General features: G+C 38.9%; 25 protein-coding genes and 1 non-coding gene across 40 annotated transcripts; 14 read left to right on the top strand and 12 right to left on the bottom strand.

The window, feature by feature from the left end:
* Positions 1-461: 461 nt before the first annotated feature.
* On the top strand, positions 462-2,436 carry LOC103438106 (nudix hydrolase 18, mitochondrial). Its single transcript, XM_008376648.4, has 5 exons — positions 462-1,039; positions 1,334-1,439; positions 1,554-1,637; positions 1,753-1,881; positions 1,985-2,436. Exons 1-5 carry the CDS (start codon positions 858-860, stop codon positions 2,108-2,110), a joined length of 627 nt encoding a protein of 208 aa, XP_008374870.1. The 5' UTR covers positions 462-857; the 3' UTR covers positions 2,111-2,436.
* Positions 2,437-3,788: 1,352 nt separating this feature from the next.
* Positions 3,789-7,458, top strand: LOC103438246 (uncharacterized). The gene is given in 13 exon segments (XM_070823319.1): positions 3,789-4,087; positions 4,151-4,214; positions 4,407-4,469; positions 5,138-5,262; positions 5,367-5,464; positions 5,529-5,626; positions 5,768-5,943; positions 6,295-6,321; positions 6,323-6,389; positions 6,487-6,647; positions 6,784-6,866; positions 6,960-7,075; positions 7,208-7,458. Coding segments are annotated over 13 exon segments (1,530 nt in total). The 3' UTR covers positions 7,361-7,458.
* A 427-nt stretch (positions 7,459-7,885) lies between these two features.
* LOC103438105 (large ribosomal subunit protein eL42) lies at positions 7,886-9,574 on the top strand. Its single transcript, XM_008376647.4, has 4 exons — positions 7,886-8,035; positions 8,851-9,030; positions 9,183-9,257; positions 9,350-9,574. Exons 1-4 carry the CDS (start codon positions 8,033-8,035, stop codon positions 9,407-9,409), a joined length of 318 nt encoding a protein of 105 aa, XP_008374869.3. The 5' UTR covers positions 7,886-8,032; the 3' UTR covers positions 9,410-9,574.
* Positions 9,575-19,973: 10,399 nt separating this feature from the next.
* On the top strand, positions 19,974-23,263 carry LOC103438104 (probable inactive receptor kinase At1g48480). Its single transcript, XM_008376646.4, has 2 exons — positions 19,974-21,661; positions 22,288-23,263. The coding sequence occupies exons 1-2, from the start codon at positions 20,314-20,316 to the stop codon at positions 22,905-22,907; spliced, it is 1,968 nt and encodes a 655-aa protein (XP_008374868.3). The 5' UTR covers positions 19,974-20,313; the 3' UTR covers positions 22,908-23,263.
* Positions 23,264-24,619: 1,356 nt separating this feature from the next.
* Positions 24,620-33,264, bottom strand: LOC103409791 (probable serine/threonine protein kinase IREH1). Its single transcript, XM_029104111.2, has 17 exons — positions 32,274-33,264; positions 31,634-31,698; positions 31,333-31,515; positions 29,864-31,240; positions 29,271-29,443; positions 28,826-29,063; positions 28,281-28,373; positions 28,057-28,197; positions 27,871-27,963; positions 27,243-27,447; positions 26,757-26,842; positions 26,532-26,617; positions 25,959-26,010; positions 25,800-25,856; positions 25,517-25,690; positions 25,324-25,401; positions 24,620-25,101 (listed from the first exon to the last, which is right to left on the bottom strand). Exons 1-17 carry the CDS (start codon positions 32,983-32,985, stop codon positions 25,018-25,020), a joined length of 3,897 nt encoding a protein of 1,298 aa, XP_028959944.2. The 5' UTR covers positions 32,986-33,264; the 3' UTR covers positions 24,620-25,017.
* A 4,002-nt stretch (positions 33,265-37,266) lies between these two features.
* LOC103438088 (protein TIFY 6B-like) lies at positions 37,267-41,960 on the top strand. Of its 3 annotated transcripts, XM_029104106.2 has the most exons (8): positions 37,529-37,771; positions 39,236-39,376; positions 39,717-39,910; positions 40,076-40,371; positions 40,493-40,583; positions 40,667-41,003; positions 41,142-41,202; positions 41,510-41,960. In XM_029104106.2, exons 3-8 carry the CDS (start codon positions 39,737-39,739, stop codon positions 41,631-41,633), a joined length of 1,083 nt encoding a protein of 360 aa, XP_028959939.1. In that variant the 5' UTR covers positions 37,529-37,771; positions 39,236-39,376; positions 39,717-39,736; the 3' UTR covers positions 41,634-41,960. The 3 variants fall into 3 exon arrangements, with proteins under 3 accessions (XP_028959938.2, XP_028959937.2, XP_028959939.1); XM_029104105.2 differs by lacking the exon at positions 39,236-39,376 and having other exon boundaries at positions 37,267-37,771; XM_029104104.2 differs by lacking the exon at positions 39,236-39,376 and having other exon boundaries at positions 37,490-37,771; positions 39,633-39,910.
* A 1,009-nt stretch (positions 41,961-42,969) lies between these two features.
* LOC103438090 (TPR repeat-containing thioredoxin TDX) lies at positions 42,970-46,149 on the top strand. 2 transcript variants are annotated; one of them, XM_008376632.4, is made up of 10 exons: positions 42,970-43,193; positions 43,295-43,328; positions 44,013-44,165; positions 44,264-44,351; positions 44,449-44,529; positions 44,659-44,723; positions 44,835-44,975; positions 45,042-45,155; positions 45,436-45,466; positions 45,609-46,149. In XM_008376632.4, the coding sequence occupies exons 1-10, from the start codon at positions 43,084-43,086 to the stop codon at positions 45,941-45,943; spliced, it is 1,152 nt and encodes a 383-aa protein (XP_008374854.1). In that variant the 5' UTR covers positions 42,970-43,083; the 3' UTR covers positions 45,944-46,149. The 2 variants fall into 2 exon arrangements, with proteins under 2 accessions (XP_008374854.1, XP_008374855.1); XM_008376633.4 differs by having other exon boundaries at positions 42,975-43,193; positions 44,016-44,165.
* A 96-nt stretch (positions 46,150-46,245) lies between these two features.
* LOC103438089 (ABC transporter G family member STR-like) lies at positions 46,246-49,063 on the bottom strand. Its single transcript, XM_070824227.1, has 4 exons — positions 48,680-49,063; positions 48,390-48,569; positions 48,037-48,305; positions 46,246-47,905 (listed from the first exon to the last, which is right to left on the bottom strand). Exons 1-4 carry the CDS (start codon positions 49,031-49,033, stop codon positions 46,246-46,248), a joined length of 2,463 nt encoding a protein of 820 aa, XP_070680328.1. The 5' UTR covers positions 49,034-49,063.
* Positions 49,064-52,152: 3,089 nt separating this feature from the next.
* Positions 52,153-53,357, top strand: LOC103438091 (non-specific lipid transfer protein GPI-anchored 3-like). Its single transcript, XM_070823863.1, has 3 exons — positions 52,153-52,565; positions 52,950-52,985; positions 53,151-53,357. The coding sequence occupies exons 1-3, from the start codon at positions 52,214-52,216 to the stop codon at positions 53,264-53,266; spliced, it is 504 nt and encodes a 167-aa protein (XP_070679964.1). The 5' UTR covers positions 52,153-52,213; the 3' UTR covers positions 53,267-53,357.
* A 1,436-nt stretch (positions 53,358-54,793) lies between these two features.
* LOC103438093 (surfeit locus protein 1) lies at positions 54,794-57,792 on the top strand. Of its 2 annotated transcripts, none has more exons than XM_008376636.4 (6): positions 54,794-55,269; positions 55,368-55,465; positions 56,024-56,262; positions 56,735-56,909; positions 56,989-57,272; positions 57,376-57,792. In XM_008376636.4, exons 1-6 carry the CDS (start codon positions 55,089-55,091, stop codon positions 57,443-57,445), a joined length of 1,047 nt encoding a protein of 348 aa, XP_008374858.3. In that variant the 5' UTR covers positions 54,794-55,088; the 3' UTR covers positions 57,446-57,792. The 2 variants fall into 2 exon arrangements, with proteins under 2 accessions (XP_008374858.3, XP_070680327.1); XM_070824226.1 differs by having other exon boundaries at positions 56,726-56,909.
* Positions 57,793-58,170: 378 nt separating this feature from the next.
* LOC103438094 (uncharacterized) lies at positions 58,171-63,795 on the bottom strand. 2 transcript variants are annotated; one of them, XR_011582456.1, is made up of 11 exons: positions 62,840-63,707; positions 62,466-62,723; positions 61,960-62,202; positions 61,636-61,785; positions 60,133-61,502; positions 59,908-59,981; positions 59,693-59,774; positions 59,485-59,610; positions 59,271-59,367; positions 58,778-58,935; positions 58,171-58,634 (listed from the first exon to the last, which is right to left on the bottom strand). XR_011582456.1 is itself a non-coding variant. In XM_008376637.4 (11 exons), the coding sequence occupies exons 1-11, from the start codon at positions 63,278-63,280 to the stop codon at positions 58,383-58,385; spliced, it is 3,261 nt and encodes a 1,086-aa protein (XP_008374859.3). In that variant the 5' UTR covers positions 63,281-63,795; the 3' UTR covers positions 58,171-58,382. The 2 variants fall into 2 exon arrangements, 1 of the variants encoding a protein (XP_008374859.3); XM_008376637.4 differs by having other exon boundaries at positions 59,271-59,377; positions 62,840-63,795.
* A 1,293-nt stretch (positions 63,796-65,088) lies between these two features.
* On the bottom strand, positions 65,089-68,104 carry LOC103438095 (uncharacterized). 3 transcript variants are annotated; one of them, XM_017332659.3, is made up of 6 exons: positions 67,782-68,104; positions 67,465-67,598; positions 66,716-66,885; positions 66,245-66,334; positions 65,967-66,125; positions 65,089-65,455 (listed from the first exon to the last, which is right to left on the bottom strand). In XM_017332659.3, the coding sequence occupies exons 2-6, from the start codon at positions 67,595-67,597 to the stop codon at positions 65,360-65,362; spliced, it is 648 nt and encodes a 215-aa protein (XP_017188148.1). In that variant the 5' UTR covers position 67,598; positions 67,782-68,104; the 3' UTR covers positions 65,089-65,359. The 3 variants fall into 3 exon arrangements, with proteins under 3 accessions (XP_017188148.1, XP_008374861.1, XP_017188149.1); XM_008376639.4 differs by having other exon boundaries at positions 67,465-67,608; positions 67,782-67,993; XM_017332660.3 differs by having other exon boundaries at positions 66,493-66,885; positions 67,782-67,849.
* A 3,311-nt stretch (positions 68,105-71,415) lies between these two features.
* On the top strand, positions 71,416-72,089 carry LOC103438096 (uncharacterized). Its single transcript, XM_008376640.4, has one exon. The coding sequence runs from the start codon at positions 71,486-71,488 to the stop codon at positions 72,035-72,037; it is 552 nt and encodes a 183-aa protein (XP_008374862.3). The 5' UTR covers positions 71,416-71,485; the 3' UTR covers positions 72,038-72,089.
* Positions 72,090-75,458: 3,369 nt separating this feature from the next.
* On the bottom strand, positions 75,459-76,591 carry LOC103438097 (uncharacterized protein At3g17950). The gene is made up of 2 exons (XM_008376641.4): positions 76,212-76,591; positions 75,459-76,128 (listed from the first exon to the last, which is right to left on the bottom strand). The coding sequence occupies exons 1-2, from the start codon at positions 76,293-76,295 to the stop codon at positions 75,616-75,618; spliced, it is 597 nt and encodes a 198-aa protein (XP_008374863.3). The 5' UTR covers positions 76,296-76,591; the 3' UTR covers positions 75,459-75,615.
* A 2,982-nt stretch (positions 76,592-79,573) lies between these two features.
* On the bottom strand, positions 79,574-83,421 carry LOC103438098 (uncharacterized). The gene is made up of 4 exons (XM_008376642.4): positions 82,685-83,421; positions 81,072-81,523; positions 80,771-80,996; positions 79,574-80,439 (listed from the first exon to the last, which is right to left on the bottom strand). Exons 2-4 carry the CDS (start codon positions 81,510-81,512, stop codon positions 79,940-79,942), a joined length of 1,167 nt encoding a protein of 388 aa, XP_008374864.3. The 5' UTR covers positions 81,513-81,523; positions 82,685-83,421; the 3' UTR covers positions 79,574-79,939.
* Positions 83,422-83,709: 288 nt separating this feature from the next.
* Positions 83,710-86,266, top strand: LOC103438099 (uncharacterized). The gene is made up of 4 exons (XM_008376643.4): positions 83,710-84,130; positions 84,399-84,448; positions 84,836-84,962; positions 85,323-86,266. The coding sequence occupies exons 1-4, from the start codon at positions 84,016-84,018 to the stop codon at positions 86,048-86,050; spliced, it is 1,020 nt and encodes a 339-aa protein (XP_008374865.1). The 5' UTR covers positions 83,710-84,015; the 3' UTR covers positions 86,051-86,266.
* LOC103438100 (uncharacterized) lies at positions 86,211-89,549 on the bottom strand. Of its 2 annotated transcripts, none has more exons than XM_008376644.4 (11): positions 89,206-89,549; positions 89,019-89,111; positions 88,875-88,939; positions 88,402-88,456; positions 87,764-87,853; positions 87,605-87,689; positions 87,409-87,504; positions 87,019-87,203; positions 86,843-86,931; positions 86,648-86,747; positions 86,211-86,547 (listed from the first exon to the last, which is right to left on the bottom strand). In XM_008376644.4, exons 1-11 carry the CDS (start codon positions 89,254-89,256, stop codon positions 86,503-86,505), a joined length of 954 nt encoding a protein of 317 aa, XP_008374866.1. In that variant the 5' UTR covers positions 89,257-89,549; the 3' UTR covers positions 86,211-86,502. The 2 variants fall into 2 exon arrangements, with proteins under 2 accessions (XP_008374866.1, XP_017188378.1); XM_017332889.3 differs by having other exon boundaries at positions 88,402-88,459; positions 89,206-89,364.
* On the top strand, positions 89,516-92,961 carry LOC103438102 (ERAD-associated E3 ubiquitin-protein ligase component HRD3A-like). The gene is made up of 6 exons (XM_017332888.3): positions 89,516-90,153; positions 90,271-90,762; positions 90,971-91,186; positions 91,424-91,747; positions 91,861-92,103; positions 92,544-92,961. Exons 1-6 carry the CDS (start codon positions 89,596-89,598, stop codon positions 92,763-92,765), a joined length of 2,055 nt encoding a protein of 684 aa, XP_017188377.2. The 5' UTR covers positions 89,516-89,595; the 3' UTR covers positions 92,766-92,961.
* A 63-nt stretch (positions 92,962-93,024) lies between these two features.
* On the bottom strand, positions 93,025-96,994 carry LOC103438243 (protection of telomeres protein 1a-like). 4 transcript variants are annotated; one of them, XM_029104102.2, is made up of 10 exons: positions 96,739-96,994; positions 96,224-96,357; positions 95,745-95,934; positions 95,127-95,191; positions 94,886-94,974; positions 94,176-94,454; positions 93,986-94,068; positions 93,785-93,852; positions 93,506-93,658; positions 93,025-93,401 (listed from the first exon to the last, which is right to left on the bottom strand). In XM_029104102.2, the coding sequence occupies exons 1-10, from the start codon at positions 96,866-96,868 to the stop codon at positions 93,198-93,200; spliced, it is 1,395 nt and encodes a 464-aa protein (XP_028959935.2). In that variant the 5' UTR covers positions 96,869-96,994; the 3' UTR covers positions 93,025-93,197. The 4 variants fall into 4 exon arrangements, with proteins under 4 accessions (XP_028959935.2, XP_028959934.2, XP_070680325.1 ...); XM_029104101.2 differs by having other exon boundaries at positions 95,691-95,934; positions 96,739-96,966; XM_070824224.1 differs by lacking the exon at positions 96,739-96,994 and adding an exon at positions 96,520-96,581.
* LOC114825718 (small nucleolar RNA snoR113) lies at positions 96,501-96,600 on the bottom strand. The gene has a single exon (XR_003774549.1). It is a non-coding gene; the product is annotated as a small nucleolar RNA snoR113 (small nucleolar RNA).
* Positions 96,995-97,425: 431 nt separating the features above from the next.
* On the bottom strand, positions 97,426-100,251 carry LOC103438103 (loganic acid O-methyltransferase-like). Its single transcript, XM_008376645.4, has 3 exons — positions 100,092-100,251; positions 98,317-98,970; positions 97,426-97,929 (listed from the first exon to the last, which is right to left on the bottom strand). The coding sequence occupies exons 1-3, from the start codon at positions 100,164-100,166 to the stop codon at positions 97,807-97,809; spliced, it is 852 nt and encodes a 283-aa protein (XP_008374867.3). The 5' UTR covers positions 100,167-100,251; the 3' UTR covers positions 97,426-97,806.
* Positions 100,252-100,925: 674 nt separating this feature from the next.
* Positions 100,926-112,267, bottom strand: LOC103438084 (zinc finger protein VAR3, chloroplastic). Of its 4 annotated transcripts, XR_011582454.1 has the most exons (10): positions 111,739-112,233; positions 111,187-111,304; positions 110,596-110,942; positions 110,060-110,182; positions 109,781-109,897; positions 109,568-109,660; positions 109,290-109,463; positions 108,870-108,962; positions 108,685-108,757; positions 101,491-101,698 (listed from the first exon to the last, which is right to left on the bottom strand). XR_011582454.1 is itself a non-coding variant. In XM_070824222.1 (7 exons), exons 1-7 carry the CDS (start codon positions 112,095-112,097, stop codon positions 109,352-109,354), a joined length of 1,269 nt encoding a protein of 422 aa, XP_070680323.1. In that variant the 5' UTR covers positions 112,098-112,267; the 3' UTR covers positions 109,220-109,351. The 4 variants fall into 4 exon arrangements, 1 of the variants encoding a protein (XP_070680323.1); XR_011582455.1 differs by lacking the exon at positions 108,870-108,962; XR_011582453.1 differs by lacking the exons at positions 108,685-108,757; positions 108,870-108,962 and having other exon boundaries at positions 100,926-101,698.
* Positions 112,268-113,053: 786 nt separating this feature from the next.
* LOC139197239 (uncharacterized) lies at positions 113,054-116,162 on the top strand. The gene is made up of 6 exons (XM_070824221.1): positions 113,054-113,555; positions 114,016-114,150; positions 114,293-114,380; positions 114,813-114,907; positions 115,082-115,249; positions 115,599-116,162. The coding sequence occupies exons 1-6, from the start codon at positions 113,204-113,206 to the stop codon at positions 115,757-115,759; spliced, it is 999 nt and encodes a 332-aa protein (XP_070680322.1). The 5' UTR covers positions 113,054-113,203; the 3' UTR covers positions 115,760-116,162.
* A 1,128-nt stretch (positions 116,163-117,290) lies between these two features.
* Positions 117,291-122,703, top strand: LOC103438086 (translocon at the outer membrane of chloroplasts 64). The gene is made up of 13 exons (XM_008376627.4): positions 117,291-117,726; positions 118,272-118,424; positions 118,635-118,759; positions 119,037-119,162; positions 119,310-119,492; positions 119,598-119,742; positions 120,043-120,211; positions 120,468-120,602; positions 120,751-120,951; positions 121,297-121,424; positions 121,502-121,553; positions 121,699-121,768; positions 122,238-122,703. The coding sequence occupies exons 1-13, from the start codon at positions 117,524-117,526 to the stop codon at positions 122,318-122,320; spliced, it is 1,773 nt and encodes a 590-aa protein (XP_008374849.3). The 5' UTR covers positions 117,291-117,523; the 3' UTR covers positions 122,321-122,703.
* Positions 122,676-125,047, bottom strand: LOC103438241 (uncharacterized). The gene is made up of 6 exons (XM_070824220.1): positions 124,541-125,047; positions 124,243-124,305; positions 123,994-124,095; positions 123,764-123,829; positions 123,453-123,531; positions 122,676-123,329 (listed from the first exon to the last, which is right to left on the bottom strand). Exons 1-6 carry the CDS (start codon positions 124,970-124,972, stop codon positions 122,815-122,817), a joined length of 1,257 nt encoding a protein of 418 aa, XP_070680321.1. The 5' UTR covers positions 124,973-125,047; the 3' UTR covers positions 122,676-122,814.
* Positions 125,048-128,498: 3,451 nt separating this feature from the next.
* On the top strand, positions 128,499-131,237 carry LOC103438087 (protein C2-DOMAIN ABA-RELATED 4). Its single transcript, XM_008376628.4, has 4 exons — positions 128,499-128,639; positions 129,303-129,526; positions 130,107-130,202; positions 130,594-131,237. The coding sequence occupies exons 2-4, from the start codon at positions 129,365-129,367 to the stop codon at positions 130,882-130,884; spliced, it is 549 nt and encodes a 182-aa protein (XP_008374850.1). The 5' UTR covers positions 128,499-128,639; positions 129,303-129,364; the 3' UTR covers positions 130,885-131,237.
* Positions 131,238-132,787: the final 1,550 nt, after the last annotated feature.

Below are 132,787 nucleotides of genomic sequence, written 5' to 3'. Positions count from 1 at the left end.
ATTTGAAAATACAGTGAAATATATGTTTCAAAAATAAAAAACAAGAAATTTTTTTTTTGTCAACATTGAGAAATAACAAAATAAAAACGACCCAATAGACTTATCATTTTATTATCATAAGGAACGAACGTTACATATTAATTTTAATTTTTCAAATTAATGAAAACAAATAAAATTAAGAGCTTTTATAGTAAAGTTTTTTTTTTTTTTTTTTTTGATATTGGTGGTTTGGTTATTTTGCTTTTTACTATATCTTTACCATCCCCAATTGGAATTACTTCTCCAATTAACCAAACAAATTACAAAAACCGAAAACAGAAGAAACAAGAGATTTACCAAAAAGGATAAAGAAGCTTACCAAGTTACAATAAATATAGCAACATAGGATTCCATCTCTAAATATCACTCGCAAAGGTCAATTTCTTTGTCAACCGCCACCACCACATGCGCGTCCGTTGTCGTTTCGAGACGAACAAGCCGTGGCCTTTATTTCCAGAAGCCCTTATATATATATGTATATCTCCAACAAACAAAAGCAGAACGCAGAGGTACTTCTTTCTTATCCTCAAGTGTTCATCACTCACTCAGATTCTCCAAATTCCATCACAAAAGCGCTTTTGAACTGAAACTCTCAAACCCCCCCCCCCCCTCTCTCTCTCTTCTTCTCTCTGCTCACACAATTAAAGCCAATCTTTTTTTAGAATTTCAGTTTCCAAATTTAACCAATTTGGTTTTGTTTTTATTTATATCCCTCTAAAATTGGTGGGTTCTATTTCTTTTGAAGAAAAGAAATATTCCAAGTATTTCTTATTCTTTTCCTTTCAATCTACACGTAGAGAAAGTTGCAGAAGTAATCGATGGGTCTCTTTCTCTCAAAAAGTATTGTGAATTACATTTGCAATTCTTCTAATTCTCCCGTTTTCTCCAAGAAAAATGGTGGAGAATTCATCCCCATGCAAATTGAGAACATGGTTTCTTTAGTTTCCCGGACCGGAAGACAATTCCAGCGCTATGAAAAAGGTTGCCGCCAAGTTGTAGGGTATGCTTCATATCTCTGTTGTGGTTTTCTTCAAATTTACATCTTTGGTTTCGGACCTATTTCAAAATTCTTCAATCTTAGAGCCTTGAAACTTAGAAAATCTCAATTGGGTTTTTGATAAATGAATGAAAGTTGTGGTCTTTGTGATCAAATGCTTGAATTTAAGAAAATCTCAACTGGGATTTTGGTGAAGTTGCGGTCTTTAAGATTAGATGAATGAATTATTGCTGTCATATGTGGGGTTTTGTATGTTTGTAATCTAATTTTTGTTGTGTTGATTTGGGAATTCTGCAGATGCATACCATACAGATACCGGAAAACCGAAAAAACTTCATCTGATGAGGAATTGGAAGTTCTTGTGATTAGTTCACAGAAGGGGAAAGGAATGTTGTTCCCAAAGGTACTACTTTTGTCCCATTTTACCACAGAAACTAGAAAGCATTTGTTTTTGTTTGTTGGTTTCTTTTTTCGATTGTCATTAACGTTTATGCATTCACAATGTGATTGATTACAGGGAGGTTGGGAAATGGATGAGTCGATTGAAGAGGCGGCAAAAAGAGAGACGCTAGAGGAAGCCGGTGTGATTGGCCATCTTGAAGTAAGTATCTGCAAAATACCAATAAAGCAATCCTGTTCTGTAGTAGTTTAGTTTAATTTCATTGAGTTGAATTGAATCCATTTACTCATCGACTGTTCGGATGATGTACTTGCAGACTAGATTGGGAATGTGGCGTTACAAGAGCAAAAGCCAGGGCGCATTTCATGAGGGGTACATGTTCCCTTTGCTTGTCCAGCAGCAGTTGGAACTTTGGCCCGAGAAAAGTTCCCGCAAGCGTGAATGGGTACGTGGAATTGCGATACATTTTGCTTGATTGTATGCTCTCCTAAATTTTGTTAAGTTTTATTAGTAGTTCTAAATTTTGGAATGCATTTCGTATTCTGCAGATGACAGTCGCTGAAGCGAGAGAAGCATGTCAAAATTGGTGGATGAAGGAAGCTTTGGAGAAATTAGTTTGTCGACAAATGCAGCCCCAACCGAAAGGAGAGGAAGAAGATACAACTTGTACATAGACACACAGTCTTAGCTTTGGTGTTTTTTCTTTTCAAATTTTGGCGGACCGCAGCGGTGTACGTAGGGAGGAAGAAGTAGTTTTCCGAAATAAGAGCTCGCATTAGGAAAGAGGACGTCGGATGCCTTCGCTGAATCGCAGTTGTGGGCATCTCTACATATTGTGTTCCTCCGACTGTTTCTTCTCGACTTAAGTAGTCACCCAAACGGGGACTGATTGCAATACTGTACAATGTAGTTGAAGAAGAACATGTAGAAACAGAACATCATGTAGATTTACACATTCCATTCTTTCAATTCAATTGATCTTAATTCTTTTCAATGTGAACTTGAGAATTCGCCGATATTATTTCTTTGATGAATTTGTGTTACTGATTCCATGACGATTCTTCAAACCATCCCTTGGTGTTGCGGCCAGGGTATTTCCGAACTGAGTGAATATACGTAGGGAAATGATTTCCGCATACCTTTGTTTATTTTTGTTACGGAAATCACTTGTTTACGCTTTAATCAAAGAATGAAAATTGATGGCATTGCATTTGTCACCATGAAAATTATAATGGTAGGGAAAATGGTGGTGATGGGCAATATTTGGTGAGCAAGAGAACTAGAGAAGTGAATAAGTGATACGGTTTGTTGTAAACACAAAGCAATTAAAGTTGACCACAAATGAATTTTGATGACGTATTAATCTTGTCGTTCACACATGTAACATACGAGCTAGTAACACTATGCAGGAGCTATACTAGGGTAGTCCAACCGAAAAGAAATCCTCCCTTGGCACGAATGCAGTTCAATACCATCACCCCCAAAAATGAAAAATAATGAGAAGGGTTTTGATCACAAATGATACTTAATGTATTGTGAAGTCATCAGTTTGGTCATTGATATTTTAAACTCATCAATTTCGTCCTCCATTTATTGGCTTACTCATCAATGTTGCCCTTGCCGTCTAATTTCTTTAAGAATTTCGTTAGCGTGCTGACATGTCATGTATTTGGGTCTTACAAAGTCAATGATATAGTTTGAAACATAAAGAATTAAAATGGTGACTTCACAATACATTAGGAACCATTTGTGATAAAAACTCATAAAAAGAAATATATTAATCAATTAATCAGACAGAGGACAACGCCATAAGCCGAGGAACAAGGATTGCATTGACGTAGGTTGAACAACATGATTGTAAAATCCCGATGTCATGTAAGTTGTTATCTTAACATAGAAATGAATACCAGAAGGTCAATTATCACCTACTATTCTTGGTGCTCCATCAGGGTAAAACGGTCTTTATATACTTTTCATTATTCTCACATTTGCTTCAATCTTGTTTGTCGTATCCGAAAATATTTACCAGTTGGGACCCAAACTTATGTTTCGTTCTCATTTCTGACAGTTTGACAATCTTCTTTCTTCTTCATTGAAATATTTTCAGGAAAACTAATGAAAAATATTTGAAAATTTTAAATTTTAATAATAAAAACAAAATAAAGGATAAAGTGAATATTATCATAATTAATTTTTTAGTATAAAAATAAGATTTTTCGTTAAAATAAACAGTATCAAATTTTTTTTATTAAAGTTCCGAATCCCTTCACCCTAAAACCTCTGCTAAAACCCGACACCTCCCAATTCCATAACCCATCTCCACCGTCCATTTTCAATCTCAAAAAACGAAGTATGCCCGTGACCCAAAGCACCTGCACCTCCAATTTCCCGCCAAATCCCAACTCTGCGGTTCCACTTCCGCCCTATTCTTTGAGCTGCTCCGCCCTCAGCTCCGCCGCTTCTACATTCTTCACCAGAAGTAAAAACCCGATCTTCAAACCCAATTCAGCTCCTTTCCGCCGCGCCAAGCCCAAGCGCGGCGCTCGGTTAATCGCCAGTGCCGCGGCAACCGATTACTATAAGACCCTTAACGTCACCAGAACTGCCACGCTGCAGGAGATCAAGTCCGCTACAGAAAGCTCGCCCAAAAGGTTAGCTACTTCTTTCTGTTGTTTATTTTCCAATGCGTGTTATTTGCATACAAATTGAAGCAGAAGAAAAGATTTTTCAGAAATTTGTAAGTTGGATGCATTGAAAGTTGAAACCCAATTTAGCACTGTAAGCAAAGCTACTTGATATGTTCGAATGAGTGGCGATTAGCGAAAGATTTAGTTTTTTCATCCGGAAGGCGGTGATTTTGATGTCAATTGTGTTGCAATTAGCCATGATACTCATATATAGATGATATAATCTAATTACATTTTGTGTCGGATGGAAATTTGATATCGGAAATGGTGGAACTTGGAACAGTATCATCCGCACAAGGGCGGTGGAGCTGAGGACAAGTTCAAAGAGATTAGTGCTGCGTATGAGGTATTACGATTTATGATTTCTAGTTTTTCTTCTTCAGTGATGCTGCATTGTCATTTTTCTCTTCATTTTCGCATTTCTGTTTTTCTTTTGGCATCAGTTTTCAGTAAAAGATGGGATTTTTTCTCATTCATTTTATCGTCATGTATTGATTTGACTCTTGTTTTCTGAACCTCCAGAGTGTATTGCATATGATGCATCCATGCTCCGTTTTTCATTCATCATTTTTGTAGGTCCTATCAGATGGCGGGAAAAGGTCTTTGTACTGGTTTGATATTGAGTTGCTTTTATAAAAAGTGGGTATCAAAAAAAGCTGAGCTCAAAAAAGTGTTTGGTAAACACTTAAAAACAACTTATTTTCACAATTTTGGGTGAAAAAAAAAACTGAACATGTGAGGCAGTAAAAATGAGTTTATTCTCACAACATAGTAGAAACAGTTTTTTTTCAAAGCACAGCAATACCAAACCAGTTATATGATCACTTTGGTGAAGCTGGTTTAGAGGGAGAATATGATTCCTCGACCATGGGTTCATCAGGGGTAAGATCTTCCTGGTCTTCTCAGTAATATAGACATGGGAAAGTGCATTTTTCTTAGTAATTTTTGGTTTCTTTCCTAGGGAAGTAGATGACCGGTTTAACTGCATGCTAATGAATCACCAAAATTCTGTAGGTGGATCCTTTTGACGTTTTTGATACGTTCTTTGGAGGGTCAGATGGGATTTTTGGTGGAAGGGGTGAATCAGGAGGCATGAACTTCAATTTCAGCAGTAGGGGAAACCAGCGTCTTGACATTCGGTAACCGTGTAGTTTCACTGTTACAGTTGAATGATCTTCCTCATCTGTTTTGAAGGCACATAAATTATGTTTTCTAGGCTTTTCTTTTAACTTTCATGTTGCAGGTGCGATCTGTGTTTGAGCTTTGAAGAATCCATTTTCTGGGTACAGAGAGAAATTGAAGTTTCTTGTGTTGAGACATGTGATGACTGCGGTGGAACAGGTGCTAAATCTGATACAACAACAACAACAACAAAGCCTTTTCCCACTAAGTGGGGTCGGCTAAGGTGCTAAATCTGATAAAGGAATAAAATCATGTACTGGTTGTGGAGGAAGAGGAGGGGTGATGAAAACTCAGAAAACACCATTTGGAACGATATCGCAGGTAAAGAGACCTGCTTATAACATTAAAAATCATCAAAACTGCATTACCTCATAATGCAGACACCATAGAAGTCTTCCTATAATTTTTTCAAGACCACACTCTAAGAGATATGCTTCACAGATGATATTTAATGATTAATAGGTATCAACCTGTTCAAAATGTGGTGGTGATGGTATAATAATCACTGATCCTTGCCAAAGATGCAGTGGTGATGGACAAGTGCAGTAAAAAAGAACTATGAACGTGATCATCCCAGCTGGTGTTAACGATGGATCCACAATGCAAATTCAAGAAGAGGGGAAGTTTGATAAGAAAAGGTTTATGCACAATTTAAATTTACGTGTGCGTTAAATCTGTTTTCCTCATTTAGTCTAGTTGTTGATGCCTGTTCTTTGTTAATTCAATATGTTTGAAAACATACAACCTCTATGACAGAAACAAATTCCAATAAATACCAACGTTTTCTGATCTACCCATGGCGTGCACTTTTATGTTCTAGTGCTGATTTGTTTGGCGTTTGACCATCTATGGTAACAATGAGATGCACTTTTATGTTATACTTAATAGAATTGGCGCGATTTGTTTGTACTTTTCAAGACTCTCGCTGTATGAGACTTGATAGTAAGGCATGCCCTGCACTAATATCTTTATCATCTGCACTATGGCAGGGGTAAAGCTGGTGATGTCTACATAGTGCGGTCTCGATCTGTACTCAAAAATCAATACTGATTATACCGAGGCCATTTTAGGGACCGTCATAAAGGTAATCCTACCATTATCACTTAGTGAAGGTCTAGAAATATCAATGTTCTTTTATTTGGTATAAGTCGTATGACATAGAAATTGTGATATAACTTCAGGTTGAAACTGTTGAAGGTTTGAAAGAGCTGCAGATTCCTTCGGGAATTCAACCTGGAGAGACAGTGAAGTTGCAGCGCATGGGGGTTCCAGACATCAACAGACCTTCTGCTCGAGGAGATCATCACTTTACTGTCAATGTTCTGATCCCAAAGATAATCCGGTTGGAATCCTTAAACTATGTTATGCTTCCTTCTTTCCTCTAGTTTAAACTTATTAGTTGAACTTGGCATCCAGCTTGATATCTCAATACCTTCCGTTCTGTTCTTCGTTGGAATTTATTGTAACTTTAATGACAGTGATAAGGAACGTGCCCTTGTCGAAGAACTGGCTTCACTTAAGTCATCTAGAGAAGGCCATTCAGCTGCTCCCAAAGGCACTGGTATAGTTTTCGGGACTCTTATAAACCACTATCTAAGTTGAAACACCATAGTAGGTTTAAATTATGACTAGGAAAAATTCGTGCTTATTTCAGGGATACGAGATGGGAACTTTGGCAAGCATAGAACCAGTGCTTCAAACCAGGCCACTAAACGTTCTGTATCCTTGTGGGAATCGATAAAGGGCGTATTGGGGTATGCCTCAGTCGCGGTTCGTTTCTACTGTTCTGACTTTCAGTCTTAAACATGCCCTTACGTTCATTTGAAAGAGAAAACGTTCCTCGATCCTTGAACTCATCTTGCATACGCACGAGCCTTTCTTAACCATTTGCCCATTTCGCAGGAAGAGGCAGTCGGGAGAGGGATTTGCATCACTCAGCGTGGACAGGCCACCATTGTCACGGGGTTCATTCAAGCCAAATCCGTCGTATATGGCATCAGTTTTTACTGTTTTAGTTGTAATGTGTATTTGTACCGTGATTGGAAAGGCCGATAACCTCACTTTGTTACAGCAAAAGGATGGTTCTCCTCGTACTCGTAGAACAAAAAAGAACAACGTTGATAGAAATACAAAGTCTTAAAAGTTGCTAACTATGATGTAGTTTTTACCTACAACATTGTACATTGGATTTTAGGAAATCCTAAGTCCCTCCTCTGTCGTCCAAATGTATTTCAGTCTTGATTGTCGAGAAATTTTTTGAATATTATCTAGTTTTTACGAGGAGAGTGATTCGAGCTCGGAATACAAAGAGACTACACGCTAATCAACTCTAGTTTTTGTGATGTACATAATAGTGGAGAAATGATAAACACTCTTTTCGCCTTTCAGATTCTTGTCTGATCATGTCTTTTGTTTTTGTTCGAATAAAGAATGGTATATGAAAAGCTAAAAAATATGTATAAATTTTTATTTTTATTTTTATTTTTATTATTTATAATTATTTAAATGAAATAGTAATACTACATGACGGTGTTCCAGAAAAAATTACTCAAAATAGTGGGCAGGGTGGCTGATCCAGATGGACCTCGACCCGAGCCCAAGTTGAATCGACAAAACCCCTAAAAGGCGACCCATGAAATACCTACCGCAAGTGCTTCTTCTAGGGTTTAGCCGAGAGCCCGTTTCTGCTCTACCGCTCAGTCATCTCCTTACGAACCCGCCGTCGCCATGGTACCTCTCTCTCTCTCTCTAAATCTCAACAATATTAATCATATATTTACTGCTTCTGCGTTTGATTTTCCAATCTAAATCTGTTAATATTTAGTGGTTATGCGATGATTGCTACTGTTCTTTGCTTTAATTTTGTGGGTTAAACTTGGGATTTATGTTAAGATTATACCCTGATTGTATGATGGATGCCATATTTAAATCATTGAAAAATTAGCATAAACTTGTTTTAGTTTAGCTCAGAAGAAAACTGTAACAATTGATGCTTGAATGTGCTTCCTTACTCCTTAGGAGTTGTAGGTGGTTTTCCTGTGGATGACTATTGAGTGCCCGAAATAGAAAATGGGTGTCCGGGATTTCACGGTGGTCCGGTACCCGCTGTGGAACCGGAGCACCTCTGCTTTGGCTCGTGATCGAGTACTCAATAAGTATGAAGATAACCATTTGCTATTTTAGGTGCCCAACCGCCAATGTCACCTCCATTAGTCACACCTTAGTTTACGGATGCCTCTTAGACTTCAAAGTTACGTATCTGACAATGAACTGTGCGAAGTGTTCGCTTGTATTTAGGATGATTTTGTTAAGTGTGTTCTGGTTCTTGAATATGGTTATTAGATTGTTGTGTCGAAGTTATTGTTTATCTGCACACGTTGTGTAAAACCGTTATTTTGTGATTATCTTGGTGTTGGTTAGTAATTTCTTATGCTGCGTCTTGTAATTGGGTTTTTGTTTATTCAGATTGCATAATCCCTGTTGTAGTTTGTGTTTCTGTGTGATTTGTTTGATAATGGATCATTTCAAATGTGGTAATGTTGTAGGTGAACGTTCCGAAAACAAAGAAGACCTACTGCAAGAGCAAGGAGTGCAAAAAGCACACCTTGCACAAGGTTACCCAATACAAGAAAGGAAAGGATAGCCTCGCTGCTCAGGGAAAGAGGCGTTATGATCGTAAGCAGTCAGGTTATGGAGGTCAGACCAAACCAGTGTTCCACAAGAAGGTAAAGATTGAGTTCTCGCCCCCTTTTCATACGGGGAATGTATAAAGAATAATTGAAAACCAAATGTCTAGATATTTCTATTTCCGCAGATTGTTTTCTCTGTTCTTATTGTTTGTTTTTTCAATAATGATCACGTTTAACTTTATAATCAGGCAAAAACGACCAAGAAGATTGTTCTGAGGCTCCAATGCCAGGGTTGCAAGCATGTGTCCCAGCACCCGATCAAGGTTAGTGTATTCTGTGTGCAATTTGCTTGTTTTTGTGTATAACCGTGTTTTTTTTTTTGCTAATGGTTGATTGTTGTCACTGATTTCTGCAGAGGTGCAAGCATTTCGAGATTGGTGGAGACAAGAAGGGGAAGGGAACCTCTCTTTTCTAAATTTACTGCTTCTGATAGATATTGTGTTACTTTTCTATCTTGTTGGAGCTTTAAAGCAAATATCGTGGCTTTAACCGTCCCTATTATTAGTTTTCTGTTAAACTGCAGATTGTTCTTGACGATCTTTTTCCGACTTTGAATTGATATTAGAGTTTCTGTTTTAAATCGATATGGCATTTTGATATTTTCGTTCATTTCGTTATCATGGGATGTCTGGCTGCATCCTTGTCTTTGATGTTGGACAACCAGACAAGTTCATGGCATTTTGATCTTCTGTTTTCTTTATGTTTTAGTTTACCATTTCCTGTTTGCGTTCTAGATCGCCACGACTTGAAGCGATTGAACTCAGCAGACAACAATTTTTCCGGCGAGATTTCTCCAGGTTTGAACAGTCTGGTGTTAGCTTTGGTGCTCCACAACAAGAAGCTTTCTAGGTCTATTTTTGAGCTGAAGCTCCCCAAACTCCATGAGTTCAACATATCCAATAATTCAGGTTATCCAATTCCCCAACAGGAACAACTAGTAGTCGGAGGACCCGAATCTTTTCCGATCCAACACACCTCTTAATCCGTACAAAGGTTTATGTTTTTATCATCACGTTGGTAGGGCTTCCTTTTGGGACAGAGATCCTTCCCCGATCTCGCTGTCTAGAGCTTAACAATCAGACAATCTGAACCATTCAAATTAAATTTAACGCTCTTCATTAACTTATTTCAGCGGTCCACATCATAACAAACCAAAGGCTCCGATTTCTCTCTTTCACACAAACTAAGGGTCCTGATTTTCTAGTACGGACAGTAGGGTCCGGGATCCAAATTCTTCCATTTGATATAACGTGCAGGCTAACGTGATTATTTATGCTAATAAAACAACTAAACAAAGGTCTTATGTATCCAGTAGTAAGTTGGCCCACTTGGTAAAGCAAATGCAGACGAATCAGATCTGTGCTTTTGCAAAGGCAGGGCAAATTGTGGTGTGCATCAGATGGGGATAATTTGCTGTATACCAACTAATCACTTCAATGGTGTGATGTCGGATCACGCCATTTGTAGGGAAAATTTTTTAAAGTATGAGAGCTCTTGTATTTTGATGCTATCTGATACGCACAATTATGTAGGTCACTCAAACCACATCATTCATAGAGCAGTTCTCGTAGACCTTCAAGCAGTCAGATTATTGCGAATCATGTGAGAGAGTTGCCCTAATTAGTTAGTCTAACCGAAGTTTCCCAGCAACTGTGCAAACCTTGATTAGAGTGGAAATATGAATTCAACTGTGCTTTGGATATCAAATTTAATTGGTAAGAAATTTGTAGCTAAAGTGATTAAGAGTATTTATTCAAACAGCTGAGATCTTGTGTTCGGTTTTCTCCTTGTAATGTCCATTGTAACAAAAAAGGGAATATAAATCAAGTGGAGATGTGCAGGTGGACAGCCTTGAACATCATAAGCCAGAAAAAGCTAGCTACAAAAGTAAATATGGTATCAGAAAATGTTGTCGATCATTACCAAAATGTGTAGATTGACAGATGCTCTCATGATTTCTCAATTAAATCTAAAAATATTTTGAGGGGTTACCTTTTCTTGTGAATAATAATCTTGAGCTGTCTTTTTTCTCAGTCTTCCTCTTAATACTGTAATTAACACTTTCTTGTGAAAATGTACAATCTAAGTCCTAATTAGTCTTAACTAATTAATTAAGAAAAACATATTTGTTTGTGGAGTGTTGAAATGCAAGTAAAATGGAGCTTTATTTTCTTACAAAGTAATTAACCCTCCTACACATTACTAATATGCTAATACAAGAGTGAGCACTAGCTAGTATTTGAAAATTAACAAGGATACTAATATAATTAAGTAGTAGAAGGGTCAGTTTCACTGAGAGTAAAATGGAGAGTAGGTACCTATAATTTACGGGGGTGTTGGCAATTTTCTCTTTAAACATCTCTTTTTATATTCTTGTTTTTCTTTATGCTCTTTTAATGTTGTTTGATGATTAGAAATTTAGAACTATCCGAGGTAAAGTAGGAGTGATCGCAATAGAAAGTAAGATGAGAGAAAATTGGTTAAGATGGTTTGGACACGTAAACCGAAGACCAATATATGCTCCAGTTCGAAGATGCAATTATGAGACGGAGGCTAAGGGTAAAAGCGGTAATAGAAGATTTAGGAAGACTTGGAAAGAGATTATAAGAGAACATATGGATATATGGAGCTAACGAAAGACTTGGTACAAAACCAAGCGCAGTAGTGTTCTAGGATTCATGCAGCAGATCTCACTTAGTGGATAAAGCTTGGTTATTGTTGTTTTGTATCATTTAGGTCATCCCCTTAAAGAGCAATTCAACAAAAAATAAACCAAAACCATCAATCATTTAACCATTCGATTGTTGTCATAAATAGACGGGTTCAATCATCATACAACATTGCAGGATTTAAAAATGACGTAAAAGAAGAAACTCCAATCGAGATGCTAACATTGTTCATTACATATGAGTCATTTATAGTTAACCATACAAGAAAGTAACGGCAGCTAGCTGTACATATATGACTATACATGTGGCGTAAATTTACATACGTACGTGTATGGACAATGTATTTACCAACTAATCAAACCAAAAGATTGCGGTTTTCTTTGTTTTGGACCAACGGCCTCAACTAATTCAGTAGAATAAATGCACACGTACAGCGCTACGTGCAAGAGATATGCACATATCGATCAATATTATGGCCTCCCAATCAGCTATCAGATTAAAGATAGCAGATAGGAATTTAAGCTGATATCAAATGCCAATGCAGATCTCTCTCTCTCTCTCTCTCTCTCTCTCTCTCTCTCTCTCTCTCTCTCTCTCTGTGTCTGCATGTGTGATGACGATGTGTTGGTGTTTTTGTGTTTGTGAGAGAGAGAGAGAGAGACAGGCCGACACGGAAAGCATGCAACATGAATTATGACGAACAGCTACTTAATTTCTGTGTCATTATTCTTGTTTTCCTCTTTTCGGCCGAAATTATATTTCAATTTAGATTATGATTCGGTTTGAGATCTCGGCCCAAACCCTATGTAAGCCGTAGGGTTTAGTTGCAAGGCTAGCAACTTGGCTGTGTTGGCACTCCTCATAATGTTTCATTATTCGATATTTACATGCCTTCAAGAAAAGTGCATCTACGTTTTCTAAGGGCTATCCCGTGTTTTACTGTTATAGAGCGAGACATTTGACAACATATCAAAGACTGAAACACCAATGCAGATGTATATATGCGAGAAGCTTCCTAAGGAGTATTTCAATTTATTGTTATAGAGCGGAATATTCAACAACATATCTAAAACTATGCATCGATACATCAAAAAATATATATATATATATATATATATATATATATATACATATTTTGAAATTAAGAATAGGAACATCGAACTAATGACGGATCAAAAAATCCTCTTGTGCTACAGTGGAGTAAAATCCTCTATAAAAAGCCCATTGTACATATATTTTAACCTAAAACATGTTATTATTTTCTTCTCTCAGTTTCTTGAGTGTCTATACATACGCAGTCCATAGATAAAATAGTGATGACAAGTTAAACTGCATGCATCCTTCTCCCACCGCACCTTCCATAAAAATTGTTTGTTAGACAGGTGATCCTACTCTCCTACTTGAATATGATTTCAACAGCTCCATATCTGCCTAATGATCCAACACAAAAAAATTTAAACAAATAAAAAGACCCACCAATTGTTATTTGTATTGATTTATGAATTGACAACTCGTACTAAGATTTCCAACAAATGTTCATATTCTTTAATTACCATATATATGATTCGAATACGATTTCATAAAGCCAGTATCCAATCCAACTAAGAGTATCTCATATAATATAGGGTTTCAGGTCTGCACTCATGCGTTTCGAGTTCAAAACTCTCATATTTCCTAAATTATTGTAATAGTTTTAAATCATCAACCATCTTCTTAATAATAATAAGTTTGGTGTATGGTATAAGTTTTTTTTTTTTTTCCGTTTTTAGAGGAGGAAGGTTTATGTCCCCTTTTTTTCATTCTTTTTTTTTTTCTTGTATTACAAGGGGCAAGATTTATGGCCCCTAGCCTTGACTAGATATAACTTCTTTTTTTCATTATCAATAAAATTTCCCTCGTACCGTTTGAGATTGGATGTTGTTAACCAGTGCTAAGATAGGTGACACAATGAGAAAACATTTGGTTGGGTTAATGATTCAGTTCCCTTACAATCTTTTGAACATCTTAGCATTCTTTTATCGAATGCTAAAGAAAAAAAAAATTATAAACTAAAAACAAAAAGATTATCAGACGAAACCCTAACAGTTAGTCTTTGTATTGTTTAATAGTAAAATCTCTCAAATGACATTAATGTGGGAGCAACTTTCTACTTCGCATATTGACGAAAACCTACACACATAAATAAAAGAGATGAACGGAGTTAGATTAACACCGGTGTGGTGTTAGGCAAAGGCCCTCTGATGTTTAAGGCAGAAAGATTGTAGGAAATAATAAGAGTGGTGAGAGTTTTTTAATTATCGGAAGTGGTTGGCCTTGGCCATTTATAGAGAACTGAGGAGTTAACCCCTAACGTCCATGTTTGTTAACTCTATTAGCCGTTCAGGTTCGTTGAACCTGTTAGCAAAGTGTTCCGATGGATGGATATTCTTTTGAGATTCCTGAAATATGCTTTAAAGAGTCTTACCTTGCTAAGAAACTAATGGGCAAGCCCATGACATATTAAGATAACCTGCGTAGGTTGTGTGGCGATCAACTTGAACTGTTGGTGATGAATTGGGCTTGGGAGCTTGTTGATTGTAGACTTCTAAGATCTTCATTGAGAATGTGGTCTGTTAGTTCGTTAGGATTTGACTAACGATCAACGTATTCTGCCAAAAGGCACAATAATCATATTTGATAAGTTGTAAACATGACATTCCTATTGATCGGGATATTTTATGTTCTCCCTATTAAAATTGTGAAATAATGATAGGTCTTTAGTTCGAACTATATCATTTGAAAATAATAAATGGATTCTTTGGCTATAGATTTTTAATAGGGAACTTTAATTATATAATTCGAAATGTATACCTGCAAATTGGTAGGACTAATTAATCTGACGGCTCACAGTGACCAAAACCATATCAAACGTGTTAGGACTAATTAATCTGTTTTACATCACCAGCAAGTGTTAATTAAGAAATAGCCAATCAACTAGACAAATTCTTTTTTTTTTTTTTTCAGATGTTTAATTACTTGAAGAAACTTTTTACTGAGAAGATTCAATTACCCACTTAATGAGATTATTATTAATTCACGTGTAATCGTACGACACCAAAAAACTACCATTCAATTCAGTTCGTAGTTGTCCACCATGATTTATGTCTTGATTATTATAATGTATGTATTTCTTTCTTTTGGATAGTACTACGGTGTTTTTATACAAGTATTAGTACTACTTTGGTATTGTACACTCGTCTTTCAAATAATATTTTATACTTTAATTTTGTTTTTGGCTAAATAATATGTCTTGACTATTACAATATAGTTAGTGTATTATTTTACCCTTTGCTTACAATATCCGACAACCCGGGAATTATCTCAATCTCAACTGAGAAATTTTTCAGTGTGTTGAACAAGATCTGATACATTAAGTGTTATAATACAATTTGTTAAAAAAAAAAATTTTAAAACTTCTAACTAATTTTTCATTACTAAGCTGTATTTCTGGTACATTAAAAATCTTTCTAAGAAATAGAAAATGAAACACTCAAAACACAAAGATTAGGAATATTTTAACTTTTGGCAAATACAATATGCGTAGCTATTAGATTATAACCTGAGCAAAGCAGTGCCACTGCCAAATCGTCAACCTCAAATCGACATTTTGTTTTGTCATAAACTTCAAGTTTTGGCTTTTGAAAAAAGTAAGCTGATTATCTTCAATATGGACAATTATACTGTTGGTAAGTCTGCCCTTTTCAAATAATAGTATCCAATGCAGCTTAAAGTGTACGAAAAGACTTATCCCGGCCTACCCGATGAACCTTTTCAAATTTCCTGCTACCATTTGCAAGGAAATGGACTTTGATTTCTAATTTTTGGTGGGGACAGGAAAAGGAGAGGAAAAACATTCATTGGGTCTCCAAGGATACTCTCGGCCTTCCCAAGGCGATGAGGGGACTCGGGTTTCGATCCTTCATGGATTTTAATGATGCTCTCTTGGCGAAACAATGTTGGTGGCTCATCCATGAACCGGACTCACTTTGGGCAAAGGTTCTGAAGGCTTGGTACTTCCCCCATTGTTCTTTCTTGGATGCTAAACAGGGCGGACGTGCATCATGAGTGTGGTCGAGTCTACTTATGGGGGCGTGATCTTTTGTTACGGAGGACTCATTGGCAAGTCTTGTGCAGGAAGGAGATTCAGGTTTGGGGTGATAGGTGGTTGCCTTCCCTCCCGGGTGGACACCTGGCCTTCTGGACCAGTGAAAGTAAGTCGCAACACCAAAGTGGCTTCATTAATTAATCCAGTAAATGGTGAGTGGGATATTGATTTCTTAAAACCATTTATATCGTGAGTGGAGTATAAGGCAATCTTGGCAACCCATCTTGGTGACCCCGAGCTTAGGGACATGTTAATATGGCCATTTAATAAGTGGGGGATTTATTCCATCAAGTCGGGCTACCATTGGGTGAACTCTCGGGGGATCCCACATCCAAATTCTAGATCGTCATCGTCTCTTACCATCCCAGTGGCGTTATGGAAATTGGTGTGGCAACTTAAAACCCCTTAAAAAATAAGATGTTTTATGTGGAAAATGGTGCATAATGCCCTGGCTACTATGGCAGCCCTTTACTGCAGGAAATCCGCCGCATCCCCCATCTGCCCCTTATGCAACACTCAAGAGGAAACGATTGAACACCTTCTTCTCCTTTGCCCATGGGTGGAAACTATTTGGTTTGGTGGAATCCTAAACTACAAGGTAAATCGGGAAGAGATCACCACATGGACGCAATGGATATTGGCTATCATCAGGGCTTGCGAGGGTTTGAAAGTTGACAGAGAAAAGATCCTGACTTGGGTAGCGTTCTCTTGTTGGCATATTTGGAAGGCTAGGTGTTGTTTCCTATTCCAACAGAAGCCTATCATCCCTTCTCAGGTGTTGGCTTCAATCTTTACAAATGTCAGAGCTTTCAAGGAGGCTTCCTGGATTCCCATAGAGAGTATGATGCAGAGAAGTATGGTGCAGTGCAGTCTTAGTAATCCTATGCAGGAGAGATGGCAAATGTCATGCCATCCATATGTCAAAATCAATGTTAACGCCAGTTGGGTAACTGCTACGAAAGAGGGTTTTATTGGGGTGGTGGTGAGGAACTTTGTTGGTAGTTTCATTGCTGCTTGCAGATTTCGTCTTCATGCCCCTAGTGCGGCGGCTGCTAAGGCGTTAGCCATTATGCGGGGATGTGAGGTGGGTCAATCCTTGGGACTCAATCTTGTGGTTGTGGAATCTGATTCCTTGAATTCTATTTCTTGTTTAAAGGGTAGCATAACAAATGGCAGATGGGAGGAGTTTCCAACCTTAGCGAAGTGCAAGAAAATTGGGAATTCCTTCCATGACTGCTGCTGGTCTTGGATTCCAAGATTAGCCAATATGGCGGCTGACTATTTGGTGTTGCGGAGTTGTGTGGAGATGTATGACTTTACTTGGGTCAAACGACCCCCATCTTCACTTGTTCATGTACTAAACAATGATGGACTACCTTGCCCACATTAAGTGTGTCCGGTTGTGCAAGGGGTGACGCTAGTTGTTTCCTTTTAGTGTCGGGTTTCTTCTTCTCCTTGCACTTCCGAGTTTGTTTTGGTTGATTGCCTCATTGTGGGCTTTAGTTGTAGTTTGGCATCTTTGCCCTGGTTATATATTATCCAGTCTTCCAAAAAAATAAAAAAGGACTTACATATTAAGAAGAAATTAGCTTGGCTTTGAGATTTTTGTAATTTTAGTTGCTCAGGGTTCTCTTTGTAGGAGATTTTAAGGAAAATGATTTCTATATTTTTTTCTTCAGATGGGGATTAGTTATGGAGCTCACACCACATTGAATTTCAACGATCCAAACCGTTTATTTTTTAAGTTGTACCTCTTTAATCATCATTGCAAAATATTAGCCAAATCGGAAATATTTAAGACATTTAATTGAGTTCAAAGAAATTAACTAACACTTTATTCTATAAGAAACAATGAAACTTCATTGTGATGATTAAATAGGCAATTGGTTTTGAATTGAGTTAAATTTTTGCAAAGATGATCTATGAATCGAGACTTTCTAAATAGAATGTTGGAATCATTGAAGTTCCATGTAGAATGGGTCCCACATCTAATACTGAGAATCTCTTTCCTTAAAGGGTCTATCTCTTTGTAATGTATTTCTTTCCTATTTAAATAAAAAGAGTACATATTTGTTATTACTCTTATGCTTAACAATCAGAAAATCCAAAACATCTCTTTTACAGATAAATTACAACTCGGTACTAAAATGAATGCATAAATGAGTTATATCAATAAACTGATGATAATTTGGAATAATGCTTGGTTGTTGAAAAAAAAAGCAGCAAAACTTGCTGAAATGAACAAGTGCCCGATCACAAATGGACACGTGCCTAAACAATTAAAAAATTAAAAACTTGAACCAATATCACTCCAAACAAATGAACACGTATCTATTTCAATTAAGTCCAACATGACATGCTGCTATTCTTTCAGCAGCCAAGCATTATTCGATAATTTTATCCACTTACTGACATTGGAGAAGAAAACTAATTGAGTGTTTTGCATTTCTAAGTGGGTATGTTGGTTTTTCTGTTGAATTGAATTTGCAAGTGGTTCAATGCCACCCTGATAATAACAGCTTAATTGTGCCAAGTTGCTAATGGACTGAATAATTAGGCCATTGTGATTAAAATACAAATGGCCATATGGGTCTTAAAAGTGCACTTATATTATATCTATTTTCTAACCCCAAAAAAGGACAATATCATTTCAAAATCCCCAAAAAAAAATCCAGGCCTACGCTTTTAATCATTATAAATTTGTTTTTTTTTATTGACAACTAGGCATAAGCCTGAAATAATTTTTTTTTTTAACTGACAACGGGCATAAGTCCGAAAGAATTTCGTTTCTTTATTTTTTTACTCAACAAGTGGAACTATTGGAATTTATTTTGATAATTTTAGAAATTATATTTATTAGTTGATATATTTTACATGGTAAAATGTCTCGTTTACCATTTCTTTCTTCTACTAATAGCCTAATAAAGCTAGTGAGCCCTTTCATAAGGTGCACTCTGATGTATGAAGGCCTACCCCATATGTTGCCATTTCTAGTTATTGCTATACACTCGACAACAAAATGAGATGACTGAAAGAAAACATCGTCATCTTATGAAAACTAGAATGAACTTGTTGCCTACAACTTTGTTAGCACTCAAATTTTGGTGCCATGCATGTTCCACGGCGAACTTGTTGATTAATAGAATGCCTTCCGCAAACATTGGTGTGAAATCTCCTTATCAACTTTTATTTTGACATATTCATCATCTTATCCTATCATGATGACAAGATCCAAGACTGATATATCTAAAAAGAGGCATTTCTTTTTTAAATTAAACAAGAATGTCAATTGATCCATTTCACGACATAAAGCCAGATTTGTAGCTAAAGGATATCTCCAACTCATCTTCTTAATTTGGGCTTGTTCAATCTTATTTAGATGTCTCCTTGTTTGTTAAACGTAATGGCTCCACGATATTGATCTTCATATTATAGGTGGATGACAGATTGTTGAAGCCTTATAGACCAAAACAAAATGATGTAGTAGTTTTCTTCTGAAAAGTGCTATTTGCGTATTAATTTTTTATTATTGATCTTCTTTGATTTATTATTTGATCAGACGACTGAAAATTGAAAGAGATGTGTAAGAAGTAAAAATCAGTATGTGGATAGCATAACTCTTTTCTTATATACAACAATGAGTTAGATATGATTATCTTATTACATGTAGTATGGAAGTCACACTCGCAACAATGTTAAAACAATTGAAGGGGAATATAGATAAGCTAAGGGAAAATTTGGCAATTTGATCTCAATACCATCCACCATAGAAAAAAACAATCCAAATACACAAAAAGCCAATTTCTTAAATAAATAATAACAAAATATCAGAAAACAAACAAACCTATCTAACCGTCACACATGTAAAATCAAAATAGGGGAAGAAAAAAACAAAGAAAAAGATTAAAAAATTATCCAGTAAAAAAAAAAAAGAAAAAGACAAAAAAGCAAAGGAAAAATAGTAAATGACAGTTGACTACCACCCGCCAGGTTCCCACTTCTCCCGAGAGAATTTTCAGTGTAATCGAAACAAAAGATGATATATTATCTATTATTATATAAATTGTGGGATTTATGTGTTAAAAATTAATAACTTAAAAAATAAAATTTTTCATTACTTATGTAAAAACACGTGATGTATCACCGTGTTCTCGTCACAATGAAAAGTTTCTCCACTCCTCCCTCTTCCTCACTGTCACTGCATACAGCTAGGGTTTCTTACTCTCTCTGCTTTACTTTTTTCTTTCCATATTTTAGTGTCCACCTCACAGCCTGTACTATCTCTCTCTCTCTCTCTCTCTTCTTTCTCTCTCCTCAAGGGAAACCAGAAGGCCAACAAAAAGGGCCAAAAGGAAAAGAGGAAATGCAGCTCCCATAGTACTCTCTCCTCTCTCTCTCTCTCCTCCTCTGAGACCCATAAACCAAAACAATGTATGAACTTTGAAACCCCAGAAATCCAAACCCCCTACCCAATTCACCAAAAACACCATCTGGGTTTCCACCAAAATGCATTCCCCAAGCCAAAGGCTGTCCCTTTTCCTCTTCTCCCTGCTGGTTTTGCTCCCCATTGCAAGACCAGATCTGGCTTCTGACCGCGCCGCTCTGCTAGCCCTGCGCTCCGCCGTCGGCGGCCGAACTCTGCTATGGGATGTGAACCAGACCAGCCCATGTTTGTGGACAGGCGTCAGCTGTGAGAACAACCTCGTCACGGTGCTTCGTCTTCCCGGCGTGGCTCTCTCCGGCATAATCCCCAGTGGCATTTTCGGAAATCTGACTAGTCTCCGCACTCTCAGTCTCCGTCTCAACGCTTTAAGAGGTCCTCTGCCTTCAGATCTCTCTGCCTGCGTTACTCTTCGTAACCTTTACTTGCAGGGCAACCTTTTCTCCGGCGAAATCCCGGAGTTTGTGTACAGTCTGCACGACTTGGTCCGGCTGAACTTGGCCTCCAACAATTTTTCCGGTGAGATCTCTCTGGGTTTCAACAATCTCACCAGGCTCAGGACTTTGTATCTCGAAAGCAACAAGCTTTCGGGGGCGATCCCGGAGCTGAAGCTGCCCAATCTCGACCAGTTCAATGTATCCAACAATTTGCTAAACGGGTCTGTTCCAAAACAGTTGCAGTCTTACTCTTCGAGCTCGTTTCTGGGTAATTCTCTATGCGGGCGTCCCCTTAATGCTTGTCCTGGAGACCGTGGCGGAGCTGCCAATCCTGCCATAGGAGGAGATATAAACATCAATGACCACCACAAAAAGAGAAAGCTTTCCGGTGGTGCTATTGCCGGTATTGTGATCGGATCTGTGCTGGCTTTTCTCGTGATTGTTATGTTTTTTATCTTTTTCTGCCGAAAGAAGAAGAGCAAGAAGACGAGCTCCGTCGACATTGCCACCGTGAAGCACCGGGAAGTCGAGATTCCTGGCGAGAAGCTGCCCGTGGAGTCTGAGAATGGAGGATATGGAAATGGGCATTCGGTGGCGGATGCTGCCGCTGCGGCGATGGTGGGGAATGGCAAAAGTGAAGCCGGTGGCGCTAGTGGTGCTAAAAAGCTGGCCTTTTTTGGCAATGCGGCGAGGGTGTTTGATCTGGAGGACTTGTTGAGAGCTTCAGCGGAGGTTTTGGGGAAGGGGACTTTTGGGACAGCGTACAAAGCGGTTCTGGAGGCTGGGACTGTGGTGGCTGTGAAGAGGCTGAAGGACGTGACGATTTCTGAGAGCGAGTTTAAGGAAAAGATTGAGGCTGTGGGAGCGAAGGATCATGAGAATTTGGTGCCTCTGAGGGCATATTATTTCAGCAGAGATGAGAAGCTTCTTGTCTATGATTACATGCCTATGGGAAGCTTATCTGCACTTTTGCATGGTCAGTGTTACTTGCTAGTTGATTGCTTGCTTTATTTGTTCACACATTGCTCTGCCTTTTCGGTTCGATGGTTGTTACTCTATTTCTGTGCTGGAAATTTGATGATGATGGATATGATTTTTTCCTGATACATCATCAGTTCCTCTAGTTCGGGATGTTTGCTTCAATCATTTCGCCCTTTCTTTTCCGATTTTTGATCTGGATGATTAGAAGTTATTGGTTTCTTTGAGTTGTGTTTGAGGATTTGGTGTACAAAATTTCGCGTCTCCACAAACACCTTGTTACTCATTTTTGTGTGCTTGTTTCCGCTGTTAGCGTTGATACATCCGAGTTTTATACAATGCTGCTTATTTCAGTTGTGTTGGTACTTTGTTTTGCCTGATTTAACAGTTCTGTATATTCATATATATATATATATATATGCAACAATTATCTGGAGTTTGCGATGATTTCAAATCCGTTTCATAGATCTTTGGTTCAGTATTCCCATTTGAGTTTTCTTCAAAGAGTGACATCAATAAGTTTTCAACTTCCATCTTTTCAGCAATGTCAAGGCAATGCGTACTTTCAATGGTAGAATAATATAGAAGAGCTTTACCATCTTGTGTTCTATCTTTAATCTACAGGAAACAAAGGAGCAGGTAGGACTCCATTGAATTGGGAAATCAGGTCTGGCATTGCCCTTGGAGCTGCCCGTGGAATTGAATACCTACACTCTCAAGGTCATACTGTCTCCCACGGAAACATAAAGTCATCCAACATCCTGCTCACAAAGTCCTATGAAGCTCGGGTTTCTGACTTTGGCCTAGCGCACCTTGTTGGCCCCTCATCCACTCCCAACCGAGTTGCTGGCTATCGGGCACCGGAGGTTACTGATCCTCGCAAGGTATCCCAAAAGGCCGATGTTTATAGCTTTGGAGTGTTGCTCCTGGAGCTACTCACCGGAAAGCCCCCAACGCATGCCCTCTTGAATGAGGAAGGAGTTGACCTCCCAAGATGGGTTCAGTCCATAGTCAAAGAGGAGTGGACTTCAGAGGTTTTCGATCTTGAGCTCCTCAGGTACCAGAATGTCGAGGAGGAGATGGTTCAGCTCTTGCAACTTGCAATAGATTGTTCAGCCCAGTACCCTGACAAACGCCCTTCAATCTCCGAAGTTACAAGGCGCATTGAGGAGCTACGTCGTTCTAGCTTGCTAGATGAGCAGCCCGAGGTTGTCCATGATTTGGACGATGTGTCTTCTCGATGAGTTGAGTTGAGTTGCTCAGGGCAACGGCCCCTCGACCATCTTCCCTCATGGATTTGCAGGGAAATTCCTTGCTGTAATTTTTATTCACCCCTTTGTTCCCCATTGCTCTAGTTTTTCTAACTGCCCTTTTGGGGTGGAGATCTGTTCCATTTGCTGTTGGTGGATGATGGTTTTCTTTTCTGTAATTATTACTTCCGCCTTTGCCTTTGCCTTTGCCTTTGCCTTTGCCTTTATTTGTTGTTATGATTACGACTCTTTAGCTACTCGAAATTAAGATGTGTTGGTTGCTTCATGTCTGTTCATGGTTTGGTCAAAGTTTTGTGAAATTAAGCAGACCTGCGTTGGTCATTTTCCAATTTCTGTTTCTCATTTGTTGAAATTCTACCATACGACCGAGGATGTTTTTGTATCTCTCTTGTTACGTGATATAGTTTTGCAAGAATCCCTTGCTTGTGTGGGATGATACAACAAATTTGAATTCGGGAAAGAGGGAAAGTAACGTGATGGTTTGTGATGAAGATGAGGATGAAGAAAGTTTTATAACAATGCGTGAGTGATGAGAGATATCGTTACAGTCATGTTCGGTACCTATTGAGGTTTTGTGGTGACGATTGAAAGCTTGGTGGTGGACCAAACTATTGCAGTTGAAGTGGAAGGCCCGTGAAGGGGGAAGGAAGTGTGAAAAGAAAGCAGACAGAGTGGTGCAGTGGTCCTCGGTATGGTTAATTTTGTTGGGAGTTGGCATCCAAAGCAAACTATAACAGAATTTATTTAAAAATATGCTTAATTTTGTTGACTGCGCTACTTAGTATTACGATCTAATAGTATTATTCGTTACTTGTAAGTGAAATGTGTTAGGTTTGACTCTTACAAAAGGTAAATTTAAACTATATTATTGTTAGCACATTGTAAGACTAAGCCCGTCTTAATCCCTCTTGATGTAACTAATATCGTTTATTAAAAAAATTTAAAAAAAAAAGACAACAAAATTTTGGTTTTTCCGGTATGGGATATTTTTGTTCCGGGCTTGCGCTGTCCCATCCTCACGTTTTAAAATAAATTAAATAAAAAAATCGTAACGATAACTTCTGGACCAGAAAGGACACCAAAGTTTTGGGAGTGTTTTTCTTGTCTGTATAACAAAACTGTATTCCCAATTTTGACAATTAATAACCTATGTCTAATAAGTTAATACACATTTTTGATGTTGTCTTAAGAAACTTGCATCCACAATCCACATAGTAATAGTTATCAACAAGACCTTCAAGACAACTCTTTTACGGAAACACCTATTCACCTATTTGATTTTCAATCTTGCACTAAAAGCGGATATGACATATGTTCGATTTGCTTCAATTCTGAACATAGTTAAATTCAAAACACAAATACAGCTTAAATGATACATGTTACTGATTGATATAGCACACACGCGAGCTGAGGGCTAAGGAGCTAGGAGCTAGTTAGATATAAGATTGAAGGTCAATTTGATTAAATTTTAAAAATACCCTTCGAACACCCACATCCAAGTTTCATAAAAATTACATATAGGGCACAAAAAAGTGGTACATGTCACGAAGACTAACGATTTTGAATTAGTGTTGGAAAGTTTTATGCTGCATTGCATGAGTTATAACTCGGAAACACCCATCGTATGTGTACCGTGTGAAGCAAGAAAGATTTTCGAAAATCGAGTAAAACAAGATACAAGGCAATTTGGAACAGAAACGGATGCGTTTTCACATTGCCATGGCGAAAACCAACTGACTGGTGACAAAAATACTCAAGCTCAACCAGCAGAGGGGATATGAATTAGGATACATCAAATTCCTCACGATACAAAAGACTACTCGACCGTAAAATCGCCTCCCCTGCGGCGGAGAAGTTACCTATAAGAGCAAAGAGCACATTCCGAACCAGTTTCGGCAGGTGCAGATTCATCACCCAAATTGCTCAACTGCACATACTATAAAAGAAAAAGAAAAAAACCGATCGGAGATCATATGTACAGGGTATACAAACACCGATGAGGTGTTTAGGCCCCAAAAAACAAGCCCAAATCATTTAACTGCTAGAACCCTAATCCCGGCTTTTGACAACCGGGAGCAACTTGCTACGTGCTGGGATTCAGTGACGGATCATCCTTGAAACCCTTTGAAAGCAGATCATAGTTGATTGATGCAAGCTGGGAGAGATTCTGGACCACGATCATAAGAAAATATAGTAAGATTATATATTAGGAAAAGGTGAAAATTATATTGAAATACGGCTCAACAACATTCACAGTGGAAATCTATCGAACATGGCATCAAACACGCTATTCATGAAGACAAACTCAAGATCAATTACAGTATAAGCACCTTGAGTGGTCATTTTAGAGATAATAAAAGAAACGACAGCCTTGTACGTAAAGAAATACCTTAAATGAGAAATTACTGAAAGAGTAATTGATAGAAGAGCCAGACTCGAACTCTGTCAGACCCCCACATTCATCACCCTGTCAATGAACGTTGCCCAAGATCATGTCAGTGCTGCGAATTATATGGATATACGGCAAATACAAAATATATTCACATAGTAGTTAAAAGCGCTTGTTTCTTGAACTAATGTACCACTTCCTCATGACGGTTGCTCAAGCAACTGCTGCTGCCACTTAGGCTATCAGAATCACTGGAATCATCCATGTCACTAGGTTGATATACATGTTCATCTGAAGGATTCCATGAGTAACGACTGGTGAAGTAACTGGTATCTAGTGCACTCTCTGAAGAGGGAACAAACGCAGCCTGCAAGAAATGGAAAAGTCATAAGGGAGTGGTGCGGTGGTGCCAACCTAACCGAAGATGAAAAATCTGTATCGACATGTTTATGATTTATGAATATGTTGCAGCGCACCTTTTGCCTGGCAAGTGTGTCCCAGTTGATGTCTTTAAAGAATGGATGCTGCTTCACCTGTATCACAAAGTTGCAATTCTATTAAGTTTATTGAAGAAGTTTGAAAGATCACGCACTAAAAATAATGAAAAAGAATAAAGAAACTAAACTAACAAATACCTCTGATGCTCCTCGAGCTCCAAGTCTTTGATTAGGATCTTCTGTCAATAACCTAGAAACTATTTGTATCAGCATCAACTAAACAAACATCACAACTACATACTATCACTCGACATCAGCATATATACATGTTTGAACATACTGAACCTTAAACAGGAACACAAATTCAGTCAAAATCTAAGATTTGTTTTACAGATTCATAGAACAATTTAACAAATTTGATACAAATTGGTATTCTACGTCTAGGCTTCTTAGCAAAATGAGAACAGAGTTTCTGCGAACTGAAACCATAAGTGATGGGTTCATAACTTTAAGCAAAAGTACGGAGAAGTTTAAGAATATTAAGACGAGTATCTCAAAACTAGACCAAAACAGAGCAACCAATTGGCTAATTGACAGGTTTTAATTCCAGTCCGATACATCCCTTGATCTCCACACAAACTGACAAATGATCAACTTCATGGAGATTCTAACTTCGACAGAAACAAATATTTCCTCCTAAGCAAAGCAATGACAAAATATATCTTTGAAAGCAATAACGTTGCATAAAAAGATTGTTAATGCTTCACTTACTGATCAATAAGATCTCGTGCTTCAGGACTCATCTCACCAACCCCAGGCCAAGGTATATTACGGTTGAGAATATTATCAAATATAGTCTACAAGCAAAAGAAGAAAATGATTAAAAGAAGCGATTTAGAACTCAAACAAACTATGGAATCACAAACAATTTTTGTTGTAAACAGAGTAAACACCAAGCCTATGTATTATAACATATTTTAGAGGCAACGTATTAACCTGAGGGTGCTCAGCATTGAAGGGTGGAATTCCAACAATCAATTCAAATAAAATGACACCAACAGACCACCAATCTGCAGTTGCACCTGTGGACGATAAAACAGCAGCAAGTTGTTAATCTTACAACGGTTAACTGATCAACCAATAAACAGAACAGAAAGCTATTTGGCAAAAACACTAGAGCACAATGGTTGCGCCCTTAAATACTTAAATAGTGATCAACCAAATAAGAGAACTGCTAGATGTGTGGGGAAAATCAGGGAAAACAAGAGCATTATGGTTGGTTGCCCTTAAACATTGTTTCAGCTTCCATGAAAGACTAAACTGTACCAATGAATAATGATGAAACCATTTTAGCCCATAGTTGAACATTACTGAATAATTAGTATTTCTTTCTTGATGTTGAAGCTTAACCTAAGGTTGGAGAGTTTTAAAACACAATAAAGGAAATAATAGCACCTTAAACTTAGAAAAGACTATACGAACCATGTCCTGTTCCCAAAAGTATCTCTGGTGCCAAATAGTCAGGTGTACCGACAGCAGAACGTTTCTTTCGGCTTTCTCGTTGATGCTCGGAGAGAGATAATTCGGGTTCATCTTCCCCTAGAAGGGATGTTCTACTAACTGCTGGACCAGATAAATCATCAGTGCTGTTGATGAGACCAACCTTCGAAAGCCCAAAGTCTGTCAACTGCTCAGATGAAACACAAAAGGTTAAAATTGGGTGGTGAAAGAAGTGACAACCATCTATAACTCCCAATTAACTGCTACATAAAAATGAATTCTTTCCAACCCCACAAGGCACAAACTACTGAAATTTTTATTTAAGAAAGAAATAGATTGAGAGCAATCTTCGGATGTGCCTACGTGAGTGCTAGTGCTCTATAATATAATGTGAAATAATTGAAATTTATACAAAGTGTTTCATTTATCTTGAACAAAAATATGCATCCAACTAAAGCTAAACCATGTTACCATCACGACCTCTAGTAGAGATGGATTTTCAAATTTCACTATCCTGCTTCAACTGAAAAACTCTAACGATAATATAACCACTATTATATTGACACTGAAACGCAACAAAACTAATAAAGATAAATCAGTACGTACGTACCTTAACATGGCCGTCATGAGCAATTAACAAATTGTCAGGCTTCAAATCACGATGAACCACACGAAGTGAATGTAAATATTCTAAAGCAAGCACCTGCAAAATCAAATATAGATAAACAGGACCTCAGATTATAAACTAGCAAAAAGTATGCAGCAAAATAGTTCTGAACAAGTTGCAAGCCCATACCACTTCTGCTATATATATACGAGCAACCTCCTCGTCCAAGCAGCCTAAATTCCTCAACAAAGAGTATAGATCTCCTCCATTCAAATACTCCATCACAAGATACAAGTTTTCACGACAAGTAAAAGAATAGAAGAAGCGAACCTGATACAGTTCAAATTTGTGTTAGAATGAAACTAAATGTTTCTCAAGGCAAGGTAAAACGCTTTACTAGAACACCTGCTCACCACAAAAGGATTGCGGACTGAAATCAAGATGTCACGTTCTGCTAATATACTTTCAACAGCATTCTTTCGGATCATATCAGCCTTTTTAAGAACCTGTTACAAATGATACAAAATAAGAATGAGCAAATCCTCTTCATGCTCAACTACAGGACAAAACCAAAACATTATTGTCTTTGTTTTAGGGGTGTTTGTGGAGATGGAAACACTAAATTTTATAGACTAGACAGGCTAGATGTCATCCAAATTAGCATCATTTTCATCAATTATGGTACTTACTACTTAGAAACCATTAAATTGATTATGCCAAAAGTTTCCACAGGGTCAAATTAAAAATAAAAACAAAGATAGAGATGAAGAAGCTATCCCAATAAATAAAAGCACACAGAAGACCGGCTATAACATGAATAAATCACCGAAAAAACTAAAACAGTAACAACTCAGTAATGTACAGAAAAGTATATCAAAGACAACAGTAAGCTTAAACAACTAAGGGTGACATGGAGTAATACAGTCAGCAAGAAATTACATGTCTAATTATGTGGTACCTTAATCGCAAAAAGATCCCCTGTTGTTCTCTTTTTAGCTAAGAAAACTCGTCCAAATGCCCCACGACTTATTGGTTTGATAATTTCAAAATCATCTATAGATGTTCGGTCCTTGGAAAAAGGTATAGGGCTTGTACGAACCACGTCATCTTCTAAAGGAGCTTCTTCATCAATTACGGTAGTTGCTAAATCAACCTTCTCATCATCCACTAACTCACAAAGCAGCAAATACTTCTCCCTAGAAAATCAACATTAGGATATTGTAAAATGGAACTTAAAAAAGGAACTGGGAAGGTTACACGTAGTTTTGATGATTACTCAATGAATTGTTTACTAATACATTTCAAGAGAAATGTAGATACCATAGTTCAAGGTATATTAATGAACACTTTAGTTGAAGGCTTCAAGCTTGTAAAAGCCAAGAAAAATAGCAATAAGTACCCACCGAATCAGCTTCTCAATGCGTGCCCCAAATGTGTCCACAGTAAGTGCATCAAACTTTCTGCGGTCTATAACAACTCTCAAGTCTTCAAGACAAGTAAGTAGATATGGCATGGAGCGATCATCATCCAAAGGTGTATTTGCTATGCACCGGGCAATATCAGAAAGTTCATTCATCTGTATCATTCAAATGGAGTTAGCTTTGATAGCATGAAAAATAAAACTTTGATACAAAGTTGGGTACCAGTAAGCACAGCACCAAGGCCAGCAAAACCCGTACTAAAATTAAATCAAATTCATGCTACTTTGAAAGTTTGAATAACATATATATTCCCACTTCAGCATGTGCAAACACTCATAACCTGGAGGTGGTGCACAGTAATTGAGGAAATAATTTTCATTTAATAAGAAAACTTAAGGACTTGGAGAGGACAGCAAGTTCTTTCCATTGCATTTTGAATTTGACAAAGATTATAGCTCATGTTGTAAATTGATATTCAAATGCCGTATAATTGCATCCCAAGCATCACAAGCATGTGCCTGGGCAACTCCCAGAGCAAAGAAGTATTTGTAAAATCAAACAGATTAATAAGATACCTGAGGTATATCGTCTTGCTCAGAAAAAGAAGCCTTGCCTGCGAGGAGCAAGTCAATCTGACTGCCACTTGGGGTCAATAGGGGAGACCTAGGAGTCATGCTGCCTGCAGATGATGTTGTCATTCCTTGATCTGACTTTGGGGCAAAACGAGTTCTACATGACATGGAAGGTAGACCTTTCAGGTCATCCATAAAAGATGAATTATCAGCTTCAGGAAAACAATCAAGCATGTCCTCTGAGCCTCTGTGGGACCAGTCACTAAGTTTTGGAGATAGAACCTCTGATTCTTCTGTCACGCTTGAACTAGATGCTTTCGCAATGTCTGGACTTCCTACACCATGCTGGATATCCTTTTGAGCAAAGGACTCCATCAGTTTTTCAAGGGTTTCAGAAATTATGACAAGACGTTCATTCACACTTATACCTTTCTTATCACATCGATCAGCAATTGCACAAATTCTTGAATGGTCTTCCACATTTGCAGTTGGAACCTCCTCCTCACAGATGCGACATATTATAGAACTATCATCAGATACATTTTGTTGATTTCCCCAACCCCAAGAAGGTTTGTGCTGGTGCTTGGAAGAACGTTCATGAGAACCCTTGCCAGAAGGCTCAGGAGGCTTAACAGAAGTAGGATCGATGTTAGAAGTCCCTCTCTTGTTGTCTGAACCTTTCAAATGTTCAACCTTAGAATCACTCTGCTCCTTAAATTCAGTAGCTTCTTTCATGTTTTTTGCAACCGGAGATGGGAATTTCTTCCATGATGTCATCCGGTCCCTACCAGCAGGAGACTCCAAATTCTTAGAGGGTTGATCAACAGGAGGTGCAAACAAATTTCCCGGTTGTATAACATGGTCTCTCTTCCATTCCAAGCCATGTTGCTCCTGACTGTAAAATTTCCTAGCTGAACCTGCTTTAGAGGCTTTTGCCACACTTAAATTCTTTGTATCCTTTGCCAAACTTGGAGGAATTCTTTTATCAGAGAAACGCAGAACTCTTGATTGGCGAAGCTGGAAAACCTGTTCATCCTCAGCCAATCCAGTTTCCTTATGGAATTGCAGCAACCTAGTACACCTTGTGAGTATGAAAAGCATTCGAGTGTGAAGCTGCTTCAGCACCCCCGGAGGAAGTTCTTGACGTCTATCATCCAATTCCTGAACTATGCCCTCACACTGAAGCCAAAACTCTCCAGATGATGTCATTGCACAACTTCGAGCCAAAACCAGCAAATCCTCAAGAGTTTCCTGCCACTCTGGATGATTATCTGCATCTTTTTCAAGAATTCCAACTAAATCTGCTGCAAATATAGCCAGGTCAGAGTTCACTTCTTCCTTTGCTTTGTCAAACTTTGCCCTAATCGCAACCAAGATTTCCTGCATATCAGAAGCAATATTCCAAGCAGGTAAAATTTCCTAGTTCAAATTTATCTACTAAAAACTGTGATATAAAAGGAAGACATACGTACCTCCAGGTTGTTCAAGCCTCGAGGCTTCCAAAATGGGAAGGGTCTTACGCCTTTTGAATTGAGTTCATGGGAAAAACTTTTTATATCAGCAGGAAACCTCTTTCTTGGTGCACTCGTTAAGCGGAGTATAGCTTGAAAACGAGGAGACTCGGACTCCTTAGGATTTTCACAATCATATGCAGTCTATTAAGGAAAAATATCAATTGCAAACACATTATGACAAGAAATAATAGAACAGGGAAACCGTCAGAAATAAGAAATAAATATGTGGAGACAATAAATAAAATAATTGTACCCGCACCTCTGGTGTACATACATCTGAACTTCTTAAGCCTCCAGAGTGACCCCAAGATGATATGTTTATCCCTGTTAAGGATGATGGAGGTATCAAAAGCCATTAGAGGGGAAACACAACAGGCATCCCACTCATCATAGAAAAATGAAAGTGTACAAAAATCCATTAATTTGTACAAAAGAGCAAAGGCGTTCTAGTATCAACTCATGAAGTTTGATTAAGTCACCACGCACAACCACACTTGTCGTCCATGTTTTCCTAAGCGTACACCAAGTGATGGGTGGAGTAACAACATTAAGCTAGATTCATGTAGCGGGGAAACCCACGTCAACCAGAGCCACGTCCACCCATCAGACCATTGCACACTCATCAGAAGATAAAGCTTTCATTGCTCTACAGATTATTCGAAATCGATGCCTTTTACAAATGTAGGAACAATTAATAGTTTTAGTTAGAGTCCAAGTTACTTTTGCGGTAATGCCTACAACCTACTGGAGTGATTTCAAAACCAAGTGACTCCTAAGTTCTATGCTCAAAACACGACCTAAAGGCTAAATCTTTAACCATAACCCAGTACTTACAGCATAAACTAAACTAGCACAACTTAAAAAAAATTCCTGCATTGCATAATTGCTCAAAATTGTACCAGCTTCTGCCGACGATTCCCCGTTGTGTAACCGCGATGGCGCCACCACGTTCGGGCTCTGGTCTCTCGAAGGCAAGCTACCAGTTGATGCAGCATCAGAATTGCTGCCATTATCACCCCAATTCCCACTTGCCACATTTTCATTGAACCCAATCCTAGTCTGACTCGCAGCCTCCTTCTTCTTCCCCCCACTGCCCGACCCTAAACGATCGCCGCCGACGCCCGGCCTAGACAAATTACTGGAGGCCAGCGCCGACCCTTTGTCGCCCCTATACCCGAAAAAGCTCTCCTGCGGTAACGGCCCCGATCTCGTCTTTATCCTATTCAACCCCAGCGACGACGCCAGAATGGGAGAAACCTCCGCCGCAGACTCCGCCGCCCCCGATGTGGAAGCAGACGACTTCTTGGGAGTCGCGCCAGTCGAGCTCGCGGACTTCGCCGGCGTCTTCAGCTGAGCTGGACTCTCTTTCCCCTTCACATCCTTCTTCTTTGACAAGTCTTTGACTAGACTCCGCCGACTGAAGCCGCCGCCTCCGCCGCCGGAACTGGTACTCGGGCCAGGCGAGTCGTCTTTGGACGCGGATTTGGGCTTCTTCTTATCGGATCCGATCGGGGAGTTGGAACCCAGAGATCGCGGACTATTATTGGAGCCATCGGGGCTGTTGGAGGAGTCGGACTTCTTGGAGGAGAAGAACCTGGCCTTGAACACCATTACCGTGTAGATATTTTTCTACGGCTTCCGAAATCGAAGCAGCCCTAGCATGGAAGCATGGAGATGCTTTCCAGAGAGAGAAAGGGGAGGAGAGAGAGAGAGAAGGTGGAGTTGGTTGGAAGTTCGGGAAATGGATGTGTCGATGGTTTGAATGTAGAGAGAGAAAGAAGAGGGTTGCAGAAGAAAGGGAGAAGAATGTGAGTCTTCGAGTCCAAGGGCGCGGATATAGCGCTCTCCGCGTCTGATCATTTTTCCCAAATCTTGATTTCCAACTTTATTAAAACAATTTTCTATGTTTGGAATTTATATTTCTAATTTAGTACCTTTATATATACGTTTGTGTTTTGAATGAACCACTTTTGTAACGTTACATGACGTTTATGTCAAAATATTTATTTTTGCCGTTGAGATCTTGAGTTTGAATTTCGGTTTATTATCGCTTATGTAAAATTTAAAAAATCGAATCTCTTATTATGTTTTAAATTAGTTTTCTCCAGACTATTGCTCGGGTTAAAAACAAAAGAAATCATATAAAAATTAAATGAAATATAACGTTTTAAGACTTTCTAGGAAATTTGTGAATGTACCCTTTTTAAGTTTTTTTTAGAGGGAATGTTATGTTACCATGTTTTGTAATATTTTTCTATAAGAGTAAATAACTTATAAAAGGTCACATGCATTAAAACTTGAATTGGAAGGGAAGGGAAAAAAATAATAAGTAGGGTGAAAGTCAAACCACATGAAGAAAATATATTTTTACACGTGTATAATGAATTAGTTCACCCTTCGTTTAAGAGATTCAAATTTAAAATCTCTTATTTATAATTTTAGTTAAATACCAATGTACCACATATTTTTTTTGAACAAACAGTATTATCTACACTAAAAGGAAGTGTTGGACTTAGTCTCACAATGAACGTGGACTTAGCCTCGCAATGAGTTAGAAATAATATGGTTCAAATTCGCCTTTTGTGTCTTTGGCGAAAATCAAATCTAAGACTCATCACTTACAAATGAAAATGAATATCACTGAACCGTAATACCAACTGTCCGCTATACCGCATTATTAAGGGGTCATTTTGTTACAAGTTGATAGTATGATTGGTATAATTTACGAGCGAATTCAAACCGGAGTAGAAGGGACGACTGATACCTCTAGCTTGCACAGAAGAAGTGATAGGGCAGTGATCCGTAAAGTAAACATTGACCCATTGAAGCTGGGCTGTCCCACTAGTTGGGCTTGTCTTGCTTGCAAGTTGCTTAACATTTGAGCCCATTTATCATCATAAGGCCCAACTCAAGGCCCGTCACACAATGGGGTGGGTAAAATTTGCCAATTTGTAATCCGGATTCTGGTAATGCCTCCTTCATTACGGATCGGGTGAATAGAGCTACATGGGCCATGACGTGGTCCAAACTACCAACTATTTATTTATTTATTTAAAAATAGTTTCGTTGGATTCTAAGGGAGGAGAAATTTTTTAGTGAATTGTTATTAGCATTTCAAAATTCTCATTTTCCACTCTAAACTTTCTATATTTAAAAAGAAAAATACAATGTGTTTGTATCATACTTGACCAATCCCGAAACTACTGAGCACCGATCAACGTTATACCGTCAGGGATCCAGAAGAGTTTTCCCTCCAACCAGGAGGCCAATCACAGCGCGACACGTGTCGACATCAGAAGCTAATCATACCGCGACACGTGTCAACATCAGAAATCAATCACAACACGACACGTATCAATGTCAGAATGAAACTAGAAACTCTCTTCTATAAATATATATCATTCTCTCACAATATTTCCTAATGTCATTTGTACTAAATCATTCACTAGTACTCACTAAAGGAGAGCTTGAACCTATATACTTGTGTAAACCCTTCACAATTAATGAGAACCCCTCTACTCCGTTGACGTAGCCAATCTGGGTGAACCACGTACATCTTGTGTTTGCTTCCCTGTCTCTATCCATTTACATACTTATCCACACTAGTGACGGAAGCAATCTAGGGAATGTCACAAACTTAACACTTTATGTTGTACCAAATTCCTCATTGATTTTGTGCATCAACACAATGTATAATGAGATTTTTGGAGTGCCTATAACATTTCCCATTTTTTATTGTGACCGGAACATGGGTGGTACATCATGTGTTTTTATATAAGTGAAAATTTTTATTTTTTAAGTTATTAACTTTTTAACACACATATTTCATCATTTGTATAGTAATACGTGATGTACTATTCCGTGTTCCAGTCACACTAAAAAATCTCTCATAAAAGAGGAAGAGGGTGAGAGAACATGAATTGAGATTCTCTTTAGGTCTTTGTGTCTGGAGCTGAGGACTTGAAAATTCAGGCTATTTAAGAGAGAGAAAGAGATATTAACTGTTTAAGAGCTTATTTTGTGTGAAGTAGACCAGTAAAATGTGTTAATTGAAATCACAAAATTTAAATAGTGTTCCGAATTTCCCGGTCCATCTATTTCAAACTCAGATTCAGAAAAAACCTCAATCCAGAGAACATAGAACCCAAGTGAGGAAGACCACCAACTATTTAATTTGGAAACATTTTTTTCTTCAGATGTAAAAATTATTTTTATTTTTATTTTTTGAAAGATAATGTAAAAGTTATTAAGTCCACAAACTTTTGGATGGTCAAAAGGCTAAAAAGAACGCCAATTATCTTATAAGCTAATTCTATTATCCTTAGACACAAGTTGCGTTGTAGTTGTATGATAATATTTTTTTCTCACTACTTAAGTGTGACAATGATGCTCAATCGCTAACTGTTTTGTTTATTATTATTGGATGAGATTAAATTTTGAGATTTATGTTCGAGATTGGTATAGTATTAGACACAAATCTCAAAATTTAAACTCATCCGATAGTAATAAATATGATAGTTTACATTACCACCACTTGAGTGTGATTAGCGAAAATGCAACAACATATAAAAAGCGTACCATCAATCCCTTTTTTCTTATTATTAACTATACTAAGTGACTTGTTAGAGTCGATAAAAAGCAGATATGCTACACTTTTACACCCGAGCATAAATTTTATATTGTGTACTTTTTTTTTTATAAAAATAAGAGTTGGTGAGAATTTTATCTTATGCAACCCCGTAACCAAAAAAAAAAAAAAAAAAAAGAACAAACGAAGCTTAGTATAACTATTTTGAAATGTCAATATCACCCTTTACAAACCAATTATGTTGGTTACACTTACATATATTATGCTCAAATGGATATTTTATGGGTATTGATATCCACACTTCTATTTTTACCTCTTAGTGTTAGTTTCTATCCTTTAATCTTCTTCAATTCATTTCAATTAAAGACCGAAAATTAAAAGAGTTTACAAAATGTAAAAATAATGTGTAAATAGCACCTCCAATTTTATAATGCTATACAAGGACAAATGCATTCCACAAGTCTATTTTACATACAATAATATAAGCATTTGGATTATTTTTATCTCATGCCATCCACATGCCCGCCTTCATGTGCACATTACACAATAGAATAATAAGTAGTAAATTATTTAATTTACAAAATGCGTCACACACTTCGTCATGTGTAGGACCACAAAAAAGGAATCGATTTTTCAGAGACAAAGACGCATATATATTTTTATCAAAAGTAATATCAGGGAAACAAAATATTTATACCAAATTTTATAAATTATATGACGTAATTGTAGATGATTGGAATTATTTCTAATTGTTAATTTAGCGTACTTATTTTATATTAGTAATCTATCATATAATTTGCAAATTTAGACTGAATAGTTGATTTATCTAGCTTTTTTTTTCTTCCAAATCTCCAATAAAAAATGCATGTATTGCTTAAATACTTATTGATTATTTATCTGAGTTGATGAATCTGATACACTGTGTAACATAAACATATTCCTTTGAAAAAAAATTTAAACTTAAATGCAAAAAGCCAAATAACGTAAACATAACTAAATTCATCTAAATTACAAAGTGTAACGTAAAAGATTTAACCATCTAAAGTCACAACACGTGACGGCTTTTGATTGCGCCTTCATGCTTAAATGCCGTCGTTTCACCAGGGTCAAAGAAAGCGTCGTTTCCCTCTTTATCCTCCTCAAAACGTCACCCACATGCCCACATGCAAAAACCCAACCGTACTAAAAACGACAACACTTCCAACAAAAATAAAAATCTAAAAAAATGAAATTACAGAAAATACTAAAAATTATATAAAATGGAATTTCCCGACACGTGTCCCGCCCAGCATCACTCCTCACTACTCAAACCAGCTGCGACGCATCAAAAGGCTGGAGTAGGGTGCCGCACGTGGGCTTCGACCGGCAACTCGAGATCTCCGATCGAGAACCAGCCGGTGGCCGGTCACCCCCACCCCACAAAAAAATACAATCTTTACAGATCCGACGGTCCAGATTCAACACGGTCACCCAATTGAAATGTGAGAGAAAGGGGAGCTACTGAGAAAGTGAGAATTGTTACTATATAGCTAGACCTCCTCATCCATGCGTACCCGTCTTACTCTCTATCCAAACAAGCAAGAATTTTGAGCTCTGCTTCTGAAAGTTCAGGCCTTTTTTCCTGCTGGGGTTCTAAAGAATTCAAGAAAGTAAACTTCTTTGTTGGTTTTGGTGGAATTTGGGTCTGAAATTTTTGTGGGTTTTTGAGCTGAAAGGTTGGAATAATGGAGAGGGATTTTCTGGGTCTGAGCTCAAACAGTGGTGGTGCGACTCTGAAGGAAGAACCCAATAAAGAAACCAAGAATTCAGGTTTGCTTTCAAGTCTTTTTTATTAGTTATTAATCGTATTTTATGGAGTTTGATTTTCTTGTGGATGAATTTCTCTGTTTGTAATTAGTATTTTGAGCTTGTGTTGAATCTTTTTGGTTGCATGTGGAGCTTGGCACCTCAGTTAAGTCTAATTTGCAGTTTAGTTTCTTAATCCCATTTTCCTGATCAAAAGCATCCACCTTGCTGACTGAGTAAAGATACGTTTTGTTTTCGACACAAGCGTTATTTTGGGGGGAGGGGGATTTGATTTTTTGAACTCATGACCTCGGATGCATAGGTAAACGCTCTTAATTACTTGAGCTACAAGTCTGTCGCAGTAAAGATAAATATCGATTCAACTCAATTACAATGTTTTTATAGATTTAAGGTTGGTTTGTGCATGCATACTGTGGAGAGTGAATCAACATAAGGGAAATGAGGGACCTTGCATGTGGCTGTAAGTAGCTGGATTACTCTCCATATTTACCGATTGGTTTTATGGTAGAACCTCAACTTTATTCATGTATCAGAAGAGGTTGTCCCATATGTGAAGCCTAATGGCCACACGTGCTCCAGTCATCCAATTTGTGTTGTCCACAAGTTAGGCTTGAAAATTTGCCACACGTGAGAGGGCATGTTGAGAGCTTGCATGTGCTTATGAGTAGTTAGGCTACTCCTCATATTGCCAATTCGTTTTATGGTGGAACTTTAACTTTCTTCACGTACAACATACTTCAGCTTAGTAAAGTTGGCCAGAGTATTATGCTCTTCCCTATGCACCCAAGTTTGAATGCCCCTCTCCGTAGCTTAATTAATTTAGTGTAGAATATTGCTTGTATAACAAAAAATAAAAAAGGATTTATACGTAAATTGGTAAATTGGGGTTGCTGAATGTAACTTTGTTTACTTGTGAGTCAGTCAGTCAATCTTATAGAAACGTTTGGGTTTGCTTGCTGGTGACTTGGTTACAAGAACACGGTGTAGTTGTCTTAGTTTTACACTCCCCGCTAACTTAATATAATGTGCCTTTTGTTTTCTTCCATATTTTAGTCTGTTGGGTGAGGCAGGATAATTTTATTCTTCCACTAACGTGTGTATGAGATGTCATGGATTAAAGCAACGTGTCACGTTTGCTTTCATATTTAAAGAATTTCTGCATTGATCAAGGCTGGCAGGTAGTACAACATTTGTATTAAAAAACCTTATGCAAATGTGAAACATATATATTAAGTTTATGATTGATGAATTTTATAAGGCAATGTATTTGAATAATTCCTTTTGATAACATGGAACTTGTGGTCTTCTGAATTTTATATATATTGTTCTTGAATCTGCTCTTGTGAATAGATTCTGCCTCTCTGGATCGTACCAAGAATTATAATAAAATACGTATTAAATATACATACGCGATATAAAGTATACTCATAATAATAATACTTTATAGTGTATGGCTTCTTATCACAGAGTGTGCTCCGCAAATGTTCCAAAAGGAGGATTATAAAATATTGCAGGAGTTTGCTAGATCTTTGAGGTCTTTTGTAGGAGCTTGCTAATTCTTTATGGTCATTGGTCGTTTTCTGCATCCTCATGTATTTAGAAAATAACGTAAGTTAACATTTCGCGCATTACATATGGCTGTATTCATATTATCGTTTATGGTAATCTCTTTGCTTAAAGATTCGTTGTGTTGAAAATTTGTTCATCTCAGTTAGACAGCTGTGATGAACACACTTGTTGAGATTTGTTTTTGCACTCTCAGACATAAATTACTGTAACTACATTCCAAGGAAAACATGTTTTTTGTTGGCATCTATTTGCAGAGCCGTATAACCTCAAACTTCCCATATTGCTTATTTGTGAGGTACTCTAAGCGATCATCAGCACGGTGAAGGAATTCATTTGTTCAAACTATTAGCCCGACACTCCATTTTTATTGATTTTGCAGCGGTGCCAAGAAGTTCAGGGATGCTGTGGTCGTTTTCAAACAAGGTTTCTGCACCTCCGCAATTCCTGTCTTTCAAGGCTCCCCAGGAAGATGGGCCAAGAAAAACTGCTCATGATAATTCATCTGTATTTATGACTATATCAACTGCTGATGCTTTTCACTCCAGCCAGAAGTCGTTCTCTGGTGGGATTCAGGTATTTCTTCTCTTACTCTCTGAATCTTTTTCAACATCGCCTCGGGTATTTAGGATTTGGGAACATTCTTACTTATTGGTTTACTGAAGAAGCACAAGTGAAGTTTGAATCGTTGTTTATTTAAAGTTGCTTTAATGTAGGCTCATTTTTGCACAAATTTTGTAGAAAAATTTCGTTTTTGATAAGCAAGCTGGAAACCACTGTGCAACGACAGTATATCCTATGCCTCAATTTGATGCACGTTCAGTTCATCAATCACAAGATGTAAAGATATACCCAGTAGTTAGCCAACACAACCAAAGGATTCCGATTACTTTGAGTTCTCCAGTTCTCCAGTCCCAAGCTCCTGTTGGGCATACCGGTTCTACCATAAAACTGCAACCACTTGGAGGAGTTCCGGTTCTGGCCCCTGTATCTGCTCTTCCTTCTACAACCTCCGTAGTTGGTACCACTGATCTCAGGTACTTTAACACAGATCATATTTAGACCACATTTCTGCTTGTAAGCAAATGCAATTGTACAACGTATATTGAATCATAACTAGTTGGAAATTCTAGATGCTAAGTTGAATTACTTTTGCAGGAATGCATCCAATTCTTCTGGGGCACCTGCTCAGTTAACCATCTTTTATGCTGGTTCTGTGAACGTTTATAATGATATATCTTCAGAGAAGGTATTGTATATTTAAATATTTGATTCTTAAGTTTGCACATAAATTAGGTTCTTTGTTTTTAATCTCTTTATTTCTCTATTTAGGCCCAGGCTATTATGTTGCTGGCTGGAAATGGATCATCTCCAACTCATTGTAAGGCAACATCCGTAACTCAAGTGCATGCACCAATACCTAGGCCTTCACTAGGAGGCGACTGTTTTTTCAGGAACCAGTCCCATATTACATCTTCAGTCTCTGCACTTCCAAGTCCTCTTTCTGAAACTTCATACGCGAGTTCTAACTCTGGAGGAGCATTTAATAGCACCAATGAAATAGCTATAGTGAAACCAGTAGGAACTTCAGCATCTCCTGTTGACCGCTCAGAGCCTTCTACAGTAGTCAGTTCAGTGGGATCGCCTGTGACGAATCTGATTCCTGCAGGTATAATTTGTGTGTTTTCTTGTGTGTATGCTAGTGTTACTGTTATACTTTGTGATAAACAATGTCTTCTGTTCCTGTTTTTTCATTGAATTTGTTAATATATGAGCTTGAATAACATCTCTGTTCCCGTGTTTGCAGTACCTGTGCCTCAATCACGTAAAGCATCCTTGGCCCGGTTTTTTGAGAAGCGCAAGGAGAGGTAAATTTCAACGGTTACCTTTCCCCTCTAGTACATGCTTACATTAACTTATACAGAAACAAATTTGTAGAACAAAGCAAAAAGTCCCACATCGGCCATCTCACAAAACAAATCACAACTTATATCAAATGGTTCCGCTTCTATTGCATCGAGGCCTTTTGCATAAAAACCTACACGTATGGATTGAAGTTAATTGCCTTAGACGTGAATGTGATACAATCACTAACTCTTTGCTTATCGATTCTTTTATCGCACCTAGACTTGAGTACCAAGTTTTATCAACTGACACAGAACGTTGTGTGTTTAGGATGATGAGCACGGTGCCATACAGTGTCAGTAAAAAATCTCCAGACTGCAGCACTCCCGGATCGGAAGGTGTGAGTTTCTCGCTCAACTCTTCGAGTTCTTGTCCTCCCCAGTCTATAAATTAGCGCTTACGGCGGTGGGGTGCAGTCGAAATGGGAAGAAACAACAAAAGCTTCCTACTGCTTCGGAGATGTTGGCATAGATCATTGTTTTAACAGTTGCTTGTGTGCTGGTAGTTGTAAGATCAATTTTTTGACCTAAAGGATTAGATAATATAGATGTATGGTTAAAGTTTTATGTTTTTTACTTTTCACTATGCTGTAAAAATGTATTGTTTTACCTTCCTGCATCGTAAGGGCAAATTCTAGAGGCCATGTTTTTGTATTGATATGTTTATGTTGTACAATTTGACATGAATGGAATGAAAGCAAATAGATTTTGCCTTCTGAGAATGCAAATTACAATCATAGGATAAATGAATGTATTTGACTTGTAATTCAAGCGGTTAGAAGTTACTTCGACACCTGAGGTCTTATGTTCGGCTCTCTTTGTCTCAGTGTTTTTTTTTATCGAAGTGAAAATTAAAAGTTATGGCAATTAGCACAAAAAAGAAAGAAAAATGCAATGATTACATGACATAATTGACAAACTTGTTGGGATTAAGTTTTAAACACTCAAACAAAAGTAGCTTACGTGAAACAAGTCAGTTGATCAGAGTAATGTACTAGTGTACATGTCCCCTTGCACTTGAGCCAATCTTAAATTTCGAAAGTGGTTTCCGCATGCCTTCTTGTCTCCTCCAACTCTTTTTTTTTTTTTTTAAATACTTGGCTACTTAAGAATAAGTAGGAAGACGTATTCAAAACTCTTCGTGTTCGAATCACATAGCTTTATATTATGATTAGAACTGTTCATATTATGAGTCCTATGTAAAGATCATCTTTGGAAAAAAAATAAACTAAAACTAAAGTCGTTTAGTCAATTTATTGTAGCAAATACAGAGACGATTCATAATGTTTTTATCAATTTCATTCATCTGATTTTATACAGTTCGATAACCAAAAGACCTTAGTTTTAATTGATTTTTTTCAAAAATGGTATTTGTCAAATGATTTATAATATGAACGATTCCATTTGTAGAGTAGTAACGTATTATTCTATTTTTTTATTTTTTTGTTATTGCACTTACTTTTGGATCTTGCCCTAAAAAAAGCACTTGAACAAATGCCGAGAAGGGCCGAAACGCGGTAAAAATTGGAGGGTTGAGTAACGGCAGCAAAGTCCATCGCTACTAACACGGTGCGTTCTCACCGAATCACAATTAAAAAAAGAAAACCGATGAAAAATATTTAATAATTTTGAATTTAAGTGATAAGAGAAAAATAAATAATAAAATAAATAATAATAAATTTGACATTTTAATGTAAAAATATAATTTTCCGTAAAATTGAACGATACCGTTGCTTCCCTTTAAAATATTCCTTCCACAAGCTTCAAGTGCTTTTGGCTTTGGACTTTTCTTGGAAGTGATTCGGCTGATTCGCGACAGAGAGAGACACGGAAAGAGAGAGAACAATGGATGCTGCAAAGGTAGGAGAGCTGAAGGAGTTCATCAGCGAGTGCAAGTCAAACCCTTCAATTATTCACACCCCTTCTCTCGCCTTCTTCAAGTCCTATCTCCAAAGGTATCAACTTTGCTATCTTTGTATACGATTGTATATATTGATTGTATATGTGATTGGAATCTAATTCTTTGTTTTTGGCATGTGGGTTTATTTGTTTGCAGCCTCGGCGCTCGGATTCCGCCGGTTCCGGAAATGGTGAGAGCTCTTATTTCTTCACAGTAAAGCTTCAATCTTTGTGCAAATTTTAGTTTTTTGTACTTTGTATTCATGTATCACATGTTTATATGCATATTGGAGTTGTGGACTTGCGTAATTATCGTTTTGGGAATGCTGTGCTTCTGATCAGTCAAGATTCCAACTTTTCCTCGATTTGAAATTGTCTAGGAAATTTTCACTTTCTCAGAATTTCAAATTTCAGTAGGTTTTGTAAGTGGCAGGAGTTTCGGATTTCCCCATGTTGTTTTATAACAGTTTGGCACAGTCACGCGCACAAGCACAAGCACGCATGAGTAAACTTCCTAAGTACTTTGGTTGCATCGTGTTGTGGTTCGAGGATTTCTATTATGACCATGAGAAACCATGGATGTTTAAAGCCGTTGGGTTGCTAAGATTTGAATGAAAGCAATAGTGATTGGCAATTCAATGGCTCCGAACATCCATACTCTTGCTCACTTTTTTCATGCATATAGGAGAATTTCTTGTTGTGGTCCTCTTCAATGTTATTTATTTCCATGAATTATACCGGACAAAGAAATAACAGGATTACCCATAATGCTACGTTGACAAATTCCCAAAAACTTTGAGCATTCTTTTTATTGTTTGTGTTTGTGTGGTTGTATTATATTTTTCTTGATATTTTTGTTGTGTTGGTTCTGGTAGCAGGATAAAGATGACGGTGACATGTCAGACACGAAACAACATTTTGATGTCAAACGTGAACCATCTGGGGATAATGACGATCACATTGTTGAATCTGATATCGAGTTGGATGTTACTGATGTTGTGGAGCCTGATAACGATCCTCCACAGAAGGTAAGGGTTATAACACCCTCACCTGTTATGCTCAATTTTTAACCTCTCTAAATGATCCTTCCTTTAAAAGTTGTAATGGGTCTATTTTTCATGTCCAGATGGGAGATCCGTCAATTGAAGTTACAGAAGAAGTGCAGGATGCTGCACAAATAGAAAAATCAAAAGCTATTGATGCTATCTCTGAAGGCATGGCATCTGCTTGTTGTGAATCTTTAATTAGCATTTTAGTTGACATTTCTCGGCTTGTTTCACTGTCTTTTAATTGGTTGTTTATCCTTTTCAGGTAAGCTGGACGAAGCCATAGATCATATAACAGAAGCCATAGTGTTGAACCCAGCTTCAGCTATACTAAAAGCAACCAGAGGTAAATTAATTACTATTTTTTCTAAATTCAATTTTTGCTTTTATTTAGTTGTGCTTACATTTTTTCATGTTTTGGTCGCCTTTTTTCATATGTATCGTTCCCTTATAAATCTCGTATCCTTGCTTTCAGCTAGTTTCTTTGTCAAACTGAATAAACCAAATGCGGCAATTCGTGATGCTAATGCAGCTTTAGAGGTTGGTTGATGACCCTCACTGTACTCGTTCTTGTATCCACTGCACAAGAAGTTTGAATTTTTTACAGTAGTGAATATTGACAAGTGATCTCTATGTATATGCTTTTTCCAGATTAACCCCGACTCTGCAAAAGGATATAAAATAAGAGGAATGGCTAGGGCCATGTTGGGTCAATGGGAAGAGGCAGCAAGTGATCTGCATGTAGCATCAAAGTTAGATCATGATGAGGAGATTGGTTCGGTGCTTAAAAAGGTGACTTTCCTCATTCTAGAAGAAGTTAAATGATACTGTTCATTAACAATTTCATTTTTATTTCAGGTTGAACCTAATGTTCACAAAATTGAAGAGCATCGCAGAAAGTATGAACGCTTGCGTAAAGAAAGGGAGTCAAAAAGAGCTGAACAGGAGAGAAAGCGGCGAGCTGAAGCTCGAGTGAGTATTGTACTAGAGTTAATAATGCTTTTGTTAAGAAAATCACATCGTTTTTGGTAGATGTGGCGGTATTTGTTTGCTCATTCATTCATTTTATGCATTGTAAGGCCTTGTGGAGGCAGTAGTCATTTTCCCTTAATTCCTTGTGCCACTAAATAATGACCTCATATAAGGGACAGATATGGCTGACCCCATGATTTGAGACAAAGACAAAGACGATGGCAAAATGATAGAGAACCTTCATACGAAACTAAACTACAATTCTTTCAATTTCATGCAGGAACAGGATGCGTCGTCTGCTCTTAAGGATGGTATGACATTTGGTTTGTTTTATTCGTATGCCATTTTGTATTAAAAAAATGCCGGTATTTTAAAGGTTCATGTCGACTTCATAACACCATTTGCAAGATATCATCTATTTAATTTCGATTCTATCATTTTTGGTTTTGACAGGAGAAGTCATTGGTATACACTCAGCCAGAGAATTAGAGACAAAGTTGAATGCTGCTTCAAAGACATCACGCCTTGCAATCCTCTACTTCACAGCAACATGGTGTGGTCCTTGCCGCTTCATATCTCCTTTGTATACAAGCTTAGCTGGAAAGTACAAAAAAGTCGTTTTTTTGAAAGTTGACATCGATGAGGCAAGAGATGTGGCGGCAAACTGGAATATCAGCAGTGTTCCGGCCTTTTTCTTTGTGAAAAATGGTAAGGAGGTTGACAAGATGGTGGGGGCAGACAAAACTGCACTAGAAAGGAAGATTGCACAACATGCAGGCTCAACCTGAGCAAATCCTGGTGCGATGCTCTTGGCCTTTGTAATGGTACTTTCTTAAGTCGTAAACTGAAAGAGGTTTCCATCTGGGAACTGGAAATAAAACGTGTCGTAAAATTACTAATTTATGTGTGTGTACTGGAAATAAAATGTTACTTTCTCGCCCAGTCGGATCTTTTACTGGAGATTACCAATATGAAATGATCTGTATTTCCTTTATGTATGTGTCCAGACATGGTCAAGAATCGAAATGTAAGCGTTATTGTTTATCTATGAACAAGTACCGGCTATCGTCTACCGGAATACAAAGAGTCTTCATTTTCTCTGGTTCTTGGAGTAGAATCTGAGGACCATGTAGAATAAGATCCGGTAGAGAACACCCCAAGCTAGCAAGATTAAGACATTGTACCAGATGTTATCTCTGTTGATATCCATCGTGGAGAGTACGTCTTGTCCGATGATCGCACAGTTCTTATCCACTAATGGGGATGTTAAGTGCAGGTTACTGATCTTCAAATCTCCTAGAGGTCCGGGGGAAAGATCTGCCGGCGTTCCATGGTAGCAACGTATTCCTTTGAATTCATTTGATAGCATTGCCTCAAATGGGTACTTGATTGCAGAGATGTAATGCACCCACCTCCAGTATTCCGGTATCTTCGAGCGCTTCAAGAAAAAGCCGCAAGTCAGAAAGAAAAGAGCTGTGGTAGCTATCACAACAGCATACCCTGTGATGTAGCTCGGCACAAGGGCGCTCACAAGCATCACGTAAGCGTTGGTGGTGATGAGTGAGGCATAGAGGATGATCCAGAAGTTGAAAACATTGCTTTTGAGGCGAAGAATGTATTTGGTAATGGCAGCAAATGTGTAACCTTGGATGGCAAAGAATGGGAGATAAACAATGAGGGAAGAGATGACGTAGGAAGAAGCACGATAAGCATTGTGAGAAGTTTCCCTGATGAAAATGAACCTTTCTTGGATGAAAGTCGGGACAGCGTCATTGGACGAAAAGAAAACCAGGCAGACTGCAAAGATGTAGAAGTTGAGAAGACGGTTTATGTCTGTGAAAGTATCACCACCCAAGTTTCGGAAAAGGGAAGACAGAATTAGTGCCATGACTGCCAACACAATCTCACGCGAGAGGAAGAGTTCAGGAGTGCGAATCACATTGAGCGCTGTGCGCCACGAGAGGACTGCAACCTCACGGAGCCACGGGTTTGCAAATTTAGGCCCGAGGTCAGGCTCATCAAGCTCGTCTTCTATTTCAAATTCTTCGTAAGAAGGTGCATTGGAGGAGTCAATGGAAGGGCTGAAGAGTGCAGGGGTCTTAGTACTACCGCGTCTTGGTGGCTGCAGTATGAGTTGAGGTGTTGGATACTGATTTGAAACTTGATTCTTCATACCCGAGACTCTGAGTGGCGTCAGTCCAGGTGTCTTTCCTGGAGTTCTAACTGGAGTCCATGATGGTGGGCGGCGAGGGGTTCCTTTGACTCCATGGTATATCCAGACAGGGAAGTCCTTGTAGAACTGCGATGCTAGACGAGGGTTATACACACCACTGCTCCGATGATGCTTTGGTGTCATATGAACTGATTTCCTTTCGAGGGAGTTGTCGAAATCCTCAACGTCCTCATCAGCATCCTCGTAATCAAACCGACCAGATTGGCCTGGTCCAGGTGTCCTGTTTCCCACGGAATAGGCTTGACTACGGAGGCTGATTGCGTGCTTGGATGCAGGGGTCTTATTGTAAGGAGTTCTCCTTGGTGTTTTTAAAACTGGGGTTCTGGCCACCTGATCAGGTTTGATCCCGTCACGTTGGTACATCACCAACGGGTCTAGTCCCACAGTTGATTCATCATATTCCTTAATCACGTCCAGGAGATACTCGAGGCCATTCTCGCCATCCGGAACTGGCCTTCCAAATCCAGAAAGGTGAGCAGACAGACCGTGCGGGCTTCCCAAATATACGAGTCTTCCTCTGCAACCATATTATTAGATAGCTTAGTTAACAAGCATCATGCATGTCAAATTATAAGTCTCTGTTTGCAACCCTTAAATCCTTAATTGACCGAGAGGCCTATGATTCTGAACATTTGAGCAAAATTTTACCTTGCAAGGATTGTCATGCGGTCCAAGAGCATTTGAATACGATATGAAGGTTGATGTATGGTCATCATCACGATGCTACCACCTCGAGCAATCTCCTTTACCTTCTCCACGACACTGAAAGCGCTTGTGGAGTCAAGACCAGAAGTTGGTTCATCAAGAAACAGCAGTGAAGGTTTGTGGATGATGTCAATTCCAATTGACACCCTCCGCCTTTCTCCTCCCGACACTCCTCTCCTCCCTTCATCTCCGATGTAAGTATGTGTTGCACTCTGCACATATAACCTCATCAGAATCAAGATATATAATTTGTGCAGTAAGTTCACACACGTGTGCTATAGAGACTTGGAATTTACCTGCAAGCCGAGTTGTTCAAGGAGTTCATAGACTCTCCTTCTCTTTTCATTCCTCGAAATGGAGGGAGGAAGCCTAACCTCAGCTGCAAACATGAACGTCTCGAAAACAGTCAGCATAGGAAAGAGCTGGTCGTCCTGCATCACGTAAGACGACACCATCTTCATGTAGCTTGTAGTAACCTGAAAATATGAATCAACTTTATATATGCAATCTTTGTCTTTTAGTTTCCGAAAAATATAAGAAAGACTGGACGTCCTGCACAGAGAAAAACTTAATATAGATCTCTAACCGTTCTTCCATCAATTCTAACAGAGCCTTCCAAACTCCCTTGTGCAATCCGTCCTGCCAAGGCATCAAGAAATGTGGATTTCCCAGCACCACTAGGTCCCAAGATGGCCATGATCTCACCCCTCACTGCCTGGCCAGAGATGTCATTGAGAAGATACGCTTCTTTTTCGATCCAAACCCCGTCTTTTTTCAGCTTCTTCATTACACTATACGAAAGGTTATTGAACTCAAGTCCATGGCCCGGAATCATCTTCAGGCGTCGAGGAGGGCCAGAGACTTTCGTAGCAACTGATTTGTCCATGTCCAACAGACTCTCGAGGCTTCTGTTGGCGTTATTCCGCCCCATCTTCGCCATTTTCAACCGATGATGCTCAGTTCGAGCCCTTCTTTTTGGCTCAAGCCTCAAGAAGTTTTTGAGGACTGAGGATTGAAGTGTGAAATGGTATAAAAGAAGGGAGAGGGCGGTGAAATGTGGACAAAAGGTGACGGTAAAAATCAAACTAACTTTAGTGTTTGAAGCTTGTGAGCAATCAGACGGCAAGAATTATGGGAATCTGTTTTACGCATGTACCAGTCGCCTTCGATTCTCCTTTGGTTTGTCAGTAAATAGCTTCGATATTTCCGGATGATGTTCTGTTCTTGTTTCATTTGTGCACATGAGACAACTTCCTCTTCACTGGCGATTTGAAGAATACTTGATGGCAGAATTCATGTTTTCCAAACCTGTCGTTTTTGTTTTAGAGTAAACGAAAACATAGTTTTGCGGACCCCAGACTTAGTCAAGCTGGTTAGAGCAGAGAACAAGTGTTCACGCCCCATGCACCTAAGTCTGAACCGCCCTCAGTGTAGTTTAGACTAGATTATACGATGTCGGTTGAATAAAAAAAGAAAAACGAAACTCATAGTTTGATGGCAGATTTCCAATCCTGTCATTGTTAAACGAAAACACAGTTTGATCCTGCCAAACTCAATAACCCAATTTCAGCTTGTTTGTTCTAATGTGATTTGTAACATGATTAAGGGGCTCATTTCAAAAGTGCTTTCGGATAACCAGAAGGGCTTTTAGTGACATTTGAAAGAAAAAAGTTAAAAAGAGTTTTATGGGTTATGGAAGCACTTGAATTTTACTTGGCAATTTGTTTTGCTTGTAGCAAAAGCGCTTATAAGCAGAAGTGTAGAGTTAACAGACCATTCATCTAAGTGCTAGCCCTACACGGTTATGTTATTCCCGAATGGACTTTGATTACTTTGATTTTACATCTATAATATTATTGATGCACGCATAAGCGACTGTTTTTTATTTGATGCAGTCGTTGTCTCATAGCTTTGGGTTGGTGGGTTTTCTTAGAACAACAGAGGGATTTGTCAAAAAACGTCTACATATTATGCATGTAGACAGCACTCACAGCACAGGAATTTGTTGGCAATGGCTCCAAAGTTGGGGAATGTCAAGGAAAGGTTGAAAGGTTGGGTGTAAAACTGAAAACATGCAAGTAAATTGGCAACGGGAATGTTACCGACCTTCTCATTCAGATTTCTTTGTTCTCTCTTATTAATCCGCCTTATTTTGCAATACTGCACGATAATTGAAACTGTTTGTTTTCTAGTTCACTTTTTAAGGACTAACTCTACAAAAAAATCAACTAAAATAAAAATGTTTAATCGTTCTATTAATGTTGTCAAACTTTTTGTGTTAACAAAATGACATGGTTTGTTTATTTATTGGATAATTGTTTGATGACTAAAGATTTCAGATTTGATTGATTTTTGACATAGTTGATTTTTAAAAGCTAACTTAGAAAATAGACGGTTTAGATCATCATACAACATTATAAGATAAGAAGAAAAGTCAAAAAAGTAAAACAAGAAAAGTTAAATGAGAATGTTGCTAGTCGAGAAAAAAGTTAAAAGGGTTGGCTCTTGCAATCAACCACCTGCGTTATCAATAATTCTTGAACTCTGCTGGCATTAATGTGGAGACAAAAACAGATACTTCATATTTCTTGGAGAATGTTTTGTTTAATGTTCCAAAGTTTTTGCCTTGTTTTCTTCAGTTTTGGCTCCCAAATTATTAAGATAAGTTTGAAGCTCTCATGATATAATTCAGAAGTTTGAAGCAGAACTTCCATTCCGATCACGTTGAGTTGAGGCATGCAAAAGCACTCTCGGTATTGGCACGGTTCAAGCTTACCCTTGTGTCGATTCATGATTCGACTCCATGGTTTGCTTGAGCCGTGCCAATATCCAGGCGCTCCAAACTCAAACTTCTTATACAAACACTCATCTTCAACTGCAAAGCACGCTAACACTATATCAATTACGAGTTTATAGTAGCCTTCAAGTGATTAGTGATAATCAGTTAGCAAGTTAATGCAATGTCAAACATTTACTTCAACTTACTTCACAACGTATGTAATCTCGTTATTCTGTTCATTTTCTAAATATTGCATATATATTCAATTTCCTCCAATATTTATTACAAGACCTTGATCTAAAATCTGATGAGGGGGTTAGTCTAACTTATAGCATTGTCTCAACTAGTTACACAAGTAAGGGTGTTCAGGCAGCTCTCTCACTTCCTTTCACCTTCCTGCATGAATTTCGCATTATCAACTGTCTATCTTTTTAGATTGATTGTCGAAAAAATGTTCTATACACTAAGATATCTGGCTGTTATATCTTTAACTAAGAATCCATTAACCAAAAACTTAACGGCTAAAATTTCTGTTGTATAAGATACATCGAAACATTTTGTGAAAATGCCACAAACGAGGGAGTTCCAATCATGCCTCGATGTTTCAACCAATTGTAAGGGTTTGGGTTAACTTATAGATTTGGTTCAACCAATTGTACAAGTAAAGGGGTTGGAGCAGCTCAATGTTTCAAGTTAATTTTCATACCAAAGCCCCTTTTTGTATTGTAAACTTTGCCTTATGATTGCTCAAACATGACAAATAAAATTGATTGAGCAACACGTAATCAAGGAATTAAGTAACTTTGTAGGGTTACCAACTTACCATAATGTCATGACTGCCCAACTTTCTTACTTTGATTTCATACAAAGAGTTCAACAATATTCGATAAGTTTTTCAGCGTGACTGTCACACCGTCACACCGTCACGTAGTATTATCATTTTATTCATGTTATAACACTTAGGTATGTTTGTTGATATTGTACTCTATGACATCAACCACGTCCTTCACCGTTATTATAACTCGTTATTAGTAACACGACGTAGCAGTTTAACCACCACAACGGATTTCACCAGAAAAAAAAAAAAAAAAAAACTTCCATGGAAAATAAAGTAAAAACCATATAACAAATAATCTCTGGATCAGAAGAAACCTCTAACTGCCAAAGAAAACGGTTACTCAATGGGAGTAAGAAAACCCGTCACAAAAAACCAAACCCACAAATAGAAGTTTTTATGATCACATTTGACTCATTAATCTCTATATAAAGTTTCACCAAACAAGTCTCACAAACCAAACCATTTGAACCAACAAAACACACACACAAACTCTCTCAAAAAACATGGCTTCCATCTCAAAACACTTGCTTCTCTTCTCGTTTCTGTCCCTTTACGAGTTGTTCGGATTCTCCCAAGGCCGGCAGCTTACTACATTGCCGGATCAGAAGGCCGCTGCTGGCGGTACGCAATGCCTGCAGAAACTGATTCCTTGTCAGGCGTATTTGAACGCGCCGGAGAAGGCTCCCCCTACGTGCTGCTCGCCGCTAAAGAAGTTGGTTTCGGATGATGCCGAGTGCCTTTGCACCCTCTTCAGCAATAAGGACATGTTGAGGAGCCTTAACATAACGCAGGCTGATGCCTTGAAGCTTTCCAAGGCTTGTGGTGCCAATGCTGACATTTCAGCATGCAAAAAGGGTAACTGGAATTTGAGATTTCTTTCTTTTTTAATAAAATCAAAGTAAATTTAAACTTTTTGGATTTTGTTTATGGGATTCATGTGTTTGTTTCCATGGATCATAGATGCTTTCTTTCTTTTTTGCTTGTTTGGGAGAAAGAGAAAAGGGAGGCGGTAATTTTATCCCAAGCTCTGAATCAATACAAAATCTTAGGTGTAACCGGGTGTATATATCAGGATTCCTTTTTTTTTTCTCTGGCAAGCATACTCCCGATTGTACCTATTGTTTCCCCAAATGATTTCATGGAATTTTAGTGTGTGTTAATGGATGCTAATTAACAAGATAATTCAATCTTTATGTATGATTGTTTATCTTAATTTGTTGTTTTCTTCCATCATCACAGATGCAGCGTCACCAGGCACTTCACCTTCTAACAGTAGTAAGTTCCTACTACTTTTTATTGACATAAACATGAATCGTGTCGTATCTCGCCTAGATTAGAATCATTGCTCGATCAAATGACAGCGAAAGCATGCCGGATTTTTGAAGCTTCACGGTTAGATTAGTGTCTTTACTGATTGTACATTGTACATTTTTGTGCCAGGTTCTTCCTCAGGCAACTCTCCCGGAGGTACAGAGAGTGCAGCTTACGCACCGTCAGCGCCCGGCAGATCGGGCTTTGCTGCCGTCTTCATGGCTTTGATCATTGCAGCATTTTAGGGTTGTCAGTTTAGTTAATCATCAGACATAAGCTATATTATCAAATTAATGATTATTGTAATCTAATGACAATGCTATTTCTTTTGACTTCTATCTTCTTTTTGCTGTAACTTCTTAGTATTCCAGACTCGATTCCGTTGTAGTACGATATTGTCCGTTTTAAGCCTCAATCACGTTATCACAGTTTTGTTTCTAAGAAAACACACGAGAACTTACCAGTGGATGACTCATCATGAAATTGCTCTCGCACGAACTCGCTTAATTTTAGAGTTCCGATGAAACCCCAAATCTATGAACTCCCAAAAAATCTCGTACCAAGTAAGGATAAAAACATACATATTTCTTAACAATGTGGGATGTTACACTATAAATCTACAGACATGTGAGTTAGACCGATCGATTAGAGTAATGTACTCGTTTCATTGCATTCGAATTCAAATCCGCTCATCTCTAAAATTAAAATAATTTAAAATATCGTATCGACAAACAAAAGAGGAGTGCAAAACCCCCAACACAAGAATTTATGTTATAAAATCAAAACAAAAGCATGATTTGTCAAAACCCACAAATCCAAATGCAAAAAGAAGCGAATTTTAAGGACATAAAAATCTGAAAAACTGATTAAATATCATTAAAAAAAATAATTCCAAAACTTGATTCATACAAAGAGGTTAAAAAAAGGGATTCGACGTGAAAAACGAAAAATCAGCTGTCGACCATCTGACCCCTCCTCTCGTCCTTTATTCGGACATGAGACCGGCAGCGTGTTAAAATTGAGGGAGAACAGATTGAAAAAAAGGGGGAGAATTATAAGTTTACGAGCGTCTGAATGCAGGAGTCGCAAAGGGAGAAGCGACAACTGCAAGCATAGCTGCTCAAGAAATCTCGGCAACTAAAAGGACTGTCGCATTATTTTATCAGTCCTCCGATTCGGAGGACCAAACGCGCCAGTAACGAATTGCCTTTTTTCTAAAAAAACACTTGTACTTGTACTGAAATCGAATTTAACAAAAACCCAAATGAAAAATAATCAAGAACAGTGAGTGGAACCAGAAGATGATAAGAAGGATGAAGCTGCAGAAGGGAATGGAGGGTTTTATATAGAGAGGCGTGTGGAGTGTGGCTGTTTTAAAACCCTAGTTCGGATCTTCAAGTTGGGCCAATCAAACGATCTTTTGTGGGCTTGATTTGGGTTCGAATTTTGAACCCATTAATTTAGTAGAACTATCGTGCTGTCACATGGTGTAATTATAATGTATGTTATATTCACATCTCAATTTTTACCTCTCACATGTGGCTCTCAATTTTCAGCTCTTGGATCAAACGAATTAAAAAAAATCAAAGAACATAAATTAACAAGAGATATGTGCGAGTTAAAAATGAGTGTGTAAATAACTAGATACACATAAATTCAAGTTGGTTATCTAGCTAGTCGAGCTATCACATCCAAAATTTTCTCGTTAAGCAGCTATGTTATACTATCACGTGATAGTGTGACACTCGTATTAAAAAATTATTCACGAAATAACTAGATACACACTAGAACATGAAAAAAAATTAGTAACAACATGTGACGGTGTGAGTCGTGTGACTCTCGCACTGCAAATCTCTCTTTGGACCTTGAATTTGGGCCATTAAACCAGTCTTTTTGGGCTTCACTTGGGTTTGAAATTGGGTTTGGACCCGTTAAAACCACAATGTTGTTTGTAAGTTCTTTCTCGCAGTTCATAAAAAGTTGAAAACTTTAGAGCAGGCAGGCATTAAAACCTTAAGCCCTCCTCGATCGCGGCAACAAACACAGCCAAATGCCAGATTCGTCGACATGGCAGCAAAAACCTCCATTGCCAAAACCATAACCAAGCTTTATTATTCTAGCGGGTCCCATTCTTCTCACCCCAAACATCTGGCCCCACTATCACTCTCTTCTTCCTTCTCCAGCTCCTCCCCTGCCGATGCTTCCTCAGCAGCCGAGTCTCAATCACCCATCTCTTCACAATCTCCAGGTGGGCCTTATGTGTTGTTCGTGTGTTTTCTGCTTCTGGGGTTTTCTTAATTTGCTCGAAATATTCTAAAGATCGATGCTTTGATTTGTTTTGTGTAGGGAAGGAAAGGTCGAGATTGTCGAGATGGTTGCTGTTTCTTCCTGGAGCTATCACTTTTGGCCTTGGGACTTGGCAGATTATCAGAAGGCAAGATAAGGTGTTGCTTTTCTCTGAATATCTTTTATTTCCTGCTTAAACAATTAACAGATTTAGCAAGTTTGGAGACCGATTGTTTTTGTAATACACATAAATATTGAAATGTATTTCAGGATTAACATTTTGTTTGACAAACATTTATTGCAAAATTGAGTGCAGTGGCGTTCTAGGATAATTCATACAGCCAACCCAACTTAGTGGGATACGGTGTTGTTGTTGTTGTAAACATTTCATACATTAAAATTATTTGAAGTCCAAAGATTTCATAGGTTTTATATATGTGTCCATGCACTTCTTGTTGTGATATAAACAATCACTAGAGGTTCTGTATGTTTTGGTTAAGCTGAACATATTGTTCTACGAATTATCAATATATGAAGAAAATTGACACTTAGCTGGAATTAGACCCAAAAAGTGGAATCTGGGATCTGGTTGGGGAATTAGTTCTAATGTTGCATGTAGTGGAAACTTTCATGAATTCGTTCCTTGTGCACTTCACATTCAAGCTTAGAATTGCATTAAAATACGATCACTGTTAACGAGTGTGTTCTTGGTACAGATAAAAATGTTAGATTATAGACGGAAGAGGTTGGAATTGGAACCTTTAAACTTGAGCAATGCCTCTCCGTCAAGTCAAGAATTGGATCAGTTGGAGTTTAGGAGGGTGAAATGCAAAGGTTATTTTGATGAGAAAAGGTCAATCTACGTGGGGCCTCGTTCAAGAAGCATTTCCGGTGTGACTGAAAACGGCTACTATATCATCACACCTCTTATCCCGATCCCTGAAAAACCGGAGAGGTAAATGTTTTGATGTTTCATATGCTTAATGAACTGTGATTATATAATGAAACCGCTACATATCGTGTTACTTTTTGTCTTTCTTATAAGTGCTTAAAGGGCCTCTAGCATTAACAGGGTGTTAAATTACATGGAAACATTCAGAAGTTCTTCCTGCTTATTGTTACAGTTTCTCTTATACCACGGAGTGAAAGAAATGTTAGTTAAGTTGCTTGGAATCTGAGGATTTTAATACAACGTCAAACTCTGGCTCCAGTAGAGTAGGGTACATCCTTTGGTTGAAACAAAGAGTTTCTTGTTCCGTTATATGGATATGGTTTTAAGTTCTAGCCTTATATAGAGAACTTGAAGATTCCACTAGGCCTCGCTTAATCTTATGTTTCGATACCATATTTATTTGTCATTGTGACTTTCAAGCTAATTGGAACGCTTATCTGTTTGCTGATGATGATATTAAATGTAAATCTTCCAGTGTGCAGCCACCAATTTTGGTCAACAGAGGATGGGTACCCCGAAGTTGGAAAGATGAGGCTTCAAAAGTTTCAAAAGATGGTGAACAACCTTCTGATATAAACCCCTCGTCTGTCCAAGAGACTGAAAGAAGGTCTTGGTGGAGGTTGTGGAGCAAGAAGCCCGAAGTTGTTGAGGTTGTTTGTTTTCATTGTATCAATCACGGTTCGATGGGGAGAACATTAAAGAACTAATCTTAATTTGTGCCACTTACAGGATAAGACCCCTGCTGTTGCTCCTGTTGAAGTCGTTGGAGTAGTTCGAGGGAGTGAAAAGCCTAGCATATTTGTTCCACCAAATGATCCAAACTCCGGTCAATGGTTCTACGTTGATGTTCCTGCAATTGCTCGTACGTGTGGACTCCCTGAGGATACTGTTTACATTGAAGACGCAAACGAAAATGTCAATCCAAGTAACCCTTACCCGCTTCCAAAGGATGTCAGTACCTTGATTCGGAGTTCAGTCATGCCTCAGGACCATCTGAATTATACTTTGACATGGTATGGTTTTGTTTCTTCATATCATCATATCATGCATCAAGACTCGAAAAATGTTAAGACCCGCTGTGGCATCGTTCTCTTACATTTGTTTTCTCTTGGTTAGGTATTCCCTCTCTGCAGCAGTTACATTCATGGCTTTCATGAGACTAAAACCGAAAAAGAGCCGCAGATAGCGGATACGCAAGAGATTCCGGTAGCTATACGGGAGAATTTGATGCCGTAACATTGAGCCGTCGAGTCAATTTTGTTTATCGAACCGTTAGATTCATGATGATTGGAAACTGGAAAACATTTCCGGGTGGATATCGGCTGTTTTCATCAGTAAACTGCTCGTTCCAAGCTGAATTTTCGCAGCCAAGAACAATAATGTTTTCGCTGTTCGTGCTGTCCTCGTAGCGAAGATAGCAGCGTTACGAGGGAGGGCCGATGTAAAATAATGATCAGAATTCTTTAGTACCCATCTGTTTGGAGGTATTCTTTGTTAACTTCGTTTAATCATACTTTCGCATCGTTGTATTTAGTTCCTGTTTCCTTTGGAGGTATTCTGTTCCATCCCTTCCCCGTTTGCATACCAAACGATACCTTTGTGTTCCTTGCAACTTTCTCACACGTCTTTTCTCCGTCTACACGGTTTATTCTGGCCTTTCAATTGAATAAAACGTAAGAAAAATCAAGCTACAGAAATAAACAGGGATATGCAGAAATGAAAAAGTGTGCGTAAATCATATCCCTTCTGATCTTTCCGTTTTGGTGAAGATGTCGCCTGCCCTTCACCTTGCAACACTTGGCGTGACCACCGTGGTGACTTACAATCCTGATCGCGCGATGACGGAGTGTTGCAAGGTAAGGGCATGTAACATGCTCGCTTGAAACCAAATTTGTGTACAAACTGAGAGAATTGGCAAAACTGTCGATTTTCTTTCCTGTATGTTGTAAACTGTACAGAATTGTACATAAGAAAAAGAACTGCTAAAACTAAGAAAACAAATCAAAGAATTCCGGCCGGCTAACACTAACGCCGGCAGGCAAACAAACTAAGTGGGAAAAGAAACAAATTGAAAAGAATGAAATGAATATGGAAACTAACAAAACCGCGAGGAAGGGATTCATTCACGATATAAATCTTACAAGCAAAGGGGAAGCGGTCATCCCTTCATGGATTGCCTTCAACAACGCCACAAACTTGAACGGACTCTCTTCGGAAAACCACTGGAGCTTCCAAGTCATGGAGCCTGGAGCAATCTTTTTATCATTTACACTTGAGTCTGAATTGCCCGCTTCGGCTGAGCCTGGGGGGCAGAACTCCGACATTGCGCACGCAACAGCTATGGTTACACACCGACTTTCTCTGACATCGACAACCTTAAATGACAACAAACGGGACATCAACCCCTAGCTCTAACGAAAATGTTACTGAATCCAGGTAATGAACCCGAACCTAATTTGCCAGAGTCCGTTTAGATGGAATTTTAAGGGAAAAGCTAAAAATCGGTTTGAGGCATTACCAACTCAGATATGTCGGCAATAGAGCAACACAAGTCAAGTGAAAAATATGGGGGCAAAGACGCATCCACGCATAAAGTGCTGAACTGCATAAGGTCTTCAAAGCACAAAAATACGTGCCCTCCAGCCACAAATAATGATCTTGAAAACCATGATTCACCTGCCATATATGAGATAAGAATGTTACCGAGCATGAAATTTCTGTTTTTCATTTCTTTTTCAAAATAATTTGAAAAAAGGCCATCCCCGCTTTGAAAAGAAGACTCTAAAGTGACATTCGAAGAATATAATAGTGAAACCTCATTATTGACCATCATCAAACTTCATCGATACAAAACCAACAGTAGCGTAACAAAAGCTAACTATGGGATGTTCTCGACAAGTTTACCAAAATGATTATTATACACTTCCTGCCTTTTGATTTTAAGTAAATCAACTCATGACAAAATTACAATCGACGGCGATTATATATGAAAACTGATGACCTAAGCGTACCTTCATTATAACTACACCAAAACTGTACCATAGAATACTGGAATATGCTCACTTTTGAACCTCCACATATTTGTTTCTCAAATAACTCCACCTGAACCTGCTCCAAACTGCCATTTAAATTCCCAAAACTCGTCTATCACAACAAGGAAATCAAAATATTCGCATCGGTAATCAAATAAACAATAGACATCTGAAAGGGAAAAACGATAACTACCTCCTTAAGCAAAGTTCTCCATTTGGGGCAAAAGAATCGATAACTTTTAAAGTAGAAAGTAACTGTCTTGATTTTTCAATGCTTCTAGTTTTAAACAGGTAACTCGCACTGCCTCCAACATACACCCTAAGCCAACAGGAAACAACACCGTTATAACATAGCAATTATACATATCTGCAATATGTAGTAAGTACCAGTAAGCACTAACCTCACAACCTGGAGCCCTATACCAACTACAACTTCTCTGATATCCTCAACCCTGTGACGACCCTGTAACTTTAAGATGGTGCCTGCAAACAACGATCACACTGAAAATCAGCAATCATAAATCTAATCAAAGAGAAGAACAAATTGCCCAAGTAATAATTGTCAAAGAGGAAAACTTTATGAAATATGTCAGTCGTAATGACTGCGTAACCTAACCTGACCCATCTCCTGCAATACCAATGGGCAGTATATAAAGCTTGTCTTCACTACTAAGTACAACAGCAACTTCTCTGTATGTAAAATAAAATACATAAACATATAAAAAAAGCAGAGAAGTCTGAAACCTGACCGGACATAAGCACAAATATCAGAATGGACAGGAAAACATTGTTAGAGACACTACGATTCAAGCATAAAAAGACAAATTAAAAAAATGTTCACCTTTCTTGGGAAAGAAAATCCCGCTCAAGTATACAACAGCAACACAAATAATGCCTACAGATCTCGTGATTTCGTGAATCTGCGATATTTGTATTGAAATAATTCTCAATAAATTCATCACTTCCTGAAGATAAGATTTCGGTTATTGAGGCACTGCTTCTATTTGCCAACATCTGTTTCTTATCAACAACTTCTTGAAAATCACTCCCATAGAAACATTTATTCTCTTGCTTATTTTCGACTTGCCCTACATGATTACCTAGATTGCCATTTGATTTTGGTGACAGTTCTGGTTGCCTAATCATGTTATCATCTTCTACTATAGCGATAACTCTTCTTTTAGTCCTCTGTCTTCCTTTCCTCCTCTCCAGCAAATCACCCTCTTCATTAATGCAATTAGTAATTTCAACATCATGAGCATCAGCAGGAATGTCACTGGCACGTACACTGACCGAACGTCTGTCAATCTCATGTTTTATGTCATAATACTTGAAACAATTTTTAGATGGGTATTCTTCGGCACTCTCATTCAACAAGTTCTCAGGAACTGACTGCCTAGATTCACAATTTTCATCTTCACTTGAGCTCGTATTACTATCAGATGATGCCACTGAATAGGACTCTGCAGATAACTGTAAAATTTCCTCCTCTAAGTTATGTCGACGATGAAGAATGTCCTTTTGATAATGGGGCGGTGATCCTGGGTTAGCAGATGATGAATAAGACTCTGAAATATCATCAATGACAGACAATGCAGACATACTCAAATTTTGGACCATCCTATGACCTCCATCAGTGGTGAATGTCTGAGTATGGGAACTTTTAGCCTCTGAACTGAAAGTACTTGTCCCTTCATACGAATATGCTTGTAAGTTCTCCTCAATATCTCTACCATCCATGCCAACTGGGCTTTCATATGAATATGCTTTTAAGTTCTCCCCGATATCTCTACTATCCATGCCAACTGGGCTGACCCTACCAGCATTCCCCACTGATTCTAAAACATTTGTATTACTCTCGTCTCCTGATGCTTGAACGTATGTTGATTTTTCACCTAGCTGCCTCCAACTTGCCTTGTTTTTTATATACTTTTCCTTCTCAAGATGCAATCTAGCCCTGCTATATCTACTGATGTCTGCATCATTCTCAGAAGCACGATCTAACCATTCCTTGAACTCCCGCAACCAAAGAACGGAGCGCTCTTTCTTCATTAGCTCAACTCTAGTCATCAAATCAAAAATTTCAGCTTCATCGTCAGATATGACAACATCCTCTCTGCTTTGGATCTCATTCTCACAAGACACAGAGTCCTGGTCAGAACATGTGTTCTCCTCTTCATTAACAATTGATGCAAGACGAGATACCTTTTTCTGCAAAACAGCAAGGATGCAAGATTTTATGACTGTCTAGTTTATAATGGAGTAGACGATATATATAACAACCAGCCCCCAATACCAAGGTTTTAACATGAATTTATACGAATACTTGTCCACAATGACCTACCTTTTTTTTGTTAATACTTGAATCTCCTTTATCATCGCACTTTGCAGGAGAATAAAACCCAAAGCTGGCAGGTCGCTTGTGCCTGCTAGCAATAATAAGTTGCCTCTTCCAAAATTCTCTGGTGCTGATCTCCTTATCATCTAACTTCAACTAATCAGCCATACGACAGATCAAAAGACAAAAGTTAGAAAAACAAAATTAGTAAATGACGTGAAAATTATGTAATGAATGCTTCAAAATTTTATATTTAAGATCTATGTACTTCAGGTCCTGAAGAATGAAGAAAATAATCTGAAATGAATAAAATGATGAATCTTAACTTACTTTTTCTGGATTAGTGACATAGCTGAATGCTTGTGACCGATACCAACTGGCACAACATAATGGATTCCCTTCCAACCACAAGTTTTCAAGAGATCGAAGTCCAGAAAGGTATTCTAACTCGGAAAAATTGAAGAGAATATTGTAGGAAACGTCAAGCCCTTCCAGTGACTTCAAATTCTCAATCCCACGCAATGTAGTTATAGCATTGTTCCTCAAAACAAGTTTAAGTAAACGGCACGTGACCTGCATGGTCCAACAACAACGGAGTATGGGTCCAAATCTATTTCCTAAACAGAAAATTTACAGCAATAGAAAACGAACTATAGAAAAAGCACTTCTTAGTACTTTTATCAATGTAATATGCACCAAAATAAACAATCTTGACAGAATATTAACCAAAAAGATCAAATCTTGTTCAATCTTAGGGACTATAAAAATGTACTCTTCTCGGAAAAATTTATGCATACAACTTCTCGAAGCAATCAAGTGTGGACTAAAACTCAAACCTGACCGAATGACGAAATCGTTCTGAGCTGATTGAAACCGAGGTCTAGGTGCTTCAATTTGACACACTTGCGAAGATTATCAACCTTTGCAAACTTGTTCCGGCTAAGGTCGAGAGTTTCGACAGCAGGAAGAAGTTGCAAAGACTCATCCATGAGAACCAAGCCATTACAAGCACACGAAATGAATGACAGGCGGTTCCACTGCGGCGAGTCCTTAATCTCTGCAATTCTACTCGCAAACACATGCCGCAAAGCATCCTAACATAATTTTTTCCAGCAATTTAATCATATCAAGAGCCTAATTAACCAAATTAAGAACTTAAAATGCTGATTAAGTATCTGAGAAAAGCAGAGCAAAATGCAGGAAAACTCACAGTAGAATTATGGCAAATGATCTTCTCCAAGGTGTGACGCAGCTCCAGTAACCCTTTCGCGGCGGAGGTGGACAAATCGCATCCTCGAAGCTCCAAAACCTTAAGCCTCCCAAACGGCCAAAACGACAGCGGCGTAGGGTCCCTGGCAGCAGGCGGCAGCACCGAAACGACCTTGAGGGATGTCAAGAGCCTGAGAATCCTCCTCAGCTGCTCGAGCGCGCGGTGGTCTCCAAGGTCGGAGACGTAGGCGCGGAGGTAGTCAACGGGAGCGCCGGCGAGGAGGCTCTCGAGTTCGTGCAAGGCCTCGAGCCGGGAGTTGACGTAGTGGAACCCGGCCGGGTTCAGCTTCAGCACTAGGCTCCCGTCGATCAACGAACCGGCCTGCTGCTCCACGAAGTGGACTAGCTTCTCCAGGTAGCGATCTCCGGTGACAACCGCCATCGAAATCGGCGATTTCTCCAGGTCAATCTCGGAATTTCACAACGCGGAATCGCATGTCTGTGGTACCGCCAGCTAATTGTCAATCAGCACGACTCTAGAGAGAGGGGGGGAGTTTTGAGAGAGAGAAGCGGAGAAGCCACGGCGGTGGCCGGAAGAGGAGAGAGAGAGAGACGTTTTCAGTATTCGAGAGAAGAAGATGAAGACATTAATGATTGGGATTAAGAGAGTGATCTCTCGATTTTTGGTGGAAGGGATTTGGGATTTGGTAAGTTTGAGAAATTCGGGAGTAGGATTTAATTAATTGGAATTAATTCCCAAAATTGAAGGCGTATTAATTTGGAGACACCTGGCCTACATGCACACAGCAGTTATGGGACCCGCCACGCGTTTTGGCGTTGATCGTTCAGGTGGCGCAGTTGCAGATCCCGCCGCTGTCATGCCAGTTTCCCGGGTTTTGTTTGCCTCCGTTTTTTATCGCTAGACCGGGTTTTCTTTTTCTAATCTGCATCACATATTAACAAAATTCACTATATCAAACCTAAAAAAAAAAATACCAAATTATTCCCGTTTGCGAAACTAAAGAAATAACCAAAATAAAATCTATGAAGTTTTAACGAAACACTTTCGGTACTTTTCATTTTTAACGAAAAATCATATTTTTATCTTTTTTTTAATACTATTCACTACACCTTAATTTGACATTTTTCATTAAAACTAACATTTTTTTTAACTTTTCATTAGTTTTTCTTAAAATTTATGAACAATATAGTAACTTGAATGTAAAATAATTTTGTTATTTTTTATCCCTCACGGTCAAGTAATCATATCACTTACCTCGATTCTCTCTTCTATGTTTTTCTACCAAATCAAATAAAATTTTAGTGATAAAAGAGTTATTTATAAACAAGTCGCTAAAGATATGAACAAATCTCCTCAGTGAAAAAATCGTTTGAAAGTCGTCACCAAAAAGCTTTAACGACCATTTTATATTTTCTCTTTGTAAATTTTATTTTCAAAATTTTAGTAAAATATGCAAGTTATGTCAATCGGTTAGACAATGATTCTTTCCTTTACACTCGAGTTTAAATTTTTTGGAATAATTTATAGTAGGATATTGCATTGTGAAGCAAAAAATATTGAAGGAGAGAAATTTAGCATTGTTTCAACAATGCCAGATTATGTTGTAAATTTGTAATATATGGATGGAGGAATCTTTTTTTCTTTGAATTGGATAAACTCTAGTTACGCGATGCATATGTTAGTTAGGCTAATTAGTTAGAGCAGTGTGTTATTCTAATTGCACCTGACTTTAACTCTTCTTTACATAGATTAGTGTGGTTTAATAGATTTTGTATTTTTCTATTCAAAAACTCTAGTCACTTGTTAGTCGTTTGCTTGACCATGAAGATTTAAATTGGTATCCAGCTTTGTGACCACCATGCTTAAAAACTTCTAAGTAACAATGGATATGTAAGTTGCACCTTTCTTAGCAGATTAAGTAACTGCAAATAATCATGTTTCGTCAATTATATTCTCATAATTTCTCAATGGTGTTAATTATGGTAGCATGTGGTATGTCACATGCTGAGGGCGGGCTTGTGGCTTCGTCATGGCTGTTGCAATGCAGTTGCCACGGCAGTCCACTATTCCGAGGGCCAAGAAAGCTCATAAAGGCATTTCAGCCTCCCCTGATCATCATCGTATTCACCAGCGCTATGAATTGACTTAAACATGTCGTGTGGAAATAAATTTTGTAATATTGTTTGCTTAATCTAGGTAAACCTAAACAAATTAAAATAACAGATGAATTTGTAAGAAACTTGTAACTTAGTTGGATAAGAGTTATCTTGCACCGAGATCCCGAGTCAATGAAAAGCGAAAGGAAACCTCACAAACATACGTGACTTAAATTACAGAGGAGTCATCTTCGCAGCCATTAGAGGCCGACGAACTACTACTTCTGGGATGTAAAGTACAAAACGAATCTATCACTTTGCCTGTTGTGTTTTATCTGAGTATCTATACACAGAGTCATTTCATGAAGGCTATAAACTATGATCAAAGGTGTAAGGAACCTTTTTACTTGACCTGCTGCTCGCCGAGGCGCCTCTTCTCTTCCTCAACTTGTTCAAGCAACGCTTCTAACTCTGCTTCTGTTAGGCCTTCTAACCTTTTCTGCATATCCACAATTTTACCCCATTCGTTCGTTAGGGAAACGTGTATGATTAATAGAGAAAGTTAGAAACTTCAAACTTCAGTAAAAGTACAGTGCAACCGAAAAATCTAAGAAACTTCTGGGAAGTATGCTGCATAATATCCCCCAAACTTCTCATGCAACTCACATCAGCACACTTAACTCTCAATCTCAATAGCTATCGCAACATAGCAGCATCAATACTGGCCGTTAACAGGAAACTCGTTACCTATGGGGTTCACTGTAACAGGGTTCCGAAACTCATTAATGTTTTATAAAACAAGTGCAGCAGAGTTCTAAGATTCATACAGCCCACCCCACTAAGTAGAATAAGGCTTGGTTGTTGTTGTTGTAGAGAGAGAGAACTACGTAAAATCAAGAGATGCAAAAAATGCATACAAATTCAAGAATTTTACAGAGAAAAAAAAAGAACCGAATTTGGTAGAATTATACTAGATAAGTAGATACAAGAGATTATAATAAAAAAGTTACCTCCATGACTTTGCTTTCATAATCGCGTATTTGTTGTGCGTACGTCATTTCCTTATTTGAAACACGAAAAATGTAAGTGGAAATCCATCCAATAGTCAGGCCCAACACCAGCACCAGCTGAACGACGTTTCCTGCTTGTAAAGGATCAACTCCAGCAAACTGCATAAAGCATCATAGCAAGAATAGTTACACGACTGGAGAATGAGCTAGCTAAAAAAGAAAAGGAAGCTATCAAGGATAGAAACTATATGAAACAATTAAACAAGAGAATAAAGTACCTCTAATCCACTTTTCAAGCCGATCCCGATAGCAGTTACTCCTACTCCAATCAATAAAACATCCTTTCTTGAGTATCCAAATGGTTTCTTCTGTTAAAACACAAAAGAAAAAACAATGTAATTAAACATCTTTCTTTCCCTGTCGATATGACCGAGTGTTGAACAAGACTTGATATATCTCTACCCCAAACCCCCCAATCCCACTGACTAAAAGGACCGGCTATATGAAATAAACTGGACATACTAACTCCTTGTGCATGCTGTGTTAAAATCTGCAATCTATGCGAGAAGCAAGAACCATATACCAGACAATCAACCTTCTGCTTAGTACGTAACCAACATTTTCGATTGTTGATACATCTTAGGACATCAGCTGATGCTGACAAGAGATGCCAGTGGGATAAACTTGGATTCATGTTACAGAAAAATAAAATACAGAACAAATCATTCATCAGAATTCCTCATGCATGCCTTGGCCTGATCAGAGGAGTCATCTTCGCTTCCATTAGAGTCCGAGGAACTGCTACATCTGGGGATGGTCAAGATCGCCTTTTTTGGAATTATGTGGTTGATGCTATTGGATCCTTCTCCACGTAAAAGGGATGCTTCATTTCTATATAAGCTGTGAGTCACGACTCTTCCTGACGAATTCAGTATAAACGTAGTAATATCAGTCAAATGTCCGGTTTGTATAAGCAAATGATAATATTTGTACGCAATCCCTTTCAATCAAGTAGAACCCTCCTTGATATCCTAGTATACGAAAACATATGGTAATAAAATAGAACATTCAAATAATGCAACATCTTAAGGTAACACAGGAGTTTCCAAAATGCCTAAATTGGTCAATCATTTAAATAGTGTTGTATGAATCCTAGAACGCCACTACGCTTGCCGTTGGGATTCATACAGCAGACCTCACTTAGTGGGATAAGGCTTCGTTGTTGTTGTATTTGACGAAGCAAGAAACAATATGTTCCATAAAGAATGGGTGTAAATCAAATGAAAAGCAAAACCCCCCCCCACATTCTATTAGAACTAACCAATACAAGAGCTGTCGATTTCTCCGTAAACCAATGGAAATTTTGCACAAATACAATCAGAAAGGTCTATAAAAACATTTAGACCCGAAAATCGAACGGGAAATCTTTCAAACCAAACCCAAGTAGCTGAAGCCAAAAAAAAAAACATTCAAGAAAGGCAAAGCAGCAGCAACTGACCTCTCACCAAACCATGAAAAGCTCTGACCTTCAATTGCATCAATGGCAGAGCCGAAACCCCCAGAAGAGAAATTGGTCTTCTTTCACATGCTAAACTACAACTAGGAGTATTTCCAAGTGGGAGAGATGCCATCCTGCAATTTTCTTCGCATTACCACAAAAATCAAAACAAACCCAAGAAAAAATAGGGAAAATTATAATTAATTTGAGCATTAAACGCAGGGGCTAAACCAAAATCCGATTGCTTTTATTTGTAAATTAGGCACATATTTGATGAAAGGAGATATCTTTTAGAGAGACAGAGAGAGAGAGAGTACCTGGTAGAGAGAGAGAGAGGGAGGGAGCAGCAGAAGGTAACTCAAGGATTACCGTTAAGTCTGATACAGTAATGGATTGCAGATGACTGGTATTCAGCGCTTCCCTCCACCCTCAAGTCTGATACAGTAATTTTGTCTTTTCAGGGTCCCACCTCTTAAAAGATCAATGACTATTATTTTCAAGGGAGAACGATATTTGGAGCTGCTTAACTATGTCCAGAGTCGAATGAGATATAAATACAAGAGTTCAATATATTTACATAAGATGTTGTCGAGGCATTTCTATACAAATTTTCCTCATATGACACAATCCAAGTCATCATAAGAAATATAAAGCTTCCATGTCAAGTGTGTGAATTTGTTTAGAGTGCGTACCTCTTTCTCTTTATCTCTCGACACATATGTGATTGTGTTGACCCTAGAAACTACAAAGCCTACGTGGCGCGCAGGCCGAGTAATTAATGAGCTAACTACGTCCTTCGGTGAATGCGGGGCGTGCCAACTCGTCGGCCGAGCTCGGCCGAGGAGTAAATTTGTTGATGTTGCGTTGGGTCGCGCTACTGACTTCTGCGTCTTGCGATTGCGGCCGAGAAAGGAACACGTCTCGGCCTCTTGGGCTCTCGAACCTGAAGACAAGGTTACTATTCTTACGAAGTTCAATATCAAATTCGGCTTTCAATGTGCCGAATGTATTAACTGTAACACCTCACTTCGCCGAAAAGGCTGATGAGATGACCTCGACCAATAAGGATTTAGAAACCCTTCTCGACCGAGACTTGGATAGGTAATCAATCGTTCTCGCCGCAGTGCTGTTGATGCCAACGGAAGATACTGCGAGACCGACTGACTCTACGGTGACAGAGCTATCTATGCCGACTTAAGATATCACCGGTTGCTTCCACAGTGCTGTTGATGCCAACGGAAGATGTGTCAGTGAAAAAGGAAAAAGAAAAATCACAAGTTGTGAGAGTTTGCGCAGGGCAATTTTGTATTGATTTTGTGGGGGTCCTCACAGTTGCTAAATGGCTTGTATTTATAGTAGCAGCACATCGAGCCCGAGTTCCAATCCTATTCGGACTAGGTCTCCTTCTCCGGATTAACATCCCCTCGATCAGTCCTATCTCCGCTAGGACTACGAATCTAGTCCTTAACTGAGCCGGATTCGCTTTCTAGGTTATTGACCTCGTCGAGAGTCCCTATTGCACTAGGATTCGACCTCTTGCGTTATGACCTAGCCGACCTGGGTTTGGAGGCCCACATACTGAATGATCCGTGATATTCTTGCCGCAAGGCCTCCAGGGCCGAGAATGACCCTACACTCGGCCCAAACTGTTATTTTGGGCCCAAACAGATTGAACACAAATTAGATTAAGAGCAATGATTTTTGTACTTTCTTTTTCTCTTTATACGCTTTATTATATTTTTCTAGCCATAAAATTTTTATTTTTTTAACAAACGATATTATCTACACTAAGACAAAGTGCAAAAGAAAAATAATAAAAGTGCGAAAACCGCTTAGATGAAATGAGAACTTTCATGTGTATAAGGTTTGTCAAAAAAATAGTGTGTGAGAGAGAAGACGTTCGGAAAGGAAAGAGATCATCTCTGGATCCCTTCCACCAAATCTACTCAATCGATTAATTTGGACTCTTGAAATTTGATCAAACGGCTAAAAACAAGGGGGGCCTTCACGTTGGATCAAATTTCAATAGTCCAGATTAATGATTGGATGGATTTGATGAAAGAGATCCGGAGAAAACCCTTTCCATTCGGAAATACACCAGGTTGTAAGTAAGTATCTTTCTCACCCGGAGAAAGGACAAGCAATAACTTCCACTTCCACATGGAATGAGACAGGGCAACACATTAGGGCTTTCTTTAGTAAGACAAGAGTGGGTTACTCATTGATTCAATAATTACGATATGAAATATTAATCAAGATTTGCTTCATAATCATTTAATTAGCAATCTATTTAAGCAATGAGCATACAACAAAAAAGGCTGTCCCATTTCTAATATAATCCCTCCAAAAGATTTAGTACAGTTAATTGGTTTTTGGACTCACTTGATACTTGATTAAGCTAATATCTACCAAGATCAAACTGCTATAGTTTAGACCATTTAGGAAACTAATTAAGCTTAAGTTTTACCAACTAACCAATCATACAGTTGAGATTAGAGGAAAAGGATCCTCGCAAGATCCTTTTCCTAGGGATCCCGTGATCTCATCCGTTCATCGTACATCGTGCGGTCAGAAATCATTTTAAAATTTAAAATTTAAAATTAAATATAAATAATATCTAATAAAAACTGACCGCACGATATACGATGAACAAGTGAGATCACTGAATCCCTAAGAAAATGATCATCGCCATCCTTTTCCAAGATTAGATAATAGCTCCAAAATCATCGGTAACATGTATTAGGGAATATTGTGCATTGGTAGCACCTAGCTTATCAGCCTTAGCTAGCACTGGAAAGTGATTGCATAACTAGCAAAAGATTTGACCTTGTCACTACTTCTCTGCCTAGATATCCCTCTCTCACTTCTTCCAAATATAGGTACACACTACACAGATATATACATCTCTTCCTTCTCTCTCTACTATTATATTTATATGAGTCTCGTTTTCATAGTTACCTAATGATCGAGGTTTTGTGGACGTGCATCATTGAATTTGATATCAAGAGTTGAGATTAAACCATTTAAAACACATTTGTTTACCACTGATGTCAAATTCAAGAATGAGTGTCCATGTATTTTTTAGTCACCTGTAAACGAACATTTTAAAAATATTTTTTTTCTGATATATATGCGTGTATTTGTATGTATTTGTATATATAGAGTAGGTGAGGCTATTGCAGGAATAATATAAAAGAAATGGTAGGTAACCATGTCCAATCATTCGTTTGGTGGTGTCCTTAAGTGAGCAGTTTGTACATTACCCAACAAATTGCTCCATGCTTCACCATGTGCCCTCCCTACTGATAAATTCATCAAAATCCTATTGAAATCCTATACATTTAAAATACACTATTGTAATTAGAGAGGACATGCTAGCCTCACTCACCTAGCCATTGGCTTTCCACGCTTTTAAAGTATTGATTAGGGTTCGATTCCGTTCACTGTGAAAAAATACCACAAAATCATATCAAGTTTTAAAAGTTATTTTTTGAAAAATTGATATTGGCAAAAACTTATTGATAACAAGTTGATATATTTGGGAGTTCTTTTGTGGACTGGCTGTTGATAAGCTTTTCTATATCAAAATTAAGGAAGTTGATATTGACCGATTGGGAAGTGGTTACCTCAAAGAATTAAGGGTTCTGGTCACCCTTCCGAACCACCTTGTTAACATCAATGATATCAAAACATTATTGATAAATAAAATATAAAGAGTGTTTTATAAGGAACCGTCCAATACTTCGTAGCCATACTATTCAAAGTTCACATGGTGGGAGTATGAAACTTGTATGCTTTCTGTGTAACCAAGTGACATGTATCTAGGTAGACGACAAATCCATCTAATTTCTCTCCCACTCTGTCAATCAACCACTATCATATTCATGCATGCACAATTTCATTTATATATACTCGTTCAAACACTCTTCCAAACCCCCATCCATCCCTCTCCTTCCTCTCTCTCTCTCTCTCTCTCTCTCGCCCCTCCTCCAAAGAGGAGAACTACCATTTGCCTCTTCTGATGGGAAATGCAGCAGTTTCTTGTGCTCCATTGACCATATGCTCAAGCAGTCCAGGAGGAGCAACAAAAGTCTTATGTTTGGACGGAAGACTGGAAGTTTTCGGAAGGCAAGTAAAAGCATCAGAGCTAATGGTAGAGCATCCGGGCCAGTTTTTGTGTGACTCTACCATCCTCAAAGTTGGCAACAGAATCCACGGCCTCACTGCCGACGAACCGCTCGAAAGACGGCGGTTTTACTTCCTCCTCCCCATGGACCTCCTCTACTCAGTGCTAACACACGAAGAACTCAGCTCCCTAACTTACAGGGCTTCAAAGGCACTCAAGAACAGTAGAGGCTTCAACAATTTCAGTAGGATTTTTCCGGTTTTTGGAGATTTTCGCATGTTTAATCTTTCGGAATCCAAGAGATTGGATTGCAATGAAGATCATGCAATTATTAGTGTTAATTCAAGCCATAATTCAGAGCCAGTAGTATTATTGGAGAGGTACTCAAAGCAAAGATCATGGAAGCCTGCATTAGAAACCATTGATGAAACTCCTTGTACACTTTGACATCCTCTTCATTTGTAATAAATTTTGATTAATTACGTACATTTGGATTTAATTTTTTTCTCGAATTAATTTTAGAAGTAATTAAATATCTAACTAACTTCATGAGCTAGCTTAAATGCGAGAAAGTTTCGGTTGTATGTTTAGATTTGGTTTCTAATGCATTTGCTAGTTTATGACTTGTTTATAAATGATTTTAAAATGACTAAAAGCGTTTTTGATGAAAATATTTTTGAAATCAATTTTTAATAAAAATACAAGTGAATCCTGAAAAAACACTACAAGAAGCACATAACACTTCAAGTGCTTTTAAAACTCAACAATATTTCCTTTAAAAGCGCTTTCAATTACTTTAAATTTACTTCCAAACGAGTCCTAAGTCATTCTTAGTCGTGTAAGAAAATCTGGATGGTCCATGCAACATCAATTAGCTGTTTATTGTGAAATTTTTTTTTGTTAATGTATCTAATCAAATATGGTTGGGATTAGATTAGTTGTCTTCCGTTTGCCTTCCACCATTCCTAAAGCTGGAAAGTGATGGAACAAACCAACTAACAAATTAAGAATGCTTTTCGTTTTAGATTCCATGATGGCGACATTGATTAATAATATTGTTTATTTGCAGTATATTATATACTAAATTATTTTGTAAATTTGATATATGTATTATTAATTTATTAGACTCCTAACCTCTAAATTTTATATAATCAAGAGTGTAAGAAGAAATCATTGTTTATTGCTTTGAAACGCTGAAAGCTGCAAAGTGTGTATATATATAGACAAGGATTGTCTGCCCTCCTTATTCCTGTGCCCTACCGTGTTCTTTTGTTTTGTGTGGTCACGGTTAAGCCACGTCAACTGACACACCCCGTCCCGAAGGAGGGCATGTTGGCCGTCACGTGAGAGTGACGTAACCATTTACACAGTTCGGAAACTTTAAAAATACAATTACTAAGATGAAACACCTGAGGGTGAGTCCTACACCACGCCTTGATTCTAGGATCGGGGTGTGTCATCAACATTTTATATTGTTTTTTTATAGAGATAATAAGACAAAAACAAATAGTAATATAAAATGTAGACGTGGCTTAACCGTGACCACACAAACAAGAGGGCATACAATCCTTGTCCTATACACACACACACACACACACATACACTAGCAGAGAGCACACACTTTGTGTGTGTGAACAATCGCCCACTTCCTTCCACATTCTCCACAAGTGCAACCGCTTCAGTTAATTCAAACTATCCAAAAAAATCAAATTTTTAAAAAGAGTATGAGATAATGATGATGAGATCTCTTAATAAGGGCATATGTTTCTCAATATTACATAATTACCATTTTGCCCTCTTTATGTAAATATTGTTTATCAAAAGTAAGGGTAAAATAGAAAAAATGGGGATATGATAGTGATTTTGTAAAAAATGTACAAAATTACTATTTTACCCTCTTCTTTGTTAAGAGTGTGTCTCAAAAGTGAGGGCAAAATTGAAAAAAGGTGGTAAAAAGTTGACAAGGAGAATTTTTTTTTTCAAGTGCATTTTTGTTCACTGCCTTCAAGTAATGGTAATGTTTACCATCTTAACCGTGACCACACAAACAAGAGGGCATACAATCCTTGTCCTATACACACACACACACACACATACACTAGCAGAGAGCACACACTTTGTGTGTGTGAACAATCGCCCACTTCCTTCCACATTCTCCACAAGTGCAACCGCTTCAGTTAATTCAAACTATCCAAAAAAATCAAATTTTTAAAAAGAGTATGAGATAATGATGATGAGATCTCTTAATAAGGGCATATGTTTCTCAATATTACATAATTACCATTTTGCCCTCTTTATGTAAATATTGTTTATCAAAAGTAAGGGTAAAATAGAAAAAATGGGGATATGATAGTGATTTTGTAAAAAATGTACAAAATTACTATTTTACCCTCTTCTTTGTTAAGAGTGTGTCTCAAAAGTGAGGGCAAAATTGAAAAAAGGTGGTAAAAAGTTGACAAGGAGAATTTTTTTTTTCAAGTGCATTTTTGTTCACTGCCTTCAAGTAATGGTAATGTTTACCATCTTATTTATCATTGTTAAATTAGTTTAAATTTTGAGATTGATGTCTATCCGTTACGCAAATTTCAAAATTTAAACTCATCGCACAATAACAAATAGAGTGGTGAGATTGGTCAGCAAAAATATTCTCTATTTTTTCTAATTAACGGCTACCTGAAATTATATTATTTGACCAAAAATAGTTGAAAGAATTATCTCATTTTGTTCTATTTCTACTTTAATTGTTGAAAATCTTTAATAATTTGGTAATTACTGAATACTTTGGGCTGGTTTACCAAAAAAAAAAAAAGAATATTTGGGCTGAGACTTTTATTCAGACAGTTGTCTGACAAATCTCATATGAAATAAAGAATATATAGAGTTCGATTAGGAGGCAGATTCTCTGCCATTCTACTTTCTGTGTCTTTCTGTACCTTCTTATTTTGTGTGATCACAATTAAGCCACGTTAACATTTTATATTAATTTTTAAAGAGATAATAAGAAAAAAAAAAGAATAGTAATATAAAATATTGACGTGATTTAACCGTGACCACACAAACATAAGGCTACGAGAAGTGATCTGCCTCCGTTCGATTAAATCGAAATGTAAGGAGTCTCATGATTTTGAAAGAAGTGTCGTGATATGATCGAAAATCGAGACAATCTTACACAAGTTTGTCTTCTATTAGAAGAGGAGATGTTGAGTCCCATAATTCAGTGTGAGATAGGGACACAGGAAGGAACCAAGAAAAGCCAAACCAACCTACCAAAACTAAATATATTAGTATATTACCCTGAAGTGGTGGTTGATTTATGTGACCTTGTCCAAAAGTTAACCACAATCTTTTTCTTTACAAGATTAGTTTGAAAATATTGTTGTAAGAAATTTAGCTTCTAAATCGTGACGTGGATGGATAACAAAAGACAATTAAAAAGAAAAAGACAATGGTACATGAAGTTTTATCGCAATGACGGTCTGGATATCTCCACAGAGACGTCGGCAGCCAACCTCTGCAAATGGAGGGAGAATATAAGGGGGACCTAATCTCCTAAAGCCACTCATAAGGAATGGTCGTAGTCTGCCTGCTCTTTCATAACAGAGTCGTTATTCTCGACTGACATAGAAATTTCTCGCACGGGTCGATTGGGTCAGCATCTCAAGTGGTTGCTTCTTTTGATGTCCATATGCCAAATGCCAATGCCACTTTGGATGGCATTAGATTAGTCAAGACACTTGAATCTTAACTAGCTCTGTCGGTGTTGTGGTTTTGCCTATTGCCTTATTCTTTTTTAACCAACAATAGTGTTAATGAGTTAAAATATCAAATATTAGAAGGAGAAAGATCGGTGAAGATGTACACGCATGAAGAATCCAAGATGCATAAACATTATTATTTTTGTTTTTGTTTTCCATTAGTTTCCACATTAAAAATAAATAAACTAAAATGCCGATGTCATTAAACAGCGATAAAAATACCAAAAGACGGAGGAGAAAAAAAAGAAAAAGAAAAAAGCGGGAGCAGAATTATGCTACACCGCCACTACAGATGGCAGTGAGTGAAACCGGCAATCTAGAGAGAACTCCAGCCGTCGATGCATTCGCAATCCCATCATCCACATTCGGCGGCGGAAGAACCCTCCCGTCGGCGAACAACAGCCGTCCATTTCTTGGCTGGTCCACCATGACGCCTTCAAGCTCCGCAGCCGTATTATAAAACGCAGCGTCTCCGAACCTCCTCTCCACCTCAAGAAACTCCCCAAGCGAAGCCGGCTTGGTGCAGTCGTCACGGCAAAGCCGCCACCACCTCCTCCGCCGCTCCGCCACCACACCCACCGCCGTCGAAGCGGCGACACTCTTCTTTTTCGGCTTCTTCGTCTTCCTGGAGCTGCTTCCGCTGGCACTTCCATTGTTGTTGATGTTTCCGGCTTGGGGGTCGCGGCTGTTCTGGCTCGGAGCTCTGAAGGTGATGGAGGGGAAACTCACTCCCATAAGGGTTCCCAACGTCGTGCTCCGATCGTGAAAGAACGAGCCTGTAGACTGCGATTCAAAATTTCACAAATTTATAAAATCAAATTTAAGAAATTGACGAAATTGGCGAGAGAAATGGGGGAATGGGTTACCTCGGTGTCGAGATCGGAGGAGGAGACGGAGGAGTTGGTGGGGGAGGAGGGCGGCGGCAGCAAGTCATTTCTCGGATCTAGCATTTTTTTTGGCTCTTTCTGCTTCTGGAGAGAGGATTTTCTGTTTGTTTCTCGGGAAAATTGGGATGGCAACTTTGGATTCTGATCTTCTTCTTGTTTTAATTTTGAAGCTTTATTTATGTGCAATTTAAAGCGTCGATCGAGAGAGAGAGAGGGAGAGGGGGAGATGGTGATGGATGGGATGTTTAATTTAACTGGAAGTTAGATTGCGTTTCAAATCATTAAAGTTTGGGGCATTGGAGGTGCTTTGTACTTTTCCATATTTTAATCTTCAATTTAGAAAAAAATATATTTTTTTTACGAACAATACTTAACTACTTAATTATGGGTAAGAATTTTTATTTAAATTTTTTTTCATGTTTCATTTATAGAGTTTTGTACATATGATCAGAATCGTTAAATCACTCTGTAAAGATCATCTTTGCAAAAAATGAATTAAAACTAAGGTAGTTCAGTCAATGTGGTATAACAAATACATAAACGATTCATAATACTTTTACTAATTTCGTTCATCTGTTTTTATATTGTTTGATGACTAAATGACTTTAAATTTTTTATTTTTTTTCCAAAGACAATCTTTATAGAGTGATTTACAATATTAACGGTTCTGATAATAAACACGAACATTTATGAACCGTTTCTATGAATAGCCAAGTATTTTCTTTTAAAAATTGGTTACCAAACGAGTCCCTTCAAGTTTCTATATTATGACTAGTGGCCCTATGTCCTTTACCTATTTCTAAGTTACTCTATACAATTTAATTTGTTGAAGGTTGGAATGTAACATATACGTATCATTCACATGTGAAATAACTTAATTTATGTCATACATAAATTTCGTAATACAAAAGAAATAAAAGAGTAAGTGGATTTCACGTTGAAATTAAGCAAATCACACCTAAACAATTAAATAAAAGAGCAGCATGAGAATTGTTTATCTCAAACTTGAATAATCAAGTTTTATTCTCATTCACGACGTCTTTCATTATGAGTTAGTAAATACGTCATTAGGGGTACATATACCTATAAAAGACTTTTAGATGATGAAGAGATTTTTCAATGTACTTATAACACGGAGCGTATGCCACATGTTATTATACAAGTGATGTAAATTTTTTTTCTATAATTACATGTGGTGTACCGTTTCGTATTCTGTGTATACTAGAAAATCTCTCCAACTGATAGAGAGATTTTTCAATGTGACCAGTACACGGGATGGTACAACGCGTGTCATTATGCAAATGATGAGATACGTATGCTAAAAAGTTAATAACTTAAAAAAGAAAAATTTCCACCACTTCTATTAAAACACGTGATATACCATTTGTGTTACAGTCATAATGAAAAATTTCTCGGAACTGATGTAATAGATCAATCAAGTGAAGTATTAGACCCTTGGAAGTGGGGTGCTGTACCATACACTAGGGTTTGATCTTTGAGCATTTATTGGTCTCATAGTTTAAGTGGTCAAGCAAAAGGCTTGGGAAGCACTTTTGCAGGAAGTGTCCTAAAAGGAAAAGCTGCCGACACCAGTGGCCACAAGACTCGTGGTCCTCCCTCCTCTCATGGGCATGGGGACTCATATATGACCTTCTAAGTTTCTAACTGTATTACTATCATTTAGTCAAAGAAAACATCAAACTAAAAGTTCATGTGAATTGTGATTAATTGGAATGGGGTCAGGATTCTCTTCGAATTGTGATTAATCAGATGATGTGGTTGGCCCTTCTACCCGAGTTTTTGTCTTATGATTGTGTTGGAGTGCCCCGAGTCCACATCGATGAGTTATTGGATTGATTTAGATTGTATAAAGGGGTGTGATATCCACACACCCCATTTTACTTCTCACACACCTTTTTAATTTTCGGCCGTCGGATCGGATGAATTGAAGAATATCAACGGACAAGAATTATAAAGGGTGTGTGAGAAGTAAAATGAGGTGTGTGGATAGCACACCCCTTGTATAAACGATTACAGGGACCTAATTAGCGACTAATTATCCTTTTGGGTACACATCATTGAGCTGGCGTACGCTTCCCTGAGTGCGACTAATCCTACCTTTCCCATGTGCAGCTGTGATACACTGATACTATTGAGAATTGCAGAATGGAGTGCCCTTGTCTTCAAGGACTCATGGGACATCACAGAGCAGAAGGGAATTTTAGTTAGCGGTTTCACTAGTTTTGGACCCACGACCTAGTGACCTAACAATGATGCATCCCTATGTAGCCTCCTATTTAAGGGACAGGCACAAGGGCATGTCCTAAATAATGAACCAGGATTCTCTCCTAAGCAGTTCCCTAGAGATCCTAGGCATCCAGCAATCTTGTCCGTTCATTTTATATCATGCGGTCAGTTTTTGTTAGGTACTATTCATATTTGAAAAACAGGCTTTTTTTCATATCTGTTTTACATAAAAGTTTACCAAACACTATAATACTGCTTTTTTTTCTTTTCAAAAGTATTTTTACAAAAAAGTTTACCAAACACTCTCCTGCTTTATTTCATAACCGCTTATTCTCACAACACAACAAAAATAGTTTTTTTTTCAAAATACAGTAATACCAAACTAGCCCAGAGAAAAAGGATAATATCGGTAATTACTCGGTAATATCTCTTATCGACCACGAAGTGTAAAATGCATAGAAAAATAGCAACTCACCACGATAAAAACTTGAGTGCACCCGGTGTAGGATCTCTCCACGACCACTGGTGAACTCGCTGGCCTTGGCCCCTCACCGGCGTGCATGATCCGATGGTCGTCATGATTTGGTCTCTGATAAGTGATAACATCCACCTGTACCGCAGTAAAGGAAACCTGGAAATGCCACATTAAACAAGCATTACTTTTGTTTATCTAAGCAAATAATAAAAAATTAGAAAATCTACGGTATCACATTGCATTCAAAACAACGTGAACTTTTACATCCTCACACGGCCCTTTAGTCTGAGGAATTTTCAAGTTAAACGTGTGAACAATATAAATTAGGTGACTTTGGACACGTGTGGTCATTGAGCTTTACACGTGGGACAACCTGCTCTGATGCCATGAAAAGAGTTGAGGTTCGACCATAAAACCAATCAGCAATACGGAAAATAGTCTAACTTACTTATAAGTGATTGCAAGGTTTCTTTATTGATGTGAGACTCTTTAACCTTCACATCCTTACACGTATAAGGATGCATGCTAACAACACCCGAAATTAAATAATAATATTTAAAAAGTCAATAAAATAAAACGATGGGGGAGCACTGAGCAGACAAAAAAGTGAAGATAATAGTACCAAAAAAAAGATCAAATCCACTGCTTAAACCAGCCAGTTTTACACGGAATTGTACATGAACCACTTTTAACAATTGCTTTCTTAGTCACAAAATGTATTCCCTACCACACATGCAATCCAAATCTTCAAAGTTTCCTGCATCATTCTTTTGGAGTTCAGCTGTTGGAAGTAAGGTGGTGGAAAAGCCAGCAGCATCAACCCCCTCCAAATGAATGCTTTTTCTACAAACCCTACCAATATATTTCTTTTCTATAAACAAAAGTTGAAATGTACATCAACGAAACCTTTGTCTGGTTGTCGAGACTCGAACCCGGAAAAAATTTGCCAAGCCTGGCTTGAAACTATGACCACAATCAATCTGATCTACATGGGAGATAAATCATGGATATAGTCATCCCACATTTCACTTGCAATCGAATCCCGCATCTGCGAAGTGAATTCGAGTTCTTCTGTGTCAAAACCAGAGGCCTCAAAATGCATGATTGGTGGCTCCAGCACCGCTAATGGGGGAACTGATTCCTCCATTTGCAGTATGGTGTCCTTTTCGTACATTTTGAAGATCCAGTCATCTGGTTTCTCCTCGCGGATGAAATTGTGTAGGGCACAAGCTGCCACAACCAACTTGACTTGTGTTTGCAATGGGTACGGAGGAGCTGACATCAGTATAGGGAAGCGTTCCTTTAAAGCCCCAAAAGTGCGTTCAGATGCATTTCGTAACAATGAGTGTCGCTGATTAAATAGCTCTTTCACATCTTGAGGGTGATAACCACTAGGAAACTCCGTCCAGTGATAAAGTAAACCAGGATAAGGAGCAATGAAGCCAGGCATGTTTGCATACTTGTTATCCACGAGGTAGTATTTACCTGTTACAAGTTTTGAACCCAATAGTGCTAGTAAGATTCAACAGTAGTTGTCAAAGTATTGACAGAATAAGATCATTTCTATATTTTTCCAAACAAGTAGACCACCATGTATTGCATACATAAGAACCAGCATTTTCCAATTCATATATATTTTTGACAGTACATTTATTTCTGGAAATGATTATCTAATAGGTCGATATAACCTGAAAATCTATTTAAACTGCATGAATTTAGACAGTTGAATACTTTCTTAATGACTATCGTATTAAAAAGAAAACGTAGTTTTCTACGTTAACTGGGTGTTCAATAGTCCAAGTCGGGTTAGCAATACCTTCTGGCATCTGCAATTTGTTTCGTCTCGTGAGAGCAGAATTCAAAACTTGCAAATCTGATGCAGAGCCTTCCCAACCAGCCAAGACATAAAGGAACTTGAGATCAAATGAGCAAGCAGCCAGAACATTTTGTGAAAGTAAGCCATTCTTGTCGCGGAAAGGTCCTTGCTCATCTACACCCACCATCACTGGGAGGCGTATGCCATCAACTGCTCCCACACAATCCTATGGGATACAAATTTCGAATTGTAAATCACATAGAAACGAGATACAAATCACACTTAGTTACTGTGAGATTACCTTAAAATATGGATAGAATCTAGGATCATCTGAAATTTTGGCAGGAACATCAGATCCTGGAGGCTGAAAGAAACCTAACGAAATTGCCATTACTGCGTTCAAGACATTGTTGAAATGACGATTGATGGTTTCTCCTGAATAACGGAATAACTCTTGAACAGCTCGAGTCCGTAGATTATGACCAATTATGAACAAGAACATGGCCAGTTGCTCTTCAATCTTGATTCGATTTGTGTGACGCAGAAGGCCTTTTCCTTGCAAAATATCACACAACTTGTAGAAGACGTGCTTGTCCATGCGAAAGTTTTCTAAACAGCTTTCATTTTGACCATTAAGGACTTCATCTATAAACTTTGCACCAGTAGATGATAAATCATGACTGAGCTCTTTCGGTATATAATTCTCATAGACTGCATCCTTTTCATCTTCAGAGCTCTCCATTACCAACTAACCTGTGCACAGCAATGTATGCATTGAATATCAGCAAGTATATGGATGGAGGTCAAACATAAAGAAATATAAAACAAAAGGAACAGATTCTATATTGGAAGAGAATACAACAAAGCGAAAATACCGTTTAACAACTCTTGCCAGCTATATTATATCGAAAAACATTATTTTCTAAATGAAAAATTCATATACGAACAAGAAAGAGCGTCAACTGTCAAACCCCAACATTCAAAGGGGAGTTGTTTCCTCATAAGCATTTGTGAAATTGATACTTTAGTGAATCACCTTAAACATGAAAATTTATGAACCACCGAGAAAACCAAGTACAGTGATTTATACACGGAGAAGGACCATCTTTGAACTATGCTGTGACTATAATACGACTTGACAATTCAACACACCCGAAAAAACAAGAAGATAAAGGGTAAGAAACAGAAAAGTCTGGAAGCAAAGACTAAGAGAAAAACCTCTAAACACAAAAAGTGAAGAAATGGATAAAATAACAGCTGCGCACTCGCAAAAACTTGAGTAGTTTACGCCCAACTCAACCCTCAACTGACGTGAACCTTCATTTTAACCAATGAGGGAGTCACCTGCATCAATCTTTTCTAAACACTCTTCCCTAGTTACGGTCATTTTCATTGCTACACTCTCGTAAGAGAAGCACACGCGTGCATCCACACATACAGAAATAAGGTTCTAAGAAATGGTAGCACACGAAATGTGTACTTCATTCGCGTTACTACAAGAGCATCAAAACCCCGAAAATATCAGCATCCAATAAAGGGAGGAGACTAAAGTACTAGCTAATGCCAAACCAAAATAACACATTCAGGTAGCAAATCATCTACGCAGAAAACCGCGAAAGTTGCCCGCAAACTTGATCAAACTCGAAAACTACAGAAACCCAGAATCTAAGGTGTAGACCTCACCAGCTGAAGCATCACAAACAGGAATTACACATTCAAACGGACATCAACACAAATTGACGCAATTCTGCTGAATTCTATAATCTCAAATAACGAATTCACCGAATGTAAAACCAATTCTTACAAATTCTACTTACAATTTGAACGAATTAAACTCCAAGTTGAACGAACGAAATTACCATCGCCATTAAACAAAAACCCAGATGAGAATTTATCGAAAATGAACAGCCATACCTGCAGAGAGCTGGGCTACCGCAACTTCAGGAGGCAAACGACGCCGTCTTCGGCGAAGGATTGGGCGGAACGAGAGAAATGTGTGTAGGATGAACAGAATCGTTGGGTTTTTAAATTTGGGGGAGTTAGCGAGTCTACTGAGTGACGTCACATTCTCCGTGACTCTGTGTGCGCGCTTTTGCACTTTGCACTCCCTCTCTCTCTCTCTCTCTCTCTCTCTCTCTCTCTGCCAGTCCTATGCAAACTTCAGTCTGACTGGAGGCGGAGGAGGAGGAGGGAGGGATTTTTCTCTCTCTCTCTCCTCTCTCTTTGGGTTAAAGCCCGATTTCGTGGGAAGCCCAAGTTTTTTAAGGGTGTGTTTTCAGAAAGCCCAAATGAATCCCTCCATTCCCGGCCCAATGACAGGAACTTTGGTGCAATGAGGACGCCAGCTGACGTCGTCCCAAATGCAATGTTATTTGATATACATTTTTGTTTCAATGGTTTTCAGGTATAGGATTGGACTAAGCCACACAATAGGTTATTAGTATTGAACTTGTCGTTCATACTGTTGAGAGTATGAATCCCATATTGGAAAAATGAGTAACCTTGCATTTGCTTATAAGAAATTGAGCTACCATTCACATTGCAAATTGGTTCACCTTCTTCGTGGTGACAGAGCATGTTGTCCCATGTGTTAAGTCAATGCCCCACACATTGCTCCACGTCACTCGATTGATGTTGCCCATATGGAACCTGCATGTGCTTAGAAGTTATTTTCCTCGTGCTTATAAGTAATTGAACTATGTTGTGTTGCAAATTAGCTTTTTTTTTTTTTTTGTTGGATAAATTACATTTTACCTTCTCCAATTTGGACGAAATTATAATCTTATATAACATCTTTAAAATATTTCAATTTCATACATTTACAATCATTTTATTTCAATATTATAAATTCTGTTATAAAATATGTTATATTAACCGTTAAGTGATGACGTGATACATATGAATCCACATTTATACTTATGTTGCTAAAAAACAAATAAAAAATAATAATAATTAAAAAACACAATGGACCCCACCAAGGTGCAATTGTCACGTGCTGGCGCGTGACTTGGACTGAGAGGATAAGGGGTTCAAAGTAAACCGGGATCAGGATTCAGGAGAAGACATGGAGTTCAGGATAAAGTAGGAAACAAAACGACAGCATGCCGCAACATCTGGGACAGATGACGTCACACCCAACACTTAAAACCCGTACAAACACTGACAAGCGTCAGAATCCATAAACCTCACCATCTCTCTCTTCCTCTCTCTCTCATCCGATCAGAGGAACATCAACAACGACAACAATGGCGGATGCGAACCAGAAACCAGAAATCTTCGAACTGAACAATGGGAGCATGCGCGCCCTCATCACAAACTTAGGCTGCACCATCACCTCCTTGTCTGTTCCCGGCAAAGACGGTATCTTTTTATCCGATCAGATTTCTTTCCTGTCTTCCCATCAATATTCTGTTTGGAATTCCAGCTTAATTGTTCAATCTGTCGACATTTTATGTGTTTTTGATCATCTGAAAATTCTTTAAGCTAACGGAAGACTTCACAAAACCGTGCGTTATAAGATTTGTATACGCGGATCCCACTTAGTGGATAAGGCTTTGTTGTTGATGTTTTGATCATCTGAAAAATGCTGCTGATGTTTGTTTGGATTGTTGGGTGGTGGATTTTGCAGGAAAATTGGCTGATGTTGTTCTTGGATTCGACTCCGTGGATCCCTATGTGGTAAATTCTTTCACTTTTTTGAGAACCCTTTTGCTTTTTGATCAGGTTGTTTGAGATATCATGCAAAAATTGGTTCTTTGTGTGTAGATCTAATGCATTGATCAGCTGTTTTCATGGTAAAATCTGGGAAATTATTTGTTAAAGGTTATGGAATTGTTGAATCGAAACGAAGAATTTTGGAGATTTGATGTTAATTGTATGGTTTTATGGCGCAAGTTGTTTGTTTTTGGTTTGGTTTTTCACACTTTTATATGACAAACATCGGTTATGAATATATTTGATATGTGCTGGGATTTAAATGTTGGATCTATGCATTTGGAATGGGAATGATGAGATTGTTCTAATGTTTTTGTTTTCGTCTTTGAATGTTGATACATGTGTGATCAGAAAGGAGTTGCTCCTTACTTTGGCAGCATTGTGGGTCGGGTTGCTAATAGAATCAAAGACGGGAAGTTTACGCTCAATGGAACGGAGTACTCCTTGCCTGTCAACAAACCTCCGAACAGTCTCCATGGTATGGAATTGTTACATCGGATTTTATTTCTACTACTTTTCGATTAACCTAAATTTGCTACTGAATTTCATCGAGACATGAACGAATTTTGAATTTTGTCATCTCACTAAGTTGCACATAATGGATATATGGAGGTTTTTTTTATGAAGAAATCGGATGGTTGTTATTAGATCGTAACCGTTTTGTGTGTATTGTGTCTGCAATCCCACGCGATAGGTCTCAATTCCAATGTCTTCATTTTTCACCAAACAGAGGCGTTCTTTTTGTTTTAGTAGTCGTATCAGTAATTGTTGTGTTTTATTGCCCTTCATTTTGCTTGCTTATATTTACGCCACTGAATTCATCCTGCTGTCTGATTAGGTGGTCACAGGGGGTATGATAAGCAGATATGGGAGGTAGCAGAACTTAAAAAGGGCGATAACCCGTCCATCACTTTTAAGTATCACAGTCATGATGGTGAGGAAGGTTACCCCGGGAATCTGTCGCTGACTGCAACTTATACACTTACTTCAAGCACGACAATGAGACTTGACATGGAAGCAGTGCCTGAGAACAAGCCCACCCCAGTCAGCTTAGCTCAGCACACCTACTGGAACTTAGCTGGCCATAACTCGGGCAACATACTTGACCATGCAATTCAAATTTGGGCAAACCATATTACCCCTGTGGATGAAAACACCATCCCAACAGGTGAAATCAAGCCGGTTAAAGGGACCCCCTTTGATTTCACTGCCGAGAAGAGGGTCGGTGAGTCCATCCATGAGGTCGGTTTAGGGTATGACCACAACTACGTGCTCGACTGTGGGGAAGAGAAAGAAGGCCTGAAACATGCTGCAAGAGTAAGGGACCCATCCAGCTCGAGGGTCCTTAACCTATGGAGCAATGCCCCTGGGATGCAGTTTTACACCGCGAATTATGTCAATGGGGTTGTCGGCAAAGGAGGCGCTGTCTATGGAAAGCATTCCGGGCTCTGTTTGGAGACGCAGGGGTTCCCAAATGCAATTAACACACCAAACTTCCCGTCCATTGTTGTTCAACCCGGTGAGAGGTACAGCCACACCATGTTGTTTGAGTTTTCAGTTGAGTGAAGTGTAGTACTCGTCGATGATGAGTAATAATAAACGGCGAGATGCTTCTGTTTGTGTTAAGAGTTTAAGAGGGTGTTCCCCCTATCCATTTTGTGAATGACTTTCTTTTCTTGGCGATGAAATGCACCGGAATCTGCATTTTTTCCGGCTATGGAAAACGTCGTTTAAACATTTATGTATACATTTCATTCTTAAATGTTGCTATGTTATTATAAATCAATAGCTTACAGCCCAAGCTTAGATTCATAGAACATGTAATCATTCTTGAACATCTCACTTATAACCGAGAACACCTAGGACGTCCTATAACTAGATAGGCTGAACATGAGGCGGCCGATGAAAGGCGACCGAGCTCAAGGGCCGAAGCATGAGGCCGGCTACAAGCAGCTCAGTTCTGGCTGTAAATGTGTTTGATTGCTCGTAGAACCTACTAGCCTTTTTCCACGTCCATCTCACCGTGTTCGAACAAGTTCAAGCGGTAACGTTTCCATTGCAAGCTGAAATTAAGAATGAAAAGAAACGAATCAACAGAAAAAATTAGATGGAACAATATATACCAGATTTTATAAAAAGCTGAAGTGATGCTTGATTGCTTACCCATAGCCTGGGAGTTGTAGGATCGGATTTTGATGGCATTTTCGCTATGTTCGACTGAAAGGTTACAACCACGGCAACTTTAAATTCTATTGAAAATGGACTGCACAAAGAGCGAACGAAGGTTTTGAGTTTGATAACCTCTGACAATTATGATAGAGAAAAATTGAGGAGCGAATCATCTAGTTTGGAACTCACCCTGCTAAGACGGTAGGACAAGTCAAAAGACGAGGAAGTATAACATAAATGGGCATAGTCATATTACGACAGACATCTCCATCTGCTATCTGATAAGAGGAAGAGGAAGCCCCAAAAAAAAATTGTTAACAAGAAGTAAATTGAGTTACATACGCTAACAAGATGTGAATGCATGCCTGTGTAGTCTGAACCAAAGATTGTTCAGTTACAATTCTCTCTCCGAGAAGGATTGACTCTACACGAAGCAAGTGCAAGTCAATGGAAGAAATCGGAACTGCAGATGCTTCGACTGTTAGTTCACCAACAATGGGATCTGATAGCGAACATTGGGTAGACATTTTCCCAATAACCCGGAATCCACCTGTTCAGCAATGCCTCTCATAAGTATGGTAACAAGCTCCATAAATTAGAAAATGCTACGCAGCTAGTTTTTATGTGGTAAATTCTTGTCATATGCGTACAAAAGAAATTGAATTACCATTAAAAGTGAAAACAATACTTCAATGTTTTAAGAACGCTAACTAGAAAGCAATGGGATATCATATAATGCAAGGTAAGAAGCAAACCTGACTTTAGTTCAGGAAGCAGCGGATGTCTTTGAGTATCCTGAGTAAGGTAAAAGAGAACCATCTCTGGAGAAACTGGTTGCTCAAGAAGATCGGCTAAAAAACAAAATATCACCAAAGCAGTAACTTTAATCTAAGTGTCGATATGAAATTACAAATAAAATCAAAAAACAAATAGTAAATGCTCAAAACCTACCTTTATCACTTTCAACTATAAACTCCATTGTTGTTGATAATGATTTGTGCAGGTAGCCTCTCGAAATATCTACTGTTAGTAAATACTGTGGAACAATTGCTAAATCATCAGGTTTCGGACAAATATGGAGCGAAAAGAAAAGACCATAGAAAACAGCACCTGAATGTTAATATTTCCTCCATGGAAGGTCTCGTAGAACTTTTCCAGGTTCTTTTCTCCCGGCTGCTTGATATTAATGGAAAATGGAATCTGCCACAAATATGAATGTAATTTGCAAATGACAAAACAAGAATTTGCATACAACTAATAAAAAAGAAAATATACAAGCTTTACGAAGATTAAAGTATCTTTGAATGCACATCAGGATTTTTACAGTAACTCGAAATGTGAAAGGATTGATGGCAGACAAATTTACTTGTACTAAAACAGAAAGAAAGGGGGCAACTGAGTCAAGACCGAAAGTACTACCAAAAAAGAGAAAGGAGACAGATAAAAGACACATAAGTAAGCATTAAGCACTTAAAAATAAAACTGTTCACGAATAAGGGATCATAAAACGCTTATCCAGCACACGGACAGTTTCAAATCACGAAATCTAGTCCTCTACAGGTGCATCTGCAAATCTTGCAACATTTGGCAATCACAAAAGACTTGTACACGGTTAGAATCTTTGAGTTTTGAGGACGATAACTTTTCACTCGCGGTACCATTCTTATTTGAAATATGACAGAGTTTCAAAGTTGAGACATTGTTCGGAATTCAAAAGCACAGTTAAATTGAATTGCTTTCACAGATACCTCTGATGTGCCAGAAGCAATCTTCCCAGAAGGTCTAACCTCAATAATTTTATTCCTGCTTCGAAGAGAAAGAAAACCAAATCAGTTGCAGAACACAGAAAGCTTCATCCGAGCCAAAGCAGACAAATGCTTCCAAAAGAATCAAAATTCGAGTTCAATCTACGGAAATCTCTACATAATTTGAAACAACATAGGATTATTTTCATCAAAATTTCAACAATGTACCTCAAACTGTACAATTAAAACATGCCTAGCTCAGAAAATAAACCAATTTTTGTAATTTTAAAGCAACAATCGCCTCATCCAACTAAGTGGAGTCGGCTGTATGAATCCTAGAACGCCACCAGCCTCGGTTTTGCACCAAGTCTTCCGTTAGCTTCAAGTCTCCATACATTATACGCCAATTACAATGATTCAGTGGGCAAAAAAATTCCGAAAAATTTCGAAAAGAACAAAATCAAATCTTGACTCACACAATGGAAATAGGCTTGGCAACACCAACCAAAGACTCGATAACTCCTGCAGATCCTCCACGAACCTATAAAAAATGTTTTTTTTTTAACTTTTTAATTTTCCATTAATTTGATCGGAAACTAAGCGGAGGCAAAAATTGGAACCTGCATGTTGACGGATCCGTTGACGGCGAGGCGAATTCCGTAGTGGGAGATTGAAGAAGACGACTTTACTACGATTTTACCCTCAATAAGTTCCTGAAATTACAGATGAGAGAGAGAGGAGTTGCTGAGGAGAGAGAAAGCAGGTACAGTAGAGAGAGAGAGCAGTTACAGAAGAGAGAGAAGTTACAGTAGGGCGATAGACACGATTGATCCGAGAAAGCTTGAGCTCTATCGACATTGTAAACGACGCCGTAGAGCTGGTGGCGGGCGGAGCTCTCTGCAAGTCAGCTGCTACCTGCTATGGCGGGGCGAGATTACAGACCCGCTAATACTCGTCTACATCCAATGCACGTGACACAATTGTATGTCGGATTAGGTGGCAGAATATGATTGGCCAAAGTCGGCAATATGGTACGTGGCAGAATATGATTCGCCAAGTGACAAAATGCTACGTGGCAAGTATACAAAACTAACTTTCGTTTTATCCCAATAATACCCTTCCGCTCTCGGCAAAAATTCCTAATCGTCTTCTTCTTCTTCATCGTCTCCAGGTGTCTGTTAGCATTTGGCAACAGCAATGACTTTTGCAGCTCGAAGGCTCCTCTTCTCTCTCCTGATTTTCTCTCTCTACCCCCTCTCTCTCTCCGCCCGTCCCTTCATCCTCGTCCTGACAAAAGACGACCTCCTAAACACCCCCGCCTCGCCCGATGACTCGCCGCCCGCCGCCGACTCAGCTCCAAATGACTCCCCCGACTGGGACGAGTTCGGCGAATCCGCCGCCGCGCAGTCCGAGGAGGAGCTCGACCCGGGCTCCTGGCGCCCAATCTTCGAACCCGACCCCTTCAAGCCCGACCCGGCCACCCACCCCGACGACGGATACTACTCCACCGTCTCCAAATTAATCAAGTCCATCAGCTCCGGAGACACTGCCCTCGTGGACGAGGCCGTTTCGGAGATCGAGGACTCGGCTTCTCGCGGCGTCCCCCACGCGCGGTCCGTGGTGGGGTTTCTGTACGGTACGGGGCAGATGAGAAAGCAGAACAAGGCCAAGGCTTTCACGTACCATTACTTCGCCGCCGAGGGCGGCAACATGCAGTCGAAGATGGCCCTCGCGTATACTTACTTCAGGCAAGATGTACGGAATCTCTTTCGAATTTGATCGATCGATCTCTGTTTGGTTGCGGAGTTAAGAGGATGAAATTGGATGATTAATTTTGTTGTTTTCTGTTCGGATTTTTGTTTGGTTTTGCAGATGTTTGATAAAGCGGTGAAATTGTACTCGGAATTGGCCGATGCAGCTGTGAATAGCTTCCTGATTTCGAGGGACTCGCCGGTGATCGAGGCGGTGAGGATCCACAGCGGAGCGGAGGAGAACAAGGATGCGTTGAGGAAGAGCCGCGGCGAAGAAGACGAGGACTTTCAGATTTTGGAGTACCAAGCTCAGAAGGGAAACTCCGCGGCAATGTATAAGGTCGGCCTGTTTTACTATTTCGGGCTGAGAGGGTTGCGCCGCGACCATGCCAAGGCATTGTCGTGGTTTCTGAAGGCTTTGGAGAAGGGAGAGCCTCGGGCTATGGAGCTCCTCGGAGAGATTTATGCTAGAGGAGCCGGTGTTGAGAGGAATTACACCAAGGCTCTGGAGTGGCTTACACTCGCAGCCAAACAGGATCATTTTTCGGCCTACAACGGAATGGGGTATTTGTATGTTAAAGGATATGGAGTGGAGAAGAAGAACTACACTAAAGTAAGAATGCTCCTTGGTTCTATCTCTGTGTGTATCTTAAAGCTTTATGTGTTTCTATATTTTGCACACATTTTCGATAGTGATCCCTGCGAATGAAATCCCACATTGTTGGTTGTAATAACTTTCGAGACCATTTTTCCAATGTTGGGTTCGTTCTGATACGTTGATAGGTGGATTCTTATGTTAAAACGACTCCTTTTCGTTGCAGGCAAAGGAGTATTTTGAAAAGGCTGCTGATAATCAAGACAGTGGCGGTCACTATAACCTAGGAGTAATGTATCTCAAAGGAATTGGGGTAAAGAGAGATGTTAAACTTGCATGTCAATACTTTATATATGCTGCTAATGCTGGTCAACCTAAGGCATTCTACCAGCTAGGGAAGATGTTTCATACTGGAGTTGGGCTTAAGAAAAATCTTCCACGGGTAAACTCGCTGTCTTTTCTGTTTGTTTAGTTTGCATACCGTCTCACTTTTCTGTTTGGCATTAAGATAACAGAATATGCAAGATAATCTAGATTTTGTGACGATTAATTGGTTTGTATTTGTTGAAATGAAAAAAGTTAAGTTGCTATTTAATTCTAAGTAAATGATCTTAAGATGCACCAGTGCACATATGCACTAATTAGTTCCGATTCCTGATTAAGGTTCAATTTGTTTTAGGCCACTGCATTATACAAATTAGTTGCAGAAAGGGGACCATGGAGTTCCTTGTCCCGATGGGCACTTGAATCGTACTTGAAAGGGGACGTGGGCAAGGCATTTTTCTTGTATTCAAGGATGGCCGAGTTAGGCTATGAGGTAGCACAGAGTAACGCTGCATGGATTCTTGACAAATATGGGGAGCAAAGCGTGTGCATAGGAGAATCCGGTTTGTGCACTGATGCAGAAAGGCATCAGCGGGCACATTCATTATGGTGGCAAGCATCCGAGCAGGGTAATGAACACGCTGCTTTGCTGATTGGGGATGCGTATTACTATGGTCAGGTAGGTATCTCATGCTGAAACATGTTTGTTACTGCTCTAGCTTCGGGATGTATCTTTTGAGTAATGCAGCTTGATCTCACCTTGACTATTTTTTTTCCTTCTTTCTTTATCAGGGTACTGAGAGGGATTATGAACGAGCGGCAGAGGCTTACAAGCATGCCAGGTCCCAGGCTAATGCCCAAGCCATGTTTAACCTTGGTTACATGCATGAGCATGGACAAGGGTTGCCTTTGGATCTTCATCTTGCAAAGCGTTACTATGATCAAGCCCTAGAGATTGATTCCGCAGCAAAGTTGCCCGTCACGCTAGCCCTCGCAAGCTTATGGATACGAAAAAATTATGCCGACGGTTTCCTGGTAAGTTCTTTTTGTTTTACTTTCCTTACTGCCTTCTCATGTAATAGTTGTGGTCAATCACTAATCAGTGCTATCTTGCAATTTTCGGTCGAATAATTTTAAGATTCTGAAGGTGCAGACATTTTTGTTATGGCTTGGACCTAGGTTCTTTTTAGTGCCATTTATACTGCTATCTGCCAGTTCTAATTTTTTCTAAAAACGGGGAAAACTTTTCAGATTCATAAATCGTACTCCTACAAAAAAAATTCTTTAAAATGTTTGAAATCGTTATGTTATTTCATATGAATTAAGTCTAAACACTGAAATAGTCAATCTCTGCTATCCAACACCAAATTGGAGTTATTTCAAAATGTTTGGATTATAAAGCTTTGTCTCCGGGTTTTTTCATTTTCAGAATCTTCATTCATTTGTGTTATTTCTCGTTTTGGGTCCGTATGTAGGTACATATAATCGATTCATTGCCTGAAGTCTATCCCAAAGTTGAAGAATGGATTGATACCGTGCTACTTGAAGAAGGAAACGCGACAATATTGACTCTTTTTGTTTGTCTTCTTACTGTCCTATATCTACGTGAGCGACAACGCAGGCATGCTGTTGCTGCCCCCGATGTGATTGCCGCACAGCACCACCCGAATGAGCATGTTGCACCTGCACCCATGTAGTTCAGTTGGCAACGGTAGTCTTCCAAGAGCGACACGGCTCTTCCATCGTTTATGAACAAATCTTTACGTTTAGAATACAATGTACAGGTATGTAATGCTCGGTAAATTGATTTGGCGATAAGCTTTCGATGTTTTGTGACAAAATTGTACCATATAGAGATTTGAGCACGTAGGAATGGAAGATGCGTTTGCCTTACATGTTCGAAACCATGTTTAACCTCATTAGATTGCATTCGTCCCCAAGAAACTTAGCTGAATGTTTGCACTGAAAATCTGATTGTTCTTCAACTGTGAAATGTGTGGTGATATATTAATATACATGAAAACATACACCGAGCTGCGTCATATACAAAAGCTGCTTGACAGAATATACAAAAGTTCCCAAAAGCTGCTTGCAGCATGCGTCTCCAACCATGAGAGCGGTTTAGCGATTCAGGCCGCCACCACTTTGGTGCCGAAAATCCGGTAGTGTGGATTTCCTTGTTGGTCAGTTTCAGATTTTAGCCAAACTTGTACCCAAGGGGGATTTCTACGAGGATCGTCTTGCACCCCATCGTTGTTTACTCTCACTCCTAACAAGAAATTGCGTTTGACCTCCAATGCCTCGACAGAGGACTGGCCATTGAAAAATTTCACCTATATCATAAATGAAAACGATGATCAGTAGATGAAAATGTCGTGGCAAAAAGATGGATTACAGTCTGTCCGAATACAAGTTGGTGATGAAATCGAATTCTTACCCCATCTTCTGCATACAAAAAAGCATGAATTCTAGCGGCCGAGTCCTCCAGGGTCAGCCTAATTCTGTCAATCCCAGCAGGAAAGAGGAAGTCCGCAGCCTGCCACGGGGAAGCTGCTATGACTCGAACTACACACTTGAATCTAGCTGGAAGCTACACGGTATGGAATACATACAGTCAATAAACATCTATAGAACAGTGAAAAAAAGAAGCATAAATAGGCATCTGAACAAGAAAGCAGAGGCATAAATTAAGAGCTGCGTGAAACAGGTAGGATACCTCTGAACTTGCGACAACATCCATTAAGGTAAGAAATATTGCATGGTCGTCGTCACTATCATCCACCTCTGAGGGAAATAAACATCATAAGAGAATTTCAAAAGAGATGGAACAATTTCTAGGAGTTGAAAGAGAGAAGCGAATGAATGAGAAATTGAAGCTGAATTCATCACAAGAAAAAAAAAAAAAACAATGCAGTACCTGTGACTTGAGGAGACGGAAAGCCCCCAAATGGCATCTGCATTAAATTTTCTGGACTTTGCGCTAATCGTTCATTAAATAACCTGATCCATAAAAAGATATGCAAAGGGATATCGCATTAGAGTTTTAGCGAGTTATGCAACATAATGATGCAATGCATGATGAATAAATGCTTTCCAAAAGTTACAACCTTTTCCGCTCAAGTTTGAGACGGTCCTCTTTTGGTGTATATCGAAGCTTCGTAAAGGGTGTCAAAACACAACGCCATAATCCTGCATGCACCTCACATAGCAAATTTACAAGCTTCACCCACTCCCCAGTTTTTAGCAGGCGAAGGTTGTCATTCTCAAGGTCCTGAGATATCACTCTTAAGACGGTTCCAACTGCAGGAAAGCTGCATAAGGTATCGTGTGGCAAAGGAAATGGTTCTAGATGTAGGGGAAGTGGGTGCTTCGTTTCATCTTCTAACCTGTGGTTCATACTTAGCAGTATTTAATATTTCTCATATAAATATACAATACAGTTACCATATAGATAAAACTAAATTAGCTTTCACAACTAACAAACATATATATATAGGCATGGTCTGGTAAGGTGATGCGCTAATGTCATAAACCATTACATGGGTTGCAATTTAGGAAGTTCACTACTCTCCATGAGAAAAAACACCAACAAAAAATCGAGAACAGAATATCGTGGGAAGTATGTTGAAAGAATCAATCACTTTATATAACTTCAACCTAATTCAATGAAAGGAAAATAACCCCCTTCTTATTTTTGAAGAAAAAAGGAAAGGACTCGTTTTGGTTTTGTCTGACAAGATGGGGTGCAATTGCAAAGTACCCCATAACTTTATGATGTTATATAAGAAAAAATAAACATTAACAGCTATCAACTCACTTTTGAAGAATATTAGCTGGTGGAGCATCGGTTCCATCCCAAACAAAGGCCATCCATTCATTTCCAGCACCCTCGTGGATATGAATTATCTTGAGATAGAAGGCAAGGAAAAAAGTTATGTTGTACTCAGTATATGGCATAATCCCATTCTTGGTACAGCTGATTATCCTTTACAAGAAAAAGAAAACTGCTGTATTCATTTAACCAGTGCACACAAATTTAACAAAAATGGTTTACTTACTTTACAAACCAAATGAAAATCTTCACCTCCTTTCATTTCTCTGATGGATGAGAAATAATTTGCACCTACAAACCATATACATTTCTAGTAAGATAAGATGAAAAAATAAATAAGGCAGGCCTTATGATATACCTCTATCTACCAAGCAAAAGAAAGTTCCTATCTTTTCTCATATATACAATTAGGTCAGAAAGTTGCTACAAATCTATCATCCAGGGAGTCCAATAATTTGGACAAAGTATTTGGCAGCATCTCTAGAATCATAACAGTATGGTGCTTCCTCTTTACAAACCATTCAAGCGGATATGTGAAAAGGACTTAGGATTACTATAGACTTCTGCCTCAAAAACCAGAGCAAAAACATGAACCCCTTTGCTCAAATAATGCCACTTCATGAAAACTTACGCGTGAGCAAGCTATCTTTACAAAAACCTAATCCAGGTGGAACTATCGTCAACTACCATTTTCACAACCATAATTCATGCAGCACATAAGAATCATATCCATAGTCTTTCATCAATAACCACAACATTGTAATATATACTGTGAACGGGTTAAACTTACACATAATTAAATGCCGTTGTGTCGCTATCTGAAACAAAGTACTTTTAAGTATACCTTCGTGAAAATGGAAATTCTTCAACCATCTTCTCAAGTCTATCAAAAAGTTCTTGTCATGGTCTCTCTCGCGAAATGTTTTGGAAGCATGATAAGGACTTAAACTTCTAGCATCACTTCCGTAATAAATAGCAAAGGTAGAGAACTTCTTGGAAAAAACAGCATTTACTTTATCTACATGACGTTTGATCTGCACAAGGTAGCATGCCCAAGTCAAATACGATCATACTTCGTAATGTAATGTCTGTCAAGGCCAGAGGAGCCCTTGATTTGTACAGAACGTTTCATGCCTTTGACCAAATGGAGTAAATGATGGTCCAAAACATTATCTGTTTTTATAACAGATAATAGGTAACATTACGATAACAGAGAAAACATGATTTCATAGGGAAAAGGAAAGTGGCAACATTTGCTTGAGAAATCAGCAATTGAAGTATCCCCCGGAAAGAAAACTAAATGAGGTTAAGCTCAAGATATACCATGAGGCGTTGGAACTGAATTATGTCTCCAACAGACAAAATGCGAGGACATTCATTCCTATCTGTAAAAATGTTAACTGACAACCCGGGATCCTGATGCGTCTCGTCGATTATACGCACCGAAACAAACCAATCTGCAAAAGATACACACCAATACACACATAACAAACAGAAAGAAGAAAACTTTGCATCCAAAAGCAGAACAAAAAATAATTAATTTAACAAAAAAAAAACACAAATATTTTAAAGACCCAGAGAAATGGAACAAAGGTAACAGGCGGCTCAGCAAACAACACCTTTTCGTTAAGAGTCTCATCAATCTACTACCGACCTTGCCGGAAGCAGCCGTAAGTCCGGCCTTTGTTTCATCATCGCCACCACAAATACACACACACACACACACATATAAGACATATAAACATATGACATACATACATAATCTACACATATATACCTATATAGTTGCAAGCACATTACATAAATTTGATAAATTTGACTGAAGGAAGAAGATTTACCGGTGCCTCTGGATCGGCGGGGGAAGCCGCACTCGAGGACGACGCCGATAACGTTGACCTTGGCGCCGACGGAATCAATGGCGTCCCTGATCTTCGTGAAGTTATAGTAGTTACCACCACCACGCGGCATCTCTGTGTGAGTATTTCGGTTAGCCTAGAGAGCGAGTAGAGTGTAGAGAGCTTCTGCTGCTTCTAGGGTTTCTATGGAGGGAAAAGGGAGGTTTTTAATATATAAATCAGGAATTTAACGAAAAGCACGATAAAAAGCTCTTGATTTTATTTTAACTAAAAATTACATTTTTACACTAAAAAGTTAATCATGGTATTATTTACTTTTTCTTTATTTAGTTCTTATTGTTAAAACTTAAAGTTTTCAAGTCATTTTCATTAGTTTTCTTTATAAATAAATGATTGTCTTGTCTTCGGGATCATTAGCCATACTATCTCAAGTATTTCGGTCAGATTTTACCGAACTGGTTATGTCCTGATAATCCTATTTTGTTCGGCTAGGTGCCACTGAAAAGCCCTTTTTATATTGAAGTAAGAAACGAAAGTAGAGGCGAAAGCCTTATAGAAAAGACTTGTCATTTTTTGTAAAGGTAAGATCTTTCTAACTTTGTTTGGCATAAAAAACTTAGAAGCCTTCTTGGCTCATACAAAACGCTTTTTTTTTCAAGAAGCATCATAGGATTTCAACGTATTTAAAATAAAAGCACTTCAAAGAAGCAACGAAACAGGGGAAGCATTATTCATATTTCACACAGGGATTAAAACACATGTGATACTTAATATTTTACATTGTCAAGCTACTGAGAAGCTTCAAATCACAAGTTCCACTGATCAAGTAGAGAAAGCTGCTCTGTTGCAATCAGTTTCCTGTGCGTTTGAGCAAAACAAACAAGCTAATTGATGTCAGCGGTTTGAGGACGGAGGAGGATTCTTCGAGTTTCTTGCGAAGCGAATCAAAAAACTCATCCAGAATCTCATCTCCAAAATGCTCCCGAAACATTCCCTCCATTCCGGATCTCAAAGTAGATGCAATTACGTTGGCCTGTGGTTGTTCCTGAGTCAAGTTTTCACTCTTTCTATGCTGAAACATCCATTAGCTTTCACAATCGCTTCCACTTCATCGAGCGAAGCCATATACAGCGGTATATTGAAGGAGTCCAGTTTCTCTTCAGAGATGACACCCTACTCAGGAAAATAAAACAGGTTCTCAGTTATACCAGCTTATGCAGCGTATATTTATCTTATTTACACCATACGATCACAGCTTGAACCGTCGAGGTTTGTAGTCAGTTTCAAATTGCATCCTTGAGGTTCCAATTTTTTCGGATTGAACCCCACCATTTTGACATTTGACACCTTCTGTTAGGTTGACTATCAGGTTAAGGTTAACCATTAACTGTTGACGTGACAGCCTAAGACCCACTCCCAAAAATGGCCTTGGGGTTTGGGGGTGGTTCTTGCTCTGTCATGTCACTAGTTAACAGTTGACTAAACAGTTGGTGAAAACATGTACCTCTACATTTAGTTAGTGCTCTGGGATGCAAATCTATGAAGCTGAAATTTTTTTACCTTGTTGGCCATGTCCATGAGGCAGGATCCGATGAGTTCTACCACCTTGTTGCCCAAAACTTGTGTATGAGGGACTCCATTGGGGCGGCCTGGGACGACAAATGCCATCAACCCTCCACACACAATCTCTTGTGCTCTGGCATTTAGCAAGCACCCCATGTCCTTGGCATACTGAGCTTCATATGCCTTAACGACTTGGTCTTCCGAATTCGAGTAATAAATCCTCCCTTTGTTCCAAGCAGGCGAGTTGATGTCCGCCACTTCTTCTGGCACTTTAGAAAGACACTGGAGAGCATACGAAGAGTAAACAAAGTGAAGAAAGTCCTTGGGGAACAAGCGAGAATGAAAAGAACCCGGCACGCCTGTGGCGTAGTATCGCCTATCTGCAGGCAGAGATCGGAAGAGCTCGTTGAAATCGTTGGATGCGTGATCGTTGAAGAAAACTTGCAACTCAAGGAGCTGAGAATTGTGTCCTTGGCTTTGGTACTTTTGCTCCAGAGCATCAACTATATTTTGCACCGCCAAGAAAGTGTTAGGCCCGACAGAGCAGCCTAAATCCGTAACTCGAAATGCGGAAGACGAGAAGCTTTCGGTGTCAAGACGTTCGAAAACTGCTTCGTTGATCAGTTCCTTAGCAGCATCTATGGCTTTTCTCTGCACAAAAGAGAAGCTTTGGCTTAAAAATTCTTGAGAGAGAAGAACCTAGACAACCGGAATCACTTTCCAGGAGAAGCACCTGAGATAAAGGTGTAGTGAATAGGATCATGGAACGGTAAAAATGTGGTTTTTTTGTTAAAAATAAAGGGTGCGTTTGTTGCACCGAACTGTCTCGGACTGGATTAGCTTCAGGGATTAAGCTGGACTGGCTTAAACTAGACTAAACTGGATTAGCTTAGTAAAACGTTTAGTACAGTGTTGAACTACTCTATAGACTAAATAATTTTTTGAATCCAAGTTAGTTTTTTATCATTTTTTTAATTTAATTTTGCCTTCAAAACGAAAAACAAACAAATATTCTGGTTATAAAATATTATTTTGTAGCTATTTAACTTTTAGAAACCTAATTAATGTTTCATCCAAAGTATTTTGCAAATCTCTCTCTTCCTCGTCACTACAAATCTCTCTTTGCCTATTCTATTCCTCTCACAAAATCCCTTGCAAATATTAAAATCAAAGGTGAGAGATGGGGTTGAATGAAGGTGAGAGATGGGGTTGAATCTGCTTTCGGTTTTTGAGTTTTCTGGGTTTTTGGCTTTTTTGGGTTTTCTGGGTCTCTGATTTTTTGGGTTTTTCAGTTTTCTCAGTTGAAATTTTGGGAGTTGGATATGATATTGAAAAGGGAAAAGCTTCAGAAATCCACGTAATGGGTTTCTCAGAGAAAGATTTTCTGACCACAGATCCATGGTGCCTTCGCTAGAAGATGAGTCTTACGGGAGAAAAATAGCAGTTGGGAGGGGGAAAGCAAAGAACTGACGAAGAGTGAAGCGGAAAGGGGTGAAGGAGAGCTGGTCTTAGCAATCCGCCCAATTTTGGGGGGTCTCGTTAAGACCGCCTAGTGAGGCGTTTAGTCTAGGCGAGTCCCCCTTAGTCTCATTAAACACCATCCCGACTGCTAACAAACATGGGATTTCACTCACTGTTAATCTTAGCCAGTTCAATGATACTTAGTGAGGGCAAACAAACGCTCCCAAATAGTACCGAGAGTGTTTAAACAGGCCGTAAAAAAAAATCGTGAGATAACGTTGTGCTCTATATAATTGAGAGTGACAACACACCTGAAAAGTTGAGTTTTTGCTGTAACTGTAGAGGCTGTCTCCACCGTTCATTGTAAATGCCACCGATTTTGCCATCCTAAACCCTCTCTCTCTCTCTCTCTCTCTCTCTCTCTCTCTCTCTCTCTCTCTCTCTCTCTGGTTTTATGTTTGGATTAATCGATCCTCTTCCTTTGAGGTGGCCACTGATATTTATTCCTTTCGAAATACGAAATATTTGTGGTAGGTGTGAATTAATTAGTTTTTTAATGCAAATGGAGCCACTAATGGAGTAAAATGACGATCATGGAGCTGCCACTAATGGAGTAAAATGACGATCATGGAGCTGCAAAAAATATATTTAATTTGTAGCCGTAGCAAGTGGGATTGACCGTTTAAATTTTAGAACGTCTTTGTGTTCAGTTTTATGCTAAGTCTCTTGTTAGCTCTAAGTACTTGATTTATTTTCTTAAGAGTCTATTTCAAGCTTTCCTAGGTCTTCCTCTATTCATTTTGTCTTGATCCTCTGTCTCCTTATCACATCTTTTAACAAGAACACGTAAATTAATATTATTTTATTACAAACAACTACTGTTCATCAAATTTGAACTCAAATTTACTTTACAAAGTAAAAACTGAGTGCTGCTAAATCAAATGATATCTAAATATCAAGAAACCACCTAATAGAGCGAGTTGCAGCATGTCATCAGCGACTCATCATGCTAAGTCAAAAGAGAAAAATGTAGACATTATGTGGTTATATTTACCCAACGCCAAACAAAATGTAGTCATTATTTTGTTATATGTCGACATGTCATCGTCCCATGCGTGTTATTACTTGACTTGTCAAAGCATAAATTGTAGACCAACTCTTGCTAAATTAATCAATTCAAATACCAAAACAATAGCATGTCAAAGATGAAGGGTTGTTCTTCAAGTTTCTTACGATACAAGTCGAAGAGCTCGTCGAGGATTACTTCTCCGAATTGCTGCTTGATGACTCCCTCCTATTAGCCTTCACCTTCCTTCGTTACCAAGAGTATCTGGTCGCGATTCACCGCTTGCTCTCCTTTTCTGGGTTTCCGGACATGGGAGTCTTTCCGGGGATAAGAAAAAATAACACAAGAAGCCAGAAACTGTTGTTTTTTCATCTAATGAGAGTTGAAAACCTTAAACAGAACACCTTCCCATAGAAACTATAAGATCATTGGTCACAAATGGTTCCTGTCCTTGGCAGTGTATAAGCTAAAACCGCAGACAGTTCATTAGAACCACTCTGCCATGTATGTAGTCACTAGCCTGATATGTTACGGGGTGCTCAACTGACACGTCCCGACCCCGATATTCTCTGAATATCCGGATAGGCACATGTTGGCCGACACCGAAGGTGACGAAAGTCATTTATTGAATACAAGAGTAATGATTAGGAGAAAATGAACATGAATAATCATTAGAATCTAAAGGTAATAAACAAAGTTTAAGGAAATGTCTAGAGTGCACAGAATACGTTCTAATTCAAGATCACAAAAGGAAAGATCATTACAAGATATCACATAAGTGAATGATAGACTGCTACTGGGAGGGGAATGCCTCGTATGTTGTGTCGTAGTCCTCGTTTCTAAGACCAAAACCTGAATGGGGGCGCAAAACAAAGGTGAGTGGACCAAATTCATATATACAACAACAACAACAACAACAAAGCCTTTTCCCACTAAGTGGGGTCGGCTATATGAATCCTAGAACGCCATTGCGCTCGATTTTGTGTCATGTCCTCCGTTCGATCCAAGTACTCTAAGTCTTTTCTTAGAGTCTCTTCTAAAGTTTTCCTAGGTCTTCCTCTACCCCTTCGGCCCTGAACCTCTGTCCCGTAGTCACATCTTCGAACCGGAGCGTCAGTCGGCCTTCTTTGCCCATGTCCAAATCACCGGAACCGATTTTCTCTCATCTTTCCTTCAATTTCGGCTACTCCTACTTTACCTCGGATATCCTCATGCCCAATCTTATCCTTTCTCGTGTGCCCACACATCCCACGAAGCATCCTCATCTCCGCTACACCCATTTTGTGTACGTGTTGATGCTTCACCGTCCAATATTCTGTGCCATACAACATCGTTGGCCTTATTGTCGTCCTATAAAATTTTCCCTTGAGCTTCAGTGGCCTACGACGGTCACATAACACGCCGGATGCACTCTTACACTTCATCCGTCCAGGTCGTATTCTATGGTTGAGATCTCCATCTAATTCTCCGTTCTCTTGCAAGATAGATCCTAGGCAGCAAAAACGATCGCTTTTTGTGATCTTCGCTAGATTGCTCCGGTCATTAGTGTGGATAAGTATATAAATGAATAGAGATAGGAAAGCAAACACAAGATGTACGTGGTTCACCCAGATTGGCTACGTCCACGGAATAGAAGAGTTCTCATTAATTGTGAAGGGTTTACACAAGTACATAGGTTCAAGCTCTCCTTTAGTGAGTACAAGTGAATGATTTAGTACAAATGACATTAGGAAATATTGTGAGAGAATGATCTCGTAATCACGAAACTTCTAAGTATCGGAGTGTGGTATCGTCTTGACTTGCCTTATCTGTCTCATAGGTAGATGTAGCATCTTCTCTGGAAGTACTCTTCCTCCATCCAGGGGTGGTATCTTTAACTGGTGGAGATGCACAAGGTAATGTATCAATTTCACTTGAAGCTTACTTGTAGTTTCAGGCTTGGTCAAGCGCGATACAAACCATGTAGTAGGAGTCTCCCAAGTCGCCGAGCTAGGGGATCTGCTGAAAGAGGTGACAGACAAGGTAAGCAATCAGAGCTCCGGCTGATTGTTCACCTTCTCCCCATCTTGCAGCAGCATGAAGGATAAAGAGAAGAAAGATGAGAAGAGATGATATGGGATACTTTTGCTTTTGAAGAAGTAACTTTCCACAGGCTTATTCTTGAACTGAGCTGGAGGGTTTTCTGGTTTCCTCCAGAGCCGACTGAAGAATTTGAGGGTCAAAACAAGTCTATCAAATCTAGAGTACGTTCGACCCTGCTGATATGGGATACTTTTGCTTTTGACAGAGTAATGGATGTATCGGCACGTGTGCTGTTACGCTTGTCTCCACATGCTTCCTTGTATCCTTCGCACTTGCCCTATCTGTTCCTCAAGCAGATGCGGTATCTTCCCTGGAAACATAAGATGTTGAAGATGAGTACTCGAGAGCAATGCCAGGTAAGTAATCAGGTAAGGGGTTCCAGGCAGTCAGTTCCTGGCTGGAAGCTTGATTCCAAGTGCTGACTGATTGCTCTCTTTCTCCTTGTCTTGCAGGTAACAACAAGGCCAAAGGAAAAGACAGGGAAAAAGCATGATATGGGATACTCTTGCTTTTAACCCTGATGATATGAGATATTCTTGCTCTAGTATAGCTTGTTTGCAAAGGTATTATCGGGGGGAAAAAAAGCTGAATATTTCGAAAGGCTTCGTTGGGAGTGCCCTCTCAAATATGAGGAAGGGTTGAACATTTTTGCAGGTCTGCCTGTCCGTTGGGGATGGAGGTCGACATATATAGGAGTCTCCCTAACAACAAGTAGTAATGCTATTCCTTTACCCTGCTTGGTCATAGCACGGTAGTGGGAGCTGCCAGCTTCACATGTTTTAACTCTGTCAGAGCACTTTGAAAAAGTGGTATGTGCTCTCGAGAAGTCTTCGACAGAATGCCCATAATTTCCGCAAAGCTGAGTGTGCGTGTGACAGGTGCTGACAAGGCTAGAAAAGTAGGTGCCTCTTCGATTTCTGAGATCGGCCCTCGTGGTCTCTGAGCAGCCCAGCTTTTGAGAAAGCGAGCGTCTCTTCGATTGATTCGGAGAACGATGCATCTTCGATTTTTAAGAAAGCAATCATGATGGGGGTCTGGCTCTCGAGATTCGGGGAGCAGTGTCACTTCGATTTTTGAGAAAGTAATCATGTTGGGAGTCTGGCTCTCGAGATTCGGAGGGCGGTGCCTCTTCGATTTTGGAGCAAGCAATCTTGTTGGGAGTGTTTTCTCGAATGTGAGTAAAGGTTGGGCATGTTTGCTAGTCTACCTTGCCACGAAGCACAGAGGTTGACACACAGGGATTTTCCAATTATCCAGCAATGGTACTGTTCCTTTACCATCTCTTCGATTTTTGAGAAAGTAGTCATGTTGGGAGTCTGGCTCTCGAGATTCGGAGGACGGTGCCTCTTCGATTTTGGAGCAAGCAATCTTATTGGTAGTGTTTTCTCGAGTGTGAGTAAAGGTTGGGCATGTTTACTAGTCTACCTTGCCACGAAGCACAGAGGTTGACACACAGGGACTTTCCAATTATCCAGCAGTGGTACTGTTCCTTTACCCTTGTGGGTAATAATATGGTAGCTAGACCTTCAAAATTTATGGGTCTAAACTTTGTTAGTGCTGTTTCTTTGCTATTCTTTTACCTTTCTTGGTCAGAGCGATGTAGTGGGAGCTGCAAGCTTTACGTGCTCAATTTTGGCAGAGAACTTTGGCAAAGTTATCTGTGGTACCCATGAGCTAGTGTTGCGTGTGGGAAGTGGGTGATTGAACAGTAAGATTCATGTGTTTTCTACTTCCTCAGAAGTCTTCGACAGAATGCCCATAATTTCCGCAAAGCTGAGTGTGCGTGTGACAGGTGCTGACAAGACTGGAAAAGTAGGTGCCTCTTCGATTTCTGAGATCGGCCTTCGTGGTCTTTGAGCAGCCTAACTTTTGAGAAAGCAAACGCCTCTTCGATTTCTGAGATCAACCCTCGTGGTCTCTAAGCAGCCCAGCTTTTGAGAAAGCAAACGCCTCTTCGATTTCTGAAGATCCGTCGAGTGCAGATTTTTATAGGGGCTGACATTAAGTTCCAAAGCACACTTGAATCTCCACCAGTAGAAGCTCCATTCTTGCACTTCTAAGATCTTGATTTGTCCAACCTCTTCTCTCTTCAACACCTTTGAAAATGTCTGGCCCCTCCGACCGTCGTTTTGACTTGAACCTTGTTGAAGAGGCAGCCCCGCCTTCTCCAGACAACATATGGCGCCCATCTTTCGTCTCCCCTACTGGTCCTCTTACCGTTGGGGATTCCGTGATGAAGAATGATATGACTGCTGCGGTGGTGGCCAGGAACCTTCTCTCCCAAAGATAACAGACTACTTTCCAAACGGTCTGATGAGTTAGCTGTTAAGGATTCGCTGGCTCTCAGTGTTCAGTGTGCAGGTTCTGTGTCTAATATGGCCCAACGCCTATTTGCTCGAACCCGCCAAGTTGAATCATTGGCGGCTGAGGTGATGAGTCTCAAACAGGAGATTAGAGGGCTCAAGCATGAGAATAAACAGTTGCACCGGCTCGCACATGACTATGCTACAAACATGAAGAGGAAGCTTGACCAGATGAAGGAAACTGATGGTCAGGTTTTACTTGATCATCAGAGATTTGTGGGTTTGTTCCAAAGGCATTTATTGCCTTCGTCTTCTGGGGCTGTACCGCGTAATGAAGCTCCAAATAATCAACCTCTGATGCCTCCTCCTTCTAGGGTTCTGTCCAGTACTGAGGTTCCTAATGATCCCCCTCCGGTGCCTTCTCTTTCTGGGGCTCTACCGACTGCTGAGACTTCTCCTAAGCAACCCTTGTGAAGGCTCCCTCTTGTTTGTTTATTTTGACTCATGTATATGTACACATTTGTAGCTTATCGGGGATATCAATAAATAAGTTTTCCTTCATTTCAACGTATTGTGTTAAATACACCAAAACCTTCTTCGCTAAGTTCTTTGAATTTTCTTTTGTTGAAGCTTGTATGTTGAAGCTTTCTGAGTGGAGCATGTAGGTTGGGGTAGTGTTCCCTTAATTTCTCGAGTGAGGAAAACTTCTCGATTGGAGACTTGGAAAATCCAAGTCACTGAGTGGGATCGGCTATATGAATCTTAGAACGCCATTGTGTTCGATCCTGTGTCATGTCCTTCGTTAGATCCAAGTACTCTAAGTCTTTTCTTAGAGTCTCTTCCAAAGTTTTCATAGGTCTTCCTCTACCCCTTCGGCCCTGAACCTCTGTCCCATAGTCGCATCTTCTAATCGGAGCGTCAGTAGGCCTTCGTTGCACATGTCCAAACCACCGTAACCGATTTTCTCTCATCTTGCCTTCAATTTCGGCTACTCCTACTTTACCCCGGATATCCTCATTCTTAATCTTATCCTTTCTCGTGTGCCCACACATCCAACGAAGCATCCTCATCTCCGCTACACCCATTTTGTGTATGTGTTGATGCTTCACCGCCCAACATTCTGTGCCATACAGCATCGTTGGCCTTATTGCCGTCCTATAAAATTTTCCCTTGAGCTTCAGTGGCATACGGCGGTCACACAACACGCCGGATGCACTCTTCCACTTCATCCATCCAGCTTGTATTCTATGGTTGAGATCTCCATCTAATTCTCCGTTCTTTTGCAAGATAGATCCTAGGTAACGAAAACGGTCGCTCTTTGGTATTTCTTGATCTCCGATCCTCACCCCTAACTCGTTTTGGCCTCCATTTGCACTGAACTTGCACTCCATATATTCTGTCTTTGATCGGCTTAGGCGAAGACCTTTAGATTCCAACACTTCTCTCCAAAGGTTAAGCTTTGCATTTACCCCTTCCTGAGTTTCATCTATCAACACTATATCGTCTGCGAAAAGCATACACCAAGGAATATCATCTTGAATATGTCATGTTAACTCATCCATTACCAACGCAAAAAGGTAAGGACTTAAGGATGAGCCTTGATGTAATCCTACAGTTATGGGAAAGCTTTCGGTTTGTCCTTCATGAGTTCTTACGGCAGTCTTTGCTCCTTCATACATATCCTTTATAGCTTGGATATATGCTACTCGTACTCCTTTCTTTTCTAAAATCCTCCAAAGAATGTCTCTTGGGACCCTATCATACGCTTTTTCCAAATCTATAAAGACCATGTGTAAATCCTTTTTCCCATCTCTATATCTTTCCATCAATTTTCGTAAGAGATAGATTGCCTCCATGGTTGAGCGCCCTGGCATGAACCCGAATTGGTTGTCCGAAACCCGTGTCTCTTGCCTCAATCTATGCTCAATGACTCTCTCCCAGAGCTTCATTGTATGACTCATTAGCTTAATACCCCTATAGTTCATGCAATTTTGTACGTCACCCTTATTCTTGTAGATAGGCACCAAAGTGCTCGTTCGCCACTCATTTGGCATCTTCTTCGTTTTCAAAATCCTATTGAAAAGGTCAGTGAGCCATGTTATACCTGTCTCTCCCAAAACTTTTACTGAAAACCCTAGCATGCCAAAAACATCTCAAAAGACATAGCACGGAAAAACATCGTGGAAATCAAAACATCAATCGTCTCACAGATCGTCTCGTAAGCACGGTGTGCTGCCAGTAAGATCACTGAATAAATATACCTCCTGGCCCTATGCCAGCACCGTGGTCTCTGCGCTCGTAGCCAAAGATTTCCAACTCCCGGCCCAATGCCTGCTCCGTGTCCCTCAGCCCGTAGTTAGGGATTATTTCTCTCGGCCTAACTGCCAACACCAGATCCTCTCCCCAGGTGGCATAGTGTCCACTAGGTAGGCACAAATAATTACGCCTCTCAAATATAACGACTTCATAGTATAAAACCATCCATCGTCTATACTATAAAAATGGGTTTTGAAAACATGTTCTAGCATCCTATCGTCATCCATCAGATAGTCTACCAGTTCATGGTTTTTATAGAAAATACGATATATTAAAATATAGCTCAATATAGGCCAACAATTAATTCCTTACAAAATAACGAGACAAAAATCAACATTTCAATAAACATGCTTAACATAAAATCAGTTCATAAACTCGTAAGCCATGCATTTCATTTATGCAAGTAAACTATAAAATTATGCAAATTTTAGAAAGAGGCCACTCACACATACTCTGTAGTAGCAGAGTTGTGCGGAAAAGGATTAAGGAAATCCCCACTAGCAACTTCACCTAAGCACAAAAATGTCCAATTTATCAAACTATGCCCAAACGATAGAATTCCAGGAAATGGACGCCAAAAACGGATTCAGAACATCGAAGTTGGCCTAGGAAAGATTTTGGGTTTTGGGTCCTAAGGTTTTAGTTAAAAAGGGTTAGGGTGAAAAAGGGTGGTTCCCCCCCCCCCCCCCCACACACACACACACACACACACACACACACTCACACGGACACACACACACACACACACGTGCACCACACACACTCACACACGCTTACACACACACACACACACTCACACGGACACACACACACCATACACACACAGTACACGCACACACCTACACACACGCATGGCATAACACACACACAACACACATACACTCAGCCCACACACTCGGCCCATGCAAGGCATGGCCCGTAGGCCAAATAACCAAAAAAAAAAAGAAAGCTGGGCTGGTCCAAATACGGGCTAAGGCCCGTGGGTGGCTTGAACTGGCCTGATGGCCTGCAGGGTGGTCGGGGTAGAACGCTGGAGCTGCTACAGCTTCGGCCGATGATGAACGTGTAAACCAAGCTCCAAATAAACACCAAAATGAAGAGAACAGCACAGCTGAAGTGATAGGAACGAGAATATACCACCGTGAGTCTCAACCGTGGTTGAGAATGGCTAGGTTTGTGTACGAGCTTCGACGGATTTTATCGCCGGATTCTGGGGTTTAGAACACAGAAAAACCACAAGGTTCAAACTTTGATTTTCACACGGAGTCATAAAACCAACATGCAAACCCAGAAATTTAAAAGAAAATAGGGAAGAACCTCACCTGAGACTCAAAGTTGGAGCTTGAAGCTCTCGGTGCTAATGGTGAAATTGCTCACAGTGAGTCGAAGGTGCATGCAGGGACCTAGTTGGGTTCCTAAAGTCGAAAGGGTTTTAGAAATGAATTTGTAAGTTTGATTTGTCAATGGAATGGGTGATCTCTTCTCGGAGCTTTAGATAGAAAGTGAGAGTTTCTGAGAGAGAAAGAGAGATGTCTGAGAGGGAGGACTCGGGAAGAGAGAAAAGAGAAGAGAGCTAGGGAGCTGCCACTTGGCAGTTTAGGAGAAATGAGGAATCTAGATCAAAGTCTAGGATTACTTAAGATAAGGGACTAAATTGATAGACTTAAACATGTTTAAGGGAGAAATATAGAAATATAGATAGTAATGTGGGGGTGGTTATAACTTATAACATCAACATTTACCGTAAGCATGTTACGCGCATATCTTCATTGAAAACAATGCCTTTGTTCCTATTAACAACACACTAGCGTGGACGCCTCCACATCTGCTCCTCGTACTCAGTAGTTTCTTCTTGAGGGCGTTTACAGTTGCACTTCAGGCAAACTGCGTTTCTACCATAATTCATGAAATCACATCTGCAGTATACAAAATCATCTTGTAAATATCCAGTTAACATTAATATTAAATCTAAACCACACCCCACACACACACAAACAAAGAAAGAGGAAGAGAGGCTTACGAGGGGCAGTCCCAGTCTGCAGGATTTTTCTTGGGCCGTGGATCTTGACAACGCAAACACTTCCTATTGCTTGCAAAATTCATGAATGCACACCTGAAGAACATAAGCTAAGTGATCAAATAGAACTTTACTTGGGAAACAATTAGCGCACTCAGTTTAAATAATTTAGAGTTGCTGAACTATGTTGGTTGTCAGGACAAAAAGAAGACTTACTTTGGGCAGGTCCAGTCTCCTTTCTTCATTTCAACTGCATGTACACCAACGCTCTTTGGCCCTTCAGCTTTGCACTTTAGGCAGCGTATATTTCTAGAGAAGTTCATGAAACTGCACCTGTAACAAAACGCAACCAGTAAAGATATGTCAAACTCGGAACACAAGCATATGGTGGTAGCCTAGGGAAGAATCATAATTCGGTAAAAAACTGATAACAGCAACACACTGAAAAAAAAAACTGATTACAAGGTAAGCACTCATGCAAAAGAAGTGGCTTACTCAGTGCAGATCCAGTCTCCCTTTTTCATTTCGATTTCGAGATCACCCGTGTCAGCTTTTCTTGGGCCATCTTCTTTACATTGTAGGCATCTTAAATTTTTAGCAAAGTTCATAAAATTGCACCTGCAACAAGATAACAACAGCAAACCATGAAACTAGTATGGTACTAACTGCAGCAAGTGAATAAAACAGTACAACTGACTAGAAGAGTCAGCAAACAATTCCAGTAACTAAGTTTTATAATATCAATATACCAAGCATGACAATCATTCCTGAAATAAAGTATACAAGCTCCAACTGTGGATATTTCACAAAATTCACAGGAAAGGGGAATGGATATGACTATATGTCGCTGATATAGTGTTACCACAGTAAAACCACACACACATACACATGGATACTATAATCATCTGTCGCAAAATAAAAAGAACACAAAACAAGGAAAAAGCCTCCTAACTTGAGGAGATAACCTCCTCTGACCAAGTCATAACGTCATACAAGGTAAGAGATGACCACAATAACTTGGTGTGACTTACTTGGGACACATCCAATCTCCTCTCTTCATTTCAACATCTTGAGATAGTTCATCACCAATGAAACTTGGATAATTTTTCTTCTTCTCAATAGCTTTGGCAGCAGGCTTTGGAAGTGATGGGTCAACAGCCCTTTCGCTGAGTTGAAGCAACTCAGAAAGCAGCTTTCTTGCAGATGTTTCTAGAATCTCTCTACCAGGCGGTTTCTCTCCCTCATAAAAAACAATGGGATCCAGCGCATAAAACAATAGTATTCGCACTATATCCACTGTACGTGCTGCTGCTTCAGATTCCTTAAGAATCACATAAGCTCTATCACAGGAACCTCGGAGATTACAACCACCGCAAACCTGTAAGAACCATCCAGATCACAATGAACAATTCTCAAGGTTTGCATAAAGAAATTCCTATAGAAACATTGGAAAGAAAAGTGATGGATAATATAAATTAATAGGATACAATACACACACACACACACACACATATATGTATATGTATTCTATCATCATGTTGTAAAAGAGTTTTTAAGTGTATGTCCGCACTTTCATATACAACTGTAAGACATAAATCGGGTAAATGAGAGCGATTACCTACCTCCCCTTCATCCAGTCTCAAATGGAATCTCAATCTTTTTGCTGAATTCACAGCTTTCCGGAAAAGATTGGGACATCCACCCTCCACAACTACTTGAATATCTTCCATAGATAACGATCTGCACAAAAATCAAATATTACAGAATGGTCAATAATAACTCGATACAACTCAATCAAAATATGAATTATTTTATCGGAATCTTCTTCGCATTGCTGCAGAGAAGATTTTGAGTTCATCCATATCACATAACTAACTTCCCAACCCTCACAAAGCAGCTCTGCGGCCGTCAAAGTCTCACAACCCGAAAATGCTAAAAACCACGATACTCCTACATTCCAAGGACTTCCTCATTGTTTTCGGGGAAAATTATGGTCATAAAGCTGCATTTTAAATCCATACATCTCAAGGCATAATTTCCAATTCCTTGCCAACTAGCACAAATAAATACACAAAATTCACATCTTTGTATTCCAACATTTCCTCGGCAACCAAACAGGCAATAACATTTTCTCGGCAACAAACAGAGCAAAACCACAAATCAAAGAACCTTACTTGAAAACATCATAGCGGTCACGAGCAAAGCTGAAAGAGGCCTCCTTTACTTCATTTATATCCGTGTAAACATCGCTCTCCTTCGGCGGCGTTCCGGTGAAGTACCCCTTGGCCTTCAAGCGGTCGACGAAGGCCACCCACTCGGGCCAGGGGTGGTGCGGCGGCGGCGCTTCTGTGCTGTTGGCCGGGACGGTGTCAATACTTTCAATTGCATCCAAAGAGGAGGCGTACCGGGGGAAGCGCAGTCCGGCGGCGAAGGGCTTCAGATAGAGAAGTGAAGGGGTAGGAGGAGAGAGAGTTCTTGTGGGAGCGTGGAAGAGTGAGGTCCCAAAACGCATGAGTTTTGAAGCAGCTGACATTTACTCTCGAGATTTTTTCTTCTGGGTTTTGTTGTGAGAGAGAGAGAGTGTGTGTGTTAATGAAGTTTGGAGCGTTTGGGGAAGAAGAAGATGATGATGGTTACTGGTAAAAGGTGAGGGTTTTAATAAATTAGAGAGAGAGAAAAAAAATGAAAATTAAAAAAAATAGGAGATTCAATTGAAATTAATAAATTAGAGTGTGTGATACATGTACTTACAATTCGGGATAACGTTTTACCATCGTAACAAAAAATAATAATACTTATGTAACTTAGTGAAAGTTTGATTTCATCGATTTTTCTTATCATAAAATTTAACAATTTAATCTACTAATGCTATTGTTTGTAAAAAATAAAAAAAATAAAAAAACTTTTTAACCTAAATAGTCTCTGAAATTGTCATAACCCCTCACTTTGATAATTGAGAATTAAAATCGATAGAATTAATTATGAGTTTATTTACTGTCAATCATTTTGGTCATTAGTGAAAATTTCCATTAAATAAGGAGAATGACAAAAGTACTCTCTACTTTATCAAATCAATTTGGCCCATTATCAATTAAATTGAGAATATTTTTGTTATCTTAGTTTTTATTTAACATAAATTTTCACCGAATCACCAAAGTAATAGACGACGAACAAACCTCACGTTTCAAAATGAAAAGTTATGTCAAACTAACTTGTGGATTTGTGAAAATGTCCACGCAAATGAAATTGACATTTTATAATTTTTTTGCCCGAATTTCTTTTTGGTGTGTGAAATTAATTATTTTTAGTTTTTGTAAGTAAAAAAAAACCGTATAGTCATTTAGTACTATAGTATAATAGTATTCTTCTTCATTTGGAAGTGATAGATTTTAGATTCGAATCTCATAAATGTCGAATTCAATACCAAATTAAATTATTTAACCCTCACCTTCGTAGTCTTAAAAACATATCGATGTACTTAAAAAAAATACCCGCATAATAGCGGGTGATTTGGACACCCAAAACCCCACACAGTTGGATCACAAACCCGACTTAAACCCTTTCTTTCTCACCTTCTCCAGAGTATTCTCCCACAGCAAATCGATCGGCTTTCTGCTTTTGCTTTCAAGCCGGTCCACCATGAGAAGGGCTTCCACTCTCGCCTCACTCCCCCGCCTCTCCCGATCCCTCTCCACCGCCCACGGCGGCGCCGCTTCCACGTCAGCCCCCGCCACCTACGGTCTTCTCCAGGTTGCTCTGTACGGGACCACCTCCACCGGTTCTCAGGCTCGTCGTCGATGGTTCGATTCGTTTTCCGGAGGTTCGGGTCGGAAGCTGGCAATTGGCGTCGCCGGAACTCTGGCCTCGGTCGCTGTCGCCACGTCGCTCGCTCCGGAGGTCTATGCGAAAGAGCCGCCTCCGGCTGCGCTTGTTCCCAAGGAGGTCGTGCTTTACCAGTACGAAGCATGCCCTTTCTGCAACAAAGTTAAAGGTAAAAATTAAATCTTTGCTTGTTGAATTGCTTTGGAGATGTTGTGTTTCTGTTGCATTTGATTATTTCGTGGAATTGTTTAAATTTTTCAGTGAATATCGAAAAATGGATGAGATTTCGTGATGAAATGTTGAATTTTACTATTTTAGTATGGATGAAACATTCATTTGAATTTCTCTGCAGTTATAACAGTTATATGTTCATAAAAGAACAAAATTTTACTTTGCAGTTCACACTAGATTATGAACTTTCGCTAAGAATCGAACTATTTGGGCAAATAGTTGCTCGAAACAAGCATTAGAAACTGTGCCACATTTGGAGTTTCTTGAAGTTATTAAGATCACCTTCATTTTTTCCTGTTTTGTACATTTTAATTTGTTTAATTGCTTCTATAATAATATCCAAAAAATGGTTATTATCGTGTTGTTTACGAGTTGGGGATACTTTATTATTGTCTCAGCATTCTTGGATTACCACGATATACCCTACAAAGTTGTGGAGGTCAACCCACTTAGTAAGAAAGAGATTAAATGGTCCGATTATAAGAAGGTTCCGATACTGATGGTGGATGGGGAGCAGCTGGTTGACTCATCAGGTACCTGTTCTTGTGACTGTTCTTAAATTGTTGAGTTTCTCGGTTTGATTTCTAGTTAGAGTAATATGATCTGTGTGCTGTTGAATATATAGCTGCTATAATTACATATCTCAATTAAAATTGAGCATGTGCCTGTTTGCAGCTATAATTGATCAGTTGAATAGCAAAATTGTTCCTGAGAGAGCAGCTGCTTCTTCTCCAGATGACGATGAAGAGAAAAAGTGGCGCCAGTATGTTATCTTTTCCTCGGATAGCTTTTTATGCTTATATAGTTATATTCATGTTTGGATAAAATGGGAGGAATGGTATAATTATACCGTGAGTAGATCTAGGGAAGGTTGCCGGCTTGAGCCACTGAACCATAATCTTAATGGCTCTACTTATCTAAGGTACAAAGAAAAAGGTGAGAATGCTGCAAGTAGTTCTCACCTTGTAGTAGCTTTTTACAAGAATAGAAGAATCCGTAATCTGATTACCACTTTGAATTATACTCGTCTCAATTCCTTTGGATTAGTAATTTTGCAGCACAACTTGCCGGAGTCTTAGAAGATTTTTATTGTGCTGAAATTTTATAAATGGGAAATGAGCTCGGATACTTTGTCTGAAATGGGCATTATCATTAAATTTTTGTTAACTTCAGCGTGCTTCTTATTGTGGTATAGGTGGGTTGATAATCACTTGGTGCACATGTTGTCACCAAACATATACCGAAATACATCGGAGGCCCTCGAGTCCTTTGACTATATCACTAGCAATGGTAAGTTGGTGACTAGATCCCATCTAATGCACCCAGATTTTATGGGCCTGCTAAGACAATCTTCGTTACCGTCAGTTTGTGTACTAATTTTTACTCCAGTTTTTTCCCGTTGCTCTTGAGCATTAGATTTTGGTGGTTATTTGTATTCTGATTTTAGTTTTGCTGTAACTGCAGGTAATTTTAGCTACACCGAAAAAATTTCAGTGAAGTATGCTGGTGCTGCAGCTATGTATTTTGTGTCAAAGAAATTGAAGAAGAAATATAATATTACTGATGAACGTGCCTCCCTGTATGAAGCAGCAGAAACATGGGTTGATGCTCTTAATGGGCGGGACTTCCTCGGTATGTGCTCTAACTAGTGGCATATGCATGTTCTGTCACAGAGATTGCGTTCACTAAGTGACACTAACAGAAATAGATTGATGCATATGCTTATGAGAAAATAAATTAAATGAATGCTCTCGACTGTGATATGATACTTGAATGTTCTCGCACAAGTTTTGTCTAGGAAGAAAATCAACATCAACTATCGTTTGATGAGAGCGCTATCATTAGCATGAATTATCTCAAACAATTTGAGCTCTGTTTGATGGCTGACTTGAGTTTCGGCGCATGAGCCTCAACTTTTTGCCTTGAGTGAGCCTTGATAAGTAAGCTATGGGTGTTCACACGTATATGTTCCTTGTGTCAGGGGGCTCCAAACCGAATTTGGCCGACCTTGCTGTTTTTGGGGTGCTAAGACCAATCCGTTATTTGAGGTCGGGTAAAGATATGGTGGAGCACACACGCATCGGTGAATGGTACTCAAGAATGGAGCAAGCCGTGGGAGAGCCTGCAAGGATTAAGGCGTAAATTGGACATCCCAACGGAGTTTGTACCTGGGTTCTATACTTCATTTTTTGAGTTTGCGGTATCGGTCATCAGAAATGATCAAACACTAAGAAGAAAGAATTTTCCGGAGGTGCTCGCGAGTTATAAATTGATTGAATACAAGCAACGTTTTGCGATTATTCGATTGTTTGGAAAATGGAGATTGTTTAGTGTTCCATTAGATGTGATTGTTTAGCAGTACAAGGAATAAGAATTGGAATGCAGGGATTGTCTTTGTGAGTAAGACATTTCTCTACAATCCACTAAAACTCGGGTTTTAACCCTCATTCTTTCTCTTAATGTAGCTTAGAATAGTAATATTGCTTGTAATCAAAGATAAATAAAAGTTGATCTCTCGAGCCGCTTGCTCCTTTCCATATCATAACCTTAAATCTACAATTTTCCGTTGTTGACCGCTTTACCTTGGCTTGGGACCGGTGGTAGCCCATCTCCCCCTCCTCCTAGTCTCATCCTCTTTCCTTTTTTCAATCATCCTTACTCTCCATCACAGTATGGTCATTCCATTCGTTCGCAGGTCGATGTCTGCATTTCTTTTAATTTTAATTTCATGCGTTATTGAATTTGGTTTACACTTTTAAGCTCATGAATTTTTGTCACTAAACTACTATATTGCCCTAAAATTATAAACTTATCATTAAATTTCCGTTAAGTTTACTACATTGCCCTTAAATTTGTATTTTCCATTAATGTAGGAAGGAAAGGGATCCTCTATGGATCCCTTCCTCCTAATCCACCAAAGCAGGGGATCCGTGCTGTTGAAATTTGATCTAACGGCTACAACCAGGGGCCCATTTAAAAAGTTACAATAACTTCAACCGTTGGATTAATTTTCAACAGCACGAATCCCCTGATTTGGTGGATTAGGAGGAAGGGATCCAGAGATGATCTCGTTATGTCATCTCCAACCGAAGGGTCCAGAGGGCTAAAAATAGTCAGAAAACCGTCTCCAATCGAGGGTTAGGCCAGAAGGCTAGTGGAATCTGATAGGGCCCCATGGAATTTGAAAGGGCCAAATGGTTGTAGCCAGCCAGAAAAAACACCAATCCTGTTGGTTATAACCGACAACTTTGGTGTTTTTTCTGGCTGGCTGCAGCTAGCTGGCGCCAATTACCGTTGGATTCAAAAATATTTTTTTTAAGGTTTTTTTGGCTTTTTTTTTAATTCTTAAAAATTCTAATTTTTTCCCTATAAATACCTAAACCATAGTTTTTAAATTTAAATAATAAATTATGTTTGACCTTTTGATCCTCGGTTGGAGACAGTTTTTTGTGATAAGGCTAAAACGAGCCCTATGGCCCTCGGTTGGAGACAGAGGCAAATATGACAATGTACTATTCATTAAAATATTAATATCTTGGAGGACCAGATAACTAAAACGAGCTATCTGACCAGCTCTCGGTTGGAAATAGCCTTACATGTAGGAAGATGTTATTGGCATCCGCACCAATTATGATCCCATTGATATTATGAGAAACTTGGAGAACCTACCTACAAATGGAAACAAAAAAAGTTGAAAAGTTGGAGGACCTTCGTGATATTTCATTGTATGTAGACAGCAAGTAACCTCAGCCACGTGAACCATCTCTCCGCCTAGGTTACGCTGCGCTGGTTGCTGATTTATCTTCTCCCTCTCTCTCCTCCTCCTCCTCTCTCTCTAAAACCCTGACTTGCTAGTTTGGCAGTTCCGGAGGGTTCGGACGAACAATCTCAAAGAAAGACACAGTCATGGCGTCTCAGGCCGCCAATCTGTGGGTCCTGCTGGGTTTGGGTTTGGCTGGAATTCTCCTGGTGACAAGGAAGCTGACGAAGACCATCAGAGAAGACTTTGGCGCCTTTATTGAGCGGCTTCAGCTTCTTCCTCCGCCGCAGCCTGCTCCTCCCAAGGCTCCGCATCCCCTCACCGGCCTCACCTTCGCCGTCTCCGACGTGTACGCTCTCTCTACCCATTTCCCATCTGTTTGTTTCTGGAAAAAAAAAAAGAGTTGAAACCCAAGATTTTATTAGAGTGGAAAAACAGAAAGTATTTCTGTTTGGCTGCTGAGAAAAAGGAAAAGGATGGAACTTTGAAAGTTTCAGTCTTTGCCTTTTGGTTAGCTTTATTAAAACTGATTGAAGTTATGGTTAATGTAGATAGTTGAAAGGATTTTTTGAATTGGGTTGGTACCTGGATGGCGAAAAGGCCTGAAATTCATGAACTGTGTAATAAGTTTCGGTTTAGATAGAATTGCTGTGTTTTAGTGATTGAGAGGGAGTAAGTAGTAAATAAAAAAACCAGAACATCTATGGAACACAGGATGGCAGTTACGGCTGAATTCGAATGCGACATTAAAAGAATAAATGAACATCTTTTCTGTGCATTGAGTCGATATGCACAGACACGCGAATGCACTTTTTCTTTCTTTTGCTTTGCAGTTGTAATTTTTGAGACTTGTTGCTTGTGTTAAAAGTGGACAACTTTGTGACATGGTTGCAGATTTGAAATTGAGGGACATGTAACTGGTTTTGGTCATCCTGATTGGGGAAGAACACATGATGCAGCTTCTCGGACATCGCCTGTGGTTTCCACTCTTGTCGAAGGAGGTGCCACATGCACTGGGATAACTGTTGTGGATGAATTGGCTTATAGGTATGTATCACTATGAGCATAATGTTCCCTTGACGGGCTAAAGGTGATATCACTAATGTGATTGTGAGGATCTCTAATCAATATGAAAAAGGAAAATAGTTTTGAGGATCAACACAAACTAATGACATCTCTATTTCCCTTCAATTTCTCTAACTCTAGCTTTAATCTGGATTACATAATTCCAATTCTCTTTGGCGTGTTTATTTTCAGTATTACTGGAGAAAATAAGCATTACGGTACCCCCACCAATCCAGCAGCATCTTCCAGAACACCAGGTGGATCCTCTAGTGGAGCTGCCGTGGCTGTAGCCGCTGATCTTGTTGATTTTTCACTCGGTGAGCTTCTTTTTCTTATCCTTTCTGAAATTGTTCTTTATTTTCTTTACATTTCCTCTTGAGTTTTGTAACTTGTGTTATTAGTCTTTGAACATGGGAAATGCATGTGTGAATGACTTGGTTTTGTTTCCTTTGCCTATCTTATCTGAAAATTCTCTTATTTGGATACTCAGCATGTTCTTTATCTCCTTGTATCTCCAAAAACTCTCTCTTCAATTTCAACAGTGCAGCATGTGTAATACTGTAATATTTACTTCATGCTAACACCACGGTGCAGGCCTTGATACTGTTGGTGGCGTTAGAGTACCTGCTGGGTCTTGTGGCATCATTGGATTCCGAGCTTCGCATGGCTCTGTTTCTCATGCTGGATTTATACCTGTTTCTACAAGTCTGGATACTGTTGGTATGTATGGATGCAATTCTGTATGTTGCCAGGCTGCAGCAATATATGTTAATGTGCAACCATCCGTGCCTGAAAACTTGTAACTTTTTGTCTCTTAATTTATTGCTATTGTGGGATATTATTTGACTTGTAAGATCACATTTACAGGATGGTTTGCTAGGGATCCAAGTGTCCTGCGTCGTGTTGGACACGTGCTGCTGCAACTTCCTTATGCAGTTTCACGCAGTCCAAGACAAATTGTAATAGCTGATGATTGCTTTCAAGAAGTAAAGATTCCCATTGATAGGATTGTTCAAGTGGTTATCAAATCCACTGAGAAGCTTTTTGGAAGTATGTTCTTTTCCTTTGATTTAGAGATCCATTCTTTGGCTCTTGTCCATGGTGGACTGCTGTTTTTGAAAATTTTCTGATTGAGTTCTCGATAAACTGGTCCAGAACAAGTGTTGAAACATGAAAATCTTAGGGACTATTTCAATTCAAAAATTCCAAGCTTGAAAGAGTTTCATGGCCAGAAGACAAATGGTGAAGTAAAGACTTCATCCCTCAAATTGCTTGCCAATGTTGTGCAGTTTCTTCAAAGGTGAGCTGATTTATCAGTAGTCAGTCTTCTGTATATGTCATAATTTTGAGACCAAATGTTCCTGTCCTTGTACTTCTATTCCAATTATCTTTAATGTATTCTTATGGTTGCATTGGAAGGGCGAAGCTAAAACTCATGAAAGATTGTAAAAATTTAAAAATATTAATTTTCAACCTGAGAATTGGTAAAATATGCTGTCATAAGGAGGCAGTTTTTCACTTTGTTTATCCATTTGTCTTTGATTTCGAAAATTTTCCTGGATCATATAGTATTGGAGCTTTATTGTGTTTCTTGTTACAGGCATGAGTTCAGACATAATCATGGGGAGTGGATTGATTCGGTGAAGCCTGTTTTGGAGTCTGCTACTTCAATGCAAATATGTGGGCCACTGGAGGCATCCGATGAGGAGATTGAGATATGCAAGTCAATTAGGAATGAATTACAGGCAGCTGTCAGCTCTCTATTGAAGGTAGCCATTTTGATTATTAATTTATTAATTGTTAATATTTTACGATTTCAATACATTTCACACATACATGCACACTTTCAAGCACACATACGTACAGATTGTCTTACTAATTACAAAGCCAAATTAGCTTGACTGGACTGGACTGGACTGGACATCGTATAATATAAATTATAGTGCTTCCTTTTGTAATTATCTATAATGTGTTTATCGAGGTTTGTTATATGAATTACGATTTCTCTTTTATTTGCTTGTGTAGGATGATGGAATTTTGGTTATCCCAACTATAGCTGACCCCCCTTCGAAACTTGGTGGGAAGGAGATGCTCTCTGAGGACTTCCGCAGTCGTGCTTTTGGTCTCTTAAGTATTGCGAGCCTGTCAGGTTGTTGTCAGGTGAAAATCCATCAATCACTCTCTCTCTGTCTTCGATCTTTAATATCTTTGTGTATCATTATGTATTCATTACATATACATAGTGATAAGTTTGTACTGATTTTAGTTTCTCCTAATCTTCTGTACTCCGTGGATGTCTCCTCTTCAGGTCACAGTACCTCTGGGTTTTCATGACAAGTGTCCTGTTTCAGTTTCTTTCATAGCCAAGCATGGGGGTGATCGCTTTTTACTGGATGCACTGCACACTATGTACACATCTTTACAGGAGCAGGCTGATATTGCTTCAAAATCCAAATCATCCAAAAATGCTCTCACCAAGGAACAGTCTGCTGAAATTGCCAAGGAAAAGGTAGGTCATCGCTTTCGTGATCATCGTCCATTTTGCTTTTCAAGTTGTTGCTATCTTTGTTGATTTGCTTTGTAACATAGGACATCATGTTATCAAATTTCTGTTGGAATTTACATAATATTATTTAAGCTCTGTTCCGTCGACTTATTATCTCTTATTCTGCATGGAAAAGTCAAGGTACCTCTAGGATCGTCAGTCCCGATGATCAAAAGTCATTGTTGAATGGTGAATTGACATGAATAATATTTCTACCAAGTCTTATTTGCATAACGACTATTCAAGCTCGTTTCCGAATTGCATTTGCATATCCTAAAGCCTCTTCTGTTATCCTTACAAAATAATTAGGGAAATCGAGCATACAAAGATAAGGACTGGCAGAAGGCTATTGGCTTTTATTCTGAAGCTATCAAACTTAGTGGCAACAATGCAACGTATTACAGTAACAGGGCTCAAGCATATCTTGAAGTTGAAAGGTACCGCTATCTGTTGGGACATTTATTCTCTCAGTTGATATCTTGGGGTAGGTCTCTAATTTACTTCTTCCGTCTAGATTCATTCAAGCCGAGGCAGATTGTACTAAAGCTATCAACCTTGACAAAAAGGTAACTCCTCTCCAAAAGTATTAATCATTGGATATTCCCAATTATCGGTTGAATGCTATAGGCCCTATGGTGTTCCTTGTGTTCTTCGAGTGCAGATTATTGATTGCGTTTTTATACCCATTGTTGCCTACTTATGTTTCTTCAGAATGTGAAAGCTTATTTCCGAAGAGGCACTGCAAGGGAGATGCTTGGTTATTACAAGGAGGCGATTGAAGGTCAGATTTGTTTGTTTTTTTATTTTTTATTCTTTGTTCTGACCGACGGACTTGGGAGCAGCCTCTCCATAAATGGGGGTAAGGCTAGCCGACATTCACCTCTCCCAGACCCTGCGTAAAGCGGGAGCCTTGTGCACTGGGTACGATCTTTTTTTTTTTTGTTCTGACCGACGGACTGTGTTGCCCCCATGATCTACCCTTAAGCTAGAAACCTAGTGTGAAAGTCTAAGGAAAACAGTGTTTATCGGGTGCAAATTAGATATTTGAAATTTGAGATTGGATTTGCAACTTCCTTGCCAAATTCACTCAACGGACGAGTAGCTTCTACTGGTTGCAGATGTGAATTGTTTTGGTATTCTATTTCAGAGCGTGGAATACACTCGTGTTATTTAAGCACATCTGTGTGTTTTTAATTCATTCATTCCAATCTCCTAAAATAACTCCGGTTCAATGGCGCTTCATTCTGCAGACTTTAGACATGCACTTGTTCTTGAGCCAACCAACAAACGAGCAGCCGCTGCTGCTGACAGATTGAGGAAGCTGTTCCAGTAGCTTATTGAAGCTCGCTCGGCCAGGTAAAATCCATTTAAACTAGACGGTCGACAATTCCCATATGTCTAAACCAATCGAATGAGAAGAGGGATGACGAGACTCGAGAGAAGTTGAGAATCTTTACTCTTATGATCACGGTGTTTTTTTTTGTGGGGGGGGGGGGGGGGGGGCTAGATTATTGTTTGATCAGATCAGTTTATAGGTTATTGTCGCCAAAATTTGTAACTATATGCCAATTTTGTTGCTTTTAGATGAGGTTTAAAGGCGATCATGAGCACAGCCATTACAATATTTATCTTTGCCTTTGCATTGTAATTTTCGCATACGTTGTTGTACTTTGATTGGTTTCACTCGATGCAGTAAACGTAAATAATGTCATTCGATATGCTCGGCTACGAGTAGATGTGAAAAGTTCAGCCAAAGTACAAACTATTGGATCGAATAAGAGGGAAAGAACCCGTTTACCAGTAAACCCTAACGAATCGTTTTTCGCCCTAGTCAAATTCGAAAAGATCCAGCTCTTCTTCTGTATACTCCGGGAGTGAAGCTCTCGTAATCAGTGGCTGCCTCGGCCTTTTAGCTCCAGTTGTTTTCCCAACTTCTTGATCATCAGGGATCTCAACTGGGTTGATAGGTCGGCTCGTGCTCGATGGATTGTCACCCTCAGCCACTCCAGGATTGTTGGCCTTCTTAGCTGCTGCAGTTACCTCGTTGTCAAGACGGTCTTTTCTAATTGCCATTTTTGTGGTTCCATCAGGCATTGCGGTTTTCACCGATGAAGAAAGAACCTCCACATCCGCAGTTGGACTTCCACGCTGCTCGTGGCTTGAGCAGCTCATCCCTGGCGCCGCAGCATGATCTGTTTCCATATGTTTCTCAATGTTAAGATCGCTCCCTCTTACCGCAGAACTTTGTCTTAGATGATTCATGATTTTTTCGGTGCTTTCCTGTGGCGGAGGGAACTTTTCCTGCGGCGCCCAAAACCTCGTATGAGTTACCGCAGCACTGTCTGTTACGAAGAAATGAGATTAAACCATAATAACTGCTGTGAGAATCTCATTGCTCGCACTGCAAGCAACACAGGGACACTAGAAGTTTTGCTGCAATACAAGAAGATCGACTTATGACTTACCACTGCTGGGAGCGGGATTGTTGACTGATGAAATAGGAAGATCGTTTGTCACGACAGGTCTACCATCCTTGGAGATGACCTGCAAATGTAACAATTCATCATCATACAGAAAACAAAAGTGATCAGAGTTCACTTTCGGTTCTGTAAACGTCACATAATTGCGGCGCCAAGGCCACAGAAATGAAAAGTGGGAACTAAATTGATGGTTTAGAGTCTCCAGACGCGTCGTCAAATGATCAAAGATGACTGCTCTCTAGTGTATGTGCCCACCGCTACTCAATTATCCTCCCAACACAAGAAAGAGAACGCACCTGAACCATGTTGTTCTTGGTTATGTTAAGATAGCATGCCGAGCGTGAGGGAGAGAACACAGCAACCTGATAAAAAGCATTGAACTCAAGCTTAGAGAAAATTTCGCGAGGTTGGCATTTCGACCTACACCCCAAAGGCCCGTTTCGCGTTTCTAGATTTTACAGGTCGTTATATTCATAATCCCAATCTGCTAGATTTCACCAGCATAAGCAGAAAACAAATAACAAACCTTCTTGAGTACCAAAACTGCACCAACAGATATGCTCTTCCCGAAGTCTCCCTCAGAAAGCACTGTGTGGTGGATGCTGGCACCAATTGTACCTGTAGGATCCTGAAACCAAAATTTCAGCCACTTAGACTGTCTCATTGCACAAAGTGAAAAGATTGACGCGAGCAGTGCCTAATTTAGAGAGAGAGAGAGAGAGAGAGAGAGAGAGATCATAATTTATCAATGTCCACCATGTCCATAGAACGTAACCTTGAGAGTGAGCATGAGATCACCAAGACCATTTGGGGTGCAAGATTTGATCACAGCAACAACCTAATTAACCAGAAAATCACATGAGTTTTCAAACATTATAATATTTTATTATGATGATATACAAAAATAAAAAGTAGAATTAAGCAGATAAAAAGGGGGTTTCTTTCCAGTGTTTTCTCAGCAACCAAACAGATAAACTGGGTTTTTCTTTCCAGTGTTTTCTCACCAGCCAAACAGATTTTGGGAAGGATTTGAATTTATCAAATTTCTAGAATAATAACAGAAATGGAAATACCTGAGCTACTCTGTGAGTGTTAACCCCCATCCTGATGGAACCCAGCGGCGTCGGATAGTCGGCGCCTTGCTTTGCAACATAATCGAGAGCGGAAAGCCATGGATCGGCGGCGAAATCGGTGTCTTTATCATCACCATTCTCGACGACTCTCCTAACGAACTCTTGGGTCGGAATGGGCTCGACGTTCTGGTCGTCTCCGTGGCGGTGAATTTGGGTCCTGCGCTGCATCGCGGCCTGTACGGCTCCGGCGGGGCCCCGAATGAGAGGCGGAGAGGCGGAAGAGGACGAGGAGGGGTTGGGCGGAGGCGGAGGATTAATTGATTTGAGGGAATGGGAGGCGGAGCGCTTGCAAGGGCGGAGACTGAGAGAGATGAGGTCCGAATCGTCGACGTCTAGTTGCTCCCAGGGTTCATCGCTGCCGTCGTCGTCCATGTTCTTCTGGTTTTGCGACTGAAAGCGCGGGAATCTGACACAGTTGAACGGCAGGATTTTTCGAGGTTTTCATTTTGGGCTGGGCTGGATATCTTATTAAGATGATTGGGCTCACAATCTCATTTTCTTTTGGGCCTTTCACTTGTCGTTATTTTTTGGTCCGATACCACCTGTAAATTTTTTTTCTCTAAAAATTAGATCAGCTGGTGACGAAGGCATGACAGTTATATTTTTTGGAACTCGGAAAGACTCACAAAGCCATTCTACGTGTAATTCATTTTTATCGTTTTTATTTCATATACAAAATGATATTGAGGGTTTGGGTTTTGCTTTAAGTCAATCATAATTATCGAAACTGTAACATCATAATAGTCAAATTTGAGAATTTTTCACTAACAAGTGTAAAGAAATACTACTAGATTGTAGTAATGTTGGTGACAAATCATTTATAATGTTTGGCTTTAAAAAAAAAAAAACCGCTTCAAACTCTTCTCTTGATTCTTTAACGTGAGAACGACGCAAATCAACTTTCCAGTCAAAATCAAAATCAGCTAGAACTAAACTGCCAATTGTCAATGTGTTTAATCTAGTTTACGTTTTTTTGTGGCTCAATTAATTTGTATATATTTTATGCCTTACGGGAAATTAGGACCACCACATGATCGAGGGGTTACGTACAAGGAGATAAGATTTCTGATTTGATTAGCATGTCTCAATTGGTAGGGAAAGTGCAGAAATACAGTGAGGGACCGGAACGTGAGTAGCTCGATGTCACAATCACATACTACTTACAACGGGACCGCCAAAATGTGTGTACAAGAATACAAAGGGACCGCCAAAATCACGGACAATCTAAAAGGTGAGATCGTAGAAACGTGATATGTATGTTCCAGTTAGACGATCAATCTAGTTAGGGAAGAGCACTTGAAACCGAAAATCGAAACACGAATCAAATCGGATTGCACTGAACGGTTCGGTTTTTGCAATTTTGAAACGGTTTTGATTTGAAACCGAACCACAGTGTAGGAAAACGATTTGGTTTCGGTTTTGGACTTCTAAAACCGCACCAAAACCAAACCACAACCCAAATATAAGCACAATAACTGAATTCAAGACTTAATCTGTTGCAATTCTTTAACTCACCACCTAGGTCCACCAAATTAAATAGAACCGGGCAATCTGCAATACTCCTGACCATGGTAATTGCAGACCATACTTTCTGGTATTCATATCTTGAAGCTTTCATACTTTCTGCAATACAAATGTTAGGGCAACTCCTCTGCGTACTTTCAGTGATGAACTTGAATATAATCTTTTATTCCTTGCTACAACATTTGAGCATGAATTGAAAGCATTGTGATTATGAATGTGGAAGAACTTGTTGTATTTGTATAGTAGGAAGTGCATGCTTTCATGTAATGCTAGTTTGTTTTGTGTATTCTTGAAGCTGCAATTTGATGTCCAGAACCTTTTTTTTTTTCATTTTGTATGTCAATAGTGTAAAAATGAACCGAAACCATTTGAAACCACGTCGAATCAAAACCAAACGGTTCAGTTCCATTTCGATTTTGACTTCAAACCGTACCAGACCAAATCGTGCCCACCCCTAAATCTAGTTAGCAATATTTTCCTTGTGAGATTCATCTCTCTCACCTTGTCATCGGGGACGAAGCTAGAAAGTTAGTTTATGGGGCTACAATTAAGTAGCAGCAGATGCAAAATTCTATTCTTGCTGCATCCCAATAATAGTGGGCACAACACCTAAATTTTTTTTCTTCAACTTTTACTGTGAGGCATTTCGTCGAGCACTTGACTGACCCTTACCATTGTGTTCTTGGCGTACATCCAGCCTTTTAATGTTCTTTTAATTTGGTATTTAGGTCAATAAAACTAAGAATTGAATCATATATTGTTATAAATATACAAAAGTTAGATAAATAACCTTTGCTAGGGACATGAGCGAAACGGATGCAAAATATCGTATTATAACTTTAGTAGCTATAGCACAAAAGAATGACAGATAAAGAGAGGGAGGGAGATATACTGATATTATTTATTTGATTCTTTCTTTCGCATTGTGTATTTGATAACACACAGAGTGCTCTATTTACAGAGCAACTCCTGTCACAACCAACCAAACAAAAATGATTACATTTTGAAAGAATCACACAACCACTATTCCCAATTCTTCATTACTTTGAGTGGGCATTCATTCATCCAATAATTCTACAACATATATGAATATATAGGGTCGAGAATTCCACTTTATAGGACAATTGGGAGGAAAGAAATTAATGGACCAATCAAATAATAAATTTATGCTTGAAAAATGTCGATGTTGTTTAGCTTTTGTCAAACTCTTCTACACGAAGGAGACAAACTGAGGAAGCGATATGATATTTTAAGGGTAGTTTTTCAAATTGATTTTCAGTCAGGTGCCTCCCCACTTGGACTAACCAATAACTTCATTTTATTACAACTTTGATATCGACTGATCGATTAATCGATTCATTTGACCAAAATTGCTTCTTACGACCATCTTCTTTGTGATTGGAACAAGCTTCTCATTGGAATAATTATCAAGGATTCAACCTCACTGCCTTCGCATATTTATACAAATATTAAACAGGAACAAAACCTATTATAGTTTTTTTATATTTTTGGAACAAACGATATTATTTACACAGATTTCATTAAAAGAGAGGGAACCTGTTACAGTTTTAACTACTCGTAAATGTATTTCACTTTTACAACTACTTGTAATTGTGTTTTATTTTACAACTACTACTTGTAACTATAAATGTCTGTTTGATGGGTTGGATGAAATGGAGTCTTAGGAATAGGATTGGGTTGGCTGGAATTGGTTAGACTTCGTAAACATAACTTATAACCCGTGTGTATGGATAACTTAGTAACTCATTATATTATAGATTTATAACTCATCATCTCTAGTCATATCCATCTCATATTTTGACACAACAAATAATAGACTGAATTCAAGTCAATTTTAATTGGTCACAACCTTATGTTCTTAGCACCCAAGAGAATGATTTCGATCCATTTGGTACCAACTACCAAGAATATCTTCACACAAGGTTACTACTAAATTCAAATTTACTTACTTTAACTTATATGTAAGCATATTAATTTTATCGTTTGATTAATACATGAAATGATAATATTACGTGACGTATTTTTAATACACATATTTCTCCAATCAAGGGAAGACGAGACCGGTAAGCCGCCACTACGACGACAACGACGGCAACGATGAGAGACCACGATATGTTTTCCAATAAGTTGTTAGTTCTTAGTTTAAGACAGAGACACAGCGTCATTTGCGGCCTTCTCACTTTGCATGTCAACCTCCACAAGTTGCCCACAATTAAATCCCATCCATTGATCCACAAACTGACAACCGGATCTCCCGGTCACCTCCTCCTCCATGCCGAAACGGTAAAAATCTTTTAACCTTCCCATCTCTTGTTCCCCTCCAGTTCCAAAATTTACCTCGTTTCAATTTTACATTTACCCCTCTTGTGGTCGGTGGCTGTTCATTTCTCTCCCTTCCCTCACAAAAACAGAGGAAAAAGAACATTCAACCTAACTTCTCATAAGGAAGAAAACAAAAGCAAATACAAAGAAAAACCTTCATAGTACCAACTTGGTAGGGCCCTATTCCCATTTTTTCCCTCCGTATCATGTCGTATTAGTTGGCTTCACAATAATGTCTCGTGTTATAATTGTCGATCGATCTATTGTTGATACAGTACGGATAATTTATCGTCAGAATATGTTTTAAACATATTGTCGATTCATTTTCAATTAGGGTTTCTTTCTTTGTGTTTGTTCTGTCTGTATTAATCTTAACTATGACAGACGTTCGTTGTTTCTTACATGCATGGCATAGACGTGTGTTGATAATAGTTTCAATATTTGGTATCCATTGTCATTACATTTTCGATTAGGGTTTCTTTCATTGCGTTTATCTTGTTTGTATTAATCCCAACTATGAAACAACCGTTCTTTCTTACACGTATGTCGTAGAAATACTTTCAATAATTGTTGTATTTCTGATCAATATCGATGTGCGTCCGTTTATATTGTCTGCATTTGGTCAACTTTATCGTCCTGTTTTAAATTTTATTTCTTATTTTTAAAAATTGTTTTGATTAATTTTGAAGGAAAACTAATTAAAAGAGTTTGAAAACTATGAGTTTTAACAAAAATGACAAAAATATGTTGTAAATAAATAGTATCAAGATTGACCTTTTAGAGTAACACAGTGATTTTTCCGTTAAAGTTCCTTAATTTTTACTGGGGTTGGTAGGTGATAACGAATAATCGAGAATTGTTGGTGGCTAGTATAAAGAGGGAGGGAGATCATAAGACATGATGACAGACTCACCAAAGACACCGGCGAAAGGCAGTTGCAAGTCACTCATGGAGAATTTGCTCGGTCTTCTCCGAATCCGCGTCAAACGCGGTGTTAATCTCGCCGTCCGCGACGTCCGTAGCAGCGATCCCTACGTCGTGATCAAGATGGGTAAACAGGTAATCTCCTCCTCCTCCTCCTCCTCCTCCTCCATTTCTTCATCTTTTAGTTTACTGTTTTTCTCTCTTTTTTAATCTGACTTTTTTTATGAATTTCTCTGCTAAATTCCTGTCAATTTTGTTAATTTCTTTCATGGGGTGTTTTAATTTTGCATCATCAAAATAACTTTATTAAAAATTCTCTTTTTCTTTCATTTGTAATTGTTTCATTTGGCTTGTAATCTAGTATTTTCATTGTATGAAACTCCCTACGTGTAAGTTTATCTTACGCTGCGAGTTCCAAGCATGGACAAAGGAGGAGAGGGAGCGCGTCAGGTAGTCAACGGCTGGCCCTTTGTATTTCACGTCGAATCTCTATGATTTGTAGATCTTTAAATCTTCTCACAATATTTCTGTAGTGCAATTACCAATTTTTTTTTTTTTTACTGTAATGCTTTAGACTGATCTGATTTGTGCTTTGCTGCGCTTCACAAAGGCTCTGTTTTTTTTTTAGCCTCTATTACTTTTGTTGAATAAGAAATTCAGGAATATGTTCTTTTTATCTTTATATATTTAAAGATTAAACCTCTTTTTGATGCAGAAACTGAAGACTCGTGTAATTAAAAAGGATGTTAATCCAGAGTGGAATGAAGATCTTACTCTTTCTGTCACAGACCCCAGTATCCCAATCAAGCTGGTAAGCTCTAGAAGCACTTTTAACTTTTTCCGTCAAACTTTTGTCATAAGTGGTTTAGTTACCCAAAAGCCATATGTTTAAATTCCAAACAGATAGAAGATTGATGCCAACGGCCATCATCTTTAGGAGAGAAACTAAGATTCACCTTAGATGTCATCTTAAGTCTATTGAGCACTGCTATGTATTTTAACTTCTCACATGACAGTGCATGATTGGCTTCAGATACAGCTTCTTCTTCATATAGCTTAATGTTTGATTCTCCAATTTTCCATTCATTCCTGTTTAGATAAATTTTCATTTTATTTTTCGATTTTTAGTGGATTTTAGTGCCTTCCAAAACCAAAAGATAAGAGTTTGTTGATGGTGTTTGTTTGTTTGTGTGTGGGTGTAGACTGTGTATGACCATGATACATTCAGCAAGGATGACAAAATGGGGGATGCAGAATTCGGCATCTCAACTTACATAGAGGCATTGAAGATGAACTTGGAAGGGGTCCCAAGCGGCACGATAGTGACGAGAATACAACCAAGCAGGGCAAACTGTCTAGCTGAAGAGAGCTGCATCCTGTGGAAGGATGGGAAGGTGGTGCAAGACATGTGCCTCAGATTGAGAAATGTTGAATGCGGCGAGGTCGAAATCCAGTTGCAATGGATTGACCTTCCTGGTTCCAAGGGATTATGAGTGCCTCAAGTTCTATGCTTACTTCGTGTTCCTGCATAATATATGGGCTGGTTGTTGTGGTTGTAAGATTCTAAACATAATGTTTTTTTCATAAGTTGGGATGGTTTGTTGACGATCTAAATTTCCATGGTGCTCCGGAGTATAGAATACTCCGAAAAATCCTGTTGATAAGATATGTATAACAAACTCCCATTGTATGTACTTAAATTAGGATTGAACGATTTTTAACTTCATCTCTGTCTTGCTGGGTATGATGTCAAGTCGCAAGCTCTTCATGTCTTAGATTCTTGCTTTGTATTATTTATGTACCCATTAATTTGCAGGAAAAGTTATATACAATGGATTATAATAAACGTGGTTGTACATTTGCATCTACTTTGTAACAATGCTTCATCAGTTAATTCCTCCGTCATGCCTGCCCAGGAAATGTTATATATATTGCTCCTTTATGTTTATGCTAATTAGCTATGAACAGGAACTCCCGAGAAATTAAGGGTAGAAGAGAATCAGAACGAATATAAGACACAACGATTACATATGTATATTCATTACGCTTCAACTGGACTACCATTTCACCTTTTTCGATACAATCGATATTGATTATCTAACACGTTATTGTCGAACCAGAAAACTCTCATAGTGATATGAGCTTAAATCAAAATACTAAATAGCATGCATATTTATAAAAAAATTCTATCCATTATTGTGGTGAAAATCATAATGCTAGAGGAATCATTACAGCAGGGTATAGAGGGGAATCATGAACGTCTATGGTCTATAACGTAAAATTATTTTGATAAACGAAATCCTTGCATGAACTTATATAGCTAAAGTTAGGTTACTCCGTTCGTTACTTGTTCATTAATTTTGGGCAGAACTTTAGCTTTCTTCAATAGAGAATGTCAAAGTAAAAAAGAAAAGTTCCACCGTAAGCCAATTTCTTGAAATCCAACCCAATGCTTTGCTGGGCTGGCTTCAAATACTTCCCTTGCATTTCAGGCCCCTGCCTGAAGTACATCCCTGTTGCCTAGCTATATAGAAGAGTGTGTGTGTGTGTGTGTAGATATAGACGACTCTGTAAGTAACTGTGTTTGCAGTTGCAGGGTGATCAGAATCTGAATAAATTAGATCCACACTTGACTCCTCCAGAGACGACGTCCCAGCCTCCCAGGAACTGTTTTTGTCATATATTCGTCCTCCGTACTTGATGAAGCAATCAGAGAGATTCAGAGTAAGCCTACGCCTACCCTAGCTATCTCCATCTCCATTTGGATACGCTTCTTGTCTTAAATGCTTTCTATGTTTCCTCAGCCGGCCACCACACCTGTATTTTGTACGTACTATCATTGAAGCTTTAAGCGTGTAGAAATGGAGCTCATACACACACACACACACACACACACACACACACATATGCATTTCTACGTTACATCGCTCTCATTGCTGAGCACCTCATCGCATGCATGCTCAGGTACGTACGTAATAATTAATTAATAGAAAACTAGATTTTAGTCCTTAAAAATGATTACTTTTAGATAAATACAGTAAGTAAGATTAAAAACTAATTTTAGTCCTTTGATTCATGTCCAAATCATCATTTATATTCCACGTCATCATTAATTTCTTTTATGTAATTTTACTATGTTTTGTCTTCCTATATTACCCCTAAATATTGCTATTAAATGGTTCACAATTGAATGATTTTTTTTTTAATTCAAAATGAGCATCCGGCATTTAAAGATGCAACATCAAAGGAATTAGAGATTAGGCTTCCAAGAAAAAAAGATTAGGCTTTTGCAATTGAAAACGAGATTAGGCAAACCATTCATGTATTGGCTGATTTCTTCACACACATCTTCTAATTACGATTTTCCCATTTTTCTCATCATTTGTAGTAGGTCTC

The sequence above is a fragment of the Malus domestica genome, chromosome 06 (genome assembly GCF_042453785.1).
Source record: "Malus domestica chromosome 06, GDT2T_hap1".
Classification (NCBI taxonomy): domain Eukaryota; kingdom Viridiplantae; phylum Streptophyta; class Magnoliopsida; order Rosales; family Rosaceae; genus Malus; species Malus domestica.
This window is presented reverse-complemented; position numbering and strand designations above follow the sequence as displayed.

Excerpts from the sequence above, each read along its gene's own strand:
- LOC103438103 (XM_008376645.4), bottom strand. The coding sequence starts at position 100,166 with ATGGCAAAATCGGTGGCATTTACAATGAACGGTGGAGACAGCCTCTAC. Across the intron at positions 98,971-100,091 it reads GCAAAAACTCAACTTTTCAG|AGAAAAGCCATAGATGCTGC; the intron begins GTGTGTTGTCAC and ends TCTTTTGTGCAG. Across the intron at positions 97,930-98,316 it reads TCATGGACATGGCCAACAAG|GGTGTCATCTCTGAAGAGAA; the intron begins GTAAAAAAATTT and ends TTTCCTGAGTAG.
- LOC103409791 (XM_029104111.2), bottom strand. The coding sequence starts at position 32,985 with ATGGTGTTCAAGGCCAGGTTCTTCTCCTCCAAGAAGTCCGACTCCTCC. Across the intron at positions 31,241-31,332 it reads GAGGCTTGAACAACCTGGAG|GAAATCTTGGTTGCGATTAG; the intron begins GTACGTATGTCT and ends TCTGATATGCAG. Across the intron at positions 26,011-26,531 it reads GCACGAGATCTTATTGATCA|GTTATTGACAGAAGATCCTA; the intron begins GTAAGTGAAGCA and ends AATAGTTTCTAG.
- LOC103438106 (XM_008376648.4), top strand. The coding sequence starts at position 858 with ATGGGTCTCTTTCTCTCAAAAAGTATTGTGAATTACATTTGCAATTCT. Across the intron at positions 1,040-1,333 it reads GGTTGCCGCCAAGTTGTAGG|ATGCATACCATACAGATACC; the intron begins GTATGCTTCATA and ends GGAATTCTGCAG. Across the intron at positions 1,440-1,553 it reads AAGGAATGTTGTTCCCAAAG|GGAGGTTGGGAAATGGATGA; the intron begins GTACTACTTTTG and ends GATTGATTACAG.
- LOC103438094 (XM_008376637.4), bottom strand. The coding sequence starts at position 63,280 with ATGGCGGTTGTCACCGGAGATCGCTACCTGGAGAAGCTAGTCCACTTC. Across the intron at positions 61,503-61,635 it reads CAAGTATTAACAAAAAAAAG|AAAAAGGTATCTCGTCTTGC; the intron begins GTAGGTCATTGT and ends GCTGTTTTGCAG. Across the intron at positions 58,635-58,777 it reads TTGCCGACATATCTGAGTTG|GTTGTCGATGTCAGAGAAAG; the intron begins GTAATGCCTCAA and ends TTGTCATTTAAG.
- LOC103438100 (XM_017332889.3), bottom strand. The coding sequence starts at position 89,256 with ATGTCGATAGAGCTCAAGCTTTCTCGGATCAATCGTGTCTATCGCCCT. Across the intron at positions 89,112-89,205 it reads ATCGTGTCTATCGCCCTACT|GAACTTATTGAGGGTAAAAT; the intron begins GTAACTTCTCTC and ends CTGTAATTTCAG. Across the intron at positions 87,204-87,408 it reads GCTTCCTGAACTAAAGTCAG|GTGGATTCCGGGTTATTGGG; the intron begins GTTTGCTTCTTA and ends ATTGCTGAACAG.
- LOC103438089 (XM_070824227.1), bottom strand. The coding sequence starts at position 49,033 with ATGGCGAAGATGGGGCGGAATAACGCCAACAGAAGCCTCGAGAGTCTG. Across the intron at positions 48,570-48,679 it reads TTAGAATTGATGGAAGAACG|GTTACTACAAGCTACATGAA; the intron begins GTTAGAGATCTA and ends TCATATTTTCAG. Across the intron at positions 47,906-48,036 it reads CGCATGACAATCCTTGCAAG|AGGAAGACTCGTATATTTGG; the intron begins GTAAAATTTTGC and ends ATATGGTTGCAG.
- LOC103438241 (XM_070824220.1), bottom strand. The coding sequence starts at position 124,972 with ATGGACGACGACGGCAGCGATGAACCCTGGGAGCAACTAGACGTCGAC. Across the intron at positions 123,830-123,993 it reads CAGTTTTGGTACTCAAGAAG|GTTGCTGTGTTCTCTCCCTC; the intron begins GTTTGTTATTTG and ends GCTTTTTATCAG. Across the intron at positions 123,532-123,763 it reads CCAAGAACAACATGGTTCAG|GTCATCTCCAAGGATGGTAG; the intron begins GTGCGTTCTCTT and ends TTACATTTGCAG.
- LOC103438243 (XM_029104101.2), bottom strand. The coding sequence starts at position 96,868 with ATGCCGCGTGGTGGTGGTAACTACTATAACTTCACGAAGATCAGGGAC. Across the intron at positions 95,935-96,223 it reads TTCAGTTCCAACGCCTCATG|ATCAAACGTCATGTAGATAA; the intron begins GTATATCTTGAG and ends TACCTTGTGCAG. Across the intron at positions 94,975-95,126 it reads ATTTTCATTTGGTTTGTAAA|ATAATTCATATCCACGAGGG; the intron begins GTAAGTAAACCA and ends TTCTATCTCAAG.
- LOC103438098 (XM_008376642.4), bottom strand. The coding sequence starts at position 81,512 with ATGGAGAGCTCTGAAGATGAAAAGGATGCAGTCTATGAGAATTATATA. Across the intron at positions 80,997-81,071 it reads GATTCTATCCATATTTTAAG|GATTGTGTGGGAGCAGTTGA; the intron begins GTAATCTCACAG and ends TGTATCCCATAG. Across the intron at positions 80,440-80,770 it reads CAAATTGCAGATGCCAGAAG|GTAAATACTACCTCGTGGAT; the intron begins GTATTGCTAACC and ends AACTTGTAACAG.
- LOC103438104 (XM_008376646.4), top strand. The coding sequence starts at position 20,314 with ATGCATTCCCCAAGCCAAAGGCTGTCCCTTTTCCTCTTCTCCCTGCTG. Across the intron at positions 21,662-22,287 it reads CTTATCTGCACTTTTGCATG|GAAACAAAGGAGCAGGTAGG; the intron begins GTCAGTGTTACT and ends TTTAATCTACAG.
- LOC103438091 (XM_070823863.1), top strand. The coding sequence starts at position 52,214 with ATGGCTTCCATCTCAAAACACTTGCTTCTCTTCTCGTTTCTGTCCCTT. Across the intron at positions 52,566-52,949 it reads CATTTCAGCATGCAAAAAGG|ATGCAGCGTCACCAGGCACT; the intron begins GTAACTGGAATT and ends CCATCATCACAG. Across the intron at positions 52,986-53,150 it reads CACTTCACCTTCTAACAGTA|GTTCTTCCTCAGGCAACTCT; the intron begins GTAAGTTCCTAC and ends TTTTTGTGCCAG.
- LOC103438093 (XM_070824226.1), top strand. The coding sequence starts at position 55,089 with ATGGCAGCAAAAACCTCCATTGCCAAAACCATAACCAAGCTTTATTAT. Across the intron at positions 55,270-55,367 it reads CATCTCTTCACAATCTCCAG|GGAAGGAAAGGTCGAGATTG; the intron begins GTGGGCCTTATG and ends TGTTTTGTGTAG. Across the intron at positions 57,273-57,375 it reads CTGAATTATACTTTGACATG|GTATTCCCTCTCTGCAGCAG; the intron begins GTATGGTTTTGT and ends TCTCTTGGTTAG.
- LOC103438096 (XM_008376640.4), top strand. The coding sequence starts at position 71,486 with ATGGGAAATGCAGCAGTTTCTTGTGCTCCATTGACCATATGCTCAAGC.
- LOC103438087 (XM_008376628.4), top strand. The coding sequence starts at position 129,365 with ATGATGACAGACTCACCAAAGACACCGGCGAAAGGCAGTTGCAAGTCA. Across the intron at positions 129,527-130,106 it reads TGATCAAGATGGGTAAACAG|AAACTGAAGACTCGTGTAAT; the intron begins GTAATCTCCTCC and ends TTTTTGATGCAG. Across the intron at positions 130,203-130,593 it reads CCAGTATCCCAATCAAGCTG|ACTGTGTATGACCATGATAC; the intron begins GTAAGCTCTAGA and ends GTGTGGGTGTAG.
- LOC103438102 (XM_017332888.3), top strand. The coding sequence starts at position 89,596 with ATGACTTTTGCAGCTCGAAGGCTCCTCTTCTCTCTCCTGATTTTCTCT. Across the intron at positions 90,154-90,270 it reads ATACTTACTTCAGGCAAGAT|ATGTTTGATAAAGCGGTGAA; the intron begins GTACGGAATCTC and ends TTGGTTTTGCAG. Across the intron at positions 91,187-91,423 it reads TTAAGAAAAATCTTCCACGG|GCCACTGCATTATACAAATT; the intron begins GTAAACTCGCTG and ends AATTTGTTTTAG.
- LOC103438095 (XM_017332659.3), bottom strand. The coding sequence starts at position 67,597 with ATGGCATCTCTCCCACTTGGAAATACTCCTAGTTGTAGTTTAGCATGT. Across the intron at positions 66,886-67,464 it reads TTTTCATGGTTTGGTGAGAG|GAAGAGTCGTGACTCACAGC; the intron begins GTCAGTTGCTGC and ends TGAATTCGTCAG. Across the intron at positions 66,126-66,244 it reads GCTTGAAAAGTGGATTAGAG|TTTGCTGGAGTTGATCCTTT; the intron begins GTACTTTATTCT and ends TGCTTTATGCAG.
- LOC103438090 (XM_008376632.4), top strand. The coding sequence starts at position 43,084 with ATGGATGCTGCAAAGGTAGGAGAGCTGAAGGAGTTCATCAGCGAGTGC. Across the intron at positions 44,166-44,263 it reads ATAACGATCCTCCACAGAAG|ATGGGAGATCCGTCAATTGA; the intron begins GTAAGGGTTATA and ends TTTCATGTCCAG. Across the intron at positions 44,530-44,658 it reads TATACTAAAAGCAACCAGAG|CTAGTTTCTTTGTCAAACTG; the intron begins GTAAATTAATTA and ends CCTTGCTTTCAG.
- LOC103438088 (XM_029104104.2), top strand. The coding sequence starts at position 37,687 with ATGGAGAGGGATTTTCTGGGTCTGAGCTCAAACAGTGGTGGTGCGACT. Across the intron at positions 39,911-40,075 it reads CGTTCTCTGGTGGGATTCAG|AAAAATTTCGTTTTTGATAA; the intron begins GTATTTCTTCTC and ends CAAATTTTGTAG. Across the intron at positions 41,203-41,509 it reads TTTGAGAAGCGCAAGGAGAG|GATGATGAGCACGGTGCCAT; the intron begins GTAAATTTCAAC and ends TTGTGTGTTTAG.
- LOC103438097 (XM_008376641.4), bottom strand. The coding sequence starts at position 76,295 with ATGCTAGATCCGAGAAATGACTTGCTGCCGCCGCCCTCCTCCCCCACC. Across the intron at positions 76,129-76,211 it reads CCTCCGATCTCGACACCGAG|TCTACAGGCTCGTTCTTTCA; the intron begins GTAACCCATTCC and ends TTTGAATCGCAG.
- LOC103438105 (XM_008376647.4), top strand. Across the intron at positions 9,031-9,182 it reads AACCAGTGTTCCACAAGAAG|GCAAAAACGACCAAGAAGAT; the intron begins GTAAAGATTGAG and ends CTTTATAATCAG. Across the intron at positions 9,258-9,349 it reads TGTCCCAGCACCCGATCAAG|AGGTGCAAGCATTTCGAGAT; the intron begins GTTAGTGTATTC and ends TGATTTCTGCAG.
- LOC103438086 (XM_008376627.4), top strand. The coding sequence starts at position 117,524 with ATGGCGTCTCAGGCCGCCAATCTGTGGGTCCTGCTGGGTTTGGGTTTG. Across the intron at positions 119,493-119,597 it reads CACTGAGAAGCTTTTTGGAA|AACAAGTGTTGAAACATGAA; the intron begins GTATGTTCTTTT and ends AAACTGGTCCAG. Across the intron at positions 121,769-122,237 it reads TTACAAGGAGGCGATTGAAG|ACTTTAGACATGCACTTGTT; the intron begins GTCAGATTTGTT and ends TTCATTCTGCAG.
- LOC139197239 (XM_070824221.1), top strand. The coding sequence starts at position 113,204 with ATGAGAAGGGCTTCCACTCTCGCCTCACTCCCCCGCCTCTCCCGATCC. Across the intron at positions 113,556-114,015 it reads TTTCTGCAACAAAGTTAAAG|CATTCTTGGATTACCACGAT; the intron begins GTAAAAATTAAA and ends TTATTGTCTCAG. Across the intron at positions 114,908-115,081 it reads TGACTATATCACTAGCAATG|GTAATTTTAGCTACACCGAA; the intron begins GTAAGTTGGTGA and ends CTGTAACTGCAG.
- LOC103438084 (XM_070824222.1), bottom strand. The coding sequence starts at position 112,097 with ATGTCAGCTGCTTCAAAACTCATGCGTTTTGGGACCTCACTCTTCCAC. Across the intron at positions 109,661-109,780 it reads GGAGACTGGACCTGCCCAAA|GTGTGCATTCATGAATTTTG; the intron begins GTAAGTCTTCTT and ends TATGTTCTTCAG. Across the intron at positions 109,464-109,567 it reads GCAGACTGGGACTGCCCCTC|ATGTGATTTCATGAATTATG; the intron begins GTAAGCCTCTCT and ends TGTATACTGCAG.
- LOC103438099 (XM_008376643.4), top strand. The coding sequence starts at position 84,016 with ATGGCGGATGCGAACCAGAAACCAGAAATCTTCGAACTGAACAATGGG. Across the intron at positions 84,131-84,398 it reads GTCTGTTCCCGGCAAAGACG|GAAAATTGGCTGATGTTGTT; the intron begins GTATCTTTTTAT and ends TGGATTTTGCAG. Across the intron at positions 84,449-84,835 it reads ACTCCGTGGATCCCTATGTG|AAAGGAGTTGCTCCTTACTT; the intron begins GTAAATTCTTTC and ends ATGTGTGATCAG.